We start from the raw sequence: 144179 nt of genomic DNA, 5'->3' as shown, positions 1-144179 counted from the left end.
GACTTTCTCATTCCCCTTCCCAACATCTGTAAAATTACAATTGATGGGTATGGGGAGCAGGATGAAAAGAAGCTGGAGATGTAGGGCAAGAACTAACTGGGAAGGGCTTGAAGATATAAGTTGGAATTTTAATTTGAAATCAGTGGTTTCCAAACTCAGGTATACAGGCTGGTATCAATCTGCAAATTAATCAAAAATAGTGTGCATAATATAGTAAGTTGGTAATTTAGTTCATTCAGTTTTTATATTCTAAGATGATTTCTTTCTTCTCTTTTGTTAAGAACATATTCTTTCTTTTGTAAAATGATGGCACTAATAGGTGATAAATTGCTTTTAATGCTTCTACTTTAAAAAATAAATGTCAGTGCCCCTAATTTTTTAAATGATACTAGGCTACAATTACAGGGAAGCTTTTAGGTAAGGAACTCATAAGATGAGATTTGTTTTCTAGACCTCAACTAAAATGTCAGCCTTATGAATTATAAACTCTCCTATCCACAACTCTACCAAAAAAGGGAAGGAGAACAGTACTAGCTGACAAGACTGTAAAATATATATATATATATATATTTACCATGGTAGGAATAAAAAAGTGCAATTTAAAAAAAATCCTAAGTCACATATGATTTTCTTCACTGTGATTATTTAGAAGGCTATTTATAACACATTTTAAAAGAGAGAATTAACATTCAGCTATTTCACCAACAATGTGTGTGTCTGTTAGTCGCTCAGCCGTGTCCGATTCTTTGTGACTCCATGCACATAGCCTGCCAGGCTCCTCTGTCCAAGGAATTTTCCAGGCAAGAATACTACAGTGGGTTGTCATTTCCTTCTCCAGGAGATCTCCCTGACCAGAGATTGAACCTGGATCTCCTGCACTGGCAGACAAATTCTTTACTGCCTGAGTCACCAGGGAATCCTTGTAAATAAACCAGATAATTGTAACTTATTCTAAGAATTACACAGGAAACATGATTTGACCATTATTCTCAGCTAGTCATTCAAAAAACACCCACTGAGTCAGGAACTTGGGGGATGAAGAAGTATGCAGAGGTGAAAAATACATCAAACCTGTCTTCAAAAGTCTCAAAGTCTGATGAATAAAATACTCAAAAAAATTTTATAAAACACTATTTTAAGGGTTATAAGAAAGGATTTTACTATGTGAGAGGGAGAAAGTCCTAATACTGAGATGCTAGGAGCTATATTTTAATTAGTTTCTTAGCTACATTCTACAAATTCTAGCATACGATAGATAGCATGAATATTCATTGGAAGGACCGATGCTAAAGCTGAAGCTCCAACACTTTGGCCACCCAATGTGAAGAGCCACCTTATTGGAAAAGACCCTGATGCTAGGGAAGATTGAAGGCGGGAGGAGAAGGGGACGACAGAGGATGAGATGGCTGGATATCACCACCGACTCAATGGACATGAGTTTGAGAAAACTCCAGGAGATAGTGAAGTACGAGGAAGCCTGGTGTGCTGCAGTCTGTGGAATCATATATAGCTGGACGTGACTTAGCGACTGAACAACATGGATAACAGTTCAGTTCAGTTGCTCAGTCGTGTCCAACTCTTTGCGACCCCATGAACCGCAGCATGCCAGGCCTCTGTGTCCATCACCAACTCCCAGAGTTTACCCAAACCCATGTCCATTGAGTCAGTGATGCCATCCAACCATCTCATCCTCTGTCATCTCCTTCTCCTCCTGCTTTCAGTCTTTCCCAGCATCAGGGTCTTTTCAAATGAGTCAGCTCTTCCGATCAGGCAGCCAATGTATTGGAGTTTCAGCTTCAGCATCAGACCTTCCAATGAATATTCAGGACTGATCTCCTTTAGGATGGGCTTGTTGGATCTCCTTGCATTCCAAGGGACTCTCAAGAGTCTTCTCCAACACCACGATTCAAAAGCATCAATTTTTCGGCACTCAGCTTTCTTCACAGTCCAACTCTCACATCCATACATGACTACTGGAAAAACCATAGCCTTGACTAGACAGACCTTTGTTGGCAAAGTAATGTCTCTGCTTTTCAATATGCTGTCTAGATTGGTCATAACTTTCCTTCCAAGGAGTAAGCATCTTTTAATTTCATGGCTGCAGTCACCATCTGCAGTGATTTTGGAGCCCAGAAAAATAAAGTCAGCCACTGTTTCCACTGTTTCCACATCTATTTGCCATGAAGTGATACCAAGCAAATCCAAAACTCCAGTTTGATCATAAAGTATTCCAGATAAGTAAGACCTCTCAAATAGGCCTGGGACTCCCCACCAGCCCGATCAAAACATTTTTGGAACTGTGATGCATCCTGAGACTTCACAGACAACAGACCAGTGTCATGGTCTGAAGGCTCTACCTACCTACACTACTCCCTCCCCGTTTATCCTTCCTAACACAGGAAGGATACCTGAGGATACGTCCCTTGCTTGTCTAAGCAAAAACAACCAAACTCATAGAAAAAGAGATCAGATTTGTGTTTGCCAGAGGCAGCGAGTGGGAAGTGTGTGAAGGTGGTCAAAAGCTACAGGCTTCCAATTTTAAGATAACTAAGTGCTGGGGATATAATGTAAACATGACGACTATGGTTAACAATGCTCTATGATATATCTGAAATTTGCTAATAGAGTAGATCCTAAAACTTCTCATCACAAAGAAAATAATCTTTGTAACTAAAGAGGTGATGGATCTCAACTTATTTGGGTAATCATTTCATAATATATACATATGTCAAGTCACTGTAATTTACATATTAAACTTATACAATGCGTATGTCAATCATATGTCAATAAAACTGGAAGAAAACAATCTCTTACACGTCTAAAGCTCTGCTCTTTGGAGGACTTGAACTAACACAAGGAGTGTTCTATCTATCATTGCATTTTAAAACTGCCCTAAATAATCACTTAAAACAATTATTTTACTAAATCTCATGATTTTGTGGGTCAGGAATGCAGGCAAGGGTCCACAGGGTAATTCTTTTGTTTCACTGGCAAACAGCCTGGTCTGGAGGTCCAAGACCTGCCACTTTGGCGCCTGAAATCTGGGCTCCGCTGGAAAGGTCAACCGTACACCCACACATGGCCTTTCCAGCATGGAGATCTTGCTGGTCAGTCCTTCACACATGTGGCTTAGGGCTCCAAAAGAAAGTGCTCCCACAAACAAAGAGAAGCTGTGGCGCCTTCCAGACACTTAGCCTCACTTCTGCCATGTACCAATGGTCAAAGTAGTCACAGTTCACCCACAGTGAAGAGGCAGCATATACCCCACTTTAACACAAAAAGTGCCACAGAATTTGCAGTCATGTTTTAAAACTGCCACATGGGGTCAGCCTTCCTCTTATGAAACCCTCTGTTATTTAAACTAGAGATTAACTCTAACTGAAAGTATACTTGCTACAATAAAAACGTTGTATGGATCAGCAAAATTAAACTCTAGCTTGCACCCTCGTTTGCCATCACAGCCTAGATGTCAGTACCCGAACGAACAAAACGGGAATACAGAGTTACTGCTTTACTGCTCGGGTGGAGACTTGTAGACCATGACCCTGGGGACCCCAGCTGTTTCTCTGAGGGTAAATGTTTTACCATCTGCACATACTGAAGGCTGTCAGGCAACATGGCCCCTGCCCACTTATTCACTGACCATTCTAACTGTGTAAAATAGTTACTCCCATTATGGACAAGCATTAAGAGGATGGTGAACTCCACTTTGGCTGGATTCCAGCCAAGGGACAGCTGTGAGCTACTGTTCCAACTTGAATTAGTGAGAAAGAAACAAGGCATTATGACTCTCAAAGGATGGTGGGATAGATTTTAAGAATAACTCAGTCTTTCATCCCTGATTTCTTTTGCTGAGGCATTTTCCTGAGGATTATAAACTTTAGGACCAAGAACCAATAATTCTCCTTGGTTATAAACCCACATAAGGGTGGACTTGCTCTCCTAGATTTGAATAATAATGATTGTCATTTGTTTTACGTGCATGTGTTTGGGCTAAACGTTGACGTGCAAGAAGTCTTGAGAACTACCTCAGCATCACAGCAAAAACATATTTAACAGGCTTCTTTATCTTGCCTCTCAAGTTAGCAAATTCACCTAACTCTGAATAAAAAACAAGCAACTATGTAGAAAAGTTTGGGAACCTTAAATAACAAATTTGAATTCTGTTCAAATTTAGCATCTAATTATACTTTTTCGGTTATCTATATCTAGATCATATTTAGGGAAGAATCTACCTCAAAGTAAGTAGATTACAACCTCTTTAGGAATCATTCTCATATAAAAACATGATTAATCTAATACACTCTAAACCTTCTCCTCACTCATGATATAAAAAGTGTAGTTCTTGATGGAATAGTCTATGTCTAAACCCTCTGAATTAGAAACCTAAGGATTAGCACTGTCACATGGAGCTTGTCTGATAAATTTATTTTTGAATGGTTGAATGATTGAATGAATACAGTATTTGAACTAGCTCAATTAGCATTTTCATTTTAGAGATTTTTCTAGAAGATGATGATACAAATCAAGAATGATAAGTAAGGTGGAGGCTTATTTAAATTTGAAATAGCTTAATGGTTTATATTCAGTTTATTAAGGATTATACTTAGAAAATGCTAATTATAACTTACTTAGGGAAGATTTCCTTTGAACTTCATTTTTTATATGTTCATATCAGACATTTAGGTTGTTTTTTGGCCAAACCCTAATATTCTGGTTATATCTGTGACCATCACATCACCAACAAAGACTAAAGGATATCATCTTAATTCCTTCCAGGCAAGGAAGTTGGCTGCTTTGTTAGCGCCTAGAAGAGCGTGTGAGTAGGGCACCCATTTATTCTTTGTGAAAAGAAGGAATTAATTAATGTATAAATTAGTGACCTGGAAAAGCATTGACTAGAAATTGACTGTTTACTGAATGATTTCTCCATGTCCTGTGCTCATTGGAATAATAATTGCCAACGTGTAAACACTTAGAAGGGTTTCTGTGGTGGCTAAGCGGTAAAGAATCCACCTGCAAGGGAGAAGCCGTAGCAGATTCAGGTTCGATCCCAGGGTCGGGAAGACCCTTTGGAGGAGGGCATGGCAACCGACTCCAGTGTTCTTGCTGGAGAATCCCAAGGACAGAGGAGCCTGGCGGGCTACAGTCCATAGTGTAGCAGAGTCAGACCCGACTGAAGAAACTTAACATGTTTAATTTGTTCCAAGCACTGACATTGTTTAATACGTTCTTTGGATTGCCTATTGCTATGTAGCAAATAAGCATCAGACTTAGTATCTTGAAACTACTATAACCATTTTCTACCACATAATTCTGGGGCTTGACTAGGTAGCTCTGCTAGTCTTGCATGCTCAGTCACTCAACTGTAGCCAGCTCTTTGTGATTCGTGGACGGTAGACTGCAAGGCTCGTCTGTCCACGGAATTTTCTAGGCAATACTGGAGTTGGCATTTCCTTCGAATGGACTGCCATTTCCTTCTCCAGGGGATCTTCTCGACCCGGGGTTCGAACCCACGTTTCCTGCATCTCCTGCACTGACAATGCAGGAGGGTTCTTGACTACTCAGCTGCCTGGGAAGCCCAGTCTTGTGCAGGGTCTTTCATAAATCTTCAGCTAGGTGGTGGCTGGACCAGAATGTCCGAGATGGCTTCCTTCACATATCTAGCGCCTTTGCAGGGGAACTGGAGAACTGGGACCTCTCTCCCCACAAACGGCCTCTTTTGTACAGTGACTGAATCCCCAGACCTACCATTTCTAAGGGGGCAGAATCAGAAGCATCACTTGCTCTGAGGGCTACTGGCTAAAGCATACACAGGTCCAGCAAAGTCCAGATTCAAAGTGAAGGAAAATAAGCTCCATTTCTCAAACAATTTGTAACCATCTTCAACCCACCCTACATACGTACACTCTAATCATTATAGCACCTCTGAAAGGTAGGTATTATTTCCTCGATTTCATAAAAGAGGAAACTCTCACAGCTAGTAATGACACTTGGATTTGAAGCTATGTTTGTATGTTTCCAGTCTGTTGTTGTTGTTGTTGTGTCTCAAAGAAGATGGGGCTTCCCAAGTGGCTCAGTGGGAAAGAACCCGCTGCCAATGCAGGAGCCGTAGGAGCCACAGCTTCAATCTCTGGGTGGGGAAGATCCCCTGGAGAAGGAAATCGAAATCCACTCCAGTATTTTTGCCTGGATAATCCCGAGACAGAGGAGCCTGGTGGTCTACATTCCATGGTATCGCAAAGAGTCAGATGTGAAGGAGCACGCATGCTTTTATTTTCATTTCCAAGAAGATAACATTAATAATATACACAAAATAAAAAACCAAAATTATAGGATATCTAATTCTGTGTCTGGACTTGGTCACTTGCTTCATTCTTGTCCCTGAAAACCATCATCAAGCAGAACTTCATATTGCTTTTTTGGCTCCAAAGTCCCCCCTTCAATTCTTATCATCATTGTTGTCAACAAAAATACACTCATCCTTTCTTCGGCCTGGTCCTCCTTTTCTTTCACCACCCAGACAATGGTTCAGCAAACAGCACGTTGCCAGGCCTTGGTTCTTGCATTGCTCCTCTGCTCACCTAAGTTTACCCCACAGATTTCAGCTAACTTTTCCTAAAAACACAGTCACTTTCTCTGCTGAGAATATAAAATAGTTTAATATTGGCCTAACAACCATAATTCTTCCCTAACCCAAAGTCCTAAAGATAGCCAATGTGTTCTTCCAGTAATTTTATCTTTCAGATTTAGCTCGTTTCTTACTTTCGTATTCCAGAGTTTATTTTTATGTTTTGCCTGAGGTAGGGAGCTAATTAATTGTTTTCATATAGTGAAACAAATTTTTCTACAAAATATTTCAGTTCAGTCGCTCAGTTTTGTCTGACTCTTTGCGAGCTCATGGACTACAGCACACCAGGCTTCCCTGTCCATCACCAACTCCCAGAGCCTGCTCAAACTCTTGTCCATTGACTTGGTGATGTCATCCAACCATCTCATCCTCTGTCATCCCCTTCTCCTCCTGCTTTCAGTCTTTCCCAGCATCAGGGTCTTTTCCAAGGAGTCAGTTCTTTGCATCAGGTGGCCAAAGTACTGGAGCTTCAGCTTCAGCATCAGTCCTTCCAATGAATATTCAGGACTGATTTCCCTTAGGATTGACTGGTTTGATCTCCTTGCAATCAAAGGGATTCGCAAGAGTCTTCTCCAACACCACAGTTCAAAAGCATCAGCTCTTTGGCACTCACATTTTTTTATCGTCCAACTCTCCCATCCACACATGACTACTGGAAAAACCATAGCTTTGACTAGATGGACCTTTGTTGGCAAAGTAAAGTCTCTGCTTTTTAATATGCTGTCTAGGTTGGTCACAGCTTTTCTTCCAAGGAGCAAGTCTCTTTTAATTTCATGGCTGCAGTCATCATCTGCAGTGATTTTGGAGCCCAAGAAAATAAAATCTGTCACTGTTTCCATTGTTTCCCCATCTGTTTGCCATGAAATGATGGGATCTGATGCCATGATCTCCATCTTTTGAATGTTGAGTTTTAAGGCAGCTTTTCACTCTCCTCTTTCACTTTCATCAAGAGGCCCCTCGGTTCCTCTTCACTTTCTGCCATAATGGTGGTGTCATCTGCATATCTGAGGTTATTGATATTTCTCCTGGCAATCTTGATTCCAGCTTGTGCTTCATCCAGCCCAGCATTTCTCATGATGTACTCTGCATATAAGTTAAATAAGCAGGATGACAATACACAGCCTTGATGTACTCCTTTCCCAATTTGGAACCAGTCCATTGTTCTATGTCTGGTCCTAACTGTTGCTAACAAGATATTTCTAACAAAATATTTACATAACCAAGACTCCCATGTGCCTCTTTCTGGATTCTATTCTGTTCCATGGTGCATTTGTGTATTCCTGTACTAGTACCACTTTGTTTATGAAGGATGGCTGGATAACATGTCTGAATATCTAGTAGTATAAGTTTGGAGCTTCAGCTTCAGCATCATTCTTTCCAATGAATATTCAGGACTGATTTCCTTTGGGATTGACTGGTTTGATTTGCTTGCAATCAGAGGGACTCTCAAAGGGACTCTCTTGTTGAGTTGTTGCATCTGGCCACCAAAGCCTAAGATATTTAGTATCTAGCCTTTTATGGAAAACGTTTTGCTGACCACTGGTCTAGGTTACTCGTGGACTTGAATTCTTCTACATAACTTGCAGAATTATTCTGGCAATGTTTCTAGTTCCAAGTGCTTGATGGCAAGCATCAGAAACTGGTTCTGTCTAGCTAAATGCAAAATGAATTTGTTGGAGAGGATATCGGAGCGTTCACAGAAATTCTCAGAAAGGAGGTTATAGAAAAAGACTCCAAAAATGAGCAAGAAGCATAGGAGGCCTGGCAACAGCACGACAGAGAAGGCTGCGATGCAGGAGACACTTGGTCAGATGCCACCACAGGGAAAAGCCTTCTGAACGCCCCGTGCACTGCTGTACCGCTCACATAAGATTCAGAGTTCTGGGAAGGAGAATTTTACTCCTGAGCTAGAATCACATATGTGCTAGCTTCCAAAAAGCAATAAAGAGTACCTTTCCTCTTTCATAGAGGGAAGTGGAGTCCTGCCTTCTACCAGGAGTCACTTGATGGTTCATTCAAAATATGAGGGCAGCAGGATCTCTCCAAAGGGGCTGTGACTTGCTTGGAACTGCATTGCATTTGGGGGGAATTGTCATCTCTAAATATTGTATTCTCATTCACGAAGATAATTCATCTCACTATTATTTCAGCTCTTTCTTATGCTCTTTGATGGAGTTTTTAAGGGCTCCCAAGGTGGCTCAGTGGTAAAGAATCCACCTGCCATTCATTGCAGGAGAGGCAAGTTCAGTCCTTAGGTCAGGAAGATCCCCTGGAGAAGCAAACAGCAAATACTCCAGTGTTCTTGCCTGGAGAATTCCATGGACAAAGAAGCCTGGTGGGCTACAGTCCATGGGGTCACAAAAAGTCAGGCATGACAGAGTGACTGTCACTCATTCTCTGAGAGGAAAGCTACTGATTTTGGTATATTGATCTTATAATCAGCAAATATTGAACTTACTTATTACTTCTAAGAGTCCGTTGATTTTCTTCTACATAAACAATCATGACACTTGAAACTGACAATTTGGGAACTTCCTGGTGGTCTAGTGGTCAAGACTCCATGCTTCCACTGCAGGGGGTACAGGCTTGATCCTGGTGGGGGAACTAAGATCCCCTATGCTGTGCAACATGGCCAAAAAGAAAAAAGAAAGCAACAATTTTCTCTCTTCCCACCCAATCCTTCTATGTCTTAGTGTTTTTTCCTATCTGATAACATTGGCCTGAACCTCCAACATTATGAACATTGTGATAGCGTATATTATTGTATTGTTCCTAATTTTAAGGTGAATGCCTTCAAGTTTTTCCATGTAAAAAGATAAATACCTTTCTATCATGTTAAGGAAGTTCCTTCCTATTTCTAGTTTAAATCATAGATAAGTATAAAATGAATCTTATTCTGAACCTGTTGAAATGTATTTCATTCTTTAGTTTGTTAGTATGGGAAATTATACTAATCGATCTTTCACATAGAAATTTCTCCTTGCACTCTTAAGAATTAATCATAATTAGCCACAATATATGTCATTATTTAATCATTACTGAATTCAGGTAGGCAATATGTATTAGGATTCTTGCATCTCTGTTCACAGTGAGGCTACTTTTATCAAGTTTTGAGGTTAGATGTTAAACTGGTTTCAGAAAAGGAATTGGCAATCTTATCTTTCTTGAAGAAAGGAAATAATAAAACTAAGGCTGCAAAGTAATAAGACAGAGAATTTTTTAAAGTAGAAATGATTACCAAAATTACAATTTGTTTTTTTTTTAAGTTAATAAAAATAGAAAAATAATCAGTTGCCCACACACCCCAAACTGCCCAAGAGAACTCCATTGCACAATTTTGTCCTGGCACAATTATTAAGAGCAGACCCTTTCATTCTCAAAGTGTCACTGTTGGGCAATAAATCATCTGTAGGTGTCACCTGTAGGTGTCACACACAAGTGACTCAAGTGTGTTATTTAGTTGCTAAGTCATGTCCAACTCTCTAGCGACCCCATGGACTGTAGCTGGCCAGGATCCTCTGTCCATGGGATTTCCCAGGCAAGAACACTGGAGTGGGTTGCCCTTTCCTCCTCCAGAGGATCTTCCCAACCCAGAGACCGAATCCACATCCCTTGCATTGCAGACAGATTCTTTTCCACTGAACCAGCAGGGAAGCCAACCTGAGTTTAAGTCACACATTAACTCTCTTACTTTGGTATTTTCACCTGGCCTTTCTGAGTTTCAGAGAATTCCATCATTAGAATGGAAATCATTAACATTTACCTCCCCAGGTGCTTTGAAGAGCAAATTGTATAAGCAAGTAAAAGTTTAACTTCTAAATAAAAGCTGATTCTAGTACCAACCATTCCCAGCAATCCACATATTAGAGCAAGGATTCAGGCACCCAGGTTCAACGCAATAAAATTCCAAAGCTATCTTGATTAGAAGCAGGAAAGTGTGTATGAGGCTGTAACACTGTGAATGCCAAAGAATGTTCAAACTACTGCACGATAGCACTCATCTCACATACTAGCAAAGTAATGCTCAAAATTCTCCAAGCCAGGCTTCAAGAATATATGAACTGTGAGCTTCCAGATGTTCAAGCTGGATTTAGAAAGGGCAGAGGAATCAGAGATCAAATTGCCAACATCTGTTGGATTATCGAAAAAGCAAGAGAGTTCCAGAAAAACATCTACTTCTATTTTATTGACTATGCCAAAAGCCTTTGACTGTGTGGATCACAACAAACTGTGAAAAATTCTTCAAGAGATGGGAATACCAGACCACCTGACCTGTCTCCTGAGAAATCTATATGCAGGTCAGGAAGCAACAGTTAGAACTGGACATGGAACGACAGACTGGTTCCAAATTGGGAAAGGAGTATGTCAAGGCTCTATATTGTTACCCTGCTTATTTAACTTATGTGCATCATGCAAAATGTTGGGCTGGATGAAGCACAAGCTAGAATTAAGACTGCTGGGAGAAATATCAATAACCTCAGATACGCAGATGACACCACCCTTATGGCAGAAAGTGAAGAGGAACTAAAGAGCCTCTTGATGAAAGTGAAAGAGGAGACTGAAAAAGCTGGCTTAAAATTCAACATTCAAAAAACTAAGATCATGGCATCTGGTCCCATCACTTCATGGCAAATAGATAGGGAAACAATGGAAACAGTGACAGACTTTAATTTCTTGGGCTCCAAAATCATTGCAGATGATGACTGTAGACATGGAATTAAAAGGCGCCTGCTCCTTAGAAGAAAAGCTGTGACATATATATGACATATATATGACATATATATGATATCACATATATATATATGTGATGTATAGAACAGACTTGTGGACTCTGGGAGAAGGCAAGGGTGGGATGTTTCAAGAGAACAGCATCGAAACATGTATATTATCTAGGGTGAAACAGATCACCAGCCCAGGTTGGATGCATGAGACAAGTGCTCGGGCCTGGTGCACTGGGAAGACCCAGAGGGATCAGGTGGAGAGGGAGGTGGGAGGGGGAACCGGGATGGGGAATACATGTAAATCCATGGCTAATTCATTTCAATGTATGACAAAGACCACTGCAATGATGTAAAGTAATTAGCCTCCAACTAATAAAAATAAATGAAAAAAAAAAAAAGAAGAAGAAAAGCTGTGGCCAACCTAGACAGCATACTAAAAAGCAGAGACATTACTCTGCCAACAAAGGTCCATATTGTCAAAACTATGGTTTTTTCCAGTGGTCATGTATGGATGTGAGAGTTGGACTATAAAGAAAGCTGAGCACTGAAGAATTGATGCTTTTGAACTGTGGTGTTGGAGAAGACTCTTGAGAGTCCCCTGGACTGCAAGGAGATCAAACCAGTCCATCCTAAAGGAAATCAGTCCTGAATATTCATTGGAAGGACTGATGCTAAAGCTGAAGCTCCAGTACTTTGGCCACCTGATGCCAAGAACTGACTCCTTGGAAAGACCCTGATGTTGTGAAAGATTGAAGGCAGGAGAAGGGGACAACAGCAGATGTAATGGTCAGATGGCATCTCTGACTCAATGGACATGAGTTTGAGTAAGCTCCAGGAGTTGGTGATAGACAGGGAGGCCTGGCGTGCTGCAGTCCGTGGGATTGCAAAGAGTCGGACACGACTGACTGAACTGAACTGATAACACTATGAAATAATAGACAAATACATATTGGTGTCCATCCCCAGTTCATGCCACAGAGCTCCTAAGACACTTGTGATCTGCTAAATAAGGGTATCAGTAACATTTTTTTTTCTAATATTTGGTATTTGACCCCTGACAATAATTCCTGAACCCTTTATAATTTCCTGAGTGATAGTGTTCTCATGAGGCAACTCTGGATGGGCTCCTGGATGAGGGCTGGTCACCAGAAGGACCAAACCATTATTAGAAGCTTGGGATTTTCTGACCCATCCCCAGACATACCCGATTCTCTTGAGGAAGGAGAAGGAAATGAGTCCATGATCAATCATACCTATGTGATGAAGCCTCCATTAAAATCTCTGAGGAAGGGGTTTGGAGACCTTTCGTGTTGGTGAACATATCCACGTCAGTGTACCCTAGCTACATGGAGACAGTAATCCCTGAACCTAGGACCTTTCCAGTCTTCTTGACCCATATATTTCTTTTATCTCTTTTTCTGTCTGTTCATCTGCATCCTTTATCATGTCTTTTAATAAACTGGTAAACATACCTGTTTTCCCTGAGCTCCATGAGTCATTCTAGCAAATGATTGACTCTAAGGAGGGAGATTTTAGGAACCCCTGGTTTGTAGCCAAGTTGGACAGAAGTTGTGGGTAACTTCGGACTTATTACTTAGGCTTGGTATCTGAAGTGTGTGTGTGTAGGGTGGGGCGAGGGGAGAATCTCCTCTGGATCTGATGCTATCTCCAAGTAGATCATGTCAGAATTGAGTTAAATTATAGGCTATCTGTTAGAGATGCAGGTTCAGCTCCTGAGTCAGGAAGATCGCTTAGAGGATGGCGTGGCAACCCACTCGTGTTCTTGCCTGGAGAATCCCACGGACCGAGGAGCCTGGCGGGCTATAGTCCATGGGGTTGCAAAGAATCACACATGATTAAAGCGATGCACACTTCGTCTTCTAGAAAGCCATCCGTCTGGTGTTGCTTCTTGTGGGAAAGACTCCCACACATCTGGCATCAGAAGTGCGGTGAGCATGGTAGTACAAGGAAGAACAAAGAAAAACACGTAAAAAGTCTGGGTATTTTTCCTACACAGCCACCAGTGCCCAGGGCCCCACCTCCTCCCACCCCCACGGCCTACTAGGCAGCTGACGCTGTCCCAGGTTTGATCTACAACCCTGAGAACAGCCTTCCTGCAAAGCTCTATTCTAAAAAATCAGGGAAGCCCAAATCCAAAGATGTTACCTTCAGCGATTCTTCATGCCCATCTCCTGTCCCAACAACTGTCTCCTTCATCCATCAGAGGCCTGGGTTCTTCCTTGTAGTCACCAACCTCCCCTCCACCAGTAATATGTGCCAAGAGGTAAATGCTGACACTGTTTCAATGCATAATCTTATCTGGTTTTGTGTTTTTCTTTTATTTCAATGCACTAGAAAGTGAAATGCAAATATTTTTCGCTTCTTTGGGGAAGCAAGTCCTCCCTTCCCCGGAGCAAAGAAGAACGTGTTTTTCAAGTTATGGATTGAATGAGCTTAAAGTGTATGGTGAAAGGAGAACTAGGGAGGAACTTCCACCCAGACTCGGAGACTACGTAGTGGTGGTGGGGAAGGAGTCCGTAGGTCCAGAAGCAGCAGGGAGCCGGGCTCTATTCCAAGTCATTACCCCGAGAAGCAGCAAGGCTCCAGACAGGAGGTCCGTGGTTTATCCAGGGAAGCAGGGGCCCAGGCACTGGGTTTCAGAGCTTTGCCAAATATTCTAGCACCCTCAATGTGTCAGGGAAACTGCCAGAAGCTGCCAGCCCAGACAGGATTGTGCAGACACAGAAAATGGGAAGACCAGCAGTAACTGGGATGGGAGAGATGACTCACAGCCAGGGATTATAGTCGAGGCGGCAAAGGAGGCTGTCAGAAAGACTTACACACCTTCCTACGGGCCCAGTGAGCTTCCTGCGGCTCCGCAGTAAGAAGACACCTGTCAGTTCCCCAGTTTGATCCCTGGGTTGGGAAGATCCCCTGGAGAAGGAAATGGCAACCCACTCCAGTATTCTTGTCTGGAAAATCCCATGGACAGAGGAGACTTGGCAGGCTCAGTCCATGGGGCTGCAAGAGCCAGACACGACTTAGCAGCTAAACAGCAACCAGCCCAAAGGAGTGGCAACTTGGAATCAAAACTAAATTGATCCAGGGATCACAAAGAAATGTAATATTTCTTGCACACCTGAGCTTCTGATCTTAGATTTGGACCTGTTACAATACAGTAGATTCCTACTCAGGGTATAAATCCAGGAGCTGAGGTGCTAACCCCAGGAGGAAGAGCCTCTGTTGACCATTCTGCAATCACTCTTCCAGACTCATTTCTGCTGTGCTCCGACTGGAGCACAGACCCCACACTGCTCACCACCGCAGCATGCATCCTCAGCCCCGCCAGCCCTCCAGGGCAAGGCTCCTGTGTCTTCTCTCCCACTTTGCCTTGAGGTCTTTTATCTCAAGAAAGAGACACGGGTAGGATGGAGGAGTATCTCTTCCTCAATTTTACTTTCCAAATGTTCTGCGAGAGACCATCTATCCCCTGGTGATTCTTGAGTCTGTATCTCCAGCCTTGTCCTGACTATAGAATAACACCTCATGCGTGTGACATCCCCTTGGTACCCTACCTAGAACTCAAGCTCCAGATGCTAAGACTAGAACATATTAACTTGTTCCACCCTTAGATATCCCTATCTAAATAATTAGAATCACCAATCAGCTGACTTAATTAGAAACCCAAAGTCGTCAACTCTTTTTAAATGTTCTTTATTCGCCACCTTCTCCAGTCCCATGACTTCTGACTTCATTTAGGACTTCATCATTTCCTGTTTGGATCACCACAACAGCCTCCTGACCCATCAAACTCCAGTATACTTCCCACAGAGCCAGATTGATCTTTCCAAAACATAAAGTGATTATCACTCCCCTTTTGAGCATCCTGCAGTGATACCTCACTCTTCTGCTTTTCCATGTCATATACACTGTGGCCCTTGATCAGATCCAGCCTGCAGCCTCTTTTTGTATGGCCTTCAAGATAAGAATGGATTTTATATTTTTTAAGTGTATAACCAAAGAAAAGAAGATTAACACCCAGCAATTGTCACATGCGGCCGACAAAGCCTAAAGTTTTCAGATCTAGCCTTTGCAGAGAACGTTTGCCACCCACTTAAGTTTAGAGGACTCCACTCTGGCCTTCCCCTAATCATGCCCCTCCCCGCTCGGGGCAAGAAATCCCCAGCTATCCGAAGGGCTATCCCATCCAGAGCCTGTGTCCACCCTTTCAACAGTACCCCTGGGATTCCCAGCCCAACCAGCCTGAGCCCACCGCTAGGGCTCACTCAGGCCTCAGAGGAGGCCAAAGGCAGCTGTTTGCAAGGAGATGGGACAGAGCCTGGACATGCAAGCTGAGCTGCTCACAAATGTGTGTGAGGAGGTTTGAATTACAGGAGCGGGGATGGGAAAAGAAGGGACCAGCCAGGACGCTGTTCTTGTGCTTTGGGCCTGGGCCCCACAAGTGTATCTTCCCTGTTGCTCAGATGGTAAAGAATCTGCCTGTAATGCAGGAGACCTGGGTTCCATCCCTGGGTCGGGAAGATCCCCTGGAAAGGGGAATGGCAACCCACTCCAGTATTCTTGCCTGGGAAATCCCACGGACAGAGGAGCCTGGAGGGCTAGAGTTCATGGGGTCACAAAGAGTCGGACACGACTGAGCGACTAACACTGCTACACGGCTACAAGTATAAGGATACTTATAGAACCCTCTAACATAACAAGTAAGACTTTTCATGATACATACCCTTGCACACTGCACTCAAGACAGGCACTGACAAAGCTGGCTCTTGGCGCACCCTGCTCTTTACCAGCATCTATGTGCTTGCCTATTTTGCTGTTCATTCTCTTGCTGGAATCCTCTCAAATTTGAGACTCAGCTCCAAGGTCAGCTCCTCAGTGAAGGTTTTCCGACCCTCTCTTCTCTCCTCTCTCACCCTTTCTCACTTAATCTTGGGGACCACAATGCCCTACACAAATGTCTATCACAGTATCTCTGACACTTTGTTCTACCTGGTTTATTGCGTCTGTCTCCTTCCAGTGGACTGAACCTAAACTAAAAAGACTTAGTCTAATATTTTTCTGTGATCCAATCAGTATAATAGAGTTTCTAGCACATAATATGTCCTCAATGCTTTAAAAGAATACATGAGTAAATCAAAATACATGACCAGTCTATCTTACCAAATCCTGGGATCCACACTCAAAGGGCAGGGACACTTATATATTCCAAGTGGTCTCATCCCACTTTTATCCATGGAGAATTAAAATAAAAACTAGAATCCTACAACTATCTGCAGTTTTCTACATGTACCATATGTTTATGGCCTTTGTGACCTTGTTTTGAGGTTTGGTGAAGTTCTCAAGGCTTAAAACTTAGCTCAAGTGTCGCTTCTTTCAAAACACCTTCAATGGGAAGGGAGGCTGGAGTGGGGGTCGGGATGGGGAACACATGTAAATCCATGGCTGATTCATATCAATGTATGGCAAAAACCACAATATTGTAAAGTAATTAGCCTCCAACTAATAAAAATAAATTTTAAAAAATAAAATAGGAAAAAAAACACCTTCAAGCTGAGTTTGCTCTTCCCACTGATGTACTCTTGTTTGATTTCATATTTCTATTACCAAATTTTCACATTGTTTATGTCTTTCTCCCTAACAAGATGGAGAGTTTCTTGAAGGCAAGATCTATCCATGCATTTTTGCATTTCCAGTGACAAGGGCTATACCTAACACTTAGAAGTTGTTTAATAAACATTTGATTAATGTTCATCTACTTAGAGACTTTAGAAACTGTGGAAGTTATTCAACCCAAAGAAAGAATCCCAGTCACAGTATTTTCTATTATCAGCCCATCTTTGAAATCCAGTGACAGCCTCATGAGACTACCCTAACAGAATGTACACCTCACTGGGACAAAAGTTTTCCTGTTTTTTTTTCACAGGCAAATCCCCAGAACTTAGATCAGTGTCTGGCACATAGCTGTTGTCCTTCTTGTTCAGTCACTAAGTCATGTCCGACTCTTTGCGACTTCATGGATGGCAGCACCCCATGCTCCTGTGTCCTTAACTATCTGCTGGAGTTTGCTCAGATTCGTGTCCATCGAGTAGGTGGACTCTGCCACACTCTTCTCCTTTTGCTTTCAGCTCCAGCAACAGACCTTCCAACGAGCATTCAGGACTGATCTCCTTTAGGATGGACTGGTTTGATCTCCTTGCAGTCCAGGGGACTCTCGAGAGTCTTCTCCAACACCACAGTTCAAAAGCATCAGTTCTGCAGTACTCAGCCTTCTTGATGGTCCAACTTTCACATCTGTAATGATTACTGGAAAACCCATAGCTTTGACTATATGGATCCTTCACTGGCAAAGTGATGTCTGTTTAGGTTTGTCATAACTTTTCTTGCAAGGAGAAAGTGTCTATTAACTCATGGCTGCAAACACCATCTACAGTGATTGTGGAGCCCAAGAAAATAAAATATGTCACTGCTTCCATGTTTCCCCCTTCTATTTGCTTTGAAGTGATGTGACAGATGCCATGATCATAGTTTTTTCACGTTAAGTTTCAAGCCAACTTTTTCACTCCCCTCTTTCACCCCCATCAAGAGGCTGTTCAGTTCCTCTTCACTTTCTACCATTCAAGTGGTATCATCTGCATATCTGAGGTTGTTGATATTTCTCCAAGCAATCTTGATTTTACCTTGGGATTCATCCAGCCTGGCATTTCACATGATGTACTCTGCATGTAAGTTAAATCAGCAGGGTGACAATATACAGCCTTGATGTACTCCTTTCCCAGCTTTGAACCAGTCCATTGTTCCACGTCCAGTTTTAAGTGTTGCTTCTTAACCTGCATACAGCTTTCTCAGGAGACAGGTAAGGTGGTCTGGTATTTCCATCTCTTTAAGCATTTTCCACAGTTTGTTGTGATCCACACAGCCAAAGGCTTTAGTGTAGTCAATGAAACAGAAATAAATGTTTTTCTGGAATTCCCTTGCTATAATCCAATGAATGTTGCCAATTTGATCTCTGGTTCTTCTGCCTTTTCTAAATCCAGCTTGAACATCTGAAATTTCTTGGTTCGTGTATTGCTGAAGTCCTGATTTAAAGGATTTTGAGCATAAACTTGCTAGAATGTGAAATAAGCACAATTGAACATTCTTTGCCATTGCCTTTCTTTGGGGTTGGAATGAAAACTGACATTTTCCAGTCCTGTGGCCACTGCTGAGTTTTCCAAATTTGTTGCCACACTGAGTGCAGCACTTTCACAGAATCATCTTTTAGGATCTGAAATAGCTAAGCTGGAATTCCATCATCTCCACTAGCTTTGTTATTAGTAATGCTTCCTAAGGCCCACTTGACTTCACACTTTAGGATGTTCACATGTAAGTATGTGACCACATCATTGTGGTTATCCGGGTCATTAAGATCTTTTTTGTATAGTTCTTCTGTGTATTCTTGCCATCTCTTCTTAATCTCTTCTATTTCTGTTAGGTCATTACTGTTTCTGTCCTTTATCATGCCCATTCTTACGTGGAATGGGTTCCCTTGATGTCTCCAGTTTTCTTGAAGAGATCACTGGTCTTTTTCATTCTATTGTTTTCCTCTATTTCTTTGCATTGTTCATTTAAGAAGGCCTTCTTTCTTACAATAGCTTTGCAATTCTCTGGAACTCTGCATTCAGATGAATATATCTTTCCTTTTCTTCCTTGCCTTTCACTTCTCTTCTTTCCTCAGCTATCTGTAAAGCCTTCTCAGACAACTATTTGCCTTCTTGCATTTTTGGTGGGGGTGGCTTTGGTCACTGCCTCCTGTACAACGTTAGGAACCTTTGTCCATAGTTCTTCAGGCACTCTGTCTATCAGATCTAATCCCTTGAATCTATTTGTCACCCCCACTGTATGAGGGATTTTGATTTAGGTCATAACCTGAATGGCCTCATGGTTTTTCCTTCTTTCTTCAGTTTAAGGCTGAATTTTGCAATACGGAGCTCACGATCTGAGCCACAGTCAGCTCCAAGTCTTGCTTTTGCTGACTGTATAGAGCTTCTCCACTTTGAGCTGCAAAGAACATAATCAATCTGATTTCAGTACTGACCATCTGGTGATGTCCCTGTCTGGCACATAGCAGGTGCTTAATAAATATTTAGTAATGTTTGAATGAATAGTTGAAGTTTTTTCTGACACTGAACCAAAATTTATGTCCTTGTAATTTCCACCCTTTGAACCTGGAATATATGTTTTCCTTCTTCACACGACAAGTTTTCCAAGTATTTTTCAGGGAGATCTCATGTCTCTCCCATTATGTTCCTCCTCTTTTCCAAGCTCAACAACCTCAGTTCCTTCCTAAACTATTCTGAGACCCTTTGCCAACTCCATGCCCTTATCATTAATATCCTTCTGATTCTATAACAATAATAATAATAATTAAGAGGAGCTGTGAAAGAGACAAGTATAATTAAAACTCACAGCCCGAGTCCTAGTATAACAGCTTAAACATTAAAGAGTTCAGAGAATCCCTCAGGTTAACTTGTTTAAGCTTCTAATTTTGCAAATGAAGAAATGGAAGTTACAATGAGTTATTCCTCAGAGCAAGACCTGCTCCTGGTCCAGTAGCTAATCAGATGTAGACCCATCTCAACCCCAAGATTAACCATCTTACTATATTTGAATTCTTATTAATACTAACCTGAAAAAACTTATTAGATTTGCCGAATCTATCACCTGCCAAAGATAATTCTCTCTACAGATGTGATGAAATAGGAAATTTGGCCTTCTCTTTTTAAAATTATAATTTTATTCATTTATTTATTTTTGGTTGTGGGGGTCTTTGTGGCTGCAAGGGCTACTGCTTAGTTGTGGTCCACAGGATTCTCAATGAAGTGCTTTCTCTCGCTGCAGAGCGTTCCCCCTGGGGCGCTCTGGCTTCAGGAGCTGCAACGCGCAGGCTCCAACACAAGGCCTCAAGAGCTGAGCGCAGGGACCCAGCCGCTCCGTGACCTGCGGGATCCTCCCAGGCCAGAGAGTGAACCGAGTCTCCTGAGTAGGCAGGCGAATTCCTCACCACTGAGCCACCAGGGGAGCCCTGGCCTTCTTTTTAAAAGAATTTCATCACATCTATAGAGAGAGCAGTCTTTGTCAGGGGAGGAAGATTTTGAAAATCTATTTTTTTTTTTTTTTCAGTTAAAAAAGAAGGCCAAGTTTCCTGGTTCTACAGCAATAATTTACTTGTTTGAACTGTTTTTCATGAATTACCAGATTCTTGGTAGCCTTTCTTTTTTTGTGGGGGGGGGACTTGATTTTTTTTTTTTTTAGTTTATTTATTTTAATTGGGGGCTAACTACTTACAATATTGTGGTGGATTTTGCCATACATTGACATGAATCAGCCATGGGTGCACCTGTGCCCCCATCCTGAACCCCTTCCCACCTCCCTCCCCATCCCATCCCTTAGGATCAGCCCAGTGCACCAGCCCTGAGCGCCCTGTCTCATGCATCGAACCTGGACTGGTGATCTGTTTTCTTGGTAGCCTTTCAAGAGAGAGTTAATAAAATGGTTTATAACTTGTTAGAAAGACGGCAGAGGTTCACTGACAGTACAGTGGTTAAGAATCTGCCTTGCAATGCAAGGGACACTGGTTTGATCCCTGGAAGGGGAAGTTCCCACATGCCTCGAGCAGCTAAGCCTGTGAAGCCCAAGTGTCCCCAAGCGCGTGCCCCACAATGAGAGAAAGGACTCCACTCAGAAACCTGCGGACCGTAAGGAAGACTAGACCCCATCACAGAGTGCCAAAAGCCAGAGAAAGACCCAATACCACCAAAAAATAATAAAAAATAATTATATTTTTGAAAAAGAGCTATAAAAATCATTTTAATAAGTTCATATATAAACATTTTTATGATACTTAAGTTCTCTTAGGCCAAGAACTGAATCTCAATGTACAATATAAGGTAGAGGCAACCCAGCTGAACCACAAGAAATCTGTGCCACATTTCTTTTCTTTTATTTCATATTAGGATCAAATGATAAAGAATCTGCCTGCAATGCAGGAGACCTGGGTTCAATGTCTGGGTCAGGAAGATCCCCTGGAGAAGGAAATGGCAACCCACCCCAGCCTTCTCACCTGGAGAATTCCATGGTCAGAGGAGCCTGGCGAGCTATAGTCCACGGGGTCACAAAGAGTCAGACACAACTGAGCAACTAACACACACACACAGAGGAAATTAAATTAAAACCCACTCTTCAGTACAAGAAAGGATCACCCATTCCCGCCTCTATTTACCACTTGCTTTTTTCAGTTTACCATTTTCTCTTATCCCAGAAAAGAATGAACAAGATTAAGTAAAAAATGTCAAATTTTTAGTAAAGACATTTAAATATTTCAAAGGCATAGGCAGTTACATACATTTTAGGGAATTTTGTCTTAATATTGATGAAGCAGAATAAGTAGTAGAGGGATTGTAAGGGTTACTTTGCATTTAGTAGGCACAAAGTCTGCTTGCAAATAAGCCAGTTTGCAGATAATCCAGTTGAAGAGCTGGTTTACTAACCCATTTTCCTGAAGTAGATCTACCTGTTTGTAATTAGGAACTTCCTGGACAATGGATAATGAACACACAAGTTGTACTTTCATGTTAAGGACAAACTTTAGTGGTCAACAATTTGTGCAATTTTGAAAAGAATTTTCCCGTGTGAACTGCCCTGTCAAAGACTTGTAATTTAACATAGGAAAATGCACAGTGTAGTTCAGTGTCAGAATTGCACCAGGAGAATGCTGTAGATTTTTATCTTGGAAATTGCAGCTACCTATAATAGGTCTTCTTTCTTTCCCTGTAATAATCCTCACCTTTGATAGCTCCGTCTGCCTCGGTGGTTTGCACACTGTGGTGTCTGGCTGCATCAGCAACACCTGGGAACTGGTTAGAAATGCAAATTCTCAAGCCCACCCCAGAACTACTGAATCAGAAGCTGGGGCGTGGGGCCCAGCAGTCAGTGTCTTTACTTGTCTGCCAGGTGATTCTGACGTGTGTTAAAGTCTGAGGATTGACATGTGCTATGATAGCAGCTCACCACATCCTGTTCCTTAAGCTTTCACATGAAGTGTTCGTCCCTGCAGACGAGCCCTTGTTACCTTACAGGGATGAGAGAGAGAGAAGCAGGACCTGACATCTGGAGCAGCTTGGGCGCTGGTGCGCAACATAAACAGGTTCACAGGGCATCATCCGACCAGGCCACTCTGCAGTCAGGACAGAAACAAACCCACTCCACAGTCACATCTGAACATAGACAAAAACAGGAACGCGTCCAAACCACAAAGATAACCAAAATATTTTCCATCCTAGCTAAAATAAGCAGCCCTTGTCTCTTTGCCAAGTAAAACTTTATACTCATTTTACTCTTGCCTCTTTCCAATAAGCTTTATTAAGATACCCAAACATAGAATAGTCTCCACTTCCTTACAGCATCCAACCCCAGACAAAGCCCCATCTCTCGGCATTACCTAACACAAGTCCAAATCATAAAATAAGATCTTCCTAATTACACAAGCCCCTGTTTCTCTGAAGTTTCACTTTACTTACCTGTGGTCAACCTTAGCCTAAAAATATTAAATGAAAAATTTCAGAAATAATTCATAAGTTTTAAATTGTGTGGGGTTCTGAGAAGCATGATGAAATCTCACACTGTCTGCTCCATCCACCACAATGCAAATCTTCCCTTTGTCCAGTTATTGTGGCCCTTAATCACTCAGTACCCAACTTGGTTATCAGGTCCACTGGTCCTGGTATCACAGTGCTTGTAATCAAGTCACCCTTACTTAACAAGGGCCCCCATTGTAGTGAGCAGTGATGCTGGCAATTCAGATCTGCCCAAGAGTAGCCTCAAGCAAGGTGCTTCCTTAAGTAAAAAGGTGAAAGCTTTCAACCGGATAATGAGCGAAAAAAATGGTTTGTTGAAGTTGCTAAGATCTACAGGAAGAACAATTCTTCTATCCATGAAACTGTGAAAAAGGAGAAGTAATTCATCCCAGTTTTACTGTTGTGCCTCAAACTGCAGAAATTATAACCATAGTGCATAAGTGCATAGCTAACATGGAAAAGGCATTAAATTTGTACAGTATTTTCAGAGAGACCATATTCACATAACTTTTATTACAGTATATTGTTTTAATTATTCTATTTTATTATTAGTTACTATTGTTAATCTCTTACTGGGCCTAATTTAAAAATTAAACTTTATCATAAATAGGCATGTATTTTTTAAAAGAAGCACAGTATTAGCCACAGTTTCAGTATTATCCACATTTCAGTATAGGGTTCAGTATTATCCACAGTTTCAGGCACCCCAATGGGAGTCTTGGAACATATTCCCCGAGGATGAAGGCAGAAGACTGATCTTTCTAAGATGTTGCAGGTTGTAACTCATTTTGCTACAACAAGTAATAACCAACTTCTCAGGAACAGGTGTGTTCCTGTGGTCTTTGACTGGACAGCATTGATTATAAGAATTATTGCACAACCTCCTAGTCAGTGGGAACCAGTGCCCTCCTGTGAACAATTTGTTCCCAGTCCAATACAAAGTAAATACAGAAATTAGGATTTGTTATTTAGAAACACCAACAACCATTTGAGATAGTAATTTTATGTCTGTTGAATCTAAACATAGAACATCAGGCTGGTATTTTGCATACCTGTTGTTTAAATTTTATTTTTCTAGTAATTTGTAATTACATCTTACAAAGGATCTGCAATAGATTTTTAAAAAGAAAAACTGGTACTCCATCACAAATTGGTTGAGAGGCATTGTCCTACAAGTCTTCTCTAATACCTTTCAAAATTGCTATCACATTAATCTTCTGAAAACTCTGCTCTCAATATTTTGTGCCCTTTCTCAAGCATCTTCAACATTACAGTCTCCTCTGTTTTCCAGATGAGGAGAGGGGAATCTAATATACTTTGAGTTTCTACTGTATGTTGTTAATTGTCAACATTTAAATATACCCAATTCCAAGGAAGAAATTCTAAATAGATATTAACATCCTGTTTCAAAACCTATTTCACAAAAAATACAAGGACCCAATGTGTTTATGGGTGAACTTTTAAAAAATCTTTAAGGAACGTTATATTGAATGTTATTTAGACAAGAATAAAACAGGACAGGGGCTTCCCTGATAGCTCAGTTGGTAAAGAATCTGCCTTCAGTGCTGGAGACCCTGGTTTGATTCCTGGGTCGGGAAGATCCCCTGGAGAAGGGATAGGCTACCTACTCCATTATTCTTGGGCTTCCCTTGTGGCTAAGCTGGTAAAGAATCCACCTGCAATGTGGGAGACCTGGGTTCAATCCCTGGGTTTGGAAGATCTCCTGGAGAAGGGAAAGGCTACCCACTCCAGTATTCTGGCCTGGAGAATTCCATGGATTATATAATCCATGGGGTCACAAAGAGTCAGACACAACTGAGTGACTTTCACTTTCACTTTTCAAAATAGGACAGGCTTCCGAATTAATTTTTTAGAAGCTAGCATAGTAGGACTGGAAAAGGATAGTACTGGAAAATGTCAGTTTTCATTCCAAACCCAAAGAAGGACAATTCCAAAGAATGTTTAAACTACCAAACAGTTGCACTCATTTCACATGCTAGTAAAGTGATGCTTCAAATCCTTCAAGCTAGACTTCAGCAGAATGTGAACTGGAAAACTTCCAGATGTACAAGTTGGGTTTAGAAAAGGCCGAGGAACCAGACATCAAATTGCCAACATTCATTAGATCATAGAGAAAGCAAGAGAATTCCAGGAAAACTTCTGCTTCATTGACTAAGCTAAAGCCTTTGACTGTGTGAATCACAACAAACTACAGAAAATTCTTAAAGAGTTGGGAATATCAGATCACCTTACCTGCCTCCTGAGAAACCTGTATGTGGGTCAAGAAGCAACAGTTAGAATCAGACATGAAACAACTGACTGGTTCTAAATTGGTAAAGGAATATAACCAGGCTATATACTGTCACCCTGCTTATTTAACTTATATGCAGAGTACATCATGTGAAATGCCAGGCTGGATGAAACCTAAGCTGGAATCAAGATTGCCAGGAGAAATATTAGCAATCTCATATAGGCAGGTGATACCACTCTAAAGGCAGAAAGTAAAGAACTAAAAAAGAATCTCTTGATGAAAGTGAAAGAGGAGAGTGAAAAAGCTGGCTTAAAACTCAGCATGAAAAAAAACCAAGATTATGGCAACCAGTCCCTTCACATCATAACAAATAGAAGGTGAAAAGGTAGAAGCAGTGACAGATTTTATTTCCTTGGGCTCCAAAATCATTGCACACTTTGACCACAGCCATGAAATTAAAAGACACTTGCTCCTTGGGAGGAAAGCTGTGACAAACCTAGACAGTATATTAGAAAGCAGAAGCATCGTTTTGCCAACAAAGGTCCATCTAGTCAAAGCTATGGTTTTTCCAGTAGTGTTGTATGGATGTGAGAGTTGGACCATAAAGAAAGCTGAGTGATGAAAAACTGGTGCTTTCAAATTGTGGTATTGAAGAAGACTCTTGAGAGTCCCTTGGACAGCAAGGAGAGCAAACCAGTGAACCCCAAAGGAAATCAGTCCTGAACATTTGTTGGAAGGACTGATGCTGAAGCTGAAGCTTCAATACTTTGACCATCTGATGCGAAGAGCTGACTCATTGGAAAAGACCCTGATGCTGGGAAAGATTGAAGGTGGGAGGAGGAGGGGACGACAGAGGATGGCATCACCAACTCAATGGACATGAATTTGAGCAAACTCAGGGAGATAGTGGAGGATGGGGGAGCCTGGTGTGCTGCAGTCCATGAAGTTGCAAAAAGTCAGACTTGAATTAGCAACTGAGCAACAACAACAAATAGTAAAAGAAACCTGATCGATATAGCATTTGAAATTTCTAGTGCAGATGCAAAGGTGCTATACTAGACAACTGCTAAAGTTTGTTCCTGGCCTAACATTGATCAGGAGCTTACTAAAAGCTGGCACCATTCACCGTCCCTTTGGCAGCCACATTTGTGCCACCTCCCCTTCTTCTGTCTTTCTTGGCTCTAGAAGTAGGGAAGAGACATAAGAAGAGCCAATCAAAATACCTCACTCTTCTGGCCTCAATGATGGAACCAGTGGTGTGTTCATTTCCCATGAAGAATAAACCAGTTTTCCCCAGAATTGTGCTAAATATGGGTAGCGGGGAAGCTGCCCTTTTTCCTTTGTTGCAAGTCATTAGGACATGGTGCATATTGCCAGTAGCATACTCCCTAGAACATGAAAAGGATCTCTTCAATATGGGGACAAAACAAATGCAAACTGCAGAAAGACACAGAGATAGAGCAAGAATGAGAGCAAGAGTGCAAGCGAGAAACTCTCAACACTGGAATTCCCTGGACCAAGTCAACCCAGCACCTTCTCTTCCCTTTCTCAGGCTTGGTTTCATAAATCAACAGAATTCCCCTTCAGGTTAAAGTAGTTTTGAAGCAGGAGATAGACAGACCCTGTATAAATAGTCAGAGTTCACGCCCTGTGGACAGACACTCAAAGAGGAGCAGAGAGATGAGCTGACTCCTGCCCAGATAAAAACCACAGAGTCCTCATTTTCAAAGACAAGGAGACCTTCCCAACTACACATGGGCAGAAAGGCTATTTAGAGGTCAAAAGAGAGGGAGTGTCACCTCATAGTAAGTGATACCAACCTAGCCATATGTCTCTTCCCTAGATTCCATCTTGGCTAAGAAATGCACATATGGGAGGACCCTGAGGTATACCAGATCCGAACTCAGAACCAGCAAAGCAAGATGATTGGCCCAAGGAAACGTGGAAGAAATGCCCCGTAACTGTGATTCAAAATACCACAAAGGCATGACTCTCTCTCTTGAGCCTGCCTACATGTCCATCTACACATAGTTTTTTTCCTCCTAATAAGCACTATATTGTTTCACTACTTTCTGTTTCTGTGTGGAAATTCATATCTACACAGCTGACAGGCCAGGGCCTTGTCACTGGTCACTGGTCTCTGGTGGTCTGCTAGCTAGGATTCACAACTTTCATTCCTGTGTCCTAACTTCAATCTCTTGCCAGGATCCAAAACCCTCATTCAAGCCGCTGCAGGCTGAAGCCACCTTGAATCAGTTTGAGATCTTTTTCTGTCATTTGCAACCCAAAAGCCTTCACCAACACAAATCTTCAATAAGTAGCTCATGTGCTAGAAAGAGCAAGGGCTAAACACTGACACAAATATAGTTTTTTCCAATTAATAATTACATGACAATTAGCCTCTCTGAACATCATTTGCCTTGTTTGCATCTGGGAATAAATACAGCCCACTCCTAGAGTTGGACAGTAAGCTTTGGAAGGACAGGAAACATGTCTACCTTTCTTCTTGTCCTTCTCTCATGACGTGCTAAATGGGGGGAGGGCCCCAGGAAGGTCAGAAAAATATTGTCATTTTCTCAGAATCCTTCAGCTCAAAATATTCAATATACTAAGATGTCATATTTTAGGATCAGTCAGTTCAGTTCAGTCGCTCAGTCGTGTCCAACTCTTTGTGACCCCATGAATTGCAGCATGCCAGACCTCCCTGTCCATCACCAACTCCTGAAGCTTGCTCAAACTCATGTCCATCGAGTCAGTGATGCCATCCAGCCATCTCATCCTCTGTTGCCCCTTTCTCCTTCTACCCCCAATCCCTCTCAGCATCAGGGTCTTTTCCAATGAGTCAATTCTTCGCATGAGGTGGCCAAAGTACTGGAGTTTCAGCTTCAGCATCAGTCCTTCCAATGAACACCCAGGACTGATCTCCTTTAGGATGGACTGGTTGGATCTCCTTGTAGTCCAAGGGACTCTCAAGAGTCTTCTCCAACACATAGCATGTCCTAAACCTGGTCACTTGAAAACCAGAGTTTGATTTAGCAAATGTCCCCACAATTAAACCCAACTCACTGACCTTTTTGTGTTTCTGCTTTCACTTACTTTTTTAGCTTCTAAAATTGCTAATTTCCTCATCCATGTTTCTAAATGTCCTTTGGTTACAAGGAATAAGAAAATATGACATGTTGGATCTGTTTCTTTTACTTTAACCTGTGCTTCCTGTTGCTTTTGGATACTGTCTATACATAATTAAAAGATGCTTTCTCCTTGGAAGAAAACCTATAACAAACCTAGACACCTATTACAATGCAGAGAAATCACTTTGCCAACAAAGGTCCATATCATCAAAGCTATAGTTTTTCCAGTAGTCATGTATGGATGTGATTGTTGGACCATAAAAAGGCTGAGTGCCAAACAACTGATGCTTTCAAACTGTGGTGCCAAAGAAAACTCTTGAGAGTTCCTTGGACTGCAAGGAGATCAAACCAGCCCATCCTAAAGGAAATCAATTCTGAATATTCTTTGGAAGGACTGATGCTGAAGCTGAAGCGCCAATACTTTGGCCACCTGATGTGAAGAACTGACTCCTTGGAAAAGACCCTGATGCTGGGAAAGATTGAAGGCAGGAGGAGAAGGGGACAACAGAGGATGAGATGGTTGGATAGCATCCTTGACTCAAGGGACATGAGTTTGAGCAAACTCCAGGAGATAGGAAGGACAGGGAAGCCTGGTGTGCTGCAGTTCAAGAGACTGCAAAGAGTTGGACACGACTAAGTGACTCAGCGAAGGAACAACGGCCATACACAATAGGCTTCCTCAGCAAACCATGCATCTCTGCCTGGATGTTAAACCAAAGTGCTCTGTTCATATCCTGACCCTGTCCACCTGTGAATGGCTGCAACTAAGTAGAAATTAACACATCCCCTCCCTGAGGCTGGCCATGCTAGGAGATATTTGTAAGATTGATGGCCTTTTTACTTTACTTCCTCACCCCCTCCCACTCTGTGTTCTATAAAAGAAACTGTCATCCAGACCCAGATAAGATGGTTATTTTGAGACACTAATCTCAAAAAAGATTTAAGTTCCTCTGCCATCTTCTTGGTCTGCCAGTTTTCAAATAAAATCGTTATTTCTTGCCTCAAGCCCTGTCTCCTGAGTTATTGGCCTGTCATGCGGTGAGAAGACTGAGCTTGGACTTGCTAACACTTTTATCCTTTATCCAACATTTTTACTGTGAGCATCAACCAAGATATCTATATTGCCATTTTGTCAGAAACAGAAGGCTCTGACTGGTAGTTCTATTTACTATTCTTATGGAGTTTCACTCTTTTCATTTCAAAAATATGCCCTGTATTTAGTATTTTCTATATTATTGTAGAATATTTTAACATTTTGTGCATACATGCTAAGTCACTTCAGTCGTGTCTAACCCTTTGTGACCCTGTGGACTATAGCCCACAGGTTCCTCTGTCCGTGGGATTCACTAGGCAAGAATATTGAAGTAGGTTGCCATTTCCCCCTCTAGGGGATCTTTCAGACCCAGGGATCAAACCCAGATCTGCTGTGTCTCCTGCACTGGTAGGTGGGTTCTTAACCACTAGTGCCCCCTGATAAGTCATTTTAATCTTTTAGTCCATACAATTATCCTTCTCATGTTCCTAATTAATTTGTCTAAATTCTCCCAGATGTCTTAAAGTTTTCTAACCTCCAATTAAGTCAAGTAAGTGGTCAGGAGCACAAGCAATTTTCATAAAATAACCAGTAAAGTAGAGTGGTTAAGAGCATGAATTTTGGACCAAACTTCCTGTGCTCAAATTCTCATTGTCACTTAGCTGTGAACCCTGTACGTTGAACTTCCTTATGTGTGATATGCAGGTGATAATAATAGTACCCTCCTATTAGTATTGAAGAGAAAAACCACAGTCCCCAAATGGCATCACTTCTGCTAAAGACCATGATACCAAACCTAGATTTAATACCTAACCCAACTACAGTTTCAACCTTCCCCTGAAATGTAACCTTAGTCAACCATCCAGGAATTTTCTGGTCACTATTAAGGAGGTAATCTGTCATAGTGGATTCCGTCCATCCTCTCCCCACCCCCAAAAAGAATCCTTTCTGTTCTTTTGCTAACAGCTTCCTCACCCCACACTTCCTTCCATTTAGCACAGCCTCTCAGAGTGCTTTTCTGTTTTCTAGACTGGATGCTACTGCCTGATCAGGACATGCTGTCTCTGAGACTGGGATACTTGTTCTAGCTAGCTAAGTGTCTAAAGGCTTCACATATCCCAGGAATTTGACATGTTCTCTTTACCTCCCCAGCATCATGAGTGGACCTAATGCATAGTAGGTAGGCCATAGCTGTCTTCAGAATGTTGTAAAGGTTAGACAAATGAAGGTGTCAATGACTTAATGGATATGACTATGAAGATCAGGACAGGATTTTTTGACTGTGGCATCTTGCTTATGTGGTTACAGACAAGGTCCATGTGAAAACACCAGAAGATTTAAGTTCCTCTCAAACTCAATATAAAACAATAGTGAGATGTGGCTGATAAATAATTATGATATAACCTTCAGTTCAGTTCAGTCACTCGGTCGCGTCCGACTCTTTGTGACCCCATGGACTGCAGCACGCCAGGCCTCCCTGTCCATCATCAACTCCCAGAGTTTACTCAAACTCATGTCCATTGAGTTGGTGATGCCATCCAACCACCCCATTCTCTGTCGTCCCCTTCTCCTCCTGCCTACAATCTTTCCCAGCATCAATGTCTTTCCGAATGAGTCAGTTCTTCACATCAGGTGGCCTTGCTATTAAGTTAAAAAAAGCATGGGAAAAAAAAGAAAAAAAAAATGAGCATGGAACTCAGAAGAAAAAAAGTTAATAGGGGATTCTTCACTCCTATGGTCAGTTTCCCAAGGATTCCAAATGCCATTCTCCATCCAAAGGAAACTTATCTTCCTTTCCAAGACAGACTCACATCCTTTTGTCCTATTTCTTCACGTGGTTTTCTCCCACCCATAAAAAATGCTTTCCCTCTCATCCTTCATTTCTCTATTGTCCTTCCTGGGATTTTCTGCTGTTCGACAATCCCAGGCCCCATGCTCCCAACTTTTCTCTACACCTCCCAAACCCCTGCTACAATGTTATGGTGCTTATCTGTTTTAATTCGACATTTTCACTATTTTTGTCCTTGACTTCTTTATCAAAAGAATATCAGCTGTAAAGCACTGCTCAAAGGCAAGCAAATACCATTACTTTCGTTGTCCTTGCTTCCATGTACATTTCACAGCTATTAGCTCATGATCTTCTAAAGGCCGGTAGGAGACTCTTGCCATTTAAATTATTTTATTTCTCTTTAACTTACACAGTGTACCTAGTTCATTGTCCTGGGCAAAGAACAAATGTTGCTTGTCTGATGGCTGACTCACATATATCTACAAGCCACAACAAGAGGATGTTAATACACTAGCAAGGAACAAGGATATATGCACACTCCAAGCCAGGAGCCAGGTTTTTGAAACATCTCTTAGTACACAGACATACAGATATATTTTCTGATTACATATTCTCATGTATCTAAATTGAAAGAGTTAACCAACCAAGAATATGAAGAGATAGCTTCCAGAAAGGGAAATACAGACGGCTAATGAAATACACAATGGTATGTCATCTTAGTTAATAAAGAAGGAAATGCAAATGGAACAAAATGAGACACCATGATTTGCCTACTACACTGGTAAAAGTCAAAGACACCACTGTCAGTAACAGCGGGAATGTAAATTTTAAAGAGCACTTTACAATACTGATAAAAATTTTAAAACACAGACTCCTTACTAATAAGCCGATTTCTAAGAGTCTAATCTTCAGAATAATTTCTTCCCTATTGCCAGGATGTTGGCTGAAGAATGTCCTTTGTGTCATTAAATTTATATTAGTAGTAATCAGAGAAAACCTAAATATGTCAAAAGTGAGATGTTCAAATAAACTATATTTATACCTAATACTCTGATGCTGCATAGCCATCACAAAGAATGAAGCATATCTATGTGTGTAGATATGGGGAAATGATCACAATATATTGTCAAATTTAAAAAGCAAGTTGCAAAGCAATAAATGTAGTATAATCTCTTTTTTTGTGGGGAAAAAAAAACATATGTTCTATGTTTCTATGTTCATATAAGTACACAAGTTTCTACATAACTATGTGCAAAAACAGAAGTAAAAACAAACCTACAAACAAAAACAAAGGTCTGAAATCTGGAAACACCCAGCTGCTAACTGTGGTTACCCCTGGGGAGGAAAAACAGGAAAGGCTTTGCCTTTTATGTATTTCTGTGTATTGTTGAAACTTTCTTTCAACATTAACTTTGACTTTTTTGAAATAAAATAACAAACTCAATTAAAGTAGCTATAAAATGTTTGAAGATTTGAGAAAGTGTTACCGAGTCCAGGCTCCCTCTGCTTGCCGCACCATAGGCCAATGAATCCGAGAGAAGAGGTGTTGAGGTAAGAAAGAGACTTTAATCAGGGGGCTAGCAGACTGAGAAGATGGCAGGCTAGTGCCTCAAAATAACCATCTTATTGGGGTCTGGATGCCAGGTTCTTTTATAGATCAGAGAGAAAGAAGCAATGAGGAACTAAAGACAGAAGGCAGAATAGAGAGGGAGAGGCAGTGGGGAAGTAAGGTGAAAGGGTCTTTCAGTCTTACAAAATATCTCCAAGGGAATGTCCAGCCTTGGAAGGGGTGTGTTAATCTCTTTTATTCACAAGTGGGCAGGGACAAACCATCTCTCCAGGAGCTGAACAGAGGCACTTTAGTTCACAGTCAAGCAGAGGGGTGGGGTCCCTCTGACAAGCCACTGAGTATGATTATAATAATAAAAACAAGTCAAAGAAATGGTCTCCAACATGGAGTCAGAATTGGCTTCCTCCCTGCAACAGGCTACACTAAAGTCTTTGACTGTGTGGATAACATTGACTATGCTAAATCCTTTGACTGTGTGGATCACAACAAACTGTAGGAAATTCTTAAAGAGATGGGAATACTAGACCACCTTACCTGCCTCCTGAGAAACCTGTATGGAGGTCAGGAAGCAACAGTTAGAACTGGACACAGAACAACAGCCTAGGTCCAAATTGGGAAAGGAGTATGTCAAGCCTGCTTCTGTGATGCTGCTTATTTAACTTTATGCAGAGTACATCATGCCAAATGCTGGGCTGGATAAAGCACAAGCTGGAATCAAGATTGCTGGGAGAAATATCAGTAACCTCAGATACGCAGATGACACCACCTTTATGGCAGAAAGCGAAAAAGAACTAAAGAGCATCTTGATGAAAGTGGAAGAGGAGAGTGAAAAAGCTGGCTCAGGTTGAGTGAAAAACTCAACATGGAAAAAACTAAGATCATGGCATCTGGTCCCATCACTTCACAGCAAATAGATGGGGAAACAATGGAAACAGTGACAGACTTTATTTTCTTGGGCTCCAAAATCACAGCAGATGGTGATTGAAACCACAAAATTAAAAGAAGCTTGCTCCTTGGAAGAAAAGCTATGACCAACCTAGACAGCATATTAAAAAGCAGAGACATTACTTTGCCAACAAAGGTCCATATTGTCAAAGCTGTGGTTTTTCCAGTGGTCCTGTATGGATGTGAGAGTTGGACTATAAAGAAAGCTGAGCGCTGAAGAATTGATGCTTGTGAACTGTGGTGTTAGAGAAGACTCTTGAGAGAGTCTTGGACTGCAAGGAGATCCAACCAGTCCATCCTAAAGGAAATCAGTCCTGACTATTCACTGGAAGGACTGATGCTGAAGCTGAAACTCCAATACTTTGGCCACCTGATGCGAAGAACTGACTCCTTGGCAAAGCCCCTGATGCAGGGAAAGATTGAAGGCGGAGGAGAAGGGGATGACAGAGGATGAGATGGCTGGATGGCATCACTGACTTAATGAGTTTGAGCAGGCTCTGGGAGTTGGTGATGGACGCTGAAGCCTCGTGTGCCGCAGTCCATGGGGTTACAAAGAGTCAGAGACGCTGAGCGACTGAACTGAACTTGATGACTGCAACAGAAGCAGTGATCAAATCTGCAAGAACTGCGTGCATGAATTATCTCTTTAAGTATTGTTTAGCACACTTATTCTAAACAGTTATTCACACATAGTCATGTCAGTTACTGAGGCCTTAAGTGGTAGCATAGAAAGTCATTTCCATGTTGTAGAAGAGGTAAGAAAGGAACAAAAAGAATTAAAATAAATTTCTTTCAACACTGTGGATGAAGAATGTCTCCTGTAATATCAGTAAAGAAAAAATGCTGCCATCACCAAGCCATCAGCAACTGCAGACACTCCCAAGTATGCACTCTGAGGGAACTCCAGATGGGAGAGAACAGGGTACTGGCCCCAGATTTAAGATGCACATCAAAGGAATGGTTTCCACAGCCCGAACTCTTGCGTCTTCCCCTATGCACACGAAGGTGTGCTCAGCTGCCCAGTGTGTGTGAGTCTTTGCAGCCCCGTGGACGCCTGCCAGGCTCCTCTGTCCCTAGAAAATCCTAAATTCATCCACTTGAGATGTCTGGGTTTTTTTTTTTAATTGATAGTAATCTTCTGATTTTCCAACTACCTGGTTTTTGCAAAAACTCACATATCCTGCCTACTTCCTTACCTCTTTGGAACAAATCCTCAGAGCTATCTGAGAGTCTGTCTCTCAGGTTTAAGTCCTTAGTAGGTATACCAAATAAAACATAATTTTCAACTTTTAGATTGTGCCTTTTTTCCTCAGTTGATAATACTTTTCTTTAAAGAAGTTGACAAACCAAGCACAGGGCTCTCAGAAAAATTCACCGATCACTGATTTGTGCTGGAGGCCACAGGTTCAGATTTCACAGGATACAGACAAGTAGCAGAGATCAATTAGGCCAGCTGGAAATAAGCTACTAAAGGCCAGAGGGGCTGTTTGAAGAGGGTGTACTGCTTAAAGGCCATAGCGATTTCACAAAACTCCAGCTAGTTGAGAGTTTGCACCTGGTATTACCAGATCTTTTAATATTTCAAAGAAAATCAGAAACCAGAATTTTTCATAGCAATGTTGCAGGAACAGGGGCCCCTTCCAGGGCCCAAGGGTGGGCTCTTGTTTAATACTTGGAAATGAGTTGTCTGAATTCATACTAGAAAGGAAAGAGGTGTTGTTGGAAAGGAACGCCCGGGGCACAGAGCACCAGTGGGAGGGAACACAGGAGCACTGCTGTCCGCCTGGCTCACAGCCTCAGGCTCTGTGGCAGCAGGCTTGATTTCTAGGTCATCTCTGACTGAGGCTTCCTCCTGGTCGCTTCTGCATCACTCAGCCAAGAGGAATGGTGGTAGATTGTTGGTTCCAAGTTCCTTGCCCAGACCTCCTGTTGTAAGACAACTCCTGTAGATGGTTAGGTAACTATTGTGCCTGACCAGGGCAGGCAGTTTCAGTCAGTGGTTCCCCTAACAGCAATAAACTCAGGTTGTACAGTTTAACAATCAATTCCTTTAAAACCTTAAATGCTATGTCGGTAGACATTGCGCAAACCAAACAAAACACACCTCCTAGCTGGATTTGGCCAACAGCCTCCCATCTGCCGTTTTGGGGTTTTACTTTTTTTAGTCTTCACAGAGTTCCAGTGGACTAATTCTAACACTTCCTTCCCCACCCAAACCAGTTCCCTCTTCTTCCACTAGCACTTTGGCCATCAAATTATAGAAAATTAGAGTTCAAAGATTTTTTTTAATCGTATTTAAATCTCTCAATTTCTTATGGTAGCAAAATATATATAACATAAAATTTGCCACTTTAACCATTGTATGTGTACAATTTGGTGTCATTAATTACAGTCAGAAGGTTGTGCAACCATCACCACTAGCTCTTTTCAAAGTTTTTTCATCACCCTAAACAGAAACTCTGTACCCATTAAACAATTAACTCCCCACTTCTTCTCCCCTAGTCCCTGATAAATTCTAATCCATTCTCTGTCTCTATGAATTTGCCTATTCTAGGTAACTCACAGAAGTGGAATCATACAATATTTGTCCTTTTGTGTCTCTCTGATTTCACTTAGCATAATGTTTTCAAGATTGATCCACATCACTGCATGTATTAGAACTTCAACTGAGTAACATTCCATTATATGTTGTGATATTGTGATTTATATCAGGAAATAGGCTTTGGGTTGGCCAAAAAGGTCATTGGAATTTTTCCATAAGATGTTACAGAAAAACCCCAACATGACATTTGATCTTTGTTCCCATTTCTAGCACAGGAGTTTTAAAAAAACTTGGCATCTTCTAAGTGGTGAGAGAAATAGAGGCTTCCTTTGTCACATTAATGAGGTGACTTTTGGAATGCCTGTAGGTCAGCTAAGACTGGGTGCTGGTTGCCAGGGCAACCAACGCTGTGATTGGAGGGCTGGCACTTTCAGCTCCTTGGCCTGGCCCTCAGGTAGAGGAGAGGGGCTAGATGTTGAATCATCACCCCGTCTATTGATGTAATCAATCGTGACTATTTAATGAGGCCACCGTAAAGATTCAAAAGGACAGTTTGGAGAGCTTTGAGGTTGGTGACTCTGCCAGAGATTGGTGGGTCTCTTCTGTCTGGTTGTCCCTGGGTTATATCCTTTGGTAACAAAACCGTAATCTGGTACATTAAAGGGTTTCCTGAGTCCTGTGAACCACTCAAGCAAATGATCCAAACCCAAAGAGGGGATCATGGGAACCTCTGATTTATAGTCAGTTGGTCACAAGCACAGATAACAACCTGGACTTTTGATTGGCATCTGAAGCCCAGGGCAGTCTTGTATGACTGAACCCCTGACCTGTGGAATCTGATTCTATCTCCTGGTAGGAAGTATCAAAACTGAGTTAAAATGTAAGACACCTAACTGGTATCAAAGCATTGTTTGTTGGGAAACTCTCTCTCGTTACCATGGAAGTGTTTTCAGAACCATTTGTATGCATATAGCACATTTTGTTTACCCATTTCTCTTTGAATGGACACTTGGGGTGTTTCTCCCATTTGAATATTATGAAAAATGTTGCTATGAACATTGATTTTAAAATATCTGTTTGAGCCCAATTTTTATTGTTTTGGGTATATACCTAGGCATAGAATTGCTGGGTAATACGAAATTCTATATTTGACTTTTTGAGGACCTGGCAATCTGTTTTCTACACCAGTCACCAGTCACATCATTTTACATTCCTACCAACAATGCATGTAAGTTCCTCATTTTTAAGATGAAGAAATCAAGGGCAAAACTGGTTAGATAGCTTGACCGTAGATACAGAAAGTCAACTACAGATCTTGTAGTGGCGTGTGGCTGTAGGCAGCCCCTAGCATACTGCCTTTGCTGTGTACAGTTAGCTCACTCCCTGTTACCAGGCAACAGTTACCACGAGACCATCAGTGGGCCTATTCAGCCCCCATGAGTGGTGGCCATCAAGTGGAGAGCAAGGTAAGAGGCGGATTCACACTTTCTCCCCAGGGTCATCCTGCTGGTGAGCTGGGGGCCCAGGGAGAGGCTGGGGGCTGTGTGCTGCAGGGCCCCAGAACCCTCGCCTAGGTCAGCCCCTGACCGGGTCCAGGCCTCGAGCTGGTGGAGAGCTGCTTCAGCAGCAGCAGTGTGCAAAGAATGCAGGCTGCAGGACCTGGCCTGGCAGGCTGAGAAGCCTGAGGGCCAGTCGAGTTGGGTGACTGACTCCCTCAAGAACGACAGCTGGGCCAGGTCTGGGGACCGGGCCCCAAGGGAGCTGCCAACTGAGCTCTGCCTCTTCAGCCAGGGCTCATCCCTTAGGGGGCGAAAGGTGTGCCTTGGGACCTTGCCCTTTCTCATCAGAACAGAGAATAACATTTATTTGGTGGAGATGAATAGAAACACTCTTACCTGACCATGACCTGACCTCAAAAAAAGAGGAACTGACACCAAGAACTTTGTTTGCAAGAACTACATGCCCCTTCCTCACCTTTTCTGTAAAAGGGCTTTGCTGAGAGCTTTCAGGGAGGTTTTTAAGGCATGAGCCACCCATCTCCTTACATGGTCCTCAATAAACCTTTCTCTGTTCCAAACTCCAATGTTTTGGTACTGTTTGGCCTCACTGTGCTCAGGCACACAGGCTTGTGTTTTGGTAACAAGCTGACAAGAGAAAGCAAGTATCTTGACTCCTAGTACAACTCTCTTTTAAAGGTTAACTCCACTAAGATTTAACTCATATGTTCAGGCTAATGACAGCACTATTTATACAAAGAGTGGGCCACTGGAAACAGATCAGTAGATATACTGGAGGAAACAAAAACAGTATTGGAGGAAAGAATTTGAATTAAGTTCTGGATTTTCCTCTCCATGTGGAGAGAATTTTGTTTTGTTCTTTTCTTCAGGCCTAAGCTCTGAGAGAAGATAAAGTCATACTTGTCTTCAGCCTGATACCTAACTATAGAATAATCACAGGAACATTTTTGGATCACTATTAGTCTTACCATTCTAAACTAAGGGCTTTAAAAACAAATTCTTGAAATGCAGCAAATATTTATTTTAGAGGAGTTGGAAAATTCAGAAAAGTAGAAAGGAAAAGAAAAGGGCACCTGTTGTTGTTCAGTTGCTAAGTCATGTCTAACTCTTTGCAACTCCGTAGACTGCAGCACACCAGGCTTCCCTGTCCTTCACTATCTTCCTGAGTTTGCTCAAACTCATGCCCACTGAGTCAGTAATGCCAACTAACCATCTCATCCTCTGTCGCCCTCCTCTCCTTTTGCCTTCAAGCTTTACTAGCATCAGGGTCTTTTCCAGTGAGTTGGCTCTTCGCATCAGGTGCCCATAGTACTGAATCTTCAGCTTCAGCATCAGTCCTTCCAATGAAAATTCTGGGTTGATTTCCTTTAGAATTGACTGATTTAATCTTCTTGCAGTTTAAGGGACTCTCAAGAATCTTCTTCAGTACAGCCTTCTTTATGGTCCAACACGTACAGGCATCTATACACAACTACTGGAAAAACCATAGCTTTGACTATACAGATCTTTGTTGGCAAAGTGATATCTCTGCTTTTTAATATGCTGTTTAGGTTTTCCATAGCTTTTCTTCCAAGGAGCAAGTGTCTTTTAATTTCACGGCTGCAGTTTCCATCTGCAGTGATTTTGGGGCTCAAGAAAATAAAATCTGTTACTGTTTCTACTTTTCCCCCTTCTATTTGCCATGAATTGATGGTACCAGATGCCATAATCTTAGTTTTTTTCATGTTGAGTTTCAAGCCAGCTTTTTCACTTTCCTTTTGCACCCTCCTCAAGAAGTTCTTACTTCCTCTTCTCTTTCTGCCTTTAGAGTGGTATTATCATCTGCCTATCTGAGGCTCTTAATATTTCCCCCAGCAATCTTGATTCCAGCTTGTGCTTCCTCCAGCCCAGCATTGCTCTTGATGTACTCTGCATGTAACTCAAATAAGCAGGGTGACACTATACAGCCTTGTCCTACTCCTTTCCCAATTTTTTTTTTTTTTACATTTTATTAAAAATTTTATTTCTGAAGCCTATAAATGAACAAATTCCAAAACACTAGCCATACAGACAATGTCACAACATTTTGGCATCTACTTAGCAGTCCATTTTTGCATTGTTTCCTATAAACAAATACACTAGATTAAAACAACAGTGCCCTTAACCCCAAGTTCAATGCCTGAGTATTTCCAATACTTATTTTGAGCACATAATAAAGCAGAGGCAATTACTTTTCCTGAACATTTTATTTCCATTCAGAGCTTAGCAATTACTTTAGTTTCACATTATTCTGTTATAAATGATAACCAAATGGCCTATCTAAGTGGCTAAAATCATAAAACTATTATAAGCCAAGTCAATGTTATATATATATAAAGTTAATATAAAATGACAACTATACTGGTACACATTTGTTTTGGATCCTACTAGAAATATGCCAAAATAACAAGTTTTAGTCAAGACTGAGGTCCTTGGGTGGGGGTGGGGGGGGTGGAGAGTCATATCATCAAAAATTATTAGGAAAACTGTAGGTAAAAAAAAAATCAGCTTACAATTTAAACAAAATAAAGGAGCAAAGAAGAGTACAACATTGTGGCAATGACAATTCAGGAAAACACGCTCTCCATCTATCACAGACTTGCTCACCGCCTCAAGAGCATCTCGTCAGGCTCTTTAGGCATTGCTATTCTCCCACTAAGTTTCTTTATGTGGAACATAAACCTAAATCAATGGTAACAACAGAATTTTATAACTGCTCTTTAATCTCACAGCAAAAAACAGGAAAAAACTGTTAGGGCCAGAGTGAACCTCAGAACATCCCAGTACCCCTGAAAATAGGGGCAAAAAGTGAACCATTAAGAAACAGTATCCAAAGAGCACTGTATTATCTAGTGTGATTTATAAAACAAGTAAGATTCAGTATTCTTTGATGGGAGGAGCCAGAGTAGCTGAAATTCAGGAATGTTTTGATGCTGATTTTTTTTTACTGATGTGGTACTCCAAGCTGTTAAGTTGGAACAAATTCCAAAGTCACACTGACGTGCATCACCTCAGTTTAATAATCCAGTAAATGACAAAAAAGACAAACAATGAGAATAGCATCATATAGCACAGCAACTTCGTTTGGCTCCCTCGGGATAAAATCTTCAGTTTTCCCATAGTTTTGCCTAGAAATCCAGTTGTAGAATCAAACTGTGAATCCATTTCAGCTAATAATTTATTTTGATTTTTAACTTCATGGCCTATTTCAATGGAAAGAGACTTTATAGCCGTCACTTTGTTTCTCAGACTTTCCGTGAGTCTCTCGTTCTCCTCTTCACAGGCACTGTACCCACTACTGGGATAGCCATAGTTCCCAGAGTTGCCAGGGGGCGCTCCTTCACCCAGGCCTGCACGCCTCATCCTGCCAGAGAAGTGGGGGGAAAGGCGGGCGGAGGGGTGGGTAGGAAGAGGCCAGGGGCCACCTGGACCGCGTCCTCAGGACCAGGCCCCGGCGAAACAGCAACTTCTTCCTCCTTTCCCAATTTTGAACCAGTCAATTGTTTCATTTCTGGCTGTAACTGCTGCTTCTTGACCTGAATATAGCTTTCTCAAGATACAGGTAAAGTGGTATTCCCATCTCTTTAAGAATTCTCCACAGTTTGTTGTGATCCACACAGTCAAAGGCTTTCACTTAGTCAATGAAGCAGAAGTATGTGCATATATATAGATAGATATAGATACATAGATATATAGATATGTTTGGAATTTCCTTGCTTTTTCCATGATCCAACAAATGTTGGCAGTTTGATCTCTAGTTTCTCTGCCTTTTGTAAACCCATCTTGGACATCTGGAATTTCTTGATTCGTGTACTGCTGAAGCCTACCTTGAAGGATTTTGAGTATAACCTCGCTAGCATGTGAAATGAACACAACTGTATGGTAGTTTGAACTTTCTTTGGGATTGGAATGAAAACTGACCTCTTCCAGTCCTGTGGTCCTTGCTGCCTAGAAAGCCAGAAAAATAACTATTAACTGTTTAGTACTTTTTTCCAGGCCTTCCCCCCCTAAATATGGTGTTTTTGTTTGGTATATATGGCTAAAATCATAGAACCTTAAAGCTTAAGAAAAATATTACAATTTGGGAAGCAAGCTTAAAAAACAGAATAAGGATAAATGAAGATTTCAAGGTTTAGGAAAGCACCCAACATAGAGTTAGGACTCCTTCCTAGCAAGTCACGGCCCTCACTGTCTTATGACACTCCTTTTGGTGGCATGTTCTTACTTACCTGTCCACATGGAAACATGTCATTTATCTAAATGTATAAGCTCCAAGGACATGGCCACACATTATACTATTTTTTTTTTTCCTCCATGCCATGCAGAGTGCAACAAACACAGTAGGTCCTCAGTAAAGAATTTCTGAATGCTTATTACTGATTTCAGACCATCTCCAAAGTTAACACTCCTCAGACGCTCCATTAAGGGTAATCTAACCCAGGACCTGCAGGACCCAGTCTTGTCAGGGCTTCACATTCTGTGACCTTTGGCTCAGTAATCAAAGATCATTTAAAATCATCTGGGAGGCTTCCCTGGTGGCTCAGTGGTGAAGAAACTGCCTGCCAATGCAGGAGACATGGGTTCCATCCCTGGGATGGGAAGATCCCACATGCCTCAGAGCAACTAAGCCCGTGTGCCGCAACTAGTGAGCCTGTACTCCGGAGCCCAGCAACTGCAACTACCGAGCCTTCGCACCATGACTCCTGAAGCCCACGTGCCCTAGAACTCATTCTCCAGCAACAAGAGAAGCCACCACAAGGAGAATGTACTGCAACTAGAGAGTAGCCCCCACTCACGGCAACTAGAGCAAAGCTTATGTAGCAATGAAGACCCAGCGCAGCCCATAAACAAAAAATAATTGATTGATTTAAAATAAAGTCATCTGAATCTTTACTTCCATTACTTGAATGCTATAGGAAATTCAATTTGTAATCCATAATAACACTTCTTAAAACCTCCTTTGCCCCATTCTTTTCACTTCAGTACACCTCAAGTCCATGGCTGACTTAAAGCCCCCATCTCAAAATCTTCACCCCCTCCAACTAATAAAAATAAATGGAAAAAAAAAAATCTTCACCAAAAATTCTCTCTCAACTTTATCCCCTGTGGTTCTTGGTTTCACGTTTCTTCCCCTTTAACTTCAAGTTCTTCTTCCTTTCAGCCAAAAATTACCGCCGTTTATATCATTTTGGTGTTCTCTTATTTCTTCTTCTTACTCTTATTTCTTCAGCTCAGCCCCCTCTCTCCTCAGGCTCTGATTTTGCATCAGGAAAGCTCAGGAATGGAGCTGCACACTCAGACCCTCTCTCGGAAGGAGACCCAGAAGTTAGGACTGGGGGACAAGGAGGCAGAGAATGTGGGAGAAGCCATAAGTGTTTATAAGGTACTGTCTTTTCTTTTATTCTCATCACATGATGAAATTCTCACATATTACTTACTTGAGGTGGACTACATGAAAGTTCTTTGGAAAAATACGTGGCAAGTTGTAAAGGTAAAATGATGAGATTTTCTTTGATAAAGGAGATCACTACCAACTCACCCTCTCCTCCTTAGGATGTCACCTTGAAGGTATGATAGGCCTGAAAAGGAGGATCTGCTCTTTTGGTCTTGCAAAACAGTCACAGGACTTCTGACCCTTGAAACTGTAAACATTCCTCTGGAATTAGCTCAGAGGTCTCTCATGGGTATAATAATAATTACAAGGTATATCATCTTGTCTCTGAGAGATGAGTTTTCATTTTTCTCTTTTTTTACTTTCTGAATATACCTGTGTGAAAATCGCTCCAAACTTGGTATTCACTGTTGTGATATCTGATATGCATGTTATCACTGATAATGCTTACTCAATAGTAAAATTACATTCTCTCTTCTATACTGGTACAGAACATGGGTTCCCAACCAATGCCAGTCCATGGCCTGTTACGAACTAGGTCATACAGAAAGAGGTGAGTGACAGGCAACTGAGAGTCACTCCCCATAGCTCGTTACTCGCCTTACTGCCTGAGTCCCGCCTCCCATGAAATCAGCATTAGATTCTCAGAGGAGTGAACCATACTGTGCTTGAATCATCCCCAAACCAACACTCACCTCGCCACCTTTCATGGAAAAATTGTCTTTCACAAAACTGGTGCTTGATGCTAAAAAGATTGGGGATTGCTGATGTGAAGGGGTCTTTTGTTGGACTCTTTGCTACCTTTCCCCAGCACTGTGATATGGCCTTCCAAACAACCGTGACATGTATTTAACTATAATTCTTATTTGATCTCTTCCTCCAGTTCAGTTAATACCCAAAGTGCACTCCTGTGTAGTGAGAGCAAACTCAGGTAATACCCAACACTGCTTGACATGAGTCAACAGGTACCAACAGATAATCACCGAAACTTTTTGTTCTCCCCAGCTATCTCTGCATGCATTCTTGATGGAGTTTGCTATAAGACTCCAAAGGACAGGAGGACAGTAGAACCAACTTCAGAAAGTATGACTGAATATTCCAGGACAAGGGATATGGAGCTACCATTCATTTAGTTCTGAAGCCACAAAACTAGGATTCTGCCTTAGTTCACTTTCCCTCAAACAAAACATCTGATTGACTCCACACTCAACCCACATGCCCAATGCATTCAGTTCTTCCATTTTCACTACTTCTACCCTCGTTCAAGGCACCACGCAACAGCCTCCTAACTGAACTTCCTGTTTCTACTCATTTGTCTCTATAGCAGCTGGTGTAACCATTTTAAAAATATAAACCATAACATGCTAATGCCAACTTTTTAATGGTTTTTCATCATATTTAAATTAACACCCAACTCCTCACCTGTAAAGTCCCAAGCCTCATCTTACATCTCTTTGCTTCAGCCACACTTGCTTGCTTTCTGTTCCCCCGACACACCAAGCTTATCTAAAATGTACTTCCCCCTGGTTTTCACAGGGCTCTTTTTAAGGACTCAGTTCAGTTCAATAGAGTCGCTCAGTCGTGTCTGACTCTTTGTGACCCCATGGACTGCAGCTTGCCAGGCCTCCCTGTCTATCACCAACTCCCAGAGTTTACTCTAAGTCATGTCCATCAAGTCGGTGATGCCATCCGACCATCTCATTTAAGGACTCAGTTGAACTTTTACCTACTCAGAGAGGACTTACCTATTTATTCTAAAGTAACCGCCCAGTTGTTCTCCATCACAATGTTGTGTTTTGTCAGTATGACACTTTTCTAGTTGTTTCTTGAATATATGTGCCTGTTTTCAATTGCTCAAACTTTTGTTGAATGAATGAATGGTAAGCCTTACTCTTCTGTTTCCTAGATGGGAGAGGAAACACTGGGCAAGAATTAAGAGTCTAAGAACTTTACATCAGATTTTTCTTTAACTTCCTCACAACAGCTATTTTATTTACTTCAAATTCTCCACCATTATTAACCCTTACTATAGAATGGCCTGGGGATTTAGGCAACTAACTCCATATGAAGGGTTGAAGAAATAAAAACACCAAAGAATGGGATCTGTGGCAGTGACTTTAAACAGGAAAGGAAAGTATGCTAATTCCTAACAGCTTCCTATAGAGAAGAAATAGAGCCAAAGTGGGAGCTGATAAACAACCCAGGACTAATGCCCATGGAACTTCCATTGGAAATGCCCATGGAACTTTCTGGTGCCCATCACCTGAAGTCTCTGAACACAGACCTCACCTTCCTACTGCCTCACACAACAGAATCCTGCTCACATCCATGGTGAACAGTCTCCATCACCACCCTCCCAACTAAATCCTTCAGATTCAGACACAGCTCTCCAATTCCTTTTTTTTTTTTTAACCCTTTGGTGGGGGGCGGTGGGGGACTGGGTCTTAGTTACTGCCTATGGGACCTAGTTCACTGATTGAACCCAGGCCCCCTGCATTAGGAGCTCAGAGTCTTGGCCACTGGACCACCAGGGAAGTCCCTCCAATTCCTTTTTGAGAAGTCAGTCCATAAAACCTTTAATCCACTAAGAACTTTCTTCTCTGACTTCCTTGTTTCAAAAGGAAAATCCGGTAGGAATTCATTGGTCTTCCTTCGGTTTTCTTTACCATAACTTGTCCATTTGGGTTTTGTTTTGTTTTGCTTTATTTTTACTTTTAAATATTTGTTGGAAGAACTGACGCTGAAGCTGAAGCTCCAATATTTTGGCCACCTGATGCTCAGAGCCAATTCACTGGAAAACCCCTGATGCTGGGAAAGATTGGGGGCAGGAGAAGGGGATGACAGAAGATGAGATGATCGGATAGCATCATCGACTCAATGGACATGGGTTTGAGCAAACTCCAGGAGACGGTGAAAGATAGGGAAGCCTGGCACACTGCAGTCCATGGGGTGCAAGGGGTCGGACACAACTGAGCAACTGAACAGCAACAATTTTTACTTTTACTTTTGTCTTAATCTTAGAATCCTATATAGCATCAAACACAAGATACCAGTAAGAGTTTTTGTTTTGGTTTGTTTGGATTAATTGAACAGATTCACACTCTAGCTGCATTTTGTACTGTGAAGGGAAAAAACATGAAGATAAAACTAAAGGAGAGGGAAGAAGGAGGTGTGAGAAAAAGAGGGGCTCTAATATATAAGGAAAGGAAGTGGGGTACAAAAGAGGGAAGACACCCCAAAATCAGCTTTCATTGTGAAGACTTGATCACAGTTTCTAACACGTTGTCAATCTGCTAAAATGGAAGTCTACAGGAAACAGGCAGAATCAGGGAAAGGGCCACAGGCCAACTCCCACTCTTGTGTTAAATTTTCCACTGCCTTGCCTTATTTGCAGTTATCTCTCAGTCTTAAAGTCAGGCAGATTCTGATTTGTTCTTCATGCAAGTATGGCTTTCTCAACAGAATGATTTGTATATAGGTAGAAAGTAATAATCATCTGTAGACATCAAACCAGATGAGCCTTCCTCTCTCACCTCTTTTTTTTTTACAAATAAAAATTTAGTGTGGGATATACACAAGTTTCGGTGGGAAACATGAACTCTCAATAACTTTCATATAGTCATAATAGAAGCAGTTTCTGTCATTCCTATCCAGAAATTAACTCACTCTGAAACCACTCACTGGGTCTATCATTTTATGTGATAGGTAGATCACAGTTATTCACTGCTATTTCCTAGCACCTAGCAGAGTGTCTGGTACATGTCATGCATGTAGTGAGTTTTTGTATATTTTCTGATAGAGTGAAAGAATAAATGGTAGTTCCAATCTCTGGTACACCCCTAGGGATCTTAATCAAAGATATAGACATATGGGAAATACAGGATGGTTTTTTTGAAAAGGACATAATTGAGGGAGAGGGGTACCAGAGCTTTGCTGCTCTGTTTATCTCTATCTAAAATTCATTCCATGAATAGAAACCAAATGCCTTCTATGTGACAGGAAGTGTGTTATGCCCTGAGGTACAAATATAAAGACACAGACCCTGGCTCTGATGTGTGCTTTTCCATTATCCCATCATAGCCTCGAATCACATTCTCTTAGACACTAGGCTGTAACTGTCACTATATCTGTCTTGCCACTATACTAGAAGTTCTGTTAGGACCCAGCCCATCACACAGCAAGCACTAAATAATAGCTGGCAAAGCATCGAATGGAGATTGTAGCCTCCCAAGGGAAAAGGACATAATCAACCATATAAAGTCAGGATTCTTAGTTGTGAGAAAGAAAAGCTGACTCTGGCTGAGACAGCAGAAAAGGAGCATGTTGAAGATACTGGGTGGCTCTCAGAATTATCGGCAGGTAAAGAGAATCATCACAGAGGTTAGGCCTCCAGAAATAATGCACAAAACCAGCAGAACTAGACCAGTGAGGAAACCATCTCCATTGCAGCTCCCCACCAACGCCACTTCTGCGTCAGAAACTCAGTCTTGTAACCCTGGAGAAACTGCTGCTGCTGCCAGGGCTGCCAACAAGGTCAGCCACCTCTAGAGCTACTCTATCAAATGCCAAAGAACCAGAGAGCATCTCTTGTTCACGGAGAAATGAACCAGCTGCTGAAAGGCAGCTTGAGCCCGGATTGTGAAATGCTTGGACAGATGGGCAGGCAGACATCAGCACAACTTATTCCTAAAGCACATTCCCAATTCAATGGGGGCAGTGCTAGCCACTGTCGTGTCTGACTCTTTGCGACCCCATGGACCATGGCCTGCCAGGCTCCTCTGTCCATGGAATTCTCCTGGCAAGAATACTGGAGTGGGTAGCCATTCCCTTCTCTAGAGGATTTTCCCCACCCAGGGACTGAACCTGGGTCTCCCACACTGCAGGCAGATTCTTTACCATCTGAAACAACTAAGGAAAGCTAAATCTGCAGTACTTGCATTTGGTATTTCCACATATGGTTGAATCAACAGATGAAAGTCTGTAAATTCAGAACAGAAGTGCCCCAGGTAAACTCTATGATTAGTCATGTCTACAGTTCAGTCACTTCAGTCACTCAGTCATGTCCAACTCTTTGCTACCCCACGAACTGCAGCATGCAAGGCCTCCCTGTCCACTCTGTCCATCACCAACTCCCGGAGTTTACCCAAATTCATGTCCATTGAATCAGTGATGCCATCCAACCATCTCATCCTCTGTCGTCCCCTTCTCCAACTGCCCTCAATCTTTCCCACCATCAGGGTCTTTCCCAATGAGTCAGCTCTTCTCATCAGGTGGACAAAGTATTGGAGTTTCAGCTTCAACATCAGTCCTTCCAAAGAACACCCAGGACTGATCTCCTTTAGGAGGGACTAGTTGAATCTCCTTGTAGTACAAGGGACTCTCAAGAGTCTTCTCCAACACCACAGTTCAAAAGCATCAGTTCTTCGGAGCTCAACTTTCTTAATAGTCCAACTCTCACTTCCATACATGACTGCTGGAAAAACCATAGCCTTGACTAGACAGAACTTTGTTGGCAAAGTAATGTCTGTGCTTTTTAATATGCTGTCTAGGTTGGCCATAACTTTCCAAGGAGTAAGCATCTTTTTATTTCATGGCTGAAAGAGCCACTTTGATCAAGAGGCTCTTTAGTTCTTCTTCACTTTCTGCCATAAGGGTGGTGTCATCTGCATATCTGAGTTATTGATATTTCTCCCGGCAATCTTGATTCCAACTTGTGCTTCCTTCAGCAGCATTTCTCATGATATACTCTGCATATAAGCTAAATAAGCAGGGTGACAGTATACAGCCTTGATGTAATCCTTTTCCTATTTGGAACCAGTCTGTTGTTCCATGTCCAGTTCTAACTGTTGCTTCCTGACCTGCATACAAGTTTCTCAAGAGGCAGGTCAGGTGGTCTAGTATTCCCATCTCTTTAAGATTTTCCACAGTAATAAACTGTGATCCACACAGTCATAGGCTTTGGCATAGTCAATAAAGTAGAAGTAGATGTTTTTCTGGAACTCTTGCTTTTTTGATGATCCAGCAGATGTTAGCAATTTGATCTCTGGTTCCTCTGCCTTTTCTAAAACCAGCTTGAACATCTGGAAGTTTGCGGTTCACATATTGCTGAAGCCTGGTTTGGAGAATTTTGAGCATTACTTCACTAGTGTGTGAGATGAGTGCAATCGTGTGGTAGTTTGAGCATTCCTTGGCATTGCCTTTCTTTGGGATTGGAACAAAAACTGACCTTTTACAGTCCTGTGGCCATTGTTGAGTTTTCCAAATTTGCTGACATATAGAGTGCAGCACTTTCACAGCATCATCTTTTAGGATTTGAAATAGCTCAACTGGAATTCCGTCACCTCCACTAGCTTTGTTTGTAGTGATGCTTCCTAAGGCCCACCTGACTTCACATTCCAGGATGTCTGGCTCTAGGTGAGTGATCACACCATCGTGATTATCTTTTTTGTATAGTTCTTCTGTGTATTCTTGCTACCTCTTCTTAATATCTTCTGCTTCTGTTAGGTCTATACCATTTCTGTCCTTTATTGAGCCCATCTTTGCATAAAATGTCCCCTTGGTATCTCTAATTTTCTTGAAGAGATCTCTAGTCTTTCCCATTTTGTTGTTTTCCTCTATTTCTTTTTTTTGTCTTTTATTTATTTATTTTTTTCCATTTATTTTTATTAGTTGGAGACTAATTACTTTACAATATTGTAGTGGTTTTTGTCATACATTGACATGAATCAGCCATGGATTTACATGTATTCCCCATCCTGATCCCCTCTCCCACATCCTTCTCCACCCGATCCCTCTGGGTCTTCCCAGTGCACCAGGCCCGAGCACTTGTCTCATGTATCCAACCTGGGCTGGTGATATGTTTCACCCTTGATAATATACATGTTTTGATGCTGTTCTCTCTGAACATCCCACCCTCGCCTTCTCCCACAGAGTCCCAAAGTCTGTTCTGTACATCTGTGTCTCTTTTTCTGTTTTGCATATAGGGTTATCGTTACCATCTTTCTAAATTCCATATATATGCGTTAGTATACTGTATTGGTCTTTATCTTTCCGGCTTATTTCACTCTGTATAATGGGCTCCAGTCAGACAAATGGACAAGGAAGCTGTGGTACATATACACCATGGAATATTACTCAGCCATTAAAAAGAATTCATTTGAATCAGTTCCTCTATTTCTTTTCTTTCTTTCTTTCTTTTTTTCTATTTCCTCTCCACGTCCAAGTTAAGGAGCAGCAGCTCCACTTTGTTGCAGCAGCCGTGAAGAGATACTCCATGTCCAAGGTAAGAGAAATCCAAGTAAGAAGGGAGGCGCTAGAAAGGGCATCAGAGGGCAGATAGACTGAAACCACAATCACAGACAACTAGCCAGTCTGATCACATGGACTGTAGCCTTGTCTAACTCACTGAAACTGAGCCATGATATGTGGGGCCACCCAAGATGACTGGGTCATGGTGAAGAGGTCTGACAGAATGCGGTCCACTGGAAAAAGGAATGGCAAACCACTTCAGTATTCTTGCCTTGAGAACCCTATGAACAGGGGTATGAAAAGGCAAAAAGATAGGACATTGAAAGATGAACTCCCCAGGTCAGTAGGTGCCCAATATGCTACCGGAGATCAGTGGAGAAATAACTCCAGAAAGAATGAAGGGTTGAAGCCAAAGCAAAAACAACACCCACTTGTGGATGTGACTGATGATAGAAGAAAGGTCCAGTGCTGTAAAGAGCAATATTGCATAGGAACCTGGAATGTTAGGTCAAGGGAATGTTAGGTCCATAAATCAAGGCAAATTGGAAGTGGTCAAACAGGAGATGGAAAGAGTGAATGTCGACATTCTAGGAATCAGCAAACTAAAATAGATTGGAATGAGTGAATTTAACTCAGATGATCATTATATCTACTACTGTGGGCAGGTATCCCTTAGAAGAAATGGGGTAGCCATCATAATCAACAAGAGTTCAAAATGCAGTACTTGGATGCAATCTCCGTAACAGCAGAATGATCTCTGTTCATTTCCGAGGCAAACCATTCATTCAGTTCAGTTCAGTTCAGTCGCTCAGTCGTGTCTGACCTTTGTGACCCCATGAACTGCAGCACGCCAGGCCTCCCTGTCCACCCTGTCCATCACCAACTCCTGGAGCCTACTCAAACTCATGTTCATTGAATCGGTGATGCCATCCAACCATCTCATCCTCTGTCGTCCCCTTCTCCTCTTGCCCTCAATCTTTCCCACCATCAGGGTCTTTTCAAATCTGTCAGCTCTTCACATCAGGTGGCCAAAGTATTGGAATTTCAGCTTCAACATCAGTCCTTCCAATGAACACCCAGGACCAATCTCCTTTAGGATGGACTGGTTTGCTCTCCTTGCTGTCCAAGGGACTATCAAGAGTCTTCTTCAACCCCACAGTTCAAAAGCATCAATACTTCAGTGCTCAGCTTTCTTTATAGGCCAACTCTCACATCCATACATGACTACTGGAAAAACCATAGCCTTGACTAGATGGACCTTTGTTGACCAAGTAATGTCTCTGCTTTTTAATATGCTGTCTAGGTTGGTCATACTATCACGGTAATCCAAGTATATGCCCCAACCAGTAATGCTGAATAAGGTGAAGTTGAACAGTTCTATGCAGACCTACAAGAGCTTTTAGAACTAACACCCAAAAAAGATGTCTTTTTCATTATAGGGGACTGGAATGCAAAAGTAGGAAGTCAAGAAACACCTGGAGTAACAGGCAAATTTGGCCTTGGAGTACAGAATGAAGCAGGGCAAAGGCTAATAGAGTTTTGCCAAGAGAATGCACTGGTCATAGCAAGTAGCCTCTTCCAACAACACAAGAGACGACTCTACACATGGACATCACCAGATGGCCAACACCGAAATCAGATTGATTATACTCTTTTCAACCAAAGATGGAGAAGCTCTACACAGTCAGCAAAAACAAGACTGGGAGCTGACTGTGGCTCAGATCATTAACTCCTTATTGCCAAATTCAGACTTAAATTGAAGAAAGTTGGGAAAACCACTAGACCATTCAGGTATGACCTAAATCAAATCCCTTATGATTATACAGTGCAAGTAGAAATAGATTTAAGGGACTAGATCTGACAGAGTGTCTGATGAACTATGGACAGAAGTTCATGACATCATACAGGAGACAGGGATCAAGATCATCCCCAAGAAAAAGAAATGCAAAAAAGCAAAATGGCTATCTAAGGCGGCCTCACAAATAGCTGTGAAAAGAAGAGAAGCGAAAAGCAAAGGAGAAATGGAAAGATATACTCATTTGAATGTGGAGTTCCAGAGAATAGCAAGGAGAGATAAGAAGCCTTCCTCAGAGATCAATGCAAAGAAATAGAAGTCATGTCTACAATTATAGACCGAACCTGAGATCAGAAATTATACAATCTGTCATAACATATTTTGTGGGGTTTAACTGCTGTATCAAGGCCTTTATGTCATGAAATCTGGGTCAGGTACCAAAAGAACCAACAACATTTTGATCTGCAACATTTATATAGTTGGGCTTGGGGCGTGGCTGAATGTTATGTGCCCTGGATCCTTCTTAACTGAGGGTTTCCCACCCAAATCAGGACTAAATTTTTGTCATTCTCTTGCATCAGCCATGGGTTGCTACAGGTTATTTCAGAGTTCTTAGCAGAAACAAAATGCAGACTTTAGGAGTACTGCAAGTCAAGACAGGTGAGTAGCACTGGCTCCAAGGGCTGAAGAGATACTTAGGCAAAAACTATTCAAAACAGCTTATTCCATCCCAACTGGGATAGCAGACGCCTTCTCCAAGGAGAGAATGTACTAGGTTAGACGTGTGCAAACGCGGTCTTGCCGGCTATACTTTCCTCTGAATAGCTACCAATTCTTCCGTGTCCCCCTGCCGCCATCCTCCGCACCTCCGCCCCAGAGTCCACTTTAATAACTGCTTTAGGCACGGAAGCTGTCTAGAGAAGCCGGGAACCTGTGAAAGAAGATGGCGTATAATTTGGGGTATAGAGATCAAGGATGTTTTACGTATAAAGTGACTGAAGTCACTCAATCGTGTCCGACTCTTTGCGACCCCTTGGACTGTAGCCCACCAGGCTCCTCCATCCATGGAATTTTCTAGGCAAGAGTACTGGAGTGGGTTGCCGTTTCCTTCTCCAGGGGATCTTCCCAACCAGGGGATGGAACCCGGGTCTCCCGCGTTGCGGGCAGACGCTTTACCGTCTGAGCCACCAGGGAATCATAAACGAATTTGTCGAGTCCTCCACCCCTCGCCCCATCTTAGGCTAGATCACTCAGAAAACAACAACAAAAAAACCCTCTGACGGCCCAGGACCCCTCAAAGGGGATCCCATCTGCTCCAGCTTCTTTCCTGGACCTCACTTTACTCCGCCCTCGCCCAAGGCTTCTCCCTCTCACTCGAAGCCGCAAGCATCCCACGCGCCCCACCAGAAATCTACTCTTCAAAAACTTCCTTCGGAGCCCAGCAAAGCCCGGCGCGCTCGCTATCCGGAGAGGCAGCAGGTGCTCACTATTTTCCAAAAAAAAAACCGAAACCGCCATTTCCGGGGGAAGAAAAAAAAAAGGAACCTGATGAAGCCTTCTGGGGCTCGCAGACGCGCGCGGGAAGGAGAGGCGGCGAGGAGAGCCCTACGCTGCCAATAGCAAGCCCCGCCCCGTCCCCGCCCCTTCGCCTGGAGCCCGCCCCCCGCATTAGCCCCGCCCCGCCGCCTCGGCCCCGCGCCGCTGCCACGGCTCCGGCCCGCCGCCTCAGCCCCGCCCCGCCCCGCCCCGCCCCGCCCCCAAGCCTAGGCCCCGCTCCAAGCCTAGGCCCCGCGCCCGCCCCTCAGCCCCGCCCCACCGCCTCGGCCCCGCCTCTCCCCGCCCCGCCCCGCCGCCTGGGCCGGCACGCGACGCCCCCTCCGGGTCAGGCTCCCGCGCCCGATTTGGTGTTTTGGGGGAGGCGGCGGTAGGGGCGGCGTGCGCGGCGGAAGGGGAAGGGGAAGGGGAAGGGGAGCGGGAGCAGGCTCTCAGCCGTGCCGCCGCCCGCTGGGGACCCGCGAGGCCTCGGCGTCCCGCCTCGGAACAATGGGATTAGGCGCGAGAGGTTTCCTGACGCTGCTGGCCCTGGGGGTCGTGCTTGGGGTGGCGCTGCTGAAGGTCTTCACGGACAGCGCGGACCCCGAGGGTGAGTGGCCCCGGGGCCGCTCCCGGCCCGCGAGCCTCCCGGCTGGCTGTGGCCGCGCGGAAAGTTATGCGAGTGTGGGGACGGGCGCGCGGCGGCCGTGCGCGGGCCTGAGGGCGGCGCGGGGACGGCCGTGCGCGGGCCTGAGGGCGGCGGGGGGCTGCCAGGCGGCCTCGCGTCCCGCTGGGCCGCCGGCGGAAGGGGCGTCTGGCCCTCCCCGCAGCTCCGGGGCGCGCCGCGGCCGGGGCCGGAGGGCGGCGAGTCACCTGTTGCGCTCCCGACGACCGGCCTGCAGCGCGGTTGTTACAGCCTTTCCCCGAAGTTATCGTTTCTCGGGGAGGTTAGAGTTCCTCTCAGGCTTCCTTTTGTAAACGGTTAGGGGGACTGGAAAATATGTCTACCGACTCCTGAGCAGACGTGTCTACCAGTTAGTTGCTAACCTTTCAGCGTTTTCCGGCGTCTCTTCGCCTCGTGTAAAATCAAACCAATTATGCATGTATAGTCTTAAGGACCCCGGACGCCTCAAGTTTGCACTTTGGGGCTCAGGTTGGGAGCTTCGGAGGCGTGCGGCCAGCCCTCCCGGGCGCAGGTGATGCTCGCGCCCTTGTGGATGGCCGCTCCCGGCCCCTCGTGTACCGTAAACAGCGGTCGAGGCGTATCGACTCTGCCGCCTTGAACAGCTGCGCGGATGTTAGGAGTTCAGGACACCGCCAGTAGGGTAATGACAGAATGATTTTGACCTTTAGCTTCAGGGGGAAGGGAGGTGTCCCTTTAGGCCCTTGGCCTTTTGGGGACTTTTTCGATAAAGCGGCGAAAGCTGGGATTTCCTCTGTAAATTTTATTTTCTCTTTGTCAACTCTTATAGCAATCAGATCACTGGTTAATGATCAGTAAACCAGAATAAGTTAGTTTAAAGACCCAAGCTTTTCATGGTTTTTAAATTCTATCCACTGTATATTTAGCTTTACATTAGTTTTATCTAGAGTTTGCAAAACCAGATGGTTCAGACACAACGCCTACTTTTGCTAGAATAATCTGGGTGAATTAGACGACTTTCCTTTGTTTTGCTGAATTTTTTTGTTTGCTTTGCTGAATTGCACATGTGAGAGACTAGCTTTGTAGACCTCATTTTGAGATCATTTAAGGAAAGAATGATCAGTAAAAGCATGTCCATCATATTTTCAATATTACGAGGTGTTTGATTGTAAAGGTGAACTGTCTAGAGTTAAAGAGTATAACTTGGTGCTAATTTTATACCAATATTTATGTCAGTAGGTCTCCATTTTTTATGTTACTTTGTGAAAGTATACCTTCTTATTGTTTCTCTGAAGAAAAAATAGTAAGTGTCCTTGCTTTTCTTTCACCCTCATAACAAATTTTTTTGCCCTAATTTAATACTCCCTGTTTGACAGTTCTGTTTATTACCTGATGTCTCACTAGATGTTAATACTATTTGAAAAATTTGGAATGCTCTACTATGTGAGAGCCTTGATTTCATGAACTGGTATCATCAATGTGAGCGGGAATCTGTTTCTCCAGACTGTAATGTCACCTTGAAACTAAAGGAAGATTCTATAAAGGACATCTCAAAAGAACGAGTAAATGTTATCCTAGTGTTTATAGGTCATCTGTAATCTGTTTAAAGTGTCATTATGAAGTACAGTGATTTTTGTCATACTAGAGTTCCATAACTAATTTTTACTAGACACTTCCATTTCACTCCGTGAGCTCCTCACTCTGTGCTAATTGAGGTCCATACATCATCCCACTGGATCCTTCCAGTATTATCCCCATTTTATAAGTGAGGAAACTGAGACTTAGAAGTTACCTAACTTGTGCAAAGTGAAACAACTAATACATGTTTGGTTTCAGGGTCCAGAATCCCATCTTTCAACCATTTTCCACTAAGCTGCATTGTGTGATGTTGACTCTTCAAGCAGTACTGTCATTGCCCAGAATATTGTGGGAAAAGATAAAAGCATTACTGAAATTCTGCTTTTAAGATTTTCTTCAGTCTGCTGCATACTTTAATAAATATTTTCAGTTGAAGGAGGAAGGATAGTTTAAACAAGTTAGCAAGCCAGCAAACAGGATAGATTGTGGTAGTGCAGCGAAAGATGTAAGAGAGGGGAAGGCTGTTACACAGGACTGTTAGTGGCAAGCGACAGAAATCCACCTTAAACAATCATAGGGGAAAGAAGGGAATTTAATGACCCTGAACTGAAAAGTCCAAGGGTTGAGGTGGCTTCAGAAATGCTGCATTCAAGAGATCAAACAGGTTGCTAAGAGACAGCCATTTCTAATGCTCTAGATTACATCTGTCAAACCTTAGGCAAGCCTTAAAGCATTCTTAGCTTGCAGGGGGAATCCAAATAAGAGGAACTTTCTTTTTTTTTTTAAGAGGAACTTTCTAAAGTGGTTCAGTTCAGTCCCTCAGTCGTGTCCGACTCTTTGTGACCCCATGGACTGCAGCACTCCAGGCCTCCCTGTCCATCACCAAGTCCCGGAGTTTACTCAAACTCATGTCCATCGAGTCAGTGATGCCATCCAACCATCTTATCCTCTGTCGTACCCTTCTCCTCAACCTTCAGTCTTTCCCAGCATCAGGGTCTTTTCCAGTGAGTCAGTTCTTCCCATCAGTTGGCCAGAGTGTTGGGGTTTCAGCTTCAGCATCAGTCCTTCCAATAATATTCACGACTGATTTCCTTTAGGATGGACTGGATTGATCTCCTTGCAGTCCAGGGGACTCTCAAGAGCCTTCAGCACTGAAGTTCAAACACATCAATTCTTTGGCGATCAGCTTTCTTTATAGTTCAACTCTCATATCCATACATAATGACTGGAAAAACCGTAGCTTTGACTAGATGGATCTATGTCGGCAAAGTGATGTCTCTGCTTTTTAATATATGGTCTAAAGTGATTGGCAGACTTCAAAAGCCACCATAATGGGTAGCCAGTTAGGAGGTGAAATCAATCTTTAATGAAACTGTGCCACTTTATGAATTTAACTTAATTCCATGTAGTGTAATATTTTGCTGTAATACTTGCTCTTTTCTTGTCAAGTAAAGCATCCGCCTCCTTGTACTTAAATCGTCCAAGACATTCTTTATTTCAGTGCTTGCACACAGTAGGTACTTCATAAGTATTTTTTGAAAAAGGGTGAAGAGCTTAGAGAGAGGCAGTTTCTGCCTTCTTGCTCAAGCCAAAAAAAAAAAAAAAGGGAAAGCATCCATCAAAAGAGTGACAACATCAGGGAGAGAAAAACAGAAGGCTCTTGTAATCTGGGCAAGAGGAAGACATGGGGTAATGGAGATAAGTGGGTAGAGTCTAGATCTACTTGGGGAGTGGAACTGAAATCATTGCTAATGGATTGGATGGTGGAGTGAGGAAGAAGGAAGAATCAAAAGATAACTTCCAGGAGTTAGGATTCAGCACCCAGCAATGCAGCAAGTGGGAACATGCAGGCAGAAGCAGGTTCATCATAGAAAATCAGCACTTCCATTAGGCACTCTCATGTACGCGCTTTGGAATCAAACAGCCTGGTCCACATCTGAGAATCCGCCACTTACTGGCTGGGTGGCCAGAATCTGCCTGCAAAGCAGGAGACCCTGGTTCGATTCCTGGGTGGGAAAGATCCCCTGGAGAAAGGGATCGGCTACCCACTCCAGTATTCATGGACTTCCCTGGTGGCTCAGATGGGAAAGAATCTGCCTCCAGAACAGGAGACCTGGATTTGACCCAGGGGAAGATTCCCTGGAGGAGGACATGGCAGCTCACTCCAGTATTCATGCCTGGAGAATCTCCATGGACAGAGGTGCCTGGTGGGTTACAGTCTATGGGATCACAAAGAGTCAGACCTAAAGGAGCAGCTAAACACAGCTGAGTGGTCTCCTGTGGGTCTCCTGTGGGTCTTCTGTCACTGCCTAGCTGTGTTCCTATCACAGAATTGTTTTGGGGGTAGATGGGCTGATGCAGGTTATGTACTCCCCACAAGGCATGGCATGTAGTAAGTCCTTCATGATATTGTCAATTATTTGCTACCTGTATTTAGATGAATACATCTAAATACATAGTCTACTGACCTTGAACTTTTTCAGGTTTAATCTTCATACCATAGCCTTTTGGGATAAATGGATTATGTTTCCAGCAAGAGAAAGAAATTTGCACACATAGTAAAGATAGCTCCATCAGAATTGTTATTGCATACTTTCTTTATACTTGGGAGGTTTTTGGGGTGGGGGACACATTCCTTGGAAAAGTACACAATAATACACTTGCTCGCCTCCCATGTAATATATGTGTTTAATCTTCCATTATACAAAGATCCAGGGTGAAAAATACACCGTGAAAAGTTGCTTAACTGGAGCATAGAATTCTTCCAAACTTTTTCCAAATTTTAAGGTACTACTTAAAAATTGAAAGAATTATATCAAGAAGGCTTGCAATTTTAAGTGAAAACCCTAAGCCACTTCATCTTCTCTCCATTGTATGAAGTTAGGCGTGGTGGTATACAAGACCTGGGCACTCGTTAATAGTAAGGGTGGTCCACTTTCCTCAGAAGACCAGAGTTGTCAGTAGTAGAAATTTCTCATCACCACATGACCAATGTACAAACTATTTTATCAGTGGCTGGCACATAGTAAGTACCTGGTAAGTGTTACATTAGCTATATGTTTTCTGTCAAAATATCCAGTGATACAGATCTAGATTTATGAACAGTTTCAAGGCATGTTTCATAGAAGCAGTGGCAAAAGTAGAACTTCCTGTGGAAAAATCTACCCTCCCGCCCCTCAGAGGCTGAATGAAACATACTGCCAGTATTCTTAGTTAAATATTGATGTCCGTTGTTCACAGGTATTTCTTTGTTTTTATAGGAACTCCAAGCCAGAAAAATCCTATGTCTGTAGGAAGCTCCGACAGTGACCAAGGAGGTGAGTTTTAAGAGGTCAGAAAACGGATTATCTGTCTAGCATACATAAAGTAATATCAGCTAGTCCAGTACATGTAAGCTGGTACACTGATATGTCTTAACCATGATTTGTGCATTTGTGATTACTTAAAGCCTACCATCAAAGACTTCCTTTAGCAGGCATCAGGAAATGATAGCTCACTGGATTCATCATCTTTCTCAGTTTAGCAGAGTTGTCAGTAAATTCTAGAACTGTTAATTAAAAAATGCTGGAATTCATTACTGAGTTTTGAAGCTCATTTTTAGGTGTGACATTTTGGGCTCTGCCTATGGACATGAACTAGAATTCATAAATCTGCTTATCTTGCTGGTGGAAGAAATCACTTTAAGCTGGTCAGCCATGGCAGCCTTATTTTGCCTTTGTGGACTCTAAGGAGATCCTGCTTATATTTCACCCATCAGTTAGATTTCAGTCCACCCCATTGCTTCCTTCTTGAAACAGTAGATGAGACTTTTTTCTTGTGCTTTTAGTTTGGGACAGATGGATTTCTTCCTTGATTTTCTGAATTAACATGGAAGGATAGGAATCAAGTTAATGTTATAAATAAGAGTACTATCAACACATGTTTCTTCTAAGTCATATTTAGTTTATCTTCTCACTGCCTTTATTAAGAGTGACAGAGGTAGAAACTTAAAAAGGTACACAAATCCTATCCCTGGACCCATTTTTTTTATTTTATTCAACAAATATTTATGGATTATTTCTAATGTGTGGACACAGTCCAAAAGGGACCAAGCTCTGACTTCTTGGAATTTTTCTTTTTGTTTTATTTTATTGTTCAAACATACACATAACTTAAAATTCACAATGTTAGCCTTTTTTAAGAGTATGGGTGGCATAAATATATTCACAATATTGTGCAATATCATGGAGATTTTTTATTAATATTTTATTAAAGTACAGTTAATTTGCAATTTTGTGTTAATTTCTTCTGTCCAGCAATATGACTTAGGTATATACATGTATACATTTTTTATTTTCTTCTCCATTGTGGTTTCTTCCTGAATATTAAATGTAGTTCCCTGTGCACCTTTGTTGTTTCTCAATTCTATGTGTAAAAGTTTGCATCTACTAACCCCATACTCCTAGTCCCTCCCTCGCTTGGAAACCTTAGGGTTTCCTTGGAAACCCTAAGTCTGTTCTGTATGTCTGTGAGTCTCTTCCTACTTCATAGATAGGTTCATTTGTGCCGTATTTTAGATTCCATGTATAAGTGATTTGTTGTTGTTTAGTCACTAAGTCGTGTTTGCCTCTGTGACCCCACGGACTCCAGCATGCCAAGCTTCCTTGTCCTTCACTGTCTCCCAGAGTTTGCTCAAACTCATGTCCATTTAATCAGATCACTGATTAATCAGTGATTAATCCATCCAGTCACCTCATCTCTGTTGCCGTCTTCTTCTCTTGCCCTCAATCTTTGGCAGCATCAGGGTCTTTTCCAGTGAGTCAGCTCTTAGCATCAGTTGGCCAAAGTATTGTAGCTTCAGCATCAGTCTTTCCAATGAATATTGAAGGTTGATTTTCTTTAGGATTGACTAGTTTGATCTCCTTGCTATCCAAAGGACTCTTAAGAATCTTCTCTGGCACCACATTCAAAAGCATCAATTCTTCTGTTTTCTTTATGGTCCCGCTGACATCCGTACATGACTACTGAAGACCATAGCCTTGACTACATGACCGTTTGTTTGCAAAGTAAATCTCTGCTTTTTAATATGGTATCTATATAGTGATTGCCAGACTTCAAAAGCCACCATAATGGGTAGCCAGTTAGGAGGTGAAATTAATCTTTGATGAATCTGTCCCACTTAATGAACTTAACTTAATCCCATTTAGTGAAGTATTCTGCTGTAATACTTGGTCTTTTTTTGTCAGTAAAGCACCCGCCTCCTTGCACTTAGATCATCCAAGACATTCTTTATTTCAGTGCTTGCACACAGTAGGTACTTCGTCAGTATTTTTTTAAAAAGGTGAAGAGGTCTTAAAACCAGAAAAAGAAGGCAGTTTCTGCCTTCTTCCTCAAGCCAGAAAAAAGGAAAGCCTCTGTCATAAGGGTGACAACAGCAGGGAGAGAAAAACAGGAGGCTCTTGTAATCTGGGCAATAGGAAGACATGGGGTAATGGGGATAAGTGGGTAGAGTCTAGATCTGCTTGGGGAGTGGAACTGATATCATTGCTAATGGATTGGATGGTGGAGTGAGGAAGAAGGACGAATCAAAAGATAACTTCCGGGTGTTAGGGTTGAGCAACCAGCAATGCAACACCTGGGAACATGTGGGCAGAAGCAGGTTTATTGTAGAAAATCAGCACTTCCATTTGGCACTCTCATGTACATGCTTTGGAATCAAACAGCCTGGTCCACATTTGAGAATCCGCCACTTACTGGCTGGGTGGCCAGAATCTGCCTGCAAGGCAGGAGACCCTGGCTCGATTCCTGGGTGGGAAAGATCCCCTGGAGAAAGGGATTGGCTGCCCATTGCAGTATTCATGGGCTTCCCTGGTGGCTCAGATGGTAAAGAATCCGCCTGCCGAACAGGAGACCTGGATTCTACCCCTGGGTTGGGAAGATCCCCTGGAGGAGGACATGGCAACTCACTCCAGTATTCTTGCCTGGAGAATCTCCATGGACAGAGGTGCCTGGTGGGCTACAGTCCATGGGATCGCAGAGAGTCAGACATGACTGAGCATCTATGCACAGCTGGGTGGTTGTCCTGTGGGTCTTGTGTTGGTCTCTTCTTGGTCTCCTGTGGGTCTTCTGTCGTTGCTTAGCTGTGTTCCTGTCTCAGGATTCTTTGGGGATTAGATGAGTTGATGCAGGTTACATGCTCCCCACAAGGCCTGGCATGTTTAAGCCTTTCATAATACTGGCAGTTATTTGGCATCTGCTGCTAAATACATCTAAATACATAGTCGACTGGCGTTGATCTTTTTCCGGTTTATTCTTCACACCATAGCCTTCTGGGATTAAGGTACTATGGTTCCAGCAAGAGGAAGAAATTTTCTCACATAGTAAAGATCGCTCCATCAGAATTGTTGTTGCTTACTTTCTTCATACTTGAAAGGTTCTTTTTTGGGGGAGCCCTTTCTTTCACAAAGTACACAATAATACACTTGCTCGCCTCCCATGTAATATATTGTTTAATCTTCCATTATATAAAGATCCAGGGTGAATAATGCACCCTGAAAAGTTGCTTAACTGGAGCATAGAATTCTTCAAAGCTCTTTCCAAATTTTAAGGTACTAATTAAAAATTCAAAGATTATATCAAGAAGGCTTGCAATTTTAAGTGAAAACCCTAAGCCACTTCACCTTCTCTTCCATTGTATGAAGTTAGGCGTGCTGGTATACAAGACCTGGGTACTTGTTAATAGTAAGGGTGGTCCACTGTCCTCAGAATAGCAGAGCTGTCAGTGGTAGAAACTCCTCATAACCACATGGCCCATATACAATTGTTTTATCAGTGGCTGGCACATAGTAAGTACCTGTTAAGTATTACATTAGCTATATGTTTTCTGTCTTAAATAATCCAGTAAAGAGATCAAGATTTATGAACAGTTTCAAGGCATGTTTCATAGAAGCAGTGGCAAAAGTAGAACTTCCTGTGGAAAAATCTACCCTCCCACCCCTCAGAGGCTGAAAGAAACGTATTACCAGTATCCTTAGTTAAATATTGATGTCCGTTGTTCACAGAATATTTCTTTGTTTTTATAGGAGCTCCAAACCAGAATGATCCTAAGTCTGAACAAAACTCCAATGGTAACAACCAAGGAGGTGAGTTTTAAAAGGTTAGAAAACGAATTATCTGTCTGGCATACATAAAGTAGTATAAGCCAGTCAAGTACACATAAGCTGGTACACTGACCTGTCTTAACCATGATTTGTGCATTTGTGAGTACTAAAGCCTACCAACAAAGGCTTCCCTTAGTAGGCATCAGGAAATGGTAGCTCACTGGATTCACCATCTTTTCAGCCTAGGAAAGTTGTGAGTAAATTCTAAAACTATTCATAAAAACATTCTGGAATTTATTACTGAATTTTGAAGCACCTTTTTAGGTATGACCTTTTATGCTCTGCCTATGAATATGAACTAGAATTCATAAATCTGCTGATCTTGCTGGTGGAAGAAATCACTTTAAGCTGGTCAGCCATGGCAGCCTTAATTTGCCTTGGTGGACTCTAAGGAGACCCTGCTTATATTTCACCCATCAGATAGATTTCAACCCACCCCTTTGCTTCCTTCTTGAAACAGTAGATGAGACTTTTTTCTTATGCTTTTAGTTTGGGACAGATGGATTTCTTCCTTGATTTTCTGAATTAACATGGAAGGATAGGAACCAGACTAAATGTTATAAGTAATAGTACTATCAACACATGTTTCTTCTAACTAATATTTAGTTTATCTTTTCACTGCCTTTATTAAGAGTGACAGAGGTAAAAACTTAAAAAGGTACACAAATCCTATCCCTGGACCCATCTTTTGTACCCATCTTTTTCTTCAACAAATATTGATTGAGTGTCTCTAATGTGTGGACACAGTACGACGTGTGTGACGTCTTGGTGTTTTTGTTTGTTTTTTGTGTTATTTTATTGTTCAAACCAAACATACACATAACTTAAAATTCACAATGTTAGCCATTTTTAGGTGTACAGGTGTACAGGTGGCATTAAATACATTAAATACATTCACAATGTTGTGCAATGTCATGGAGATTTTTTATTAACTTTTTACTGAACTACAGTTATATTACAATGTTGTGTAATTTCTGCTGTCCAGCAAAATGACTTAGTTATATACATGTATATGTTCTTTTTTATTTTCTTTTCCATTGTGGTTTATTCCAGAATATTAAATGTAGTTCCCTGTGCACCTTTGCTGTTTCTCAATTCTATGTGTAACAGTTTGCATCTACTAACCCCAGATTCCTAGTCTCTCCCTCCCCTTGGAAAGCTTGGGGTTTCCTTGGAAACCCTAAGTCTGTTCTGTATGTCTGTGAGTCTGTTTCTACTTCAAAGATCGGTTCATTTGTGCCATATTTTAGATTCCACATATAAGTGATTTGTTGTTGTTTAGTTTCTAAGTTGTGTTTGATTCTGTGACCGCATGGACTGCAGCATGCCAAGCTTCCCTGTCCTTCACTGTCTCCTGGAATTTGTTCAAACTCATGTCCATTTAATCAGATCACTGATTAATCAGTGATTAATCCATCAAGTCCCGTCATCTTCTGTTGCCCCTTCTTCTTTTGCCTTCAATCTTTCCTAGTATCAGGGTCTTTTCCAATGAGTCAGCTCTTTGCATCAGGTGGCCAAAGTATTGTAGCTTCAGCATCAGTCTTTCTAATGAACATTGAGGTTGTTTTCTTTAGGATTTACTAGCTTTATCTCCTTGCTGTCCAAGAGACTCTTAAGAAACTTCTCCGGCACATTAAAAAGCATCAATTCTTTGTGTTAAGTCTTCTTTATGGTTCGACTCACATCCGTAGATGACTACTGTAAAAACCATAGCTTTGACTAGATGGACCTTTGTTTGCAAAGTAATGTCTCTGCTTTTTGATGAGCTATGTATAAAGTGATTTCCAGACTTCTAAAGCCACCATAATGGGTAGCCAGTTAGGAGATGAAATTAATCTTTAATGAATGTGTGGTACTTTATGAACTTAATTCCATTTAGTGAAGTATTCTGCTGTAATACTTGGTCTTTTTTTTGTCAGTAAAGCACCCGCCTCCTTGCACTTAGATCATCCAAGACATTCTTTATTTCAGTGCTTGCACACAGTAGGTACTTCGTCAGTATTTTTTTAAAAAGGTGAAGAGGTCTTAAAACCAGAAAAAGAAGGCAGTTTCTGCCTTCTTCCTCAAGCCAGAAAAAAGGAAGGCCTCTGTCATAAGGGTGACAACATCAGGGAGAGAAAAACAGGAGGCTCTTGTAATCTGGGCAACAGGAAGACATGGGGTAATGGGGATAAGTGGGTAGAGTCTAGATCTGCTTGGGGAGTGGAACTGATATCATTGCTAATGGATTGGATGGTGGAGTGAGGAAGAAGGACGAATCAAAAGATAACTTCCGGGAGTTAGGATTCAGCAACCAGCAATGCAACACCTGGGAACATGCGGGCAGAAGCAGGTTTATCGTAGAAAATCAGCACTTCCATTTGGAACACTCATGTACATCCTTTGGACTCAAACAACTTGGTCCACATCTGAGAATCCGCCACTTACTGGCTGGGTGGCCAGAATCTGCCTGCAAGCCAGGAGACCCTGGTTCGATTCCTGGGTGGGAAAGATCCCCTGGAGAAAGGGATCAGCTATTCACTGCAGTATTCATGGGCTTTCCTGGTGGCTCAGATGGTAAAGAATCCGCCTGCAATGCAGGAGACCTGGATTCGATCCCTGGTTTGGGGAGATCCCCTGGAGGAGGACATGGCAACTCACTCCCACATTCTTGCCTGGAGAATCTCCATGGACAAAGGTGCCTGGTGGGCTACAGTCTATGGGATCGCAAAGAGTCAGACATGACTGAGCAATGATGCACAGATGAGTGGTCTCCTGTGGGTTTTCTGTGGGTTTTGTCACTGCCTAGCTGTGTTCCTGTGACTGAATTGTTTTGGGGGTTAGATGGGCTAATGCAAGCTACATGCTCCCCACAGGCCTGGCATGGAGTAAACCGTAAATAATATTGTCAATTATTTGCTACCTGCTGCTAAATACATTTAAATACATAATCTACTGACTTGATCTCTTTTAGATTTAGTCTTCACACCATAGCTTTGGGATAAACAGATTATAGTTCTAGCAAGAGGAAGAAATTTGCACTCAGATTAAAGATATCTCTGTCAGAAATGTTATTGTTTACATTCTTTGTACTTGGGACATTTTTGGGGGTGGGAAAGGCCTTCTTTGGGAAAAATTCACAATAATACACTTTCGCCTCCCGTGTAATATATGTGTTTAATCTTCCATTATATAAAGGTTCAGGGTGAATAATGCACCCTGAAAAGTTGCTTAACTGGAGTACAGAATTATTCCAAACTCTTCCCAGATTTTAAGGTACTAGTTAAAAATTCAAGGAATTATATCATGAAGGCTTCCAGTTTGATGTGAAAACCCTAAGCTACTTCATCTTTTCTCCATCGTGTGAAGTTAGACAGAGTGGTATACAAGACCTGGACACTCATTAATAGTAAGGGTGGTCCACTTTCCTCAGAAGACCAGAGTTGTCAGTAGTAGAAATTTCTCATCACCACATGACCCTTGTACAGACTATTTTATCAGTGGCTGGCACATAGTAAGTACCTGGTAAGTGTTACATTAGCTATATGTTTCTGTCTTAAAATATCCAGTGATACAGATCTAGATTTATGAACAGTTTCAAGGCATGTTTCATAGAAGCAGTGGCAGAAGTAGAACTTCCTGTGGAATAATCTACCCTCCCACACCTCAGAGGCCAAAAGAAACATATTGCCAGTATCCTTAGTTAAATATTGATGTCCTTTCTTCACAGAATGTTTCTTTGTTTTTATAGGAGCTCCAGGCCAGAATAATGCTCAGCCTGTACAAAACTCCAATGGTAACAACCAAGGAGGTGAGTTTAAAAAGGTCAGAAAACAGATTATCTGTCTAGCATACATAAAGTAAGATCAGCTAGTCCAGTACATGTAAGCTGGTACACTGACTGTCTTAACTATGATTTGTTCATTTGTAAATACTTAAAGCCTCCCATGAAAGGCTTCCCTTAGTAGCATCAGGAAATGATAGTTCACTAGATTCATCATCTTTCTCAGTCTAGCAAAGTTGTGAGTAAATTCTAAAAGTATTAATAAAAACATACTGGAGTTTATTAGTGAGGTGAAGCACATTTTTCGGTGTGACATTTTGGGCCTATGGATATGAACTAGAATTCATAAATCTGCTGATCTTGTTGGTAGAAGAAATCACTTTAAGCTGGTCAGCCATGGCAGGCTTAACTTGCCTTGGTGGACTCTAAGGAGACCCTGCTTATATTTCACCCAATCGATAGATTTCAACCCACCCCTTTGCTTCCTTATTGAAACAGTAGATGAGGCCCTTTTCTTGTGCTTTTAGTTTGGGACAGATGGATTTCTTACTTGATTTTCTGAATTAACATGGAAGGATAGGAATCAGACTGATGTTATAAATAATTGTACCATCAACCCGTGTTTCTACTAAGTCATGTTTAGTTTATTTCTCACCGCCTTTTTTAAGAGTGACAGAGGTAGAAATTTAAAAAGGTACACAGATTGTGACCCTGGTCCATTTTTTTCTACTTTTATTCAACAAATATCAATAGAATGTCTCTAATGTGTGGACACAATACAAAAGGGACTGAGGTCTAACTTCTTGGAGTTTTTGTTTGTTTTTAGTTTTATTTTGTTATTTAAACACACACATAATATAAATTTCACAATGTTAGTCATTTTTAGGTGTACAGGTGACATTACGTACTTTCACAGTGTTGTGCAGTATCATGGATATTTTTTATTAATTTTTTATTGAAGTATAGTTAATTTACAATGTTGTGTTAATTTCTGCTATCCAGCAAAATGACTTCGTTATATACATGTATACATTCTTTTTTATTTTCTTTTCCATTGTGGTTTATTCCTGATTATTAAATGTAGTTCCCTGTGCACCATTGTTATTTCTCAGTTCTATATGTAATGGTTTGCATCTACTCACCCCAGAGTCCTAGTCCTTCCCTCCCCTTGGAAATCTTGGAGTTTCCTTGGAAACCCTAAGTCTGTTCTGTATGTCTGTGAGTCTCTTCCTACTTCATAGATAGGTTCATTTGTACCGTATTTTAAGATTGACATATGAGTGATTTGTTGTTGTTTAATCAGTAAGTTATTTCCGCCTCTGTGACCCCACAGATGCAGCATGCCAAGTTTCCGTGTCCTTCACTGTCTCCTGGAGTTTGCTGAAATTCATGTCCATTTAATCAGATCACTGATTAATCAGTGATTGATCCATCCAGTCAACTCTTCCTCTGTTGCCCCCTTCTTCTTTTTCCCTTTCCCAGCATCAGGGTCTTTTCCAGTGAGTCAGCTCTTTGCTGCAGGTGACCAAACTATTGTAGCTTCAGCATGTCTTTCCAATGAATATTAAGGGTTGTTTTCTTTAGGATTGACTGGCTTGATCTCCTTGGTGTCCAAGGGACTCTTAAGAATCTTCTCCAGCAACACACTCAAAAGCATCAATTCTTTTGTATTCTTTATGGTCCCACTGACATCTGTATATGACTATTGGAAAACCATAGCTTTGGCTAGATGAATCTTTGTTTGCAAAGTAAACCTCTGCTTTTTAATATGCTATCTATATAGTGATTGCCCGACTTCCAAAGCCATCATAATGGGTAGCCAATTAGGAAATGAAATTAATCTTTAATGAAATCTGTGCTACTTTATAAACTTAACTCCATTTAGTGAAGTATTCTGCTGTAATTTTTTGTCATGTAAAGTACCCGCCTCCTTGTACTTAGAACGTCCAAGACATTCTTTATTTCAGTGCTTTATTTAAGGCAATTTCTGCCTTCTTCCTCAAGCCAGAAAAAAGAAAAAAGGAAAGCATCCGTCATAAGAGTGACAACATCAGGGAGAGAAAAACAGGAGGCTCTTGTAATCTGGGCAAAAGAGGAAGAGAAGGGGTAATGGGGATAAGTGGGTAGAGTCTAGATCTACTTGGGGAGTGGAACTGAAATCATTGCTAATGGAGTGGATGGTGGAGTGAGGAAGAAGGAAGAATCAAAAGATAACTTCCAGGAGTTAGGATTCAGCACCCAGCAATGCAACAAGTGGGAACATGCGGGCAGAAGCAGGTTTATCGTAGAAAATCAGCACTTCCATTTGGCACGCTCATGTACATGCTTTGGAATCAAACAGCCTGGTCCACATCTGAGAATCCACCATTTACTGGCTGGGTGGCCAGAATCTGCCTGCACGCCAGGAGACCCTGGTTTGATTCCTGGGTGGGAAAAATCCCCTGGAGAAAGGGATCGGCTACCCACTGCAGTATTCATGGGCTTCCCTGGTGGCTCAGATGGTAAAGATTCTACCTGCAGTGCAGGAGACCTGGATTCGATCCCTGGGTTGGGAAGATCCCTTGGAGGAGGACTTGGCAACTCACTCCAATATTCTTGCCTGGAGAATCTCCATGGACAGAGGTGCCTGGTGGGCTACAGTCCATCAGATCGCAAAGAGTCAGACATAACTGAGCATCTATGCACAGCTGGGTGGTCTCCTGTGGGTCTCCTGTCGGTCTCCCATGGGTCTTCTGTCACTGCTTAGCTGTGTTCTTGTTGCAGATATCTTAGGATGTTAGATGAGTTGATGCAGGTTACATGCTCCCCAACAAAGCCTGGCATGTTTAAGCTCTTCATAATATTGGCAGTTATTTGGTACCTGCTGCTAAGTACATCTAAATACACAGTCGACTGTCATTGAGCTTTTCCAGGTTTAATCTTCACACCGTAGCCTTCTGGGATGAAGGCACTATGGTTCCAGCAAGAGGAAGAAATTTTCTCACACAGTAAAGACCGCTCCATCAGAATTGTTGTTGCTTACTTTCTTCGTACTTGAAAGGTTCTTTTTGGGGGGAGCCCTTCCTTTCACAAAGTACACAGTAATACACTTGCTCGCCTCCCATGTAATATATTCTTTAATCTTCCATTATATAAAGATCCAGGGTGAATAATGCACCCTGAAAAGTTGCTTAACTGGAGCATAGAATTCTTCCAAACTCTTTCCAAATTTTAAGGTACTAATTAAAAATTCAAAGATTATATCAAGAAGGCTTGCAATTTTATGTGAAAACCCTAAGCCACTTCATCTTCTCTTCCATTGTATGAAGTTAGGCGTGCTGGTATACAAGACCTGGGCACTTGTTAATAGTAAGGGTGGTCCACTGTCCTCAGAATAGCAGAGCCGTCAGTGGTAGAAACTCCTCATAACCACATGGCCCATGTACAAACTGTTTTATCAGTGGCTGGCACATAGTAAGTACCTGTTAAGTATTACATTAGCTATATGTTTTCTGTCTTAAATAATCCAGTAAAGAGATCAAGATTTATGAACAGTTTCAAGGCATGTTTCATAGAAGCAGTGGCAAAAGTAGAACTTCCTGTGGAAAAATCTACCCTCCCACCCCTCAGAGGCTGAAAGAAACGTATTACCAGTATCCTTAGTTAAATATTGATATCCGTTGTTCACAGAATATTTCTTTGTTTTTATAGGAGCTCCAAACCAGAATGATCCTAAATCTCCAGAAAACTCCAAGGATAAGCAAAGAGGTGAGTTTTAGAAGGTCAGAAAATGGATTATCTGTCTAGCATACATAAAGTTATATCAGCCAGTCAAGTACACATAAGCTGGTACACTGACCTGTCTTAACCATGATTTGTGCATTTGTGAGTACTAAAGCCTACCAACAAAGGCTTCCCTTAGTAGACATCAGGAAATGCTAGTTCACTGGATTCACCATCTTTCTCAGTCTAGCAAAGTTGTGAGTAAATTCTAAAACTATTCATAAAAACATTCTGGAATTTATTACTGAATTTTGAAGCACCTTTTTAGGTATGACCTTTTATGCTCTGCCTATGAATATGAACTAGAATTCATAAATCTGCTGATCTTGCTGGTGGAAGAAATCACTTTAAGCTGGTCAGCCATGGCAGCCTTAATTTGCCTTGGTGGACTCTAAGGAGACCCTGCTTATATTTCACCCATCAGATAGATTTCAACCCACCCCTTTGCTTCCTTCTTGAAACAGTAGATGAGACTTTTTTCTTATGCTTTTAGTTTGGGACAGATGGATTTCTTCCTTGATTTTCTGAATTAACATGGAAGGATAGGAACCAGACTAAATGTTATAAGTAATAGTACTATCAACACATGTTTCTTCTAACTAATATTTAGTTTATCTTTTCACTGCCTTTATTAAGAGTGACAGAGGTAAAAACTTAAAAAGGTACACAAATCCTATCCCTGGACCCATCTTTTGTACTTTTCTTCAACAAATATTGATTGAGTGTCTCTAGTGTGTGGACACAGTACGAAAGGGACCAAGCTGTGACATCTTGGTGTTTTTGTTTGTTTTTTGTGTTATTTTATTGTTCAAACCAAACGTACACATAACTTAAAATTCACAATGTTAGCCATTTTTAAGTGTACAGGTGGCATTAAATACATTCACAATGTTGTGCAATGTCATGGAGATTTTTTATTAACTTTTTACTGAACTACAGTTATATTACAATGTTGTGTAATTTCTGCTGTCCAGCAAAATGACTTAGTTATATACATGTATACGTTCTTTTTTATTTTCTTTTCCATTGTGGTTTATTCCAGAATATTAAATGTAGTTCCCTGTGCACCTTCGCTGTTTCTCAATTCTATGTGTAACAGTTTGCATCTACTAACCCCAGACTCCTAGTCTCTCCCTCCCCTTGGAAAGCTTGGGGTTTCCTTGGAAACCCTAAGTCTGTTCTGTATGTCTGTGAGTCTGTTTCTACTTCAAAGATCAGTTCATTTGTGCCATATTTTAGATTCCACATATAAGTGATTTGTTGTTGTTTAGCTACTAAGTTGTGTCTGATTCTGTGACCGCATGGACTGCAGCATGCCAAGCTTCCCTGTCCTTCACTGTCTCCCGGAATTTGCTCAAACTCATGTCCATTTAATCAGATCACTGATTAATCATTGATTAATCCATCAAGTCCCGTCATCTTCTGTTGCCCCCTTCTTCTTTTGCCTTCAGTCTTTCCTAGTATCAGGGTCTTTTCCAATGAGTCAGCTCTTTGCATCAGGTGGCCAAAGTATAGTAGCTTTAGCATCAGTCTTTCTAATGAACTTTGAGGTTTGTTTTCTTTATGATTGACTGGCTTGATCTCCTTGCTCTCCAAGGGACTCTTCAGAATCTTCTCTGGCACCACATTAAAAAGCATCAATTAAAAAATAAATAAATAAAAAGCGTCAATTCTCTTTGTTAAGTCTTCTTTATGTTTTGACTCACATCCATAGATGACTACTGTAAAAACCATAGCTTTGATTAGATGGACCTTCGTTTGCAAAGTAATGTCTCTGCTTTTGATGAGCTATGTATAAAGTGATTTCCAGACTTCTAAAGCCACCGTAACGGGTAGCCAGTTAGGGGATGAAATTAATCTTTAATGAATGTGTGGTACTTTATGAACTTAATCCCATTTAGTGAAGTAGTCTGCTGTAATAGTGGGTCTTTCTTTGTCATGTAAAGCACCTGCCTCCTTGTACTTAGATCGTCCAAGACATTCTTTATTTCAGTGCTTGCAGACGGTAGGTACTTCATAAGAATTTTTTCAAAATAGGTGATGAGATCTTAAAACCAGAAAGAGCTTAGAAAGAAGACAGTTTCTGCCTTCTTCCTCAAGCCAGAAAAAAGAAAATAGGAAAGCATCCATCATAAGAGTTACAACCGCAGGGAGAATAAAAACAGGAGGCTCTTGTAATCTGGGCAGAAGAGGAAGACATGGGGTAATGGGGGTAGGTGGACAGAGTCTAGATCTACTTGGGAGTGGAACTGAAATCATTGCTAATGGAATGGATGGTGGAGTGAGGAAGAAGGAAGAATCAAAAGATAACTTCCGGGAGTTAGGATCAGCACCCAGCAATGCAACAAGTGGGAACATGCGGGAAGAAGCAGGTTTATCGTAGAAAATCAGCACTTCCATTTGGCACTCTCATGTACATGCTTTGGAATCAAATAGCCTAGTCTACATCTGAGAATCCGCCACTTACTGGCTGGGTGGCCAGAATCTGCCTGCAAGCCAGGAGACCCTGGTTCGATTCCTGGGTGGGAAAGATCCCCTGGAGAAAGGGATTGGCTGCCCACTGCTGTATTCATGGGCTTCCCTGGTGGCTCAGATGGTAAAGAATCCGCCTGCTGAACAGGAGACCTGGATTTGATCCCTGGTTTGGGGAGATCCCCTGGAGGAAGACATGGCAACTCACTCTAGTATTCTTGTCTGGAGAATCTCCATGGACAGAGGTGCCTGGTGGGCTACAGTCCATGGGATCTCAAAGAGTCAGACATGACTGAGCAACTATGCACCGCTGGGTGGTCTCCTGTGGGTGTTTGTCACTGCCTAGCTGTGTTCCTGTCACTGAATTGTTTTGGGGGTAGATGGGCTAATGCAGGTTACATGCTCCCCACAGGGCCTGGCATTTAAGCCCTTCATAATATTGGCAGTTATTTGCTACCTGCTGCTAAATACATCTAAATACAAGTCTACTGACCTTGATCTTTTTCAGGTTTCATTTTCACACCATAATTTTGGGATAAATGGATTATGGTTCTTGCAAGAGGAAGAAATTTGTACTCAGAGTAAAGATAGCTCCGTCAGAAATGTTACTGTTTACTTTCTTTGTACTTGGGAGGTTTTTGGGGTAGGAGAGGCCTTCTTGTGAAAACTACACAATAATACACTTGCCTCCCATGTAATATATGTGTTTAATCTTCCATTATATAAAGATCCAGGGTGAATAATGCATCCTGAAAAGTTGCCTAACTGGAGCATAGAATTCTTCCAAACTCTTCCCAGATTTTAAGGTACTAGTTAAAAATTCAGGGGATTATGTCAAGAAGGCTTCCAGTTTGATGTGAAAACCCTAAGCTAGTTTATCTTTTCTCCATCGTATGAAGTTAGGCGTCCTGGTGTACAAGACCTGGGCACTCGTTAATAGTAAGGGTGGTCCACTTTCCTCAGAAGACCAGAGTTGTCAGTAGTAGAAATTTCTCATCACCACATGACCCTTGTACAGACTATTTTTTCAGTGGCTGGCACATAGAAAGTACTAGGTAAGCATTACATTAGCTATATGTTTTCTGTCTTAAAATATCCAGTGATACAGATCTAGATTTATGAAGTTTCAAGACATATTTCATAGAAGCAGTGGCAAAAGTAGAACTTCCTGTGGAATAATCTATCCTCCCACCCCTCAGAGGCCAAAAGAAACATATTGCCAGTATCCTTAGTTAAATTTTGATGTCCTTTCTTCACAGAATATTTCTTTGTTTTTACAGGCCCTCCAAACCAGAATAATCCTCCGTCTGAACAGAAGTCCAATGGTAACAACCAAGGAGGTGAGTTTAAAAAGGTCAGAAAACAGATTATCTGTCTACCATACATAACGTACTATCAGCTAGTCCAGTACATGTAAGCTGGTACACTGACTGTCTTAACTATGATTTGTTCATTTGTAAATACTTAAAGCCTCCCATCAAAGGCTTCTCTTAGTAGCATCAGGAAATGATAGTTCACTAGATTCATCATCTTTCTCAGTCTAGCAAAGTTGTGAGTAAATTCTAAAAGTATTAATAAAAACATACTGGAGTTTTTAGTGAGGTATGAAGCACATTTTTCAGTGTGACATTTTGGCCTCTGCCTATGGATATGAACTAGAATTTATAAATCTGCTGATCTTGCTGATGGAAGAAATCACTTTAAGCTGGTCAGCCATGGCAGCCTTAACTTGCCTTGGTGGACTCTTAAGAAGACCCTGCTTATATTTCACCCATCAGATAGATTTCAGTCCACCCCCTTGCTTCCTTCTTGAAACAGTAGATGAGGCCCTTTTCTTGTGCTTTTAGTTTGGGACAGATGGATTTTTTCCTTGATTTTCTGAATTAACATGCAAGGATAGGAACCAGACTGATGTTATAAATAATAGTACCATAAATACATGTTTCTACTAAGTCATATTTAGTTTATCTTCTCACTGCCACTATTAAGAGTGACAGAGGTAGAAACTAAAAAGGTACACAGATCCTGTCCCTGGACCCATTTTTTCTACTTTCATTCAACAAATATTGATTGAGTTTCTCTAATGTGCGGACACAGTACAAAAGGGACCAAGCTCTAACTTCTTGGAGATTTTGTTTGTTTTTTGTTTTATTTTATTGTTGAAACATACACATAACATAAAATTCAAATGTTAGCCATTTTTTGGTGTACAGGTGGCATTACATACTTTCACAGTGTTGTGCAATATGATGGAGATATTTTATTAATTTTTTATTAAAGTACAGTTAATTTACAGTGTTGTGTCATTTCTGCTGTCCAGCAAAATGGACTTAGTTATATCGATATACATTCTTTTTTATTTTCTTTTCCATTGAGGTTTATTCCTGAATATTAAATGTAGTTCCTCTGTGCACCATTGTTGTTTCTCAATTCTATGTGTAAAAGTTTGCATCTACTAACCCCAGACTCCTACTCCTTCCCCTAGCTTGTAAACCTTGCGGTTTCCTTGGAAGCCTTAAGTCTCTTCTGTATGTCTGTGAGTCTCTTCCTACTTCATAGATAGTTTCATTTGTACCATATTTTAGGATCCATATGTAAGTGATTTGTTCTTGTTTAGTCACTAAGTCATGTCTGCCTCTGTGACCCCACGGACTGCAGCATGCCAAGCTGGAGTTTGCTCAAATGCATGTCCATTTAATCAGATCACTGACTAATCAGTGATTAATCCATCCAGTCACCTCATCCTCTCTTAACCATGTTCTTCTTTTGCCCTCAGTCTTTCCCAGCATCAGGTTATTTTCCAACGAGTCAGCTCTTTGCATCAGGTGGCCAAAGTATTGTAGCTTCAGCATCCATCTTTCCAATAAATATTGAGGGTTGTTTTCTTTAGGATTGACTGGTTTGATCTCCCTGGTGTCCAAGGGACTCTTAAGAATCTTCTCTGGCACCACAGTTAAAAAGGATCAATTCTTTGTGTTCAGCCTTCTTTATGGTTCGACTCACATGTATAAATGACTAGTGAATAAACCATAGCTTTTACTAGATGGACCTTTGTTTGCAAAGTAATGTCTCTGCTTTTTAATAAGCTATGTATAAAGTGATTACCAGACTTCAAAAGCCACCATAATGCATAGCCAATATGAGATGAAATTAATTTTTTATGAACTTAATTCCATTTAGTGAAGTATTCTGCTGTAATATTTTGTCTTTTTTTGTCACTTAAATCATCCGCTTCCTCGTACTTAGATCGTCCAAGACATTCTTTATTTCAGTGCTTGCACACAGTAGGTAATTCATAAGTATTTTTTGGAAAAGGTTGAAGAGGTCTTAAAACTAGAAAGAGCTTAGAAAGAAGGCAGTTTCTGCCTTCTTCCTCAAGCCAGGAAAAAGGAAAGCATCTGTCATAGAGTGACAAGAGCAGGGAGAGAAAAACAGGAGGTTCTTGTAATCTGGGCAGAAGAGGAAGACATGGGGTAATGGGGGTAAGTGGGTGGAGTCTAGATCTGCTTGGGGAGTGGAACTGAAATCATTGCTAATGGAATGGATGGTGGAGTGAGGAAGAAGGAAGAGTCAAAAGATAACTTCTGGGTATTAGGGTTGAGCAACCAGCAGTGCAAAACTGGGAACATGCGGGCAGAAGCAGGTTTATCATAGAAAATCAACACTTCCATTTGGCACTCTCGTGTACATGCTTTGGAATCAAATAGCCTGGTCCACATCTGAGAATCCGCCACTTACTGGCTGGGTGGCCAGAATCTGCCTACAAGGCAGGAGACCCTGGTTCGATTCCTGGGTGGGAAAGATCCCCTGGAGAAAGGGATCGGCTACCCACTGCAGTATTCATGGACTTCCCTGGTGGCTCAGATGGTAAAGAATCTGCCTGCTGAACAGGAGACCTGGATTCGATCCCTGGGTTGGGGAGATTCCGAAGACATGGCGACTCACTCCAATATTCTTGCCTGGAGAATCTCCATGGACAGAGGTGCCTGGTGGACTATAGTCCATGGGATCTCAAAGAGTCAGACATGACTGAGCAATGATGCACATCTGGGTGGTCTCCTGTGGGGTCTTTGTCACTGCCTAGCTGTGTTCCTGTCACTGAATTGTTTTGGGGGTTAGATGGGCTAATGCAGGTTACATTCTCCGCACAAGGCCTGGCATGGTGCAAGTCCTTCATAATATTGTCAATTATTTGCTACCTGCTGCTAAATACATCTATTTACAAGGTCTACTGATCTTGATCTTTTTCAGGTTTTATCGTCACACCATAGTCTTTTGGGATAAATGGATTATGGTTCCAGCAAGAGGAAGATATTTGCACACAGAGTAAAGATAGTTCCATCAGAATTGTTATTGCTTAGTTTCTTTGTACTTGGGAGGTTTGAGGTTTTTGTGGTGTGGGACACCTTCTTTGGAAAAGTACACAGTAATACACTTGCTCGCCTCACATGTAATATATGTGTTTAATCTTCCATTATATAAAGATCCAGGGTGAACAATGCACCTTGAAAAGTTGCTTAACTGGAGCATAGAATTCTTCCAAACTTTTTCCAAATTTTAAGGTACTAGTTTAAAATTCAAAGAATTATATCAAGAAGGCTTGCAATTTTACATGAAAACCCTAAGCCACTTCCTCTTCTCTCCATTGTATGAAGTTAGGCGTGCTGGTGTACAAGACCTGGGCACTTGTTAATAGTAAGGGTGGTCTACTGTCCTCAGAAGAGCAGACTTGTCAGTAGTAGAAATTCCTCATAACCACATAGCCCATGTAGAAACTATTTTATAAGTGGCTGGCACATAGTACCTGGTAAGTGTTAACGTTAGCTATATGTTTTCTATCTTAAAATATCCAGTGATACAGATCTAGATTTATGAATAGTTTCAAGGCATGTTTCATAGAAACATTGCAAAAGTTAAACTTTCTGTGGGATAATCTACCCTCCCACCCCTCAGAGGCCAACAGAAACATATTGCCACTATTCTTAGTTAAATATTGATGTCTGTTCTTCACAGGATATTTCTTTGTTTTTATAGGAGCTCCAAACCAGAATAATCCTCAGTCTGTACAAAACTCCAGTGGTAACAACCAAGGAGGTGAGTTTTAAAAGGTCAGAAAACGGATCATCTGTCTAGCATACATAAATTAATATCAGCTAGTCCAATACTTGTAAGCTGGTACACTGACCTGTCTTAACCATGATTTTGCATTTGTGAATACTTAAAGCCTCCCGTCAAAGGCTTCCCTTAGTAGGCATCAGGAAATGATAGTTCACTGGATGCATCATCTAGCATCAACTGGCAAAGTTGTGAGTAAATTCTAAAAGTATTAATAAAAACATACTGGAATTTATTAGTGAGTTTTGAAGCACATTTTTCGGTATGACATTTTGGGCTCTTCCTGTGGCAATGAACTCATAAATCTGCTGATCTTGCTGGTGGAAGAAATCACTTTAAGCTGGTCAGCTATGGTAGCCTTAATTTGCCTTGGTGGACTCTCAGGAGACCTTGCTTAATATTTCACCTATCAGATTTCAGTCCACCCCCTTGCTTCCTTATTGAAACAGTAGATGAGGCCCTTTTCTTGTGCTTTTAGATTGGGACAGATGGATTTCTTCCTTGATTTTCTGAATTAACATGCAAGGATAGGAACCAGACTGATGTTATAAACAATAGTACCATCAACACATGTTTCTACTAACGTTATATTTAGTTTATCTTCTCACTGCCTTTATTAAGAGTGACAGAGGTAGAAACTTCAAAAGGTACACAAATCCTATCCATGGACCCGTTTTTTGTACTTTATTCAATGACAAAAATTGAGTGTCTGTAATGTGTGGACACAGTGCAAAAGGGACCAAGCTCTAACTTCTTGGAGTTTTTGTTTTTTGTTTTATTTTATTGTTTAAACATACACATAACTAAAAATTCACCGAGTTGGCCATTTTTAGGTGTACAGGTTGCAATAAATACATTCACAGTGTTGTGCTATATCATGGAGATTTTTTATTGAAATACAGTTAATGTACAATGTTGTGTTAATTCCTGCTGTTCAGCAAAATGACTTAGTTATATACATGTATACATTATTCTTTATTTTCTTTTCCATTTTGGTTTATTCCTGAGTATTAAATGTAGTTCCCTGTGCACTGTTGTTATTTCTCAGTTCTATGTGTAATGGTTTGCATCTACTAACCCCAGACCCCTAGTCCCTCCCTCCCCGACCCTTGCTCCCCCTTGGAAACCCTATGTTTGTTCTGTATATCTGTGAGTTTGTGTCTGCTTCATAGATAGGTTCATTTGTGCCATATTTTAAATTCTACATATAAGTGATTTGTTGTTGTTTAGTCACTAAGTCGTTTCTACCTCTGTGACCCCATAGACTGCAGCATGCCAAGCTTCCCTGTCCTTCACTGTCTCCTGGAGTTTGCTCAAACTCATGTCCATTTAATCAGATCACTGCTTAATCAGTGATTAATCCATCCAGTCACCTCATCCTCTCTTGCCCCCTTCTTCTTTTGCCCTCAGTCTTTCCCAGTGTCAGGGTCTTTTCCAACGAGTCAGCTCTGCATCAGGTGGCCAAAGTATTGTAGCTTCAGCATCCATCTTTCCAATGAATATTGAGGGTTGATTTTCTTTAGGATTGATTGGTTTGATCACCTTGCTGTCCAAGGGACTCTTAAGAATCTTCTTCAGCACTGCAGTTCAAAAGCATCAATTCTTTTGTGTCCAGCCTTCTTTATGGTTCAACTCACATGTATAAATGACTACTTGAAAAACCATAGCTTTGACTATGTGGACCTTTGTCAGTGGAATGATGCCTCTGCTTTTCAATATGCTGTCTAGCTTTGTCATACCATTTCTTTGAAGTAGCAAGCATGCTTCGTTTCAAGGCTGAAGTCACCATCCTCAGTGATTTTAGGGCCTAAGAACATAAAACGTCACTGTTTCTACTTTCACCCCTTCTATTTCCTAAGAAGTGATGGGACCAGATGCTATGATCTTTGTTTTTTGAATGTTGGGTTTCAAGTCAGGTTTTTCACTCTCCTCTTCCACCTTCATCAGGAGGCTCTTCATCTTTAGTTTTTCGCTTTCTGCCGTAAGGATGGTGTCATCTGCATATCTGAGGTTATTGATATTTCTCCTGGAAATTTTGATTCCAGCTTGTGCTTCATCCAGCTCAGCATTTTGCATGATGTACTCTGCCAGAAGTTAAATAGGCAGGGTGACAGCCTTGGCATATTCTTTTTCCCAATTTTGAACAAATCTGTTGTTCCATGTCCAGTTCTAACTGTTGCTTCTTCGCCTGCATACAGGTTTCTCAGGAGGCAGGTAAGGTGGTCTGTTATTCCTATCTCTTTCAGAATTTTCTACAGTTTGTTGTGATCCACACAATCAGACTTTAGCGTAATCAGTGAAACAGAAGTAGATGCTTTTTGGAATTCCCTTACTTTCTCTATGAGCCAGTGGATGTTGGTGATTAGCAGTTGGTTACAGGGAAAAACGAGGTATTTCCACTATCATGAACAGATGGAAGTTTCTAATGACAGATCCAATGGTCAAAGAAATTCCTCCTTTTTCAGTAGTTTGGGAAATGCAGATAAAAGCATTGTCTTCCCAAGAACGAGAGAAAAAGGTATACAGGCCTGGTTCAGTCATCCTGTAAAAGCTGTCTCCTTCAGATGTCATCTGCTTCATTTTTTAGAAGTCTTTGTTTTCGAGTCACCAGCGCAAGTCCACTCTGGGTTTGATCCTTTCTTTATATGTGATGTGTTAATCCAAGAGTCTTCTTCTTTTGGAATTTAATGACACAAGATTGGTTAACAGTACCTGATTGAGGCCTTTTCAGTGGGATTGAAAGGAGTCTTTCTAGAGATGAAATCTCCAGACTGCAGAGTGTGGTGTTTGAGGTTTCATCTCCCAGGAATACACTATGAACAAATGACTGAAGTTAGTTATTTCTGTGACATACATTTTAAGATACTAACTAGAGTATAACTGATAACATCATACCAGGACATATCAGAATTTTATAAAATTTCTGGAACATTTATATTAATAACATTCACCATGCATTATAATCTAAGAAGGTTTATCATCACTTATTTAACAGTGCTTCCAATATAGTTTAACATGCCAAATGAGCCTAATTAGTTTGATTTCTCTTTTTGTAAAGAAAGAGAACAAATCGTTTGAGATGTTGTTAGAGCCCTCTGAAAATTTCCTGTGTTACTTTCAGGTCAGAAAGACTTTATTTAGAATTTTATCTTGGGGAAGTTTATCAAAAATATCGACGAGTTCAGACATCTGACTAAATACAATCGCAGATTATTATAAATCAATACTTGATTACCTAGGAAGGTTATATAGTATTGAGCAAAATTTTTTTCTTTTAAAATTGAAAAGACTTTGTTTTCATAAGTAAAAACAAAGATCTGATTAACATGAAGCACAGAAAAATAATTTTGGTAAAACACAAAATCTTTGCTTTCTAGACAAGAGTACTTAGAAGGTAAGAAAGAAAACTTTCATAGAATTTTATCAGAAGCAGATCATAGTCCAAGCAAACTTTGGTCTTTTAGTAGATGATGGAAAATTAAGTTCCAGTTTTACACAAGTACACTATTGATATTAAAGCTTATTTTTTTTAAACCCTTACAACAAATTCTTTCAATCTTACCTAACTTGATCACTCATAAAATTCCTTTTCCAGATTCTCTTTCCAAAAACCTACAACTTTCTTAATATCCCTTCAGATTTTATTCTGTGTTTTCCTCTTTCCCTTTCTGAAATGGTAAGCCTGCTTTAGGACAGTTACTTACTTTTATTTCAACAAAAATACATCTCTTATACCTTCTTTTACTATCCTATTTTTCTTGTATATGAAGATTTTTCACTTAATATTTCTTGTAGCTTTAATTATGTTAAAGGATTAGAATTCTTAATCCTTGGTAACCTTAGTTTCTAATAAAGCATTCTTTAGTCAATTTATGAATACCATTCATAATTTCTAGAATCATGCTTTCTCATAGTATAGTTCTTTAGCATGGCATAAAACATGTTTACTAAGAAAACTAAATATCTTTAGTAACTCTGTAAGAGAAAGCCAAAAGTGGATAAACTTATTTTCGGTATTTACTTTTTCAGTGTTTTATCTTATTTGAAAATGATTCAGATATTCAATGAGTTCAGCTAACTGTTTAGCTGAACTTAAGAAAATCTTAAGGTTCTAGGGTATGAGAAGATTTAGGGAAATTTTTAAAAGTTTACCTAAAAGCTATTTTGTGTACATCTATTTAATTTACTTGTTTTTTAAAAATTATATTTAGATTCATTATGAAAGTCTGATCATACTGTTATTTTTCTTGCTGAATTATCATTAAAGATCAGTGCAGTACTTTGAGAACAGCTTCAGGCTTAATCTCTGGGTTGGGAAGATAACCTGGATTAAGAAATGGCAATTCACTCCAGTATTCTTGCCTGGAAAATTTCACGGATAGAGGAGCCTAGCAGACTGTAGTCCAAGGGGTTGCAAAGAGTCAGACATGACTGACCACACACATGTATACACACATTAGAGTCCTTGAGATGACTTTAAATGCTCCTTCTAGCACAGGGTATTTATCTTGAGGGGGAAAAAGCATTGCCTCAAATTTTTTCCTGAAGAGACCAGATAATACAGCTATTATAAAAATGTTTTGTTTATTGTGTAAGATTTTTGCATAACTGTTTTATCCCTTATGTAACCTGTTGAATTTGTGGTTTTTTAATAGGACATGATGCTCAATATTTTGTTTTGTTAGTAACATTTCTAATTGTAGAAAAATTGTCATTTTTTGAACATACTATTTACCAATTTATTGGGTGTGATTTACTGTTGGGAAAAGAGGAGACTGCTGGCAGTACCACTTAAAACATGGATCTGTATTGCTATTACAGAGGAGTCACTGCATTGAATTCAGCAAATCCAGTTGTTCTCGATTGTGTTTGTTTTCGGTCTCCATCTGAGTTCTATCAGTGCTTTCTATGATTTATTCATACCTAACACTATATGGAGCCAAGTACATATTTTGTAGTTACTGATTTACAAAGAACCACTGTATATGTTTTTCAGATTTTTCTGGTTCATGCTCCAATCTTATCTGTTATTCTAGCTGAATTTTTTTGTTTAAGATAGACACTTGAGGTTAAAGAAACAGGAATTAAGGTTACTTTCTAACTGTAACACAGAGTTACATGTGATGGTTTTGTTTTTTAGTATGTTCTAATAATTATTTGAAGACAGACATACTTTTGACCTTCTTTTGTACAGGGACTTGTTTGATGCTTCATCCACTTAGAAAGAAAATGATCTCCCCCATTTCATGTATAGTCTGAGAGCATATTATTTAGGGTCTGTGGATGGATCGATTTATCCTTCCTGTGCAAGAAAGGCACAGGCCCAGATTGTTTTTCATAACAGGATTTGGGCAAGGAAATGTAACATAGTCTTTACAATGGATAGTAGATATCAGAACAACAGTTCAGTATCAGGATACAGGATCATTCTTCTTGATCAGTTAGGATTAATGCTTCCCCCAAAAGGGGAGTCTCAGGTTCAAGGTACCACCATCCAGCTCTTTTCTTGGGCATGATTTTACAAAGCAGTTGACCTCCCTTAATGTTCTCGCCATACATAACTGCCTTTGGCTTGGTACAGTTGTTTGGTACATCCTTGGTACAGTTGCTTGGGCTACTCTAGTAGGGTTGGCTTTATCCACAGATCCAGCAGTACCATAGCAGTTTTGAACAGATGCACCTGGTTTGAGTGTTAGATTTCTGCAGAAAAGGTAGTGGAAATTTGGAAACAACTTTCTCAAATAATTATTCCAACTGTTACCCCCAATGAAAACACTAGAAACCTTACTGATGGGAAGAATTCATCAGGTACATAATTTCATATTCCTTAGTGCCTTCCTTTATTTCCTTTGTGTAAAATGGTTTATGTATGAAAGAAACATTAGATGGAAACTTCCAGTTAGGTTGTAAGCTGCTATAAGACAGAAACTAGATGACCTGACAGGTTATCTCAGATGCAGATGGTGTTAGATGGACAGACAGAGATGTAGGTATAGATATTGTTATTTCTAACCAGAGAGTTGATGTAGGAAACAGTTTCTCTGACTACTCCGAAGGTTACTATGTACTTAAGAAGTGCTTCAACTCTTCGAAGGCTTTATTTTGTTCAACTCATGTTTATGAGATTGCATTTGAAAATTGCTGATAATTTTTAACATCATTAGATTTTGTAGGAATGTAGAGTGGGAAATTGTGCAGTATTATGTTCAGTTTCAGGAACAAATGTTTGTTTTGACTGCCCGCTCTGCTATTCACTGTTTTAGGCACAAGGCATGTAGTGATATTAGGTTGGTTCAAAAGTAATTGTGGTTTTGCATTGTTGAACTTTGCTGTTTGATACTGGAATATATTCTTAAATTGAGCTATGAAGTTTTGCCTAATCCGCCATATTCACCTGACCTCTTACAACACACCGACAACCACTTCTTCAAGCATCTCGACAACTTTTTGCAGGGAAAATGCTTCCACAGCCAGCAGGCGGCAGGAAATGCTTTGTAGGAGTTTTTCAAATCCCAAAGCATGGATTTTTATGCTACAGCAATAAACAAACTTATTTCTCGTTATCAAAAATATGTTGATCATTAAGGTTTCTATTTTTATTAATAAAAATGTGTGCCTAGTTACAGTGATTTAAGATTCATGGTCCAAAACTAAAGTTACTTTTTCACCAACCTAATAAATAAGACAGATTAGACCCTGCTCTCAAGAGGTTTATAATCAGGTGGTGGTTGAGTCTCTAAGTAGTGTCTGACTCTTGTGACCCCATGGACTATGGCCTGCCAGCTCCTCTGTCCATGGGGCTTCTCCAGGCAAGAATACTGGAGTGGGTTGTCATTTTCTTCTCCAGGGGATCTTCCCAACCCAGGGATCGAACCTGGGTCTCCTGCATTGCAGGCAGATTCTTTACCAACTGTACTATGAGGGAAGCCCTTATAATCTGGTGAGGAGATGCAAACTATGAGATATACAACTGAAGGCGATTTCAGATTGTGATTTTTAAAAATAAACAGGATCTTTTATATATATATATAATATATATAATGTATATAATATATATAATGTATATATATACACACACATATATAATATATATAATGTATATAATATATATAATGTATATATATACACACACATATATATAATATATATAATGTATATAATATATATAATGTATATATATACATATATATGTGTGTGTGTGTGTGTGTGTGTGGTGGAGAATGACTGAGGAAGGGCTGCTTCAGACCAGGTGGTCTGGGAGGACCTCTCTGAGGTGGAGTCATCTGAGCTGAGCCCTGACTGACAGGAAGGAGCCAGCCTTGCACATACCAGAAGGAAGAGCGTTGCAGGCAGAAGGAATAATTAGTGCAGGTGTGAAACAGGAGTGAACCTCTGTGACATGTGGCTGGCATGCAGCCATGGGTGTGCACTTATTACATACAGGAATTATGAAATGGGAATACAGTGTTTAATATGTAAGAGTTGTATTTTGAAACATCAAAAACATAGTAGAGCACATTTCAGAAGAAGAGGCCAGAGATGTGGATTCTGGCTACTTCATTAAATTTTCTGGGTCTTTTTTATTGTCGTTCGAGTGGAGGTAGGTGTTAGTTCTTCAGACATAAAATGTTATGGTGATTCTAAACCACAGCGCACCTTCATATTCCCTGTACTTTGAAGACAGCAGGTATAATAATAAATTGGAGCGGTTCTGGTGCTTTCTTTCCTGAAGTGTGCCGCTATCCCGAAGTTATAATTAGGAACCAGATGAAAAGCTTCCAATTCAGATCAAGAACTGATGCTTGTACTTGATTGTGATGTGAGCTTTAAAAGGGAGCATCAGATGTTTAACAGTTAAATCATTTTAAGGGTTAGAGGTATGGGGCTGGGTAACCAGCCTGCTGAATGAGTTCTGGGAAAACCCAGGAGATTGTGAATGTTAGCTTGGGTTTGTGGGGGCTGTGAGCTTGTGATGAATGGAGGTTAGGAGAGAGAAACGGTGTGGGATGCACATGCGCTGAGAATTCAATGCAAAAATCCCAGAAATACCAAGAAATGCTAAACAGCAACAGAAATGAGAAAAATGAGCAGTTTTTAGTATTTTTGTTCCTTTTCACAGATAGTGTGGAAGATAAACATAGGTGTCCTCCCTCTCCCCCCAAAAGTAAATCTAGGGCAGATAGCCAGCTACCACCCTCTGTTCCTGTTGTCTTTCAGTATGCACACGAGGGTCTGACACACAGTGAGTGCCCAGTGGGTCCTTGCTGAATCTGAATTTTAGTTTGAATAGGAGAATGGACTTACTTGGCATTGAATACATGACACTCATTTTTTTAAGTTGCTCTGGACTCTCATGTCGTCTTTCAGACAAATGTTATTGACTTACCTACTCAATTGTGTACAGTAATACATAGAGATTTCTCAAGAATAACTTTCCCACATGCATGGTATTAAAAAAAAAGACTTTGATGTACTGGTTATAGAATTAAGCAGTAGTTGGTATCAGGCATTCATCTTTTTGTCAGTATCTTCTTTTTCTCCTTAATATTTTAATTTTGTTTACAACTTATTATAAAATGAGTAATGCGTGTACATAATTTGAAAGTTCAGAGAATACTTGAAAATATGAAATACATAATACCTGCCTTCGTTTCTCTATTGAGTCCCACTGACTCCTTTTCTCAGATGTCCTTTAATGGTCAAAAGCTAGACTCATTGTTTCCATCCAAAGATCTGTATTTTGTGTCTCACTTGAATGACCAACCATTTGTATCTAAAGCAAGAAATGATTACCAGTTTTACATGTATTCTTCCAAAAGACAGTTTAAAAGTGAGAGTGTTAGTCACTCAGTCATGTCCAACTCTTTGCGACCCCATGGACCGTAGCTCACAAGGATCCACTGTTCATGGAATTCTCCAGGCAAGACAGTTTAAGCCTAATCCATATATAGCATATGTGTTTTTTATGAACATAAATGGATAAGCACATAAATGTGCTAAGCATACCTTTCCCTGCCTGCTCAGCTGGTCTCACTTGTGCTCATCCTTCCTGGTGGCTACATGGTATTCCACAATACAGATGATCCTCCCAGGTCCCCACTGAGGGAGGTGTAGGTTATTTTCAGTCTCTGCTTGTTTAAGCACTGCTGCAGCGAGTATCCTTCCTGTTCCATGCTGGCTTCCCTCTGCTAGGGCCCCTGTAGTGCTCTTTCCAAGTAGTGGCACTGCTGAGTCAGATTGTGCATGTATTTTAATTGATGATATTTTGCTAAATTTTCTTGCAAGAAGATTACACTAGTTTACTCCCACAGGCAGTAAAAGGAGCTTGTTTTCCACAGTCTCAACAGCACTGGGTAATAGCAAACATTTTAATATTTGCCAATCTGATATGTGATTAATGAAGTCTCCTTGTTTGGAGTTACAGTCCTTTAAATAAGTTTAGAATATTTTCATGTTGGTTTTGAAGGGGCTTGGTTCTTTTTTTAAAAAACCGCTTTACTGAGATGTAAGTCACTCATTTCAGGTGTATACTTCAGTAGTTTTTAGTATATTCAGGTATGTGCAACCATCACCAGTTAATTTTGGAATATTTTCATTGCCTCAAAAAGAACTTCTGTGCCCTTTAGCCATCACCCCCCTTACCCCCATCTCACCCTGACCCTCCAATCCCTAAGCAATCATTTATCTAGTTTCTATTTCTAGATTTCCTTATTCTGGACTTCCATATGAACAGAATCATTTTAGTATGTGATCTTTTATGATTGACTTCTTTAACTTATGTTTTCAAGATAATGTGAGTTGTAGCAAGTTGTCAGTACTTCATTCCCTTTTATGGCTGAGTAATGTTCCATTGTACAGAGTTACCATATAATGCTTATATATTCATCCATTGGTGGACATTTAGGTTGCTTCAACCTTTTGACTGTTATGAATAGTATTGCTATAAATAGGTGTGCAGAATTGATGGGTCATATGGCAACTGTGCTTGATGAACTGCCAGGCTGTTTTCCTAAAAGGCTGTCCCATTTCACATTCCGACGAGCAGTGTACACTGTGTCAGGATTTTGATTTTTCTATATCCTTTCCAGCACTTTTAAACTTTTTGATTTTAGTCACCCTAGTAGGTATGAAATAGTATCTCATTATGGTTTTGATTTGCATTTCTTTGTTGACTAATGATGTTGAGCATCCTTCTTGTGTTTCAAAAAAAAAACTACAGGCCAATATCACTGATGAACATAGATGCAAAAATCCTTAACAAAATTCTAGCAAGCAGAATCCAACAACATATTAAAAAGATCATACATCATGACCAAGTGGGCTTTATCCTAGGGATGCAAGGATTCTTCAATATCTGCAAATCAATCAACATAGTACACCACATTAACAAATTGAAAAATAAAAACCATATGAGTATCTCAATAGATGTAGAGAAACCTTTTGAAAAATTCAACATCCATTTATGATAAAAACTCTCCAGAAAGCAGGAATAGAAGGAACATACCTCAACATAATAAAAGCTATATATGACAAACCCACAGCAAACATTATCCTCAATGGTGAAAAATTGAAAGCATTTCCCCTAAAGTCAGGAACAAGACAAGGGTGCCCACTCTTACCACTACTATTCAACATAGTTTTGGAAGTTTTGGCCACAGCAATCAGAGCAGAAAAAGAAATAAAAGGAGTCCAGATTGGAAAAAAAGAAATAAAACTCTCACTGTTTGCAGATGACAGGATCCTCTACATAGAAAAACCCTAAAGACACCACCAGAAAATTACTAGAGTTAATCAATGAATATAGTAAAGTTGCAGGATATAAAATCAACACAGAAATCCCTTGCATTCCTATACACTAACAATGAGAAAATAGAGAAATTAAGGAAACAATTCCATTCACCATTGCAACGAAAAGAATAAAATACTTAGGAATATATCTACCTAAAGAAACAAAAGACCTTTATATAGAAAACTATAAAACACTAGTGGAAGAAATCAAAGAGGACACAAATAGATGGAGAAATATACCATGTTCATGGATCAGAAGAATCAATACAGTGAAAATGAGTACACTATCCAAAGCAATCTTACAGATTCAATGCAGTCCCTATCAAGCTACCAACCGTATTTTTCACAAAGCTAGAACAAATAGTTTCACAATTTGTATGGAAATACAAAAAGTCTCGAATAGCCAAAGCAGTCTTGAGAAAGAAGAATGGAACTGGAGAAATCAACCTGCCTGACTTCAGGCTTTACTACAAAGCCACACTCATCAAGACAGTATGGTACTGGCACAAAGACAGAAACATAGATCAGTGGAACAAAATAGAAAGCCCAGAGATAAATCCACGCACCTATGGACATCTTATCTTCTACAAAGGAGGCAAGAATAGACAATGGAGAAAAGACAATCTCTTTAACAAGTGGTGCTGGGAAAACTGGTCAACCACTTGTAAAAGAATGAAACTAGAACACTTTCTAACACCATACACAAAAATAAACTCAAAATGGATTAAAGATCTAAGTGTAAGACCAGAAACTGTAAAACTCCTAGAGGAAAACATAGGCAAAACACTCTCCGACATAAATCATAGCAGGATCCTCTATGACCCACCTCCCAGAATATTGGAAATAAAAGCAAAAATAAACAAATGGGACCTAATTAAAATTAAAAGCTTTTGCACAGCAAAGGAAACTATAAGCAAGGTGAAAAGACAGCCTTCAGAATGGGAGAAAATAATAGCAAATGAAGCAACTGACAAAGAATTAATCTCAAAAATATATAAGCAACTTCTGCAGCTCAATTCCAGAAAAATAAATGAGCCAAAGAGCTAAACAGACAGTTCTCCAGTGAAGACATACAGATGGCTAACAAACACATGGAAAGATGCTCAACATCACTCATTATCAGAGAAATGCAAATCAAAACCACAATGAGGTATCATTTCATGCCAGTCAGAATGGCTGCTATACAAAAGTTTACAAGTAAACGCTGGAGAGGGTGTAGAGAAAAGGGAGCCGTCTTACACTGTTGGTGGGAATGCAAACTAGTACAGCCACTATGGAGAACACTGTGGAGATTCCTTAAAAAACTGGAAATAAAACTGCCATATGACCCAGCAATCCTACTCCTGAGCATACACACTGAGGAAACCAGATCTGAAAGAGACACGTGCACCCCAATGTTCATCGCAGCACTGTTTATAATAGCAAGGACATGGAAGCAACCTAGATGCCCATCAGCAGACGAATGGTTAAGAGAGCCATGGTACATATACACCATGGAATATTACTCAGCCATTATAAAGAATTCATTTGAATCAGTTCTAATGAGATGGATGAAACTGGAGCCCATTATACAGAGTGAAGTAAGCCAGAAAGAAAAACACAATACAGTATATTAACACATATATATGGAATTTAGAAAGATGGTAACAATAACCCTGTATGCGAGACAGCAAAAGAGACACAGATGTGTAGAACCGTCTTTTGGACTCTGTGGGAGAGTGCGAGGGTGGGATGACTTTGGAGAATGGCATTGAAACTTGTATATTATCATATGTGAAATTTATCACCAGTCCAGGTTTGATGCATGAGACGGGGTGCTCAGGGCTGGTGCACTGGGATGACCCTGAGGGATGGGATGGGGAGGTAGGTGGGAGGAGGGTTCATGATGGGGAACACATGTACACCTGTGGCTGATTCATGTCAATGTATGGCAAAAACTGCTACAGTATTGTAAAGTAATTAGCCTCCAATTAAAATAAATAAATTTATATTAAAAAAGAAATATACACAATGTAAAATCAGAAGTTTGTGATTATATATTTTTTGTGATATGAAATAAAGATGTTCTTAAAAAAACCCTTCATGCGTTTATTAGTCATTTGCATATCTTCCTTGGAAAAGCACTTGGTTTTTTAGTTTGAAGTATAGTTGATTTACAGTGTTGTGTTACTTCCTGCTGTACTGCACAGTGGTTCAGTTGTATGGTTGTTTAGTTGCTAAGTTGTGTTCAACTCTTTTGCAAGCCCATGGACTGTAGCCCACCAGGCTCCTCTGCCCATGGGATTTTCCAGGCAAGAATACTGGAGTGGGTTGTCATTTCCTTCTCCAGGGGATCTCCCTGACTCAGAGACTGAACCTGTGTCTCCTGCATAGGCAGGCAGATTTTTTACCACTGAGCCACCAGGGAAGCCCTGATTAAGTTTTACATACATATATATACATTCTTCATAAGTTCTTTTCTATTATGGCTTATCATAGCATATTGAATATAGTTCTCTGTGCTACACAGTAGGAACTTGTTGTTTATCCATTCTATATATAAAATCTTAACATCTGCTAACCCCAGCCATCCATTTCAATATATTTAAGTATTTTGCCCATTTTTAAATTATTAAATTTTTTCTGATTGTAAAAATAGTTCTTGTGGAGATTTTGGAAACTACAGCAAAGTAGTTTTTTAATTATTCAAATTACTCCCTCTGAGCACTTTTAGTTCTTTTTAGACTCAGCGTCAATATATAGGCACAGTTTCTTAAATGGAAACTAACACTCTTCCAAAAAACATTTTATTATGGTTTCAAGTTACAACATGAGAACAGCTAGTTGAGAAGTGACACTTTTAGCATATTACCTATTACAATAATAACTTACTTACTGCTTAGTAAGTTTTGGTTTGACTGCTTTTTTCACTCTGCAGTGAATTTGATTCACCAGTTCTAGTGTATTTCATCCCAGTGTGTGTGCCCTGTTGTGTTTGGGGGAAGATACAAAGAGAAAAATAATTGTTTTGCTGTTAAGTGAACTTGGATTAGTTACTTAACCTCTCTATGCTTCAGTTCCTTTTGTAAAAAATAGAACTGATAAAATAATACAGATCTCCTAATGGGATAAATTACAAGTAAAGCACCTGGCTTTAAAATAGTACCTGCTACAAATTAAAAACTAAATTAATGTGTTTCTCTTTGCTCTCCAGCCATGATGGTCCTTTTTTCTTTTCATTGAAATATAATTAATTTAAAATGTTCAGGTGTTTAGCATAGTAATTTGGTATTCTACATTAAGAAATGTTCACCACAGTAAGTCCAGTTATCATCTGTCACTATACAGAGTGTTTACAGTATTATTGACCACATTCGCTGTGCCGTACATTATCTCTTCGTGACTTAACTTCACAACGAGAAGTCTCCCTTGTCGGCCCCAGTCTGTCCTCGGCCCTGTGAGAGTGGGCCTTGTTTGATCCCCAGCTCTCTGCCCCGGAACCTTGGCTCTGCTGCTCTCGCTCCCTCAGGCACTCCCCTCCCTTCTCTGCCTCTGCCTGCTGAACACCCGTTCTGCCCTCAGGGCTCTGCTCCAGCCTCGCCTCCTCTGGGAGTGGTCCTTGCCCTATGCTTAACAGGCCTCCCGAGGACCATATCTGTCTGTGTCAGACTTTATCGAAGACTGCCTTCTCAGCTGAAAAGTCATCTTCCTCAGCACCACATTTCCAGTGTCTAGCTCAGGCCTGACACATTTTTGCTGAAGCAAAGGATGAATGAATGCTCTGGGAGGAGGAATCTACTTTCTGTGCTTGCTACCCCAGCCTTACCTGCAAGGTTAGTTGGGAGCCCTTTGATCACAATAAATCACCGGATACTTCTCTAATGGGATGCAGGGCTTTTCACTTTACAGTCGGGAAGAACAGGCTTACATGATGTAGGAGCGTTGCCATAATGCTGTCACTGCATTCCTGGGCAACGCCTGTCTTCGTTCTTGTTTCCATGAAGCCTCTCCAGCCAGGCCCTGACCAGTGAGGGGTGTGGGGAAGGCGGTGGACAGGGGCCTTCAGGTCTGCGAGGACAGAGTGGAGCTCACCAGGCTCAGCAGGGCTGCGCTGTGGTCAGTCTGCCGAGTCGGGGGTGCTCAGGTCATTCAGCCCTGGTGACCTTCTGCAGGAGGGGACCATCTGTGCTCTGTGTGACACAAGAGGTTATAGCGGTGATACAGGGGGGAGGCATTGGATTTACTCATGTTGGGGATGGGAGGGGTTTCCCAAGTCCCTTAGGAAGTATGGGTTTGACAGTAATGCGGTGGGAAGACATTGCAGGGTTTTAAACAGATTAGTTCGAATGGATGGTGGACCAGGACGCTAGTGGTGGACATGAAGACAGATTTTGCTGATGGGCTGACTGTGGCAGGTGAGAGGAAGAGGGGACTGGTGGCCGGGTATTTGAGTTTGAGCTCAGATGTTGTACCGGCCCAGTCAGACCCGACACCTGGCCACCATGTGTCCAGGCAGTTACTACAGGGGAGGAGTTAAAAATGAGAATGGCTGAGAGATCCCAGCAGACTGGAGAAGGCGAGTGGGCAGAGTGTCCAAAGATGGAGAGCCTCGTGACGAAAGACAGAGGGAAGAGCACAGACAAAGAAGTGGGGGGTGAGCAGAACCCCACTTTGTGTATTTCCTTGTCTTTGAGAAAGCTGAGAGGTAGGGGTGACAGTGTGAGAATTAGGCAGTTTTAACTTCCTACATGAGCCAGTTTGGGGGGGTCTTTGCAGGGCAAGTCTTAGAAATTGTCATCTAGTATTAATAGTTATATTACTGCATTTTATTTTTTAAAATTATCAAATCTTAGAACTGGAAGTAACCTTTGAGCAGTTTTTCTCGTTATTAGCACCATATTCTAACTAACTGAGCAAACTGTCATTCCCTCAGTTGTATGATTTTTTTTTTTCCTTTTGGTTATTTAACCTGTTTGTGCTGGGAACTATGATAATGCTTAGTTATGTGAAAATTATAAACCAAAAAGTACTATACAGTTCTAAAGTGAACATCCAAACTTAACCAGAGAGGAGAAAGTATTCAGTTTCTGACTTTTTCCAGTTGAGTTTAGCTATTCAGTTTTCTTGTGAGTTGTATAATCCAAGTTTTGTCATGACTACATCCTTTCTATTCACAGAGTTTCTGTTTCACAAAGTAGCCTTAAGATTCAGCAATCTGCAGTAACTGTGACACACCAAGGATATTACATGCTTACCACAGCATAATTGTTTTGATGAGACGACATGATATGTATAACAAATGTATGTGTGGCTGTCTCTGTAAAGAGGTTAATCTCTCTGTGTTAAGTTTTTCTGAGGACGATTCTGTTTATAACTAGACTCTAGATCATGCTGACCCAGAATAAACTTTTTAGACTAAGTGCTTTAAGTGATGATAAGTCTCTATAAGTTCAGTGAGTCTGGCTGCATCTGGGATCCATGCTAGTTTACCAGTGAAAGGTGCTATGTATAAGAGTAAAACTTCTGCTTAGTAGAATGCTATGATTTTAACAATTTACTTTAGAATCACTTCTTAAGAGTCTAGTTGACTTGGTGTAAGTACTGTAACATTGCAGCACACAGACACAGGAATTCACGTTCGTTAGCTTAGTCAGAAGTTCATAGAGGGGTGTCAAAGTCCATTTCCAAAAGAAGAGTCTAATTTTAGGAGCTTCCACTTTACACAACAGAACTTTGATTTCAATAAATAGCTCGGGTAATTTTCCTGCTGGCACAAGTTGAAAAGTACATTCTGTTGGAAAGGGAAAAAGAAAATAACTGATGAGAAACTATAAGCCTGTTTATGAAGCGAAGGAACAGGAAGTAGAAAGTAAACGTCACCACAGATTTAATTTTCATGTCTCATTTCCTGTTACATGTATTTGGTTGCAAGCAACAAAAACTAACTCCAGCTAAGCACTTAGGCAAACAAGAAATTGTTGGACACAGATAGGGTCACTCACAGAATCAAAGAGAAAACATTGAACAGCTAGACCTAGCACCAGGTATTTTAAGGGCAGGACTAAACAGAAAGAATCTTGAAAGAGTTGTCAAAACGACTTGTCAGCTGTTTTCCATCAAGATGACTTGTCAGCTCTTTTCCATTCTGTTGTACGCTGCTAGAGTTTCAAATTCCTGGGAAGATCTGATTGACCTAATTTGAGTCATTGCCTACCTATTCACAGTCCCTCCAAACTGCATGGAGGGCAGGACTGAGGGATCTTTAAAGGAAGAGTAGAAGCTGATATGAAAAAATGAGGACCAGGAGCTAGACAAGGGAAGAACAGTGAATGTTCACTACACCAGCCACGTAGCCACTGTCAGTAGTAATGATTCTGCCTGACTAGAGTAAGTGCCAGATATCTTTCTCTTCAGAGACATCTCTTGTCAGCTTTATATTCATACATGAACTGTGGCAAAAATATTATGCCACTTTGAATTGGAGAGGGATCATTTCCCTTGAATTTCAGAATCTTTTTCATTTAGCTTTATAAATTGTCCAGATGACCAGTAATTTCTGATATTGAGTAAAAATAATCTAAAATCACTTTTCTTGTTTGCTTCAATTTTTTTTTCAGCAAGTTCTTATACTTGAAGTATGCATTGCCAGAAAGTTATCATGATAATTCTCAGAAGGTTTATGTGTATTCTTCTTTTCTACATCTCTGTGTAGAGAAAATATTCTTTGTCTTCCTGAATGAACTGGCAGATTGTTTACATTTAAAGTCTATTTACTAGGATTTCCCTGGTGTTGCAGTGGTTAAGAATCTGCCTGCCAATGCAGGGGACACAGGTTCAACCCCTGGTCCAGGAAGCTCCACATGCCGTGGGCCAACTAAGCCTATGCTCCACAGCTACTGAGCCTAAACTCTGGAGCCTGTGCCCCGCAGTAAGAGAAGCCACTACAGTGAGAAGTCTGCACCACACCTGGAGAGTGGCCCCTCACTGCAACCAGAGAAAGCCCACGCAACACAGTGAAGACCCAGGGGCGCCAAAAGGAAAAAACAAAGAATTTTTTTTTTTAAGTCTATTTCCTTAGAACTTATACCCACCCTGTTCTTGTTCTGCCACTTCTACCTTTCTCCTTGTCCCTCATAGTTCTTGTCCCCTAGTTGGTCAGGTACTACTTCAGAAGGGACCTGGGGCAGCTTTTGTGAAACTCAAAGCTGTCAAAAAGCCCACGGAACAGGAATTAATTGATATGTGCGGGGGTAACTTTGTGCCATTGGCCTTGAAGAGCAGTGCTCACTGCTCAGTGCTGCCCCACGGCCACGGCCCAGCAAGCGCCCCGAGCTGGCCAGGCACACTCGGTTTATGCGGGCCTGTCCCAGAGGTGCATGGTCTCACCCGGGGTGAGTGATCGTGCACCCAGGGGACTGTTCAAGGCCTCTGAGCACAAGGGGGCCCTCCAGTCCATGAGGAAAAGGGTGGGGACCCCCACCGTGCCTAGAGGAAGAGGGAGGGCTGAGCAGCCCTAAGGAAACCGGCTGTGGAGAATGACCTAGCCACCTTCCTCCCAGCACACACCCAGACCTCTGCAAGGACAGAGAGGCGGGTGCTGCTGAGGACATTAAGCCAGCTGTGAATAACAGTGTTACCCAGCACTCTAGCTTGATACAGAGTGTGGATAAGAGACATGTAATAAGTTCCAACCACAGACTGAAGGTTGTGAAAAGAGAACCTGCTAAAGACCAAAACCTTGCAACTTAATTCTGCAAGTTAAAGCATTCCACAGTAGACAGTAACACATTCACAATTAGAAGACTTCCGTTCAGCTTGGTGACGTCCCAACTATTACAGACTAGCAAGTTACTGGTTGTATATGCCCAGACACAAAACTATTTATCACAACTGGCTATTCGGTTAATAAAAAGGTTTGTGACTAGGCATATACATCAGTTATTTGCTATTTATAGTAATCAGGGTATCGCCAAACAAAATAGAAGTTTATAATTGTAAATGTATTAGCCAGATTTTAATCAATAAGTAGGGAATAAAACAGCCTTTGTAAACACTAGGCCACATGCTCATTCAGTCTTTATCATCATACCCTAGTAAGTAATTTTGCTTTCAGTGTTAAATAATAACAACACAGGGCATACCAAAATCCTCACATACCTTTGGGTGTAAACTTTCCTGGGGTTTTCCATTATTAATGAAGTCAAAGACAAATTTTATAACTTCCTTGAGATGGCTAAAACTTACATAGTAATCTCTGTATGTAGGGGTATTGCAATATTAGAGTATTAAAAGAAACTGACCTTGCATTATTTTCTACTCAAGACAGGGTTTTGATTAAATGCATTTTTTGTTCTATTTAAAAATCTCATATGTGCTCTGTCCATCCCACTAGTTAGCTGCAAGACAGTTGACCTCAGGCAAAGTTAAGTCCCTCTGGAAGTTCATTGCCTAGAGATAGGGAGAGAATTTGCTTGATATTGACACTGTTTAGTTAGAAGTAAGTAAAAGTATCTCAGGAGATCATGATTATGATAGTAGAAACTTCTTTTACTTGAGGAAAACATAAATACAAATATCACTGAAATATGAATAGGAAAGAGTAGAAAATAAAGCATAGAACTAATTCTAAAAAAGAAAAAAAAAAGAACTAATTCTGACAGAAGTTTTATGGAGATTACTGAGGTAAACTGTGAGGAGCTTTGCAACACTTAATAAATTCTCCTTACCCATTATAGCCTTTTCAAATTGTTGGCTCCTATTTTACCAATCTGACTTTTCATTTTTTTCTTACACAGTTAGAAGGAAAAGAACTGAAATCTTTGTGCCTCAGTTTTCTTCTAGCTCTTCTTTCTAAGGTTGTTGTGAGGATTAAGCAAGTTGATAACATGTAAAGGATTTACAACAGTGCCTGGCATATCATAAATGCTATATATATTTATACACACACACACACACACATACGAATTTTTATTATTGTTAAGAATGATCCAGATGCTCAAGAGTGAGAAGTCAGTTCTCATAGGATGCTGTAGTTACTTAGGGGCTTTCCAGGTGGCTCAGTGGTAAAGAATCCACCTGCCAAGCAGGAGATGCAGGTTCGACCCCTGGGTCAGGAAGATCCCCTGGTTTGATTCCTGGGTTGGAAAGATACCCTGGAGAAGGAAATGGCAACCCACTCCAGTACTTTTGCCTGGAGAATCCCATGGACAGAGGAACCTGGAGGGCTATAGTCCATGGGGTCCCAAAGAGACAGGATTTGGCGACTAAATAACCACATAGTTACTTAGACTCAAAGCTGTAAAAACCTAGCTGACCTTTCTGTCAGAGTTCAGTGATGATTCTGCTACATAAGCCTCTGATATTCTTTTCTTACATCCACTCATCAAAGGTTCCTTTTGAACCTAATAAGTGTTAGGCAGTGTGCCAGACTCCGGGAGTTGTAGAGACCAACTGTATATAGACACTGTTTTTATGATACTTGGGATTTACTTCCAAAGGTAGTAATAGCTATAATCAAAAATGTGCTTAGTAGAAAAACACACTCGAAGGAGGGAGAGATTACTTTCAGTTAGGAAAACCTTGAAGGAAATAGCACTTGAACATGTCTGAGTGGATGTGGCATTCAAAAATGGAGTAAGGAAGAACAGATTTGCCATTGGAGGACACGATGTGAGGAAAGGTGTGGGGAACGGAATGGATCTGGGCTGGAAAGATGGTCCAGGCTGTCTTTAAGGCATGTGTTCCCTGTTGTGAAATGAGGGTGAGGGTGGTGGTGGTAACAATGGTAGCCTCTGGCTGCCTAGCATCATGCGGGTTCTTCACCCTTGTTATTGAATTCTGCATGATAAGCAGATGAGATAAGTATTGTTTTCCCTATTTTAGAGATGAGGAAATGTTGTACACTTAGAAAATAATTGCATGACCGTTTGAGCACAGGAAGGAAGGTGAAAGTGTTAGCCGCTCAGTCATGTCTGACTGTGTGCGACACCGCAGACTGCAGCCTGCCGGGCTCCTCTGTCCCTGGGATTCTCCAGGCAAGAGTACTGGAGTGAGTGGGTTGCCATGCCCTCCTCTAGGGGTCTTCCCGACCCGGGGATCGAACCCGGGTGTCTTGCATTGCAGGCAGATTCTTTACCATCTGAACCACCTGGGAAGCCCAGGAGTTGGTTTGAAAACTGGGGGTTTCTTTCTGACATACCTGGCTGCCTCTTCAAAATCTCCAGGGATTGATTGACAGATAATTAGATACCTATTCTGCCATCTTGAGAATACCAATTGATACAGATTAGAATTTTCTTCATTACTACTTCTGAATTTTCAGCAGATTTTTCTGCCCCCGGTGTTTCCCAGAAACCCCTGATAAGATGGTTTGTCTGTCTTTCCCCAAGACCTTTTCTGAAAAGGTAGCAAGTGAGTGCAGTCTGTGCAGAGTTGGATGGTCTGGAGGGAGCACTCATTCTGGCTGAAGTGATGGGGTCCCGCGTCTACAAGCTTGACCTTCTCCCATTTCCATGTCAGATAAATAGCATTATCTGTGTAATCAAGTTCTAATTCAGAATGGAATTCAGGGCCTGTGTGCCTTGGCTCCACGTACTTCCTGGCTTTGTTTCCAGATCTGTAAAACATCAGTAAAAATACTTCTGTATGCCTTGAGGTTTATTGTGGGATAAAGTAAAATTCAGTACATGGAATAGTTCATAAGCTATTCACTGCTTTATAAACATTGTTTCTATCATCATAGTCTTGTGAGACAGTTATATCCTCAGAGACTTCTAGATACATAGGGGTCTTTGTTCCCACACTCGAGTGGCTTCAGATGGCTTCTTTTAGCTTCTCCTTTTTTCTAACAGACTCAACTGTCATGTCTTTGTATTGGCATCATGCTTCCCTCTGATACCCACTCCTCCCTCAATTTGCTGCTTTTAATCAGCAATCAACTAGGATACCACAGAGTAGAACTTGTTAGCAATATGTCTAAAATTAAAGTAATTTTGTTCTTTTTCACAAGGAGTGAGAGGAAGTTTTTTTTAAAATCTCAGTTGGTTTAAAATTTCATGTTTATTTTTGAAATCTTTTTTAAGTTCTTAAGCATTTTTAGAAATTAATAATGCTTGCATTTAATCCTCAACCAATGCAAAAATGTATAAGATGAAAAAAAGATCTGATGCCTCCCTCCCTTTCCCTTCTCAATAACTCCCTAGAAATAATCACTATTTGTGGAGTGAATATACAAAATAGGCTCAAAATAGACAAAACATTAGTTCTGCAGCTCGTTTTTTGACCAAACTATTGACCTTTTTGTATTAGTACATTATTGGTTGTGTGCACACGTGCTAAGTCACTTCAATTGTGTCTGACTCTTTGCGACCTTGTAGACCATAGCCCACCAGGCTCCTCTGTCCATAGAACTCTCCAGGCAAGAATACTGGGGTGGGTTGCCATGCTGTCCAGGGGATCCACTAGACCCAGAGATCGAACTGCATCTCTTTATGTCTCCTGCATTGGCAGGCAGGTTCTTTACCACTAGCGCCACCTGGGAGGCCCACATTATTGCTTATTGCTGCGTAACAGACTCCCAGGACTTAGTGGTTTGACTGTATATATTACCTCAGTTCCTCTGGGTAAAGAGTTCAGTAGTGGCTTAGCTGGGTACTTTGCTGAAGGTTTCAGGGTTTCTCTGATAGCTCAGTTGGTAAAGAATCCACCTGCAATGCAGGAGACCCCAGTTCATTTCCTGGGTGGGGAAAATCCACTGGAGAAGGGATAGGCTACCCACTCCAGTATTCTTGGGCTTCCCTTTTGGCTCAGTTAGTAAAGAATCCTCCTGCAATGTGGGAGACCTGGGTTTGATCCCTGGGTTGGGAAGACCCCCTGGAGAAGGGAAAGGCTACCCACTCCAGTATTCTGGCCTGGAGAATTCCATGGACTGTATAGTCCATGGGGTTGCAAGAAGTCGAACACAATTGAGCGACTTTTACTTTTCACTGAAGGTGGATTTGAAGTTACAGTACCGGAGGCTTGAGTGGGACTGAAGGCTTCACTCTAAGGTAAACTAACTCACAGACAGCCTGTTGGCAGGAGGCCTCAGTTCTCTCTCCATAGCGTTGCTTGAGTATCTTCACAGCATGGTGGCAGGCTTCCCCAAGAGTGAGCTGTCTAGAGATTCACTGGATCCTAGAGAGAGCCAAGTAGAAGCGATCCTTTTTATGACCTAACCTCAGAAGTTATAGTTTTGACATATTCTTTGCTAGAAGCAGGTTTCTAAGTTAGGTCCACATAGAAGGAAAGTGAAATAGAAATAGTGTAGTGCTTAGAAATAGTGTAGGAAGTGCTTTGAAACAGTAAATTATAAAGAAATCTACAATAATTTCAGGGTAATGGTTACATTGAAGGCACTGCATTTGAGGAGGTGCACAATTTGAGGGGATTTCTTAACTGACAATTTTATGTCTTTATCAAACTAATGAGAACACAGATGTTCTTTTTTTTTTTTTCATTTATTTTTATTAGTTGGAGGCTAATTACTTCACAACATTTCAGTGGGTTTTGTCATACGTTGACATTAAAAATCCATGGAGTTACATGTATTCCCCATCCCGATCCCCCCTCCCACCTCCCTCTCCACCTGATTCCTCTGGGTCTTCCCAGTGCACCAGGCCCGAGTGCTTGTCTCATGCATCCCACCTGGGCTGGTGATCTGTTTCACTATAGATAATATACATGCTGTTCTTTCGAAACATCCCACCCTTGTCTTCTCCCACAGAGTCCAAAAGTCTGTTTTGTACATCTTTGTCTCTTTTTCTGTTTTGCATATAGGGTTATCATTACCATCTTTCTAAATTCCATATATATGTGTTAGTATGCTGTAATGTTCTTTATCTTTCTGGCTTACTTCACTCTGTATAATGGGCTCCAGTTTCATCCATCTCATTAGAACTGATTCAAATGAATTCTTTTTAATGGCTGAGTAATATTCCATGGTGTATATGTACCACAGCTTCCTCATCCATTCGTCTGCTGATGGGCATCTAGGTTGCTTCCATGTCCTGGCTATTATAAACAGTGCTGTGATGAACATTGGGGTGCACGTGTCTCTTTCAGATCTGGTTTCCTCGGTGTGTATGCCTAGGAGTGGGATTGCTGGGTCATATGGCAGTTCTATTTCCATTTTCCTAAGGAATCTCCACACTGTTCTCCATAGTGGCTGTACTAGTTTGCATTCCCACCAACAGTGTAAGAGGGTTCCCTTTTCTCCACACCCTCTCCAGCATTTATTGCTTGTAGACTTTTGGATAGCAGCCATCCTGACTGGCGTGTAATGGTACCTCATTGTGGTTTTGATTTGCATTTCTCTGATAATGAGTGATGTTGAGCATCTTTTCATGTGTTTGTTAGCCATCTGTATGTCTTCTTTGGAGAAATGTCTGTTTACTTCTTTGGCCCATTTTTTGACTGGGTCATTTATTTTTCTGGAATTGAGCTTCAGGAGTTGCTTGTATATTTTTGAGAGTAATCCTTTGTCTGTTGCTTCGTTTGCTATTATTTTCTCCCAGTCTGAGGGCTGTCTTTTCACCTTATAGTTTCCTTTGTTGTGCAAAAGCTTTTAAGTTTCATTAGGTCCCATTTGTTTATTTTTGCTTTTATTTCCAATATTCTGGGAGGTGGGTCATAGAAGATCCTGCTGTGATTTATGTCAGAGAGTGTTTTGCCTATGTTCTCCTCTAGGAGTTTTATAGTTTTTGGTCTTACACTTAGATCTTTAATCCATTTTGAGTTTATTTTTGTGTATGGTGTTAGAAAGTGTTCTAGTTTCATTCTTTTACGAGTGGTTGACCAGTTTTCCCAGCACCACTTGTTAAAGAGGTTGTCTTTTTTCCATTGTATATCTTTGCCTCCTTTGTCGAAGGTTCGTGGATTTATCTCTGGGCTTTCTGTTCTGTTCCATTGATCTATATTTCTGTCTGTGCCAGTACCATACTGTCTTGATGAGTGTGGCTTTGTAGTAAAGCCTGAAGTCAGGCAGGTTGATTCCTCCAGTTCCATTCTTCTTTCTCAAGATTACTTTGGCTATTCGAGGTTTTTTGTATTTCCATACAAATTGTGAAATTATTTGTTCTAGTTCTGTGAAAAATACCATTGGTAGCTTGATAGGGATTGCATTGAATCTATAGATTGCTTTGGGTAGTATAGCCATTTTGACAATATTGATTCTTCCAATCCGTGAACACGGTATGTTTCTCCATCTGTTTGTGTCCTCTTTGATTTCTTTCATCAGTGTTTTATAGTTTTCTATGTATAGGTCTTTTTGTTTCTTTAGGTAGATATACTCCTAAGTATTTTATTCTTTTTGTTGCAGTGGTGAATGGTATTGTTTCCTTAATTTCTCCTTCTGTTTTCTCATTGTTAGTGTATAGGAATGCAAGGGATTTCTGTGTGTTAACTTTATGTCCTGCCACTTTACTGTATTCATTGATTAGCTCTAGTAATTTTCTGGTAGAGTCTTTAGGGTTTTCTATGTAGAGGATCATGTCATCTGCAAACAGCAAGAGTTTCACTTCTTCTTTTCCTATCTGGATTCCTTTTACTTCTTTTTCTGCTCTGATTGCTGTGGCCAAAACTTCCAAAACTATGTTGAATAGTAGTGGTGAGAGTGGGCACCCTTGTCTTTTTCCTGATTTCAGGGGAAATGCTTTCAATTTTTCACCATTGAGGGTGATGCTTGCTGTGGGTTTGTCATATATAGCTTTTATTATGTTGAGGTATGTTCCTTCTATTCCTGCTTTCTGGAGAGTTTTAATCATAAATGAGTGTTGCAGAGCATCTATTGAGATAACCATATGGTTTTTATCTTTCAATTTGTTAATGTGGTGTATTACATTGATTGATTTGCAGATATTAAAGAATCCTTGCATTCCTGGGATAAAGCCCACTTGGTCATGGTGTATGATTTTTTAAATATGTTGTTGGATTCTGTTTGCTAGAATTTTGTTAAGGATTTTTGCATCTATGTTCATCAGTGATATTGGCCTGTAGTTTTCTTTCTTTGTGGCATCTTTGTCTGGTTTTGGAATTAGGGTGATGGTGGCCTCATAGAATGAGTTTGGAAGTTTACCTTCTTCTGCAATTTTCTGGAAGAGTTTGAGTAAGATAGGTGTTAGCTCTTCTCTAAATTTTTGGTAGAATTCAGCTGTGAAGCCATCTGGTCCTGGGCTTTTGTTTGCTGGAAGATTTCTGATTACAGTTTCGATTTCCTTGCTTGTGATGGCTCTGTTAAGATCTTCTATTTCTTCCTGGTTCAGTTTTGGAAAGTGAGAACACAGATGTTCTTAACCATGAGATGTTCTTAAACATATTGCTTAATGAAAATTTTGAGAAGCTCTCAATTTTTAAATTCTGAGCTTTTATTTTAGCTTCAGCTTATGTGTGTACATTTGTTTATTGATGGTTTTAATACAGTGAAGATAGTCAATGGTAAAATTAATACCTAAAGTAAATGCAGTAGGCTCTGGAATTCAGGAGGATTTCCATTAAGAGACAATGAGGAAACAAGTGGAAAGTTCACCAGGCTTGGAGAAGTCCAACAGCCTGTTTTAGGCTCTGTTCATCACCATGTATGACAGTGATTTGGAGCATTTACTTAACTGGAGTCAGTTTCTCATCAGTAAATTGCAGGGAAGAAGCCCACTTCTCATGCTGTTACACAGATCACATGAAATTTTTTTAGTTAAAAATATGAGATATTTAATTTTTAATATGAAATATATCCAGCTACTGGCACACAACAGATCCTCAGTATTTTCTTCCTACTTGCACAGATTATTGCCTCTTGATTCTGGTCTGTGTCTAGCATTTTAGCAAGTGTGTATTTTTAGTAATTGCAAGTTTTATATTTTTCTTTTGTTGTGCAAGAAAAAATGTTCAGTATTAAATACTAAATTTTCTAATGCCTTTATACAATGAGCTAAAATTATTTAATAGTGGATGTTAAACTGTACAGTTGCCATCTCTAGGGATTTCTTTTTGCTGACATTTGAGCAGACAGTTTTTTTTGCTGACTGAATATCTCTTTGTGATGGTGCTTTGAGCTCGTTAACAGCCAGATTCTTATGTGGCAGCTGCACATTACACATGCTTATTCTCCGTGTTCAGACCACAAATCTTCTGTGACTGAGTGCCAGCACCACCTGCATAGTCTTTTGATGCTGCAGATATAGCTCTAATAATGTTATTTCAAAATATTCCAGACATGTTTGCTCATACATTTTAGCACAACTGGGACAATGAAATGGTATTTCAGAGTATCAGGAACTATTGTTATTTTTTGTGTGTATTTTACAATGGAGACAGATGGTAGAATTTCCTGTATGTAGGATTGTAGAACATGGAGAACATCCAGAGTATTTTGTACATACCTAGCTGGGGGTTATTAAATACTGAGAGTAATTTTGAAAACGTTCATGTTGTTATTTTTTCTCCCTAAAATCTATTCTAGCTTATTCTTAGCAAAACATGTTGAATGAAGGTCATTAGGGCAATGACACAACTACTCACTCATCCCGACAAAGCTTTTTGCTTTGATGGCACTACTTTTCATGACTGGTAGCCAAACACAGAGCTTGAAAACAGAAACTCTTGAGCCAAACTGCCTCAGTTCACATCCTGGCTCTTCCCTTCCCTAGTTTGTTCTCAAGTCACTGAACCTCTCTGTTCCTCAGTTTCATCTATGAAATGGGGATGAACATAAAATCTGCCCCTTAAAGTAATTTTGAAAATTGCTAGTATTTACAGAATACCAAAGCAGTGTCTGGTTCATAATGGGGACTGTTCAAATATTCATTAAATAAGCACATTAAAAAAGTACAGCAGATAGACAGCTGTAGAGCATAGAGCACATAAGCTCAGCTCTGTGAGCTTATCCCAGATTGGATCAGTCCCCAAACAGTAAAAGACACTGTCCTTTCAGTCAGATTAGTCATACAAGCTCATAAGGATAAGGAGGAGTATAAATCATCAATGAATGATACTTTCCCTTTGGCTTAACCAAACCAGAAGCCTAGGGGTTAAGCCTGTGTCATTTTTCAGGGCAGAGGGCTGGTGGGACAGGGGTAGGGAGGGATCTGGAGGGACAGACAGAAAATATCCATCACAGTTTCTGAGACAGAGTGCATATTTATATATAATGCATATATAATATGTAGATATGTGCATATTTCTATGTAAAATTTCTATTATCTTCCCATGTATTTTCTAACTCTCCACAGAAAGAAATTTGATCTCAACATGAAAGTCTCTGTCACTTAAAGCATATTTCAGCATTACTATTCCCTGGCTTAAAACAACAGAGGAACACAGTTCATTTTCTACTTAATCCAAAAAAACCATTCCAAGCCTGGTAGGAAATGTTGAAGAGCTGAAAGATAGAAATGCCAGCAAAACTGTTGCTCAGTCTTTATACCAAATGTTTCTAATCTGCACTAATAATTTCTGTTCATAAACAGAACAGAATTGACTGTGTTCATAAATTCAACAGAATAGACTGCACCAGGTTTTAAAAGTGCTCTCTGTGCCTAAATCAGCCATTCCATTCTTCCCCCACTAGAGCCCACTGCGCTCAGCCTGAGCCGTGTCTCCAGCGGGAGGTAAAGCTGATGCGCAGTATCCTGAATGAGAGGGGCAGTTAACGAACATCTCTAAAGCAAGTGCTGTGTCACAGACTGCACACACAGTTGCTCTGGGGAGTGAGGTAGCTGGGAGACGACAAATGAGCAGGCTTTAATGCTCTTGGTGATTGTTCCTGGAGGACCATTTTAAACTTCTGCAGCCTGGAGAAGGAAACTCACTTAACCTCACAGCATTGTGTTAATTCTGTGTTCAGGCACACAGGGGACATGATTAGCCCTGATTTGACAATTAACATTTAGTTAGTCAGTCAGTTCAGTCACTCAGTCATGTCTGACTCTTTGCAACCCCATGGACTGCAGCACTCCAGGCTTCCCTGTCCATCACCAACACCCAGAGCTTCCTCAAACTCCAACCATCTTATGCAGTTGGACATTTGGTAGATAATAAGTAACGAATGATTCAGGGCATGAGGAAACATTTTTTTGAAACACCCAAAATTATGTTTTACATAGGAGAACTTTAGCTTGCCTATGGTTGGGAGCCAATTTTTTTTGCCTGAGTTTGAACTTTTGAATTTAATGAGGGGTTGCTCACACTTTCTCCCATTCAGCAGCTGGGAATTTAGTTTTCTCATATTTGCAAAGCAGGATCAACTTTACCCCAAAAACACTGGTAGGCAGAATTCTAAGATGACCCTCCAGTGACCGTCTCCCTGTGTCTAATTCTCTCACTTGTCAATATCAGCCATCATTCCTATCACAGTCACAGAAAACTAACCAATCTAATCACATGGACCACGGCCTTGTCTAACTCAATGAAACTATGAGCCATGCCGTGTAGGGCCACCCAAGACAGACGGATCATGGTGGAGAGTTCTGACAAAACGTGGTCCACTGGAGAAGGGAATGGCAAACCACTTCAGTATTCTTGCCTTGAGAACCCCATGAACAGTATGAAAAGATAAAAAGATAAGACTGAAAGATGAACTTTCCAGGTCGATAGGTGCTCAATGTGCTACTGGAGATCAGTAGAGAAATAGCTCCAGAAAGAATGAAGAGACAGAGCCAAAGCAAAAACAACACCCAGTTGTGGATGTGACTGGTGATGGAAGCAAGGGCCAGTGCTGTGGAGAGCAGTATTGCATAGGAACCTAGAATGTTAGGTCCATGAATCAAGGCAAATTGGAAGTGGTCAAACAGGAGATGGCAAGAGTGAATGTCCACATTTTAGGAATCAGCGAACTAAAATGGACTGGAATGGGTGAATTTAACTGAGATGACCATTAATATCTACTACTGTGAGCAAGAATCCCTTAGAAGAAATGGAGTAGCCATCATAGTCAACAAAAGAGTCCAAAATGCAGTACTTGGATGCAATCTCAAAAATGACAGAGTGATCTCTGTTCGTTTCTAAGGCAAGCCATTCAATATCACAGAAATCCAAGTCTATGCCCCAACCAGTAATGCTGAAGTAGTTGAAGGATTCAATGAAGACCTACAAGACCTTCTAGAACTAACACCCAAAAAAGATGTCCTTTTCATTATAGGGGACTGGAATGCAAAAGTAGAAAGGCAAGAAACACCTGGAGTAACAGGCAAATTTGGCCTTGGAGTAATGAAGCAGGGCAAAGGCTCATAGAGTATTGCCAAGAGAAAGCACTGATCATAGCAAACACCCTCTTCCAAAAACACAAGAGAAGACTCTACACATGAACATCACCAGATGGTCAACACCAAAATCAGACTGGTTATATTCTTTGCAGCCAAATGTGGAGATGTTCTATACAGTCAGCAAAAACAAGACCGGGAGCTGACTGTGGCTATCATCATGAATTCCTATTGCCAAATTCAGACTTAAATTGAAGAAAGTATGGAAAACTACTAGACCATTCAGGTATGACCTAAATCAAATCTGTTAAGATTATACAGTGGAAGTGAGAAATAGATTTAAGGGACTATATCTGATAGAATGCCTGATGAACTATGGATGGAGGTTCATGACATTGTACAGGAGACAGAAATCAAGACCATCCCAAAGAAAAAGAAATGCAAAAAAGCATAATGGCTGTCTGAGGAGGCCTTACAAATAGCTGTGAAAAGAAGAGAATCAAAAACCAAAGTAGAAAAGGAAGGATATGCCCATTTGAATGCAGAGTTCCAAAGAATAGCAAGGAGAGATAAGAAAAGCCTTCCTCAGTGATCAGTGCAAAGAAATAGAGGAAAACAAAAGAATGGAAAAGACTAGAGATCTCTTCAAGAAAATTAGAAATACCAAGGGAACATTTTATGCAAAGATGGGCACAATAAAGGACAGAAATGGCATGGACCTAACAGAAGCAGAAGATATTAAGAAGAGGTAGCAAGAATACACAGAAGAACTATACAAGAAAAGATCTTAATGACCCAGATAACCATGATGGTATGATCACTCACCTAGAGCTAGACATCCTAGAGTGCAAAGTCAAGTGGACCTTAGGAGGCATTACTGCGAACAAAGCTAGTGGAAGTGATGGAATTCCAGTTGAACTATTCCAAATCCTAGACAATGATGCTATGAAAGTGCTGCACTCAATATGCCAGCAAATTTGGAAAACTCAGCAGTGGCCACAGGACTGGAAAAGGTCAGCTTTCATTCCATTCCCAAAGAAAGGCAATGCCAAAGAATGCTCAAACCTACTGCACAATTGCACTCATCTCACATGCTAGCAAAGTAATGCTCAAAATTCTCCAAGCCAGGCTTCAGCAGTACATGAACCGTGAACTTTCAGATGATCAAGCTGGTTTTGGAAAAGGCAGAGGAGCCAGAAATCAAATTGCCAGCATCCACTGGATCATAGAAAATGCAAGAGAATTCCAGAAAAACATCTACTTCTGCCTTATTGATTATGCCAAAGCCTTTGTGTAGATAACAGCAAACTGTGAAAAATTTTGAAAGAGATAGGAATACCAGAGCACCTGACCTGCCTCTTGAGAAATCTGTTTGCAGGTCAAGAAGCAAGAGTTAGAACCGGACTTGAAACAACAGACTGGTTCCAAATTGGGAAAGGAGTCTGTCAAGGCTGTGTATTGTCACCCTGCTTATTTAACTTCTATACGGAGTACATCATTCAAAATGATAGGCTGGACATAGCACAAGCTTGAATCAAGACTGTTGGGAGAAACATCAATAACCTCAGATATGCAGATGATACCACCCTTATGACAGAAAGTGAAGAGCAGCTAAAGAGATTCTTGATGAAAGTGAAAGAGGAGAGTAAAAAAGCTGGCTTAAAAGTCAACATTCAAAAAATGAAGATCATGGCATCTGTTCCCATCACCTCATGGCAAATAGATGGGGAAACAATGGAGACAGTGACAGAATTATTTTCTTGGGCTCCAAAATCACTGCAGATGGTGATTGCAGTCATGAAATTAAAAAATGCTTACTCCTTGGAAGAAAAGCTATGACTAACCTAGACAGCATACTAAAAAGCAGAGACATTTCTTTGCCGACAAAGGTCCATCTAGTCAAAGCAATGGTTTTCCCAGTAGTCATGTATGGATGTGAGAGTTGGACTATAAAGAAAAGTGAGCACTGAAGAAATGATGCTTTTGAACTGTGGTGTTGGAGAAGACTCTGAGACTCTCCCTTGGACTGCAAGGAGATCAACCAGTCCATCCTAAAGGAGATCAGTCCTGAATATTCATTGGGAAGAGTGATGCTGAAGCTGAAGCTCCAATACTTTGGCCACCTAATGTGAAGAACTGATTAACTGGAAAATACATGCTGGGAAAGAATGAAGGCAGGAGGAGGAGAAGTGGACAACAGAGGATGAGGTGGTTGGATGGCATCACTGACTCAGTGGACATGAGTTTGAGTAAGCTTCAGGAATTGGTGATGGACAGGGAGGCCTGAAGTCCTGCAGTCCATGGGGTCGCAAAGAGTCAGACACAACTAAGCCACTGAACTGAACTGATGATTAGTGATGTTGAACACTTTTGATCTGTTGGCCATCTCTGTCTTTTTTGGAAAAATGTGTATTCAGATTTTCTGTGTTTTAAATGAGATTATTGATTTTCTTGCTGTTGAGCTATATGACTTTATACAAATTGGATATTAACCTCTTAACATACATGATTTGCAAATATTTTCCTTCATTCAGTAGTCTGCCTTTTCATTTTGTTAATGGTTTTCTTTGCTGTTCCGATGTATTTTAGTTTAATGTAGCCCCATTTGTTTATATTTTGCTTTAGTTATCTCTGGTTTTGGTGTCAAATCTCAAAAACCATAGCCAAGCCTTCTGTGAAGGACTTTATTACCTGTGTTTTCTCAAGTGTTTTATGATTTCAGGTCTAACATTAAGTACTGTCAAGTCTTACTGCACTTGGAGTTAATTCTCTGTGTATGGTATAAGAGAGTGGTCTAGTTTCTTTCTGTTCCATATGGCTGTCCAGTTTTCCCATCACCACTTAGTGAAGAGATTGTCCTTTTCCCTTTGTATTCATATATTCTTGGCTTCTTTGTCATAAATTAATTGGCCATATTTGTATGGTTTCTAGGCTGTCACTTCTGTTGATATGTGTGTTTGTTTTTATGCCAATACCATACATTTTGATTACTGTAGCTTTGTAATTAGTTTAATTTAGAAAGTGATGGCTCCAGCTTTGTTGTTATTTCTCAGGATTGCTTGGGCTACTCAGGATCTTTTGTGATTCTATATAAATTTTAGGATTATTTTTTCTATTTTTGAGAAAACCACTGAAACTTTTATCAAGATTGCATGGACTCTGTAGATTGCTTTAGGTAGTGTGGATATTTTAACAGTGTTCTTCCAATTCATGATCACAGAGTATTTTTCCATTTATTGGTATCTTCCTTAATTCTTTTCATCAGTGTCTTATAGTTTTCAGTGTACAGGCCTGTTAGCTACTTGGTTAAATTTTTTCCTGGGTATTTTATCTCTTCCATGAAATTGTGAATTGGATTGGTTTTAGTTTCTTTATGTGATAGTTTGTCATTAGTGTATAGAAAAGAAATGCAATAGATTTTTATGTATTTTGTATCCTTGAACTTTACTGAATTTGTTTTTTAGTTCTAACAGTTTTCTGTGACGTCTTAAGGGTTTTCTGTTTATAATACCATATTATCTGCAAATCGTGACAGTTTTACTTCTTCCTCTCTAATTTGGATGCCTTTTATTTCTTTTTCTTGATCAATTGCTCTGGCTAGGACTTCCAATACTGTGTTGAATAACAGTGGTTAGAGTGGGCATCCTTGTCTTGTTCCTGATATTACAGGAGAAGTTTTCAGCTTTTCACTGATGAGTATGTTAGCTACAGTCATTTCATTTATGGCCTCTATCATGCTGAGGCACATTATGGCCTCTCTTCTGTTGAGACATATCCATAAATGGATGTTGAATTTTCCTAAATGCTTTTTCTGCATCAAAGGCTACCCACTCCAGTATTCTGGCCTAGAGAATTCCATGGACTGTACAGTCCATGGTGTCGCAAAGAGTTGGACACGACTGAGTGACTTTCACTTACTTGCTATTGAGATAATCATATGGTTTTTATCCCTCATTTTGTGAATGTGGTATATAATATTGATTGATTTGCAGATGTTGAACCATAGTTGCATCCCTGGAATAAATTCCACTTTATTATAATGTATGATTCTTTTCATGTATTGTTGAATTCAGCTTGCTCATATTTTGTTGAGGATTTTTACATCCATTTTCATCAGTGATATGGCCTGTTCTTTTGTCGTGGCATCTTTGTCTGATTTGGGTGTTAGGGTAATGTTGACCTCTTAACACTGTGTTACTACATCTTCTGTTACCCAAACATTTGTCAACAAGAGACATATCACATATCAATACATTTTTAGAGAGTGATACAGTTAACATCACTGTGCAGAGTTGTTAGAGCTTAAAATTGACCAAGAATTCATTATACAACTTATGATCACTATCATCCACATTTTGTTCCATTAGGTTTTGGTTTCAACGTTGTATGTTACAATAAACATAAGATTTTCAAAAATGGTGCAATGAAATGCATCAAAAATGAAAAATTTTGAGTGAAGAATTTTTCAGTAAATTTTATGCAGATACTTTGTCTGATTATCTGAGTGACATATATACTAGTGTCTCAGAAGATGGTAGTTCTTCAGAGTACAGTTCTGATTCATATATGATTAGTAGACCAACAAAAAGACAATAAACCCTACTGACTGATTCTGATATGGCAAGTGAAAATGAAACAGTGCTGGAGAATGCTCCATTTCTTCTACAGAAGAGTGGATTGGAGACAATTTTTTATGACAGCAGATTTTACCGGTGTGCCAGTTGTAACTATTGAGTGTAATAACCCACAAAGTGTTAGTGAAATGACAGACTTAGTTTTTGGCCTGTCAAATAAAAATCACTGGCCACAGGTGTTAGTTTCTGCAAAAATCCCCCAGTCAATGAGTTAAAATTAGTTTTTAAATCTTCTTATCTCTTCTGTTTTTTGGAAGAGTTTTAGAAGGATTGATGTTAATTCTTCTTGAATATTTGGCAGAATTCACCAGTGAAGCTGTCCTGTCCTGGACTTGTGTTTGTTAGGAGGTTTTGATTACTAAATCAATCTCTGTATTAGTAATTGTTCTGTTCATATTTCCTATTTCTTCTTTAGTCAGTCTTGGAAGATTTTGCTTCTAAGAATTTATCTGTTTTCTCTTGGTTGTCCAATTTGTTGGCATATAATTGTTCATAGTGGTCTCTGAAAATTCTTTGTATTTCTGTGGTATAAGTTTTGATGTCTCTTTCTTTCTGACTTAATGTTTCTTTTTTTTCTTGGTGAATCTAGCTAAGTTTGTCCATTTTTTGTTTATCTTCTCAGAAAGACAACTTTTTATTTCACTGATCTTTTCTGTTTCCTTTTTAGTCTCTATTTCATTTTTCTACTCTGATCTTTGTTATTTTATTGCTTCTACTGACTTTGAGTTTGATATTTTTTCTAGTTTCTTTAGGTGTAAATTTAAGTTGTTTATGTGAGGTTTTTTTTTTGTTGTTTATTTCTTGAGTTAGGCATTTATAGCTATGCATTTCACTGATAGAATTCCTTTGCTGCTTTCCATAAGGGGCTTCCCAGGCGGCAGTAGTGGTAACGAACCCGCCTGCCAGTGCAGGAGACATAAGAGATGCTCGTTGGGTTCCTGGTTCAGGAAGACCCCCTGGAAGAGGGCATGGCAGTCCACTTCGGTACTCTTGCCTGAAGAACCCCATGAACAGGGGAACCTAGCAGGCTGCAGTCCATGGGGTCACAAAAAGTTGGATACAACTGAAGCAATTTAGCATGCACGCATAAATTTTGGTATCCTTTATTTCCATTTTCATGTCTTAAGGTATTTTTTGTTTCCTCTTTGACTCATTGGTTGTTCAGTAGCATGTTGTTTAATTTCCACATCTTTGTGCATTTTCCAGTTTTCTTCTGTAATTCTAGTTTCCTACCATTGTGGTTGGAAAAGATGCTTGATATTATTTTAGTCTTCTTAACTTCATTAAGAACTTGTTCTCTGGTCTAATAATATGATTTATCCTGGAGAATTTTCCATGTGCACTGAGAAGATTGTGTGTTCTGTTGCTTTTTGAATGGAATGTTCTGTACTAGTTTGTTAAGTCTTTTATGTTCTAACTTGTCATTTAAGGTCAATGTTTCCTTATTGGTAGTCTGTCTGGAGGGATGGTCTATCCATTGATTTAAGTAGGATATTAAAGCCCCTCTTGTTATTGTGTTACTGTCTATTTTTCCCTTTAAGTTTGTTAATGTATGCTTTATATACTTAAGTGTTCCTATGTTGGGTGTATAAATATATGCAAATTTTTTTGTTTGATTGACCTCTTTATGTAATGCCCTTCTTTGTCTCTTATTACAGTCTTTGTTTTAAAGTTTACTTTGTCTCATGTAAGTATAGCTACCTCAGCTTTCTTTATATTTCCATTTGTAGGGCATATCTTTCTCTGTCCCCTCTCCTTCAGTCTCTCTGTGTCATTACAGGTGAAGTGAGTCTCTTGTAGGCAGCATATAGATGGGTGTTTTTTTGTTTTTTTTAATCCATTCATCCCCTCTGTCTATATCTTTCAATGGGAAAATTTAGTCCATTTACATTTAAAATAATCATTGATAAATACAGACTTATTTCCATTTTGTTAACTATTTTCTGGCTCTTTTGCAGTTTCTCTATTTCTTCTTTTTGTTCTCTTTTGTGGTTTGATGACATATTTTAGTGGTATGCTTTGATTCCTTTCTCTTTATCTACTACAGGTCTTTTTCTTTGTGGTTACCACGAAGCTTACATATAACAGCTTATTTATAACATTCCCATAAGCTGTCCTGTAAGTCCCTTAAAACACCTTCATTTTTATGACTCTTTTTTCTTTTTGCTGCTTTGACTGCGGGAGTTCCACTGTCCTGTGCTTGAGTTCACTGCTCCTTTCTCTTGGTTTGTCTATTCTGCTGCTAAACCTCTTCATTGTATCAGTTATTTTATTCTTCAGCTCTGTGTCTTCTTCTCACTTTCTTATATTTTCTCTTTATTGAAGTGTGCTCATCCTTTTTTCTCCCAAGTTTGCTGAGAATGTTTATGACAGTTATTTTGAACTTTTTGTCAGGTAAATTTCTTATCTTTGTTTCATTGAAGTCTTTTTCTAATGTTTTATCTTGTTCTTAACTTTGGAACATATTCCTGTTTCTTCCTTTTCTTTGACTGTCTGTCATGGTTTCTGTGCATTAGATAAAACAGCCATCTGGCCCAGACCTGAATGAGTGGATCCATGTAGGAGACAAACCTGTTCAATCCTGCCCTAGCTTGTGCTTCTCTCTCAAACCTTTCTGATTGTTAAATAGTCTGTTTACTTTTAATGGATGCTAATAGCTGAGGGTGTGCCAAGACATGTCACCGTAGGAGAGGGTCTCAGTCAGCACCGATTGGAAGCCAAACCCGTAGGTAACCGCTTTCAGAGTATGCCAGCATACGCAGTCCTGCAGGGCCACACACACAAGCCCCGCAGGCACCTGGAGCCAGGTGATCTGGTGCTGTCCCGTGGGCAGCACCGCAGAAACTGGGGCATCAGAAAAGTATGCAACCTCCTTTGCAGGAGATCTTGAAAACCTTGAGTTAGGCAGAGAGAGAGGGGAAAGATGGTGTCCCCCAGCCTCCATCCCCTCGGAGCACCTGAAACCTGCCCCTCAGGCTAGAGCTCTTGCCTCTCAGAAAGACAAGTGTGTTTCCATCTGCTGTCTGTGCAGTTCTCTGGAGGTGGCAGTCAGCCAGGAACTACCTTTTCGTTTGTTACAGTCCCACGGGATCTAGGAACACGAGTGTCCTTGGCCTCCAGAGTCAGGCACTCAAGGGGTGTCCCCTGGGGAGCAGCCCCAAGAAAAGAGCACACCAGACACGCCCAAGCCAGCTCCAGGGTACACTCCTATGGTCTGGAGTGTGGCAGAGGGGGAACGTGAAGATAGGACCCACCCCAGGTCTCTGGAAAGGACTGTGGTCAGCTCTTTGATGTGTGTTTAATTAGAAGCCTGCCCCTCAGGCCCAGCAGTAAGAGCCCTCTGGGCATGTACCCAGTCCTGTGGCCACTGCTGGGTCTTCCAGATTTGCTGACATATGAATGCAAAGCCTTGATGGCATCCTCCTTTAGGGATGTGAATAGTCCTGCTAAAATTTTATCGCATCCACTAGCTTTATTAACTAAAGCAGTGCTTCTTAAGGCCCACTTGACTTTGCACTCCAGAATGTCTGGCTCTGGTTGAGTGACCACACCATCATAGTAATCTGATTCATTAAGATCTTTTTTATACAGTTCTCTGTATTCTTTACATCTCTTCTTGATCTCTTCAGCATCTACTACGTCTCTGTCATTTTTAATCCTTTATTGTGCCCATCTTTGGGCAGAAAGCTCCCTTGATGTTTCCAATTTTCCTGAAGAGATCTCTAGTCTTTCCCCTTTTGTTGTTTTCTTCTGTTATTAAACACTGTTCATTGAAGAAGGCTTTCTTGTCTCTTCCAGCTATTCTTTGAAACTGCGTTTAATTGGATGTACCTTTCCCTCTCTCCCTTCCTTTTCACTTATCTTCATTCTTTAGCTATTCATAAAGCCTCCTCAGATAGCCACTTGGCCTTCTTGCTTTCCTTTTTCTTGGGGATGGTTTTGTTCACTGCCCCCTGTGAAGTATTTCGGACCTCTGTCCATAGTTCTTCTGGCACACTGTTACTAGATCTAGTCCCTTAAATCTATTCATTACCGCCACTGCAAATTCATACAGGATTTGATATGTCATACCTGGCTAGCCTAGTGTTTTTCCCAGGTTTCTTTAGTTTAAGCCTGAATTTTGCTATAAGAAGTTGATGATCTGAGCCACAGTCAGCTCCAGGTTTTGTTTTTGCTGACTGTATACAGCTTCTCCATCTTCAGCTACAATGAATGTAATCAATTTGATTTTGGTATTGACCATTTAGTGATGACCATGTGTAAAGTTGTCTCTTGTTGTTGAAAAAGAGTATTTGCTATGACTAGTGCATTCTCTTGGCAGAACTCAGTTAGCCTTTGCCCTGCTTCATTTTGTTCGGCAAGGCCAAGCTTGCCTGGGACTCCAGGTTTATCTTGACTTCCTACTTTTGCATTCCAATCCCTGATGATGAATAGAATATCTTTTTTAGGTGTTAGTTCTTGGAGGTCTTCTAGGTCTTCATAGAACTAACCTACTTCAGCTTCTTCGGCCATCAGTGGTCGGGGCATAGACTTGGATTACTGTGATGTTGATTGGCCTGTCTTGGAAATGAGCCGAGATCATTTTGTCATTTTTAAGGTTGCATCCAAGTACTATATTTCAGATTCTTTTGTTTACTATGAGGGCTACTCCATTGCTTCTAAGGGATTCTTGGCCACGGTAGTAGATATAACGGTCATCTGAGTTAAATTCACCTATTCCCATCCATCTTAATTTGCTGATTCCTAAGATGTCGGTGTTCACCCTTGCCATCTCCTGTTTGACCACTTCCAATTTTCCTTGATTCATGGACCTAACATTCTATTCTAGATTCCTGTGCAGCACTGTTCTTTGCAGCATCGGATTTTACTTTAGTCACCAGACACATCAACAGCTGAGTGTCTTACCACTTTGGCCCAGCCACTTCATTCATTCTGAGGCTATTGGTAATTTTCCTCCGCTCCTCCCCGGTAGCGTATTGGACACCTTCAGGCCCGGGGGGACTCATCTTAGGTGTCCTATCCTTTTGGCCTTTTGTACAGTTCATGAGGTTCTCATGGCAAGTATACTGGGTGGTTTGCCATTCCCTCCTCCAGTGGATCACGTTTTGTCAGAGTTCTCTGCTATGACCCATCCGTCTTGAGTGGCCCTGCAGAGCATGACTTGCAGCATCACTGAGTTAACGCAAGCTCCCTCGCCACAACAAGGCAGTGATCCATGAAGGGGTATACAAAGGTAGTTGGAATAAATGCAGACTCTGAAAAGGATGAGTACTTTTACTTGGTGCTAAAAAAACAGGCTGCTTCATAGTGTCCTTGGTCTTGCTGTGATAGAAGGTGGCCAGCTGGTGTTATTAGAAAAAGGCTTGGAGTATCCCTTTTTTGTTTTTTGGTTGTTTGTATCAGTGAACTGAAAATATCTTCAATAGCATCCTCTTCACGTGCCGTGATCCTGGCGGCAGTGGTGATAATCATGGAAGTAGGTCTGTTCAGAGCCTCTCTGCAGCAGTGGCAGAATGTCGCTCGTCTCCACGGTACCTTGTCTGTCTCGTTCCTCTCCCCCTGAGCATGGCAGCTGCTGGTCCAAAGGGCACATGGCGCCATCACTGCAGCCCCTCCCCTCCTCTTCTGTGATTGTTAGCTGAAACCAAGAGGTAAGGTCAGGAAATTTTTATAGCTCTGACTGAAATCTCTAGATGATCTTAGGTTTTACTTAAGCAGATTTTGAGAGTGCTTTGACAAGTACTGACTGAATTTGTCTCAAAGATTTGAGTTTCAAAGATCTGTGAAAGAAACCAGCCACCAGCCAGCACTGTTGCCCAGAGACATGTCTTATTAGAAATGGAAGACCTGTGATCCTGAGTGCATTCATTTGCCAGGGCTACCACAGCAAAGGACCACTAACTGGGTGGCGTAAACAGCAGAGATAGATTGTCAGATTGTCGACAGGCTGTCAGATTACATCGCCCTGAGGGCTGATGACAGAGGGTCTGTTCCATGCCTGTTGTCTTGTTTCTGGTGTTTTGCTGGCACTCTTTGGTTTTCCTTGGCCTCTTGGAAGCACCATCCTGATCTCTGCCTTCATCTTCACATGGTGTTCCTCCTGTATGTTTGTCTGTCTCCAAATTTCCCACTTTACAAGGATACCAGGTTCTTAAGCCTCATCCTGATAACCTCATTTTAACTTGATTATACTCCTCTGTGAAGATCCTATCTACAAATAAGGCGACATCCTCAGGTACTCGGGGTTAGGGCTTCACCATGTGTTAGGCGGACGCAGTTCAGTGCTGACACTGACCCTGTGCGCCCCCTGCACCCTGTCCCGCAGCCCCACCTGCGTTAGCGGAGGTGTTACTGATAGCACGGATGCTCAGCTTGTTGAATGAGTTGTAGTTAGGGGTGTCTGTCTTGTTCAGAATGAAACCAAAAGGAATAGCACTGTGATGAGTGGGATCCCTGCCTCCGGCAGCCCGGGCCCGCTGCAGGGGGTCTGCACTGCTGGCCCTGTCCTTGCCCCACCCTTCTCCCCTCACCCCTGCTGCTTTGACCTCACAGAAGCAGGCCTGAAGGGGCTTGGGGAGAAGCCCGCTGGGATGTTTTCACCTGGTGGAGGTGCCCCGGGTGGCAGATGCGGTTCTTGGGGAGCTTCTGGGGAGACCCTCAGCTGGCGCTTCCCTCGCCAGTCTCTATGCCCTGGGGCCTCCCCCCGCTGGCCCTCGCGCTTCACTCCCTCCAGTCCAGTTCAGTCCAGTCGCTCAGTCATGTCCAACTCTCTGCGACCCCATGGACCGCAGCACGCCAGGCCTCCCTGTCCCATCGCCAGCTCCCGGAGTTTGCTCAGACTCATGCCCATCAAGTCGGTGATGCCACTCCTGTGGCCCCCGCTGTTTGATGTCCACCTCTCTGCTGGGTCTCTCCACCCCTGTGTGCAGAACTCTCTGTGAAGCTGTCTTTGAAAGCGGCCCCATGCTGGCTGTGTTCCAGGGGCCTGCTTTGGTCTGTGGGAAACAAGTGCCTCTGTGGTCACTGGAGGCGAGAATCAACTCCCCGAGCAGCCTTTTCAACCTGCGGACAGGCAGACAGCTCACCTGCTGCCTCTCCTTTAGCGTCACCAGGCCGGAGTCAGATCCCAGTGTTTGTCCCTTCAGGCCCAGGGGACGCTGGGCCCGCTCTTCAGGTGGTTCCCTTGAAGCCTTTCCAGCTTGGCTTGAGGCCGAGGGCTTTGTACCCCTGTTTTCCTCCACGGGCAGAGGTGCAGATGGACACAGAGCATGCGCCACACTTTCCAATAACGTCCCCTCCTGGGGCCTTTATACCTTCTTTTGTCTTGTCTTAACTGGATGTTTTTGTACTTTCTTGGATTGAAATACATAGTTGACATATAACATATTAGTTTCAGGTATACAACATAATGATTTGATATTTGTCTATATTATAAAATGATCACAATAAGTAACAGCTATCATTATATAAGAATTTATATAACATCTGTCATCATATTTAGTTAAAGTTTTTTTTCTTGTGATGAGAACTTTCCAGATCTGTTCTCCTAAATACTTTCAAATATACAGTGTGACACAACTAGAGTCGCCATGTGTTTTACATCACATCCCCATGATTGACTTACTTTATAACTAGAAGTTGGTCCCTTTGAACCCCCTTCGCTCATGTCACCCGCCCTCCACATCTTTACGACTTCTGCTTCTCAGAGGCTGTGGAGATTGAAGGGCTGACACAGCAGAGCTTAGCCCTTCCCAAGCCCCGCGCGGGTGGTCTGTTCCTCCGACATCTCTGCAGGTGTTCACGGTGCCTTGCCGTGGAGGACACTGGCCAGTCACTGAGCAGTTAGAGGAGAGGGAAGACACCCAGGTCCCGTGGCGGGGTGGTCTCTGCAGAGGAGCACAGATGAGCGTGGGCTTACATTAGAGACGGGGGGTTGACGCACTGTGAGCTCTGACCCAGAACAGAGCATCCTTGCGTTGCAGCTAACACATTTAAACACCACAGAACACACCTTAACAGAAAACTTACTTGCCTGTTTTGTCAGGCAAAATTTGTAGAAATTTTTAGCTTCTTAGTCATTTCTTTAACACATTTGGATTTTCTTAATGAAGAACTAACCTGACAGGTCCCTGTTTTTGCCCGTGTGACTTTGTACAGTATCTGTGAAGAATACCTTCTTATGGCCAGGAGAAGAGAGCAGGCTGTGTGTGTGTGTGTGTGTGTGTGTGATCCAAAGCAGCACTGTGTGCATTGTTGCACTCTGCAAAGATCATTCTGTTCTAGAGATATGATATAAACAATGGTTCTTTGCTGTATTTAATTTCACTATAATAGAATTCATTCAGTAGATTAAAATAGTATGTGATTATTTCAATGCTAAAGTATATTATTTATATCTATAGAGCATTTTAATTGATTAATAAAAGATTAGTTCAAATTCATAGCATTTCTATCATCTACTTGAATAATTATAATTTATTAGTCTATATAATACAAAAGTTTTTGTATTATCACCAATGCAATGGACCTGAACTTGGGCAAACTTCAGGAGATGGTGAGGGACCGGGGGGCTGGCATGCTGCAGTCCATGAGTTCACAGAGAGTCAGACACGACTGGGCTACTGAACAATAACAACATAATATAGAAGTACTAATTCCTTGCGTCTTTTTTAAAAATCAGATAATACTCAGTGGAAGAGATCACAGAATAAAGACCCAGAGTTCAGAAAAGGTGATAGGAATTTAAATAGTAAAAGCTGATGGCCAGATAAGAAGCACTATTAAAACCAGCCTGTAAAGCTGAAAATAAATATTTGAATTATTTGAATAAAAAGTCCAGAATAATTGTGAAAGATAGGGTGTTAGTACTTGAAGTCATCACTTTTGGGTGTAACAGGGACCCTGAAGGCCTGATGCTGCTGTTGCTGGAGAAGGCAGGCCAGGGGCAAATTCTTTCCACTTTGGTTCTTGGCCAGAGAGAGTGAAATGAGAAAATGCAGACAACATAGCAAACTACTAAACCTGCAGACACAAAGAAAGAAATTGCAACCAGTCAGTCCTAAAGGAAATCAACGTTGAATATTCATTGGAAAGACTGATGCTGAAGCTGAAGCTCCAATACTTTGGCCACCTGACACAAAGAGCTGACTCGTTAGAAAAGACCCTGATGCTGGGAAAGACTGACTGCAGAGGAGGAGGGGGCGGCAGGTGATGAGATGGTTGGATGGCATCACCAACTCAAGGGACTTGAGTCTGGCAAGCTCAGGGAGATAGTAGAGGACAGAGGAGCTGAACAACAATAGGGCAAAGAGAGATTTTTTATTCCTTGGATAGTATATAGTAAAATAGTTCGTGGCTCAGACAGTAAAGAATCCACCTGCGGTGTGGGAGACCCAGGTTCGATCCCTGGGTTGGGAAGATCCCCAGGAGAAGGGCATGGCTACCCACTCCAGTATTCTTGCCTGAAGAATTCCATGGACAGAGGAGCCTGGCAGGCTACAGTCCATGGAGTCACAAAGAGTCAGATATGACCGAGCAACTAACACACATTTATTTAGTAAATTATAAATAACTAAAGTATCTTTAGTTGTAAGTATCAGTTAGGTTATAGTGTTACAATGAAGATAGAGTATGAAAAAATATTAAGACAAAAATGTTTGCTTTTGGCCATAGGGCATTTTATACATAGATACTTAGTATTTACTTTTTGGTAATAGTGCTTACTTATTTCCAGTTGTTTGTTTTAAATTAACATCAATGGTTTCCCCTTATAAAATTGGCTTTTGCATATTTAAAGCTTTCCAAAATATTTTTAGAAATATGTTTCCAACGATGGAAAATTATTATCACCACTATGAGATTTCCAACCAACCATGTTCTGCAATGTTATTTCACTTCTTAATGTATCATGGGAAGTTGGTTTTACTCTTATAAAGAATGTCCTGCTTATGCTCACATCCACTTCAGGCAGTTAGAAGCATGTAGCTACTGTTCGTCCTCAAAGCCTTTTGGAAGAATGTGGCAGGGAAACTTTAAAGTTTGAAAACCTTTTTTACATCCATTGGTTTAATAATCTTTTCAACTAATACTGTGACATAAAGCATGGAGTATTCAGACGGAGGTGGTTAAGACACTGTCCTTGTACTGAAAGGGCTCCGTCTTCTGGGTTGGGTCTCCTTCCCTCTTCCCCCCGCCCCACCATATGGTCACAAAAATTCCTCACTTTATGTAAATCAAGGCTTGGTTCCTTTTGAATATTTTCCTATTTTGGGACATTCTATAGCTTATTGCTGTGTACTGCAGAGTATTAGTAGACCAAGTGTCTACACGCTGGCGTGTTTGTTAGACCTTTTCCTTTATGCGTGACCATGAAAGGCAGTGAGTGAAGTGGCAGCTTGATTATCCGAGTCACAGCCCTTGCTTTAATGTTTCTTCATCTTCTCATAGACCAACAGGGACATCCCAACCATAGACATGAATCTTCCAACGTCAGTGTGAAACCATCAACAGCTTCAGTTTCCCCAAATAATGTGACCACTACCACCTTGAAACCTGAGGAAGAATCATCAGAAAAAAAAGATTCCTCAGCCTCAAATAATGGGATAGCCACCACCTCGAAACCCACTGCAACATCTAAAGTGATAACACCAGTGGTCTCAACAAATACGACTTCCACCACCTTAAGGTCTACACCCAAAATAGCAAATGTTTCACAAAATACATCCCAGCTATCAGTATCCACAGTTACCACAGCCCACAATAGTTCAATGACATCTGTTCCTTCATCAGTAACAGGTACGTATAAAATGGACCTATTTTTTCCTATGCTGAAAAATAGTTGTTAAATGCCGCATTTATATCATTCCATTCTGCAAAATGTAGAAATTTAGGCAATTATTTCTCATTTCCTATAGAAATTAGTTGTAGAGATCAGGAAAAGAGTTGATGTAGTAACTATCTTGTCCCTTTAAGAAATTAGCTTCCAACTTAATCATGCCAAATAATGACTGTATAAGATCCATCTGTAAATAAATAAATTATCCTAAACGGAATTTTATTTTGCATGATTTGAAAACTTGTCATACTTTTAATTTTTTGTACCTCACTCTAGAAGGGAATTAGGTAGGATCAGCCTCCATGATTTCTAAACCTAAATCATGGTGAGCTTCAGTTTTAATCCACTTGTGCAATAAAGATATTTTTTAATGGTATTAGATATAGTCACATATATATTATTAGTGTCAGCACTCTTTTTATTTTCATTTATTTAAAATGTAATGCCTGTGAAACCTGGAATTCAAAAACCTTAAAATTCTCTTTTAAGTTATCCAAAGTTGAACTTCTCTTTAAAAGCTGTTGATTACATTTATCAGAACAAATATCAGACTTTATGGTTCCTTTTTTGTGTTTTTATATACTTCTATTCTGAATAGTTTCTCTTCTTTATTACTACAATTTATGTATTGACTTCACAAAATTAAAATAGTTAAAATTCACAATTTGTTCAAAAGGAGAAATTTCCATTAGAAACATTTACTCAAATTGGATTCAGTTTCAGGATTACAGCTGTTACCCAGACATGTTTTGTTTAGGGCATGAACCCTTAAAGAGAATTCATAAAAGAATTCGCCAAATCTTGCTGCCTTGGATGGTTTTGGTAGACCATCCAAGTCCAGTCTCGCATTAAGATCTTGGGACTGCAGGCAGTGGGGGTTTCTTTAATAAGGGATGTGTTGCATCAGCTGAAGAAAACTAAAGCCAGGCAGTCACTAGACACAAAATCAATTAGAAAGCAACTTCATGTCCTTCTCGTCCTCAAGTCAGAATGCTTATATAGAAATTCAGAGTGTTTTAGCTTATTACAGTGTATTTTAAAAGCACTAAAACCTATTTTTTGTTTTGTTTTCTTCTAGTCACAGCAACTATTATTTCTAAGGAAAATAAAGGATCAAAATTTGATACTGGCAGCTTTGTTGGTGGTATTGTATTAACACTGGGAGTTTTATCTTTTCTTTACATTGGATGCAAAGTGTATTATTCAAGACGAGGCATTCGGTATAGAACCATGTAAGTTTTGATTGGCCAGGACTTTTATTATTATTATTATTATTATTATTATTATTATTAGTTCTTTATTTAAATATTATGACAAAATTTAAGAGTAGAGCCAGTGTTCATCTCAGGGATTAATAATTCATAGATTTATGAGTTATATTCCTGTTAATCCTTTATGCCTAAAGCAAATTGGGTACAAGCTCGTGATTATAATTACTTGCAAATGAAAATGGATGTACATACCTGTAAAACTGATTGTATTTTATTAGTGTGCCATCCTTTTTCTTTTTTTAACCAGAGACCCAAGTTTAATTAGCCCTTTTCACATGCTTACACCTCTAATCACAAGAAATACCGCATCAGGTCTCCTGAGGCTGCTGACTTAGTGCTGCCAACAAACATAAGTAAGACACACTAAAATAGCATCCTCGATAAAAACATGATTTTTGCTTTCTGTGACAAATAAAGAAATTCTGACAGCCTCATTTTCCCTGATAATGAGTTGTTAGTATAATATATTACAGTTAATCTGTAGTAAAACCATCTTTTCAGGTGAGCTTTATCAACAAGTCCTCAACAACAAATCATGTCATTCTATAGATCTGATGGTTTTTAGAGGTATCATCTCCCAATTTTTGTTACTCCAACAAAGTCCTTTTGGTTTTTCTTTTGAGTCTTATATGTACAAGAGTGAATTTATTCTTTTGATTGTTCAGTTCAGTCACTCAGTCGTGTCCAACTCTTTGCGACCCCGTGAACTGCAGTACGCCAGGCCTCCCTATCCATCACCAACTCCCAGAGTTTACCCAAATGCATGTCCATTGAGTCGGTGATGCCATCCAGCCATCTCATCCTTTGTTGTCCCCTTCCTCTCCTGCCCTCAATCTTTCCCAGCATCAGTTAATGTATATATAAAATAAATACCATAGAACAGATGGCATTTTCCAAAATTTAAGTTGTCATGTGTCAATACATATGCGTCCCATAGAGTTTCCATGTCAGAAACATTTGGGAAATACTGATTCAGCACAGTAAAATTCTGTTAAGCCTTTGATATGTTGATGTACATTATGAATTTCTAGGAGGAAAATATCAAAATAAGTCTCAGATTTTTCATTGAACTAAGAAAACCAGACTTTAAAAAATATTTAAATTGTAACTTACCTTCCATGTATAGTAGCCATCATATCAAACTTACTTTAAAAGAATATCAGCATAGTGTTTTGTCAGATTAAAGCACATTCAGAAACATTCATTCTTTCCTCTTGTAGCTCAGTCTATAAAAGAAGGAAAAAAAAAGGAAACTAACTAAATTAAGTTAATTCTAAAAATGCTTTAAATCTGGAATATTTTTAAAACCACTCTGTTCCTAGAAATATTTATCATCTGTTTTTTTTTTTTTTTTTTTTTTTGGGGGGGAAATTTCACCAGTTAAACAGAAGGCACATTTTGATTAAATTTAATACATCTTTTTTATAATATCAATATTTAAAGTGTATTTTAAAGCCAGTCATTCCTTTGAAGCTATAAATAATGACATTCCGTAAATAAAGACTTACTATTTTCCCATTAAGGAAACTGAGACCAGCATGTAGTAATTATGAGCATTTCTAACTTCCATTTGCCGGATAATAACGCTGCTTAAGTGTTAGCTGCGGTGTTTCTCAGGGCTGCATGGGTAGACAGTGGGGTGATGTGGTAGGAGGTGGGTTGGGGCAGACAGACTTGAATCTGAGTCTGGGAGGGTGCCTGCCTACTTTCATGTAAATGGTGTATCACAGTGTCTAGTAGTCAAGATGAGAGTCCACATGCTTACATGCTTGCTTAGCTTCTGATCTTCTGCAAAATGGAATCGATTGATTAAATACCTAACCTTATACATGCATACACACCCATACATATTTTTTTTTTCAGTGCCTTCACTCTGCTTAGGGCTACTGTGATGACTGAATGAGCTATGGGTGTAAAGTCTGTAACAGCACACCTGGCACGTAGTAGATGCTCATGAAATGATTGTGTTCTGGTTATCTTCTTTTTTAAAGAGGGTTGTAATAGCTAATTGATGTAAAGTCACACAGCCACTCTAGAGCAGAGATTTGAATGTAGACCCATTTTGCAACCTGAATACACTGATTGAATCCTTAACCACTACAGTATACCAGGTACTTTTGCTTAAGAAAACAATAAAAAAAAAAAAGAAAACACAAAGCAATGACAGTTTTGATTCTGAAGCTTGAAATTATTTATTACTTAAAAATATGAACTATAAGTATTTTGATACAAATATAAAACAAAGTAATTTTAACTTTTGATTTATTACAGCGATGAACATGATGCCATCATTTAAGGGACTCCAAGAACGAATGGAAAGAAGAGTGATACAGCCCTATCAGTTAATTTTGATTTATTGCTTTAATACAGTATTCTCTTCTTGAAAATAGCATAAACAGGCCATGCATATAATATACAGTGTATTATATAAATATGTAAAGATTCCTCATGATTATTAAAGGAAAAAGGGTTTGGTTTGGGGGTTTTTAATGAACATATGGAGCATATAGTTAATGCAGTGGTATTATATTCAGTTTTAGAAAATACATAGTGAGACAAACAAGTCCAGTCTTACTTTTCTGTGGCAGTGGTCACAGTGATTGGAAAAGTAATAGGCCAGTGATTGGAAAGCACTATCACTGAAGGGTATGATGCCATCTGGTCATTCAAATAAGGAGCTTGTCTCAGCACTAAGGATTTTGATGTCTTTGTTAGTCACACAAAGAATCTCAGTGCTATTAACAGCTGGATATATCCTAATTACCATTGCCACATAGCAGAAATTATATGAATAAGCCACATCTTAAGCATAATTTGTTTATTGTCTCTTCAGAAACCATCAATATTTTAAGTTAGTTCTTTTGTTTAGAACAAAATACATGCCCTCCCCCACCAAAAAAAAAAATAAAAACTAGAAACAGTATCTGGGCTTATCCTTGTTAGAGAACCATTGGAGAGCCTGTATTTTTCTTTTGCGCTTTCAATAGCAGTTGATGTAACTGCCTTTTTTTCCCTCTGTAATTGCGGTGTTTTAACATAATAATGTTTTAAAGACTTAGTTAGTATTAAATACTTAGATTATTTGCTACTGTGAGAACACTGTCACCACTGGAAATTGCTTTATTTCATGTTCAGTTGTTAATTTTATGTTTAGTGAATATTTTTAATAGATATAGAACTGCTTTCAATGTTTAGAAATGGTTAGCATAATGTAAACAGACCTAGCTTTAAAAAAAAAAAAAAAGACCTTTAGATGATTTCCACAGCAACAGTTAGCAGTCTTTGGTCCAGATGAGAGAGAAGTGCTGTGTCTGCCAAGCCGGGGGCTGTGGGGCTCCCCTCAGGCTGCTAACCCGGTAGGTGCACTCCATCAGTGTCACTCAGAGATTTGGGGAAATAGCGTCTTTACACTAAAACACCAACATATTTTGGAATAAATTCTTACACAGTTTTAAAACAGGAGTTTTTAAGACTGGACGTTCCTGCTTCCATGTTTGGGTCTTCTCTAGACTACTCCTCTCCTCCCCTGCTGAGGAGGAGGCACTTTCAGATTTATTATGTTAATGGAGAGAAAAAGCATAATATTGTGAAGACAGCAGTATTAGCCAACATATTTTGGAGTGTTTTCAGCTTTACAGTTTATATTCCAGGACACAAAACTCAGGGTCAAGTTTTAACAAAAGAGATGCTTAGTCATACTAGGTACTAACATACTGTTTCTTCTATCTTAGACGGTCAAAGTAAATCACACCAATTTCTGACAGCCCAGAAATGAGCTAAGAAGTCCTAATAAATGTGTACATACATTTAAAAGGCATTAAATGTAACTTTTGTGCAGAGAATCAAGAATTTTGATATGAAAGGATCATTTCTACTCACTGTGTATTATGGCCAACTAACATGATGAATAATAAGAATTATCCAAAATACGGATGTGACAGGATGGATGGATACGACACGTGCAGTGTGGAAGGAGTGTTATTAAACATGTGTTTGCATTAGTTTGAAAAGAGATCTGGGCTGATAGATAAGTTTTGTGTTACTAACTTATCCATAACTGGTCTTTTAATCACTGCTTCATTTCTTTGCAAAATATACTGAAGACATGTTTTACAGTAAAGAAGGCGTTTTAACCTTAACTTATCTTCTGAATTCTTGATATTTCAGTACTTCAAGTCAGTCAGAACTTTGTAGACAGGCCTGAAATTTTCTTGAATACTTGTTTCTTAGCACTTTGAAAATATAAAACCACTTTTTAAGTACTGAATGTCATTATTTGCCTTTAAAATTTCCTGTGCTTGGGGCTTGAAATAATTTAGTTATGTCTTTTTCTGTATATAAGTTGTATAATTTGTTACTTTCAAATATCAGTACTTCAATGCAATCAGGTTTTGGGGTTTGGGGTTTTTTTTTTTTTTTGGTTATCTGCAAAAAATAAGGGAAACAGCTATATATACCAGTATTTCACTTTGGAGCACATTTCCTAAGCATAAATTTATCTTCCTCATTATGTTTACTTCAGCAAATGTTCAGTCTCATTTGCATTCTTTAAGAATGTAGTTACTTGAAGATAAAAGCAATTCAAATGTATATTTAAATATTAGGTAGAATTCAACCTATGATTTTTAAATGTCTTTGGATAGTCCACAGAATGAATAATTCAAATACAGTTAATGAGAGCTGGCAAAATTAGAGTGATAATTTTGTATTTTTCAGGAAAAAAATATAAAGCAAATTTCTGTTAGATTTTTTCTTTTTATTGTAAGGACCAACTTTTGGTATTGCCTTGTTACTGAGATCTATTTTTAGAATAAAATTTTGTTCTTTATCCAAGAGTAGTGTGTGGTTTTGCTTCATTTTTATCAAACTTAGGAGAAACTAACAGAAAATGCCCAAAGTGAAAAGGCAGATTGTTGTGTGGTTGCCTGGACCAGTGGCAGTCTCACATGGAAGCTTGTTACAGTAGATCCCATCCCAGATCTACTGAATCACAATCTCTGGGGTGGAGCCCAGCAGTCTTTTAGCAATCCTATCAGGTGATTCTGAACACCAGGGTCTGAGAGGCACTGCTCAAAGGACTTTCATTTAAAGCCACTTATTTATTCTTCTGGGTAGAATCTTTAAAACAAGTGTATCTGTTGTAGAAATTTTAAAATTACCATTCCTGATATAAATCAGCTGCAACTGTATTAACATACGGTTTTTCAACACTTTTTCTTTACAACTTTTAACTATATCAAAAGGATGATTTGGCTTCCCAAGTGGGCTAGTGATAACCCACCTTCCAATGCAGGAGACATAAGAGATGGGGGTTCCAACCCTGCGGAAAGATCCCCTAGAGGAGGGCATGGCACCCGCTCTAGTATTCTTACCTAGAGAATCACATGGACAGAGGAGCCTGGCGGGCTACAATCCTTAGAGTTGCAGAGTCAGACACGACTCAGCGACTTAGCACACATGCAAGGAAGACTTAAATATATATTGTTACAGAGTATCCAAGAGGAAAAGGTGCAATCTGCAGAAAATCCTTTATATAATAAAAAGTACTCCTACAGTAATATTTGTACATAATTCTTCCTCCCTCCCCATCATTACTTCAGCTTCACTCTGGGCAGAGTTATGCCCCCAGCAACATCAGGCTTGAATGTGTGTCTTATTTAGGTAAACAATGGTATGAGTGTAGATACAAGAAACACCACATCTGTCAAGGAAAAAATGCCCTTTTAAGGTTCAGCTAATTATTTTTTAAAAAACTGAAGTTTCTCACCCCCGAAAGCTAAGGCATACCCTGGCCCACTGCTGATATGGGAAAAATAGAAACATAACCTGCCAAACTGACTCAGAAGAAATAGGAAATTTGCACAGACCATTTATTAATAAGGAGCCTGAAAGTGAAAAGTTGCCCAGTTGTGTCTGACTCTTTTGCAACCCCATGGGCTGTAGCCTACCATGCTTCTCCATCCATGGGATTTTCCAGGCAAGAGTACTGGAATGGATTGCCATTTCCTTCTCCAAAAGAGCCTGAATGGGTAGTCAAAAATTTCCCAGCACTAAAAAAGCCAGGACCAAACAGCTTCACTGGAGTATTTTACAAAACACTGAAAGAAGAACTAAATCATTATCAAAGCTCTTACCAAAAGAAGAGGAAGGAACACTCCCAAATTCATTTTATGAGGCTCACATTACTGTAATACCAAAGTCAGAAAAGGCTACTACCTGAAAAGAACCATAGGCCAATATCTGCATAGAATACTGGCAATCTGAATTCAGCAACACACACAAAAAAATGATTCACCATGATCAACTGGGACTTTTATTTCTAGGATGTACGGATGGTTTAACATATGCAAATAATTCTGTGATACATCACATTAATAGAATGAAAAAAATATCATCTCAGTGACAGAAAAAGCATTTGAAAATTTCAACATCTGTTTATCTTAACATAATTGAAAGAATGTACATCAACATAATAAAAAGTTATGTATGACAGGCCCACAGATAACATACTCATTAGTGAAAGGTTGAAAGCTTAGCCTCTAAGATCAAGAACAAAGCAAGAGGGATGTCCCTGGTGGTTGGGTGGATAAAATTCCATGCCCCCAATGCAGGGGACCTGAGTTTGATCCCAGGTCAGGGAACTAGGTCCCATATGCCACAACTAATAGAGTTTGCAAGCTGCAACTAAAGATTCCACATGCCTCAATGAAGACTGACAATCCTATGTGCTGCAACTAACACCTGGTGCTGCCAAATAAATATTTAAAACTTTTTTTTTTTAAAGAACAAGACATGGGTGCCCACTTTCACCACTCCTATTCAACATAGTTCCAGAAGTCTTAGCCAGAGCAATCAGGCAAGAAGAAGAAAAGGCAACAGAATTAGAAAGAGGGAAGTAAAACTAACCCAGTTTGCAGATGACATGATTTTATATATAAAAGAACTTAAAGACTCCACCAGAAAGCTTTTATTTTGTTAAATACAGACTATGGGCAAAACATAAATCTTTTTCAGAAATGTATAAGCTGCACTGGGTCTTCATTGCTCCGTGCGGGCTTTATCTAGTTGAGGCAAGTGGGGGCTACACTCTAGTTGGTGTATTCTCTTGTTCCGGAGCACAGGCTCTCGGGCTTGCAGGCCTCGGTAGTTGCAGCACACGGGCTCAGTAGTTGTGGCACAGGGGCTTAGCCGCCCCACAGCATGTGGGACCCTCCCGGACCAGGGATCGAACCTGTGTCCCCTGATTTAGCAGGCGGATTCCTAACCACTGTGCCACCAGGGAAGACCCACCAAAAAGCTTTTAGATCTATTCAGCAAACTCAGTAAAGTTGCAATTTACAAAATAAACATTCAAAAACAGTAGTTTTTCTATACACCAATAATGAATTATTTGAAAAAGAGAAAAACTGTCCCACTTATCATAGCATCAAAAACAAAAACCTAGGAATAAATTTAATCAAGCAGATGAAAGATCTCCACTCTGAAATCATAAAAGAGTAGTAAAAGAAATAGAAGACACAAATAAATGGAAATATATCCAGGGTTGAAAGAATTAATATTGTTAAAAAATCAATACTACCAAAAACCATTTAGAAATTCAGTGAAATCCCTACCAAGACTCAAATGGCATTTTTAACAGAGGTAAAGGAAAAACAATCCAAAAATTTAGATGGAACTACAAAGAGCCTAAAGCAATCCTGAGAAAAAAAGCAGAGAAAAGGTGAACACAGTTTTGCCAAGAGAACGCACTGGTCATAGCAAACACCTTTTTCCAACAACACAAGAGAAGGCTCTACACATGAGCATCACCAGGTGGTCATTACTAAAATCAGATTGACTATATTCTTTGCAGCTGAAGATGGAGAAACTCTGTACAGTCAGCAAAAACAAGACCAGGAGCTGACTGTGGCTCAGATCATGAACTTGTTATTGCAAAATTCAGACTTAAATTGAAGAAAGTAGGGAAAACCACTTGGCCATTCAGGTATGACCTAAATCAAATCCTCTCTGATTATACAGTAGAAGTGAAAAACAGATTCAAGGGATTAGATCCGACAGACCGAGTGCCTGAAGAACTATGGACAGAGGTTTAAAACACTGTACAAGGGGCAGTGATCAAGACCATCTCCAAGAAAAAGAAATACAAGAAGGCAGAATGGTTGTCTGAGGAGGCCTTACCAATAGCTAAGAAGAGAAGCTGAAGGCACAGCAGAAAGAGCAAGATACATCCAACTGAACGCAGAGTTCCAGAGAAGAGCAAGGAGAGAGAAGAAAGCCTTCTTAAGTGAAGAGCAAAGAGAAATAGAGGAAAACAATAGGTGGGAAAGACTAGAGATCTCTTCAAGAAAATTAGAGATACCAACAGAAAATTTCATGCAAAGATGTTTACAATAAAGGACAGAAACAGTAAAGACCTAACAGAAGCAGAACAGATTAAGAAGAGGTGGCAAGAATACACAAGAGAACTGTATAAAAAAAAGGTCTTACTGATCGGGATAACCAGGATGGTGTGGTCACTTACCCAGAGCCAGATATCCTGGTCTATGAAGTCAAGTGGGCCTTAGGAAGCATTACTACAAACAAAGCTAGTGGAGGTGATGGAATTCCAGCTGAGCTGTTTCAAATCCTAGAAGATGATGCTGTTAGAGTGCTGCTCTCAATATGCTGGAAATTTGGAAAACTCAGCAGTGGCCACAGGACTGGAAAAGGTCAGTTTTCATCCCAATTCCAAAGAAGGGAAATGCCAAAGAATGTTCAAACTACCATACAATTGCACTCATTTCACATGCTAGCAAGGTAATACTCAAAAATCCTTTAAGCTAGACTTCAACAATACATGAACAGAAACTTCCAGATGTACAAGCTGGATTTAGAAAAGGCAGAGGAGCCAGAGATCAAATAACCAACATCCACTGGATCATGGAAAAAGCAAGAGAATTCCAGAAAACATCTATTTCTGCTTCACTGACTACACTGTGGGCTTCCCTGGTGGCTTAGACGGTAAAGCATCTGCCTGCAGTGAGGGAGACCTGGGTTCGATCCCTGGGTCGGGAAGATCCCCTGGAGACGGAAATGGCAACCCACTCCAGTACCTGGAAAATTCCATGGATGGAGGAGCCTGGTAGGCTACAGTCCATGGGGTCACAAAGAGTCGGACACGACTGAGCAAATTCACTTCACAAAGTCTTTGACTGGTGTGGATCACAAAATCTTTTGAAATTGGAATACCAGACTACCTTACCTGCCTCCTGAGAAACCTGTATGCAGGTCAAGAAGCAATAGTTAGAATAAGACACAGGACAACAGACTGGTTCCAAATTGGGGAAGGAATCTGTCGAGGCTGTATATTGTCACCCTGCTGATTTAACTTATATGCAGAGTACATTCATGCAAAATGCTGGGCTGGATGAATCACAAGCTGGGATCAAGATTGCCAGGAGAAATATCAATAACCTCAGATATGCAGATGACACCTCCCTTATGGCAGAAAGAGAAGAACTAAAAAGCCTCTTGATGAACATGAAAGAGAGTGAAAAAGTTGGCTTAAAACTCAACATTAAAAAACTAAGATCATGGCATCTGGTCCAATCACTTCATGGCAAATAGATGGGGAAACAACGGAAACAGTGACAGACTTTATTTTCTTGGGCTTCAAAGTCACTGTGGATTGTGACTGAAGCCATAAAATTAAAAGATGCTTGCTCCCTGGAAGAAAAGCTATGATACACCTAGGTGGCATATTAAAAGCAGAGACATCACTTTGCAAACAAAGGTCCCTATAGTCAAAGCTGTGGTTTTTCCAGTCATGTACAGATGTGAGAGTTGGACCAAAAAGAAAACTGAGCACTGAAGAATTGATGCTTTCAAATTGTGGTACTGGAGAAGACTCTTGAGAGTCCCCTGGACAGCAAGGAGATCAAACCAGTCCATCCTAAAGGCAATCAACCCTGAATATTCATTGGAAGGACTGATGCTGAAGCTGAAGCTCCAATACTTTGGCCACCTGATCTGAAGAGCTGAGTCACTGGAAAAGACCCTGATGCTGGGAAAGATTGAAGGCAGGAGGAAAAGGGGGAAACAGAAGATGAGTTGGATGAGTTGCTTGGATGCATCGTTGACTCAATGGGCATGAGTTGGAGCAAACTTCGGGAGATAGCGAAGGACAGGGAAGCCTGGTGTGCTGCAGTCCATGGTGTCACAAAGAGTTGGATACGACTGAGTGACTGAACAACAATATATGGTAATGTAATTTTGACAAAGGAGCCAAGAATTCTCAATGGGGAAATGTCAGTCTTCAATAAATGGTGCTAGGAAGTTTGGACATTCACATGTAAAAGAGTGAAATTAGATCCCTATCTGAACACTCCTCACAAAGAATAACTCAAATGGATTAAAAACTTATACGTAAGACCTGAAACCATAAAACTCCTAGAAGAAAACAGGAAAGAACCTCTTTGACATGGGTCTTGGCAACGATTTTTTTTAATATGCCACAAAGCAAAAGCAACAAAATAAAAAATAAACAGGTGGGACTACATCAAACTAAAAAGCGTCTGCATAAGAAAAGAAATGATCAACAAAATTAAAAGACAACCAGTCGAAAGCATAAAAGTGTTTGCAACCATATATCTAATAAGGGGTTAATATCCATAATGTATAAAGAACTCTTGCTACAATAGCAAAAAAAAAAATTAATTGGAAAGGAACTGAACAATATAGAGAGAACTCTTACAACAATAGCAAAAATAAATTAATTGGAAAGGAACTGAACAATATAGAGAGGTTCCTCAAAAAATTAAAAATAGAACTATCATGTGATCTAGCAATTTCACTTATAGGAATGTATCCAACAGAAATAAAAACACTATGTTGAAGAGATATCTGCACCCCCACATTCATTAGCAGCATTATTTACAATAGCCAAAATGTAGAAACAATCTAAGTGACCACTAATGGGTGAATGGATAAAAAAGCTTGTGGTGTTTACATATATGTATATATACAACATACATGGACTTTGAGGACATTATGCTAAGTGAAATAATTGGACAGAGAAAGACAAATAGTGAATATCTCACATATATGCAGAATCTAGAAAACAATAACCCAAACTCAGGAAAAGAGCTGATTTGTTACCATAAGTGAAGTGTGGGGGAGGGGACAATTGGATAAAAGGACAAAATGTACAAGTTTCAGGTTAAGGTAAATATCTGCTAGGTATATAATTACAACATGATGACTAGTTGATCACTGTTATATGTATGTAAGAAAGTTGTTCAGAGTAAATCCTAAGAATTCTCATTACAAGGGAAAAAATTATTTTGTATCTATATGAGATGGTGGATGTTAACTAAACTTACTGTGGTAATCATCTCACAGTATATGTAAGTCAAATAATGATTCTGTAAACTTTAAACATATACAGTATCATATATCAAGTATATCTCTATAAAACTGTAAAATGCATGTCATAAATATACAGCACAATGAATAATCACAAAGTGGACAGACCTCTTTAACCCCCACCCAGATCAGAGACAAGAACATGACCAACACTTTGGAAGTCCCTCTTACGCCCCTTCCCAACCACACTTCTCTCCTTCTCTTCTGAAGCTAACAAGTGCTTGACTTTCAGCATCATAGATTAATATTGCCTGTTTAAGAATTTCATGTGATAGAATCATGCTTCTTTTCATCTAGATTCTTTCATCAATGTTTGTGAGATTCATTCATATTATTGTAAGTAGTCACTAATTTATGTTCATTGCTGTTTAGTATTCCATTGTGAGCATATTCATTTGTTCTTCTCCTGCACATTTGGGTCTCCAGAATTTGGTTTATACAAATAACATGGGTAAGAACTACTTATACATGGCTATTGATGCAAATTTGTAAGCATTTCGTTTAGGTATATACCTAGGACAGGAATTGCTGGGTCAGAGGGTTTATGAGTAGAGCTGAGCTGCAGTAGAAAATGCTAAACAGTTTCTTGAGGTGGTTCCATCAGTTTGCAGTCCCATGGTAGCCTAAGAGGTCTTATTGTCTCATGTTCTTGATTTATCAGGCCTGAATTTCAGTCATCCTGGCAGGTGACAGTATCCTACTGTGGGTGTACTTTGCATTTCTTTGATAACTGCTGATTCAAGACTACACACCTTTTCATTTGTTTGTTGGCCATTTGGCTGTACTATTGGGATGTGCCAATTTGAGTCTCTTGCCCATTTTTTGATAGGTTTCCTTATTTGTAATTTTCTATATATCCTTTTTCAGTTTATTTTTCAAAATTTTTATTGGAGTATAGTTACTTTACAATGTTGCATTATTTACTATACAGCAAAGTGAATCAGCCAAACATTTACACGTATCCTCTCTGTTTTGGTGTCCTTCCAACTCAGGGCGCCACAGAACACTGAGGAGAGTTCCCTGTGCTGTACGGTAGGTTTATATGTCCTTGATGAAAGTTTCTGTCAATAATACATTTACAAATATATATCTCCAAATCCATTTAATAAATACAGGAAAATTAAATTTTTGTTCTATGCAAAGTGTATAATTTAAAGAACATATGGCATATTTTCATTAAATATGTTTCCAGCAAGAGATATTTGTTATTATCCCTGAAATTGTTCTGTATTAGAGTGCAGTGACTGACAACTTCCTAAGAAGTAATGCATAATATTATAAAAAGAAACATTTGATAAATATGAACATTTTATATCTGCTCTGTTGTTGTGTGATCATAGATGCACAGGTTCATTACTAAGTTTGTAGCAAACAGGAGAACACAACAGATATCTCTGGATATAAATAGCAGACAACTAAGAAGAAAATGAGTTGGAGATCTGAGATTAAGTCCTAGAAGATTTTTTACTGAGTAGAGAGTGCTCAGCTCCTTCTACTTCTCCTGCAGCAGCACCACTATACCTACCATCTCCCCTTTCACCCATCCATCCATCCTAACCCTTTTCCATTTCATTTGAAGAAGAGATAGACTTCTGCCCCAAAATACCTAGATAAATCACTTCCCAACTACTCAAAGGCCTTGTCTATTTTTATTAATAAAATATCATAATCATTATTTAATAATTTCTTAAGAGCCACTTAAATTGCCACTTCTTTTATGCAGAACTTTTCCCATGCCGCCAAGCCTGCTCTTTTTCTTCTTCTGCTATTGATCCTTCAAAGTGTTGACAGGCATGCAGCAAAAGGATTCTCAAATCATGTCATATTCTGCTGCTTTTGCTGCAGGATTAGGAAAGAAATTTCTAAGAACTAAAAAATGCTCTGCACCAAAGGAAGTTAGGAAAAAAATCAACTGAGATAGAACACTTCCTAACTCATTCTTTGAATGAATATCATTTGGTGTCATTACCTTGATACCAAGGCCAGAAAAACTCACCACAAGAAAACTACAAACCAATACCCCTTATGAATATAAAGGCAAAAATCTTCGACAAAATATTAGCAAACTGAATCCAACAACATATTAAAAAGGTTATATACCACAATCAAATGAGATTTATTTCATGAATACAAGGATGTTTCAACATAACAAAATCAATCAATGTAACATACCACATTAATAGAACAAACGTGGAGGGGATCATGTGACCATCTCAATGAAGAAAAGTATTTGTTTATAGCCAACATCTTTTATAACACTCAGAAAACTAGAAACAGACTTCATCGACCTGGCAAATGGCATCTATTAAAAAAATTGATAAAAAGAGCTAATGTACCCAATAGTAAAAGATTGAAAGCTTTCCCTCTATAGAAGCCCACTTGTATCACTGATGCTCAACATCCTGTTGAAAATTCTAGCCAAAGCAATTAGGTAAGAGAAAAAACTTCAAAACTGGGAAAGAAGACACTCCCTATTTATAAATGCCATGATTCTATATATAAAAATTCCCAACAAATAAACAAGGAATATAGAGCTATTAAATTCATAAAGTTGTAAGGATATGAGACCAATACACAAAAATCAGTTGTGTCTCTACATACTAACAATGAACAGTTCAAAATGACATTAAGAAAACAGCACCCAAGAGAATAAAACACCTAGGGGGAAATTTAACCAAGAAAGGGGAAGTCTTGTACACTGAAAACTACAAACCTTTGCTGATATTAAAGACCTGAACAATGGAAAAAATCCCCATGTTCATGGATGAGAAAATTTAATTTTGTGAAGATGGCAACACTACCCAAGGCAATCTACAGATTCAATGCAATCTGTATTGAAATTCCTGGATCACAAGGGGCCACAAATATCCAAAACAACCTTGAAAAATAAGAACTAAGTTTGAGGATCACACTTCCCAATTTAAAAACTTACTAGGAGGCTACAGTAATTAAAAGAGTGTGGTACTGGCACGGGATAGACATATCAGTAGCAGTTCAGGTGCTCAGTCATGTCTGACTCTTTGCAACCCCATGAATCGCAGCACGCCAGGCTTCCCTGTCCATCACCAACTCCTGGAGTTTACTCAAACTCATATCCATAGACTCGGTGATGCCATCCAACCATCTCATCCTCTGTCATCCCCTTCTCCTCCTGCCTTCAATCTTTCCCAGCATCAGGGTCTTTTCCAAGGAGTCAGTTCTTCACATCAGGTGGCCAAAGTATTGGCTTCAGCATCAGTCCTTCTAATGAATATTCAGGGCTGATCTCCTTTAGGATGGACTGGTTGGGTCTCCTTTCAGTTCAAGGGACTCTCAGAGTCTTCTTCAACACCACAGTTCAAAAGCATCAATTTCTGGTGCTCAGCTTTCATTATAGTCCAACTCTCACCTCCATACATGACTGTCAGGGGACGTTCAACTTTAAGGAATCCGATATGTTACACTTTTCTTCCTTTATGTGCCACTTCTCAAGGATTCTCTGTTCCTTATCAGTTCCTATTCTGGGAGTGAGTAGAGCTGCATGCAGTTCTCAGGACTGAGCTCATGGGAAAGGGTACCTGCTTGGATTCCTTTCAGTAACTCCCTTCAATGACTCTTTTCAGCATCAGCAACCTTGTATGTATTAGACTATCCATTTTGTTGCAACTGATGGAATTTCATTCTTTGTAATAGCCGAGTAATCATTTTACTAAAGATATACAAACCTGCATTTCTGCTAATAAAATACCCTTGCTCCACTAGAGACCTGGAGCATGTCCTTCTTTCTGGCTTCATTCTCGTCGGAACGTGGAAATCTACCAAGCTCACTTTCTCGCCCGGGCTTTCAAGACCTCCTTGAGAGGACGCCCTGTGCCTTTGTGAGTGGTACAAGTGCTGTGTGTGGGCTTTATTGGTTTTCCACGTAACCCGAGAGATACTGCTCTCTCTCTCTTTTTCGTCAACTCCAGTCCACCAGGTCCCAGTCTGTAAAGAAGACCAACAAGTGGCCCCAAAAACAGGGACTTGGAATTCATGGTATTCAGGACGGAGTGACTGGGACCTACTGAGGTCAGGTAAGTGTGAGGTTATGGAACAAACAGCTGGAAAGCCCCACCATTTTTCTCCTTTACTTCATCATTTATTAAAGTTCAAAAACTTTCAGTTTCATGTCAGCAAATAGAGGCTTATCTCCAAATGGTGGAAAACTATTTTGACTGTAATAATTGTAGTCATCTTATTCTTGCTGTTTGTTTTTTATATCTATAACTATATAATGAATTTTCTATCTAAAATGTTTGAAGCATTTAATTACAAATGATTATTCAAGCTCCTATGATTGCCACAGGCTCTTCCAACTATTACTTGGGGCCCCTGGATCAAAGATCCTCAATATGAGGATAAAGAAAATATATTGCCTCAACAATTTAGGGTCTACACCCCTTTCCAACAGGAAAAAGTTACGGAATGATTTCTCCACTCCTTTCCTTGACAACCATATTCTCCTAAAAGCAGGAAGAAAGTTAAAGCTTAAACAGACAGTCAAGGCCCTGTAAAGAGGAAGCAAACATTCCCACTCATGCTTTCCTTAAGCCTTGTGCAACAATGTATCTTGCCAGAGAACTGACCTTTCTTTAGATCCAAAACTAATGATTACACAGCACAATGTCTTACTCATGGAAATGCTTTTCTTAGGCTCTATGTTAATGATTATAATTGTAACAAATCTTGCCCAGAGACATTATCTGGAACCTGTTCTCCCTGGCTAATCTTGTGCCAAAGTTCTCTCCGGATATATTTCTTGGGAAAGGGCTTAATAGAACTCTTACAACATTGAGGTATTCTTTTACCTATTCTCAACTAGTTGAGAAATATATAAGGTCCCACTTAAACTACTGAGACAAATACTCTTTTCTACCCCCTTCTGATATCTATATCAGAAGCTTTCTCTGATCTGTCACTTTACACAAAGCTCTCAATGACTGAAACCTATCTTTGGTCCTGAAATTAACTCTCCTTCAGAGACCACTAATCTGACAGAATCGTTCACCGTAAGCTATCATCTTGGGGGCTCATCAAACAATTAAAAGAAGTTGCCCTTGAAGCTTGGACCAAATTACTCCTCAAGGAGAACCTAAAGATAGCTACACTAAGATATTACAAGGGCCTAATAAAGCCTATGCTGATTTTCTAGCTAGACTGGAAACTGCTATTTCCCATAGTGTGTTTGGAGAAGAAACCAGAATACAACTAGGAAAACTGCTTGCATATGAGAATGCAAATTAAGAATGTCAAAGGGCTATCACTCCAATATGTGAGACCAGGACTGTTATTGATTATTTGAAAATCTAGGGTCTGAGACACAAAAAATACAAATGTTAGCTGAAACAATGGCTGCTACTTTTAAAAAAGGAAAATGAAGGATATTTTACATATTGGGATAAGACCCATTTAAAAACACATTGCCCTAAGAAACATGGAAAAAAATTAAAATTAATAAAAAATTAAAACTAATAAAAAATTTTCCAAAAATCTACCCTCGCTGCCATAAGGGGGTACATTGGGCCAAAGGTTGTCAATCTAAATATGATATTGAGGGAAAACTTATTTTGAAAAACTTCAAACAGAGGTCTCCCAAGTCCCCTTCAACAAAAAACAGGGGCAAACTCCATCTTTTTCCCTCAAACAATCCCTTCTAGAATACCTACTGGACTTTTTGGACCCCTACCTCCACAAACCTTTGGCCTTTTACTTGGCCAGTCTAGCTTGACTTCTAAGAAAACTACTATTCACCCTGGAATAATTGATTCAGATTATAAGGGAGAAATTCAAATTATCATGTCATCTCAGATACTATGGCAATTCAAGGAGAGAGACAAAATTGCCCTATTATTTCTTTTACCTTATATTTATATTAAGTCCTCTCATGATATACAGACAGATGGATCAAGAAATACAGATCAAAAACAATCCTTGTGGACATCATTGGTATCTATATATGCCCGACCAAATATAAATATCAAAATTAATGGTAAAAAATTTTCTGGTCTCCTCGATACTGGATCTGACATCACTATTATTTCCAAACATTTATGGCCCAAATCTTGGCCAGAAAATTTCCTGCCAAATTACAGGAGTTTCTCAAACCAAAATACAAAATGTTTATCAAAGTATTCAAACTTATCCTTATGAGAGACCAGAAGGCCCGCGTGCAACATTACAACCTTATATGATAGATGTACCCCTTAATCTAATAGAAAGATATTTACTTATACTATGACAAGCTCAAATACACATTCCACAGTTTTCCTAGGGGCCACTGCTCATTTAACAAACAAAACAATTATTAAAATAACTTGAAATTATGACAAATCTATTTGGACAGAACAATGGCCCCTGACAAAAGAGAAATTACAGGCTACTAAAGAACTTATAGATAGATACACAATTAAAATTAAAACATATTAAAAAATCTTATTCCTCTTGGAAACTCCCATTTTTGTTATAAAAAAGAAATCTGGCAATTGACGTCTCTTAACAGACCTTTAAAAAGTTAATGCATCTATGAAACCTATGGATGCTTTACAACCAAGAATTCCATCACCTACTGCTGCTGCTGCTAAGTCACTTCAGTCGTGTCTGACTCTGTGGGACCCCATAGATGGCAGCCCACCAGGCTCCCCCGTCCCTGGGATTCTCCAAGCAAGAATACTGGAGTGGGTTGCCATTTCCTTCTCCAATGCATGAAAGTGAAAGATGAAAGTGAAGTCGCTCAGTCGTGTCCAGCTCTTCGTGACCCCATGGACTGCAGCCTATCAGGCTCCTCCGTCCATGGGATTTTCCAGGCAAGAGTACTGGAGTGGGGTGCCATTGCCTTCTCCGCCATCACCTACTACCATTCCTCAAAACTGGCATATTATTATGGATTGCTTTTTTACTATACCTTTATACCCTCTAGACCTAGAGAAATTTGCTTTCTCTCTTCCTTATCCTAATCACACCAGGCCCCATAAATGATACCAATGGACTATATTACCTCAAAGAATGATGAATTCTCCAACCCTATGTCAATATTATGTAACCAAAGCCCTGGAACCTATAAGAAAACAATTTCCTAACTTTTTTGTTATTCATTATATAAATAATATTTTATTTTCAGCTCCATCTGTTTTAGAAATTTAACACATGTTTAATATAACTCAACAATGCTTGAAAGACTCTGGATTAATTATTGCCCCTGGAAAAAATCTAAACCTCTATACCTTACCATTACTTAAGATTTGTTATTAATAGACAACACATTCCTCCTCAGCTAACATAGATTCATATTGATAAAGTATCAACCTTTAATAATTTTCAAAAACTTATAGATAACATAAATTGTATTAGATCTTCTTTAGACACTGCTAATTATCAACTGACTAATTTATTTAATACTTTGAAAGGAGATCCCAATTTAAACAACCCGTGTTCACTTTCATGAGAGACACAAGAAAAACTCTCTTTAACAGCAATTTCTTACTCATATTAGACTTCATTTACCTCTAAAATTAATTATACTCCCCTCTTCATTCCCCCACAGGACTTCTTGCCCAACTAAAACACCCAATAGAATGGATCTATACCCATTTTACTAGCATATGAGATGACTACAATTGTGTGGTAGTTGAGCATTCTTTGGGATTGCCTTTCTTAGGGATTGGAATGAAAACTTTTCCAGTCCTGTGGCCACTGCTGAGTTTTCCAAATTTGCTGGCATATTGAGTGCAGCACTTTCACAGCATCATCTTTCAGGATTTGAAATAGCTCAACTGGAATTCCATCATACCCACTAGCTTTGTTCG

General features: G+C 40.4%; 2 protein-coding genes across 2 annotated transcripts; one reads left to right on the top strand and one right to left on the bottom strand.

Annotated features, from left to right (window-relative positions):
- Window positions 1–40783: 40783 nt before the first annotated feature.
- LOC139037205 (BET1 homolog) lies at window positions 40784–41276 on the bottom strand. The gene has a single exon (XM_070473683.1). The coding sequence runs from the start codon at window positions 41142–41144 to the stop codon at window positions 40788–40790; it is 357 nt and encodes a 118-aa protein (XP_070329784.1). The 5' UTR covers window positions 41145–41276; the 3' UTR covers window positions 40784–40787.
- A 12769-nt stretch (window positions 41277–54045) lies between these two features.
- Window positions 54046–129789, top strand: TMEM123 (transmembrane protein 123). Its single transcript, XM_070473682.1, has 10 exons — window positions 54046–54359; window positions 59231–59287; window positions 63032–63091; window positions 66840–66899; window positions 70563–70619; window positions 74387–74446; window positions 78141–78200; window positions 123298–123645; window positions 124764–124917; window positions 127228–129789. The coding sequence occupies exons 1-10, from the start codon at window positions 54260–54262 to the stop codon at window positions 127250–127252; spliced, it is 981 nt and encodes a 326-aa protein (XP_070329783.1). The 5' UTR covers window positions 54046–54259; the 3' UTR covers window positions 127253–129789.
- The last annotated feature ends 14390 nt before the right edge of the window (window positions 129790–144179 follow it).

This window comes from Odocoileus virginianus, chromosome 10 (genome assembly GCF_023699985.2).
Source record: "Odocoileus virginianus isolate 20LAN1187 ecotype Illinois chromosome 10, Ovbor_1.2, whole genome shotgun sequence".
NCBI lineage: Eukaryota > Metazoa > Chordata > Mammalia > Artiodactyla > Cervidae > Odocoileus > Odocoileus virginianus.
This window is presented reverse-complemented; position numbering and strand designations above follow the sequence as displayed.

Coding starts and splice junctions, on each gene's coding strand:
- LOC139037205 (XM_070473683.1), bottom strand. CDS start 41,144: ATGAGGCGTGCAGGCCTGGGTGAAGGAGCGCCCCCTGGCAACTCTGGG.
- TMEM123 (XM_070473682.1), top strand. CDS start 54,260: ATGGGATTAGGCGCGAGAGGTTTCCTGACGCTGCTGGCCCTGGGGGTC. Junction 74,447..78,140: donor CAATGGTAACAACCAAGGAG/GTGAGTTTAAAA, acceptor TTGTTTTTATAG/GAGCTCCAAACCAGAATAAT. Junction 124,918..127,227: donor GGCATTCGGTATAGAACCAT/GTAAGTTTTGAT, acceptor GATTTATTACAG/CGATGAACATGATGCCATCA.